This window comes from Lygodium microphyllum, chromosome 6 (assembly GCF_053477565.2).
Source record: "Lygodium microphyllum isolate KBCC chromosome 6, Lygodium_microphyllum_v1.1.10, whole genome shotgun sequence".
Lineage (NCBI taxonomy): Eukaryota > Viridiplantae > Streptophyta > Polypodiopsida > Schizaeales > Lygodiaceae > Lygodium > Lygodium microphyllum.
In genome coordinates, this window is record NC_141140.1 from 10,248,801 (window position 1) to 10,392,979 (window position 144,179).

At 42.8% G+C, this 144,179-nt stretch overlaps 1 protein-coding gene across 5 annotated transcripts; it reads left to right on the forward strand.

Annotated features, from left to right (window-relative positions):
- Window positions 1–35,284: 35,284 nt before the first annotated feature.
- On the forward strand, window positions 35,285–77,538 carry LOC148034303 (uncharacterized). Of its 5 annotated transcripts, none has more exons than XR_015691061.1 (12): window positions 35,285–35,575; window positions 64,977–65,024; window positions 65,123–65,288; window positions 65,483–65,667; window positions 65,810–65,918; window positions 66,000–66,072; window positions 66,158–66,236; window positions 66,437–66,489; window positions 76,077–76,113; window positions 76,574–76,651; window positions 76,733–76,919; window positions 77,447–77,538. XR_015691061.1 is itself a non-coding variant. In XM_087679249.1 (11 exons), the coding sequence occupies exons 1-10, from the start codon at window positions 35,357–35,359 to the stop codon at window positions 76,655–76,657; spliced, it is 1,053 nt and encodes a 350-aa protein (XP_087535375.1). In that variant the 5' UTR covers window positions 35,285–35,356; the 3' UTR covers window positions 76,658–76,682; window positions 77,447–77,538. The 5 variants fall into 5 exon arrangements, 3 of the variants coding, with proteins under 3 accessions (XP_087535375.1, XP_087535374.1, XP_087535376.1); XR_015691060.1 differs by having other exon boundaries at window positions 76,733–76,895; XM_087679249.1 differs by lacking the exon at window positions 76,733–76,919 and having other exon boundaries at window positions 76,574–76,682.
- The last annotated feature ends 66,641 nt before the right edge of the window (window positions 77,539–144,179 follow it).

Below are 144,179 nucleotides of genomic sequence, written 5' to 3' on the forward strand. Positions count from 1 at the left end.
ATAATTGCCAACCCATCTGGAGGATACGCATTTTTTACGTCAACCTGGAAGCGTGGATGGCAACTTGATACTCCCCAAATCCTTCAACATGTAAAGTTGCTCCATTATTTTGCTATTGAATACATTGGGTATATTAGTGAGGTTTAAAAAATTTTAAGAACTTCATGATCCTCCTTTGGTACTTCAAATGCTGCAAGCCACCATATTTCATTCTCTAATTGCACATTGAAGTATAAAGGATGGTTTTCATTGATGTCAGGATCCAATGCTCGATTCATAAGTGTTATACTCATGCATTCAAAATTTTGCCTCTTGATAATCTCACTCTCATGCAGGTGGCTATGGTCAAGTTTTACAATATGTCTTTGGAAGAATATAGAGGCAAGCTTAAGTTTTCCCTCACTATATATATCCAACACAAAGTTGTTGGATGCATTCAATACAAATGTAACTTCTTTGGAACCATACTTTAGTATGTGTGTGTGTTCTAGATATGTAGGCTCACCAATAAGTTCTAAAACTTTCTTATTTAGTTGTTTTCAAGCCTTCTTTTCACGTGAAATGGTTTTGGCAGAGGCACTACTCGCTTAGTTTTGAAGACTACTTAAAACATGTATCCAATTGTCGATAGAGCATATTGTATGACTCAGAACTTAGTCCCACCTTGTCACATAATCCGTGTGCATTTGTAGTAGTAAACAAGTTGTTGACATCCCTAAGATATTCACTTGCGACACCATCTACAATATCCCTAAATTTATGATTTTTCAATGTATTTTTAACCATATCCTTGCTAAGGACTTTAGCAATAGTGTCATTCTCTGCTGCATGAGGAAACATATTTCTCATTGTAGCAGATTGAGCATATATTTGTCTATGATATTGTCCACTTCCTTTGGTTAATTGGTGGATCAATTTAACTAGTTTTATGAGCTTCCTCTTTAACTTTTTATTCTCCTTCTCCAACTTCATAATTTTAGATTGTAACTCAATATTCTGCACATATGTAGCATGCATAGCATCTTCAATGAAACATGCATTACTTGTTGTAGGCTTTGATTCTCCCTATCCTTCTTAGCCAATAATCTATCTTTTTCCATCAAAGATTGCACACATCCTTGTAATATTATTTGCATATTTGTTAAGGCTTGATGAACCCTTGTTGATCCTTGTGTCATAAGTCTAGATATGTATCCATATAATTATTCATTGCCTTCACAAACAAACTTTACAAATGATATAAGCCCATTAAATTATGGTAGCCTTTGAGTTAGTGGATTAGGTGGATAAATGCACCCATCAACCCAAAGATCCACATTTTTTCCCCTTGCATTTTTTTCTTATTGCATTATCCCTTTCCACAGTTCTTGTTATAGATACACGCTCGACTTTCTTATATACTTAAGATATATATGGCGAATATTATGTTGGCACAAAGGGAGAATAGATGAGAGAAAAGAAAGATGTAGAGAGAGAGGGGTAGAGAAATTGGCAACACACTAGGGACTAGAAGATGGGCCAGTCCCCTCCCTTGTGGAATTACATTATTGACAAGGAGCAAGCTCCTCCGTTACACATAACCAGTTCTTACTTGTAGATCTTGGAAACAAGATCACGGTTCCTTGCACGGTATACAACTGGCTAACACTTGCACAACTTGGAAGTTGGCACCTTTTGATCCTTCTTGAGTCTCCTTCTCTCCTACACAATATGTGTAGGGCTCTCCTCTTGGCGCTTTATTTCAATAGAGCTTCCGCAGCACTTGCACCTTCTCTTCTCCTCTTGGAACTTGATTTCGGTAGAGCTTCTACAACACTTGCACCTTCTCTTCTCCTCTTGGAACTTGATTTCAGCAGAGCTTTCACAGCACTTGATTTTAGCAGGGCTTCCGCAGCACTTGCACCTTCTCTTCTCCTCTTGGATACATGCAAAGTGATGCTTCCTTCACCTCTCCCTTACACCCAAGGAGAGCCTCCTCTTTTATAGACTTTCAAAAGCTTATGTTCTTGGAGAGAGAGTTGAGTTGATCTTCATGCAAGATGTGGTTGTTCCACTCTATAACACTAATTTCGAGATATCTCTTTGTGCATTGTTTGGATGAAAAAACATCCAACACGAAAGTTGTAGATCTCGTTTTTTCCGATAATCCTCGTGGCCCGTTTGTAGAGATCGTTTTTCTATTGCAAGATATTTTAAAAATGGATTTTCCAAAAAACAGCTTTTTAAATTGTATTCTTAATTTGTGGTCCATGCAACAATCTTGAGTCATAGATAAGGAGAGTTCATTAGATTGCCTTGGGCCTCAACCTTAAGATTGAATTCCACACAAAAGCTTGTGTCATTTTAGACCTTAGAAAGAGAAAATCACTTCTCTCCTCACTTCTAGAGGATCATGTCTCTCGTATTTCTTAGTGAGAGAATTCCCTCTCTCGTCTTTCTTAATGAAAGAAAAGACCTTAAACCTTAACTTGTAGGGGAGAGGATGACCCCAAATGAATGCAATGCTCATTACACACAAGCAAACATTCCCAGGCATCATTGGATGCACACATAAATACATATACACAATGCTAATGCACTTCCTCTTCTTAGAACTCAATCCATCTTCATTTATGTGTAACTCCTTGGTTCTTGTGTATACTCTTACACTTGGCAGACACTTCTTTCACCCTTCATAACTTGTACTGCCTATACCAGATATCCTCGTCACAGTGCTTTGGTCACCCCATTAAGTGATGCACTAGGAATACTGGTCTCTAAATGGTCTCATGGCCATGCTAGATCATCATCAACACTTAAAGAAAAGTGAGTCATTAATTTATTAACACAAATTTATTAAATAGAAAATGTGTAATAAGCAATCAATTTAGTGACAGTTCTTTTGAACAATGGTGCATATTCATCCTCCAATTGGAAGTGAATATATCTATTTCTTTTAGTACGTCCTGCACCTTTGTTTTGCAAAGAAAAATGTATGACGATTTTAACTTGGATTAACATTCAAATCACATAAGTATACCCCTTTGATTCACTATATCTGTGTTCTTTTTTATCCAATTGGATTTTGACTCTTTCACTTGATTTTAGTCATCCTAATCAAACCCTAGTTAGCCTCTAATCTTATCTTCTATTCTATCCGAAATATACTCTCTTTCTCTCTAAAAATTGGTCAAAGATTATTAAAAACATTTATACAAAAGCTTGGATAGTGAAAAACAACAACAGCATCTTATCTTCTGCCCAAATGTACTCTCTGTCACTCTATTACTTATTTTCTTAGTTCATCTCATATAGTCAGATAGTCTCTCTCTCTCTCTCTCTCTCTCTCTCTCTCTCTCTCTCTCTCTCTCTCTCTCTCTCTCTCTCTCTCTCTCTCTCTCTCTCTCTCTCTCTCTCTCTCTCTCTCTCTCTTCTACATGAATTGTTACTCAAGGATTAAACAACAATTGTGAAGGATAACAACATCACAGAGATTAGAAAATAAAAATACCTCCACTATCACTTGATTGCTTTAGTATAGATTGTTGAGAAGAGGGAGTTTGCTTATAGTATAGTGTTGAAAAGGGAGATTGCTTATAGTAGTGTAGAGAGTGTTGTACATGGAGATTATTTGTTTTCAAAAAATGGTATCAAAACCACTTCTCAATGTTGCTTCATAAGATTTCATATGCAAGAAACCATATTCTGGAGGGAAAGAGAAGAACACACAAAATTTGGGATAAAACTAGACCTTTTAGAGGGAAGGAAAAGATGCATGGAAATGGGTATATAGTTTCCCAAAAGAGATAAAAGTATACAAGGAAACTCTCAAGTCAAAAATGTATCTTTGGATAAAAAATAATCTTAAAATATGATTTGTATATCAACTTATACCATTTTTTAACTTCTATCCTTTTAAAAAGCGAGAATGAGAATGATTCTAATATATTTTAATGTTGAAAAGTCATGAGGATATTAAAGAGTTGTCTGTCAATGATTGACTTCATTTTTTGAGAAAATAGAATTTTATTTTTTTAGTTGTGAGGATTTTGAGAAAAAGTGAGCCTATCCTACAGTTTGGGAATAAAATAATAGGTGAATTCTATTAAAAATACAAATACAAGATTTGCTTGATTGTAGAAGATCTATTATTATAACATTATTTTGGAATCTCTTTTTAGAGAGAGAGGTGAGAGAAACCCCTTGAGGGGAAAAAAAGAGCGTCCACATTTCTCCTAATGCTAATAGTGAGATAAAAGCAACAAAAGAGCCGATGGAGAAGGAGGAAAAAGACTAATGCAAAGTCACTCTTAAGACTGAGGGTGTGAAAATGCTAGTGACCGGCAAGAAGGTTACAAATGCAAAGGCAGAAACTACTGCTCCAAAGACAGCAAAGAAAGGGAGTGTCAAGGTAGGGGAGTATCCCCATCCTAGGCACCAACTCAAGGCAATAGCCAAAGTCAAGGAGTGGGTAAAAGAAGCCCAGGAGAACCTTAAGGATGTTGAACCTATCTTAGAGGACGAGATCAAGGACCTCTCTAGTGTAAGCATGCCAGTCTCACCTGCATGACCAAGGTTGAGGGACATACCCATGCCACAGGTGGTGCCACCTAAGCCAAGTTTAGATGCCACGGGCCGGCTAGTTAGTCGAGACCCATGGCTAAGGAGCACAAACTTAGGAGAGAGGCAAGCAACCAACAATCTCCTCGCAACATTAGTGACCACCCAGTGGCCCTAAGTTTAGAAGACCTCCTTAGACAGCACCCCACGCTATGGCAAGAATTGAAACACTAGATGGAAAAACCGTGGAGCATGCTACCACTGACTTGCAGGATCATGATGCAGTCACGCAAATGCCCAGCTTGACATTACACTCGCTGCTAAAGTCACTACACATTAATGCCTTTTGGGAGGCACTGAAACTCATGTAGTCTTGCCTATCCTAGCCCTAGGAGACATCACACGAAAAGGAATCATAGATACCAGGGTGGGAGTGAGTGTGTTGAGCCATACTGTGCTCTAGGCTTGGGGAAACCCGCCCATCGAAACCACTAGGTTCAACATCACTCTAGCTAATGGAATGAAAGTAAGGCCATTTGGAGTCTTTAAAAATTGGCTAGTGAAGATCGCAGGTGTCCGATTCTATGTAAAATTAATTGTCATGAAGGGAGTGGACTACGACATTCTGCTAGGACAACCCTAAATGAGGAACGCTCGAGTCATTGAAGACTAGGGCAATGGTCTAATGTTCCTAGGGAACCGAACAGAAGCGGTAAAGCTTAAGACGGACACTTGGAAGACAACCCCTATTGACCTGGATGTTGTCTCTACCATGCTTGAGGGTGACACACCAATAAGGAAGTCTCAGGGACCCCTGACCAAATACATCCCTTGTTCTGACAAAAGAGCAAGATTGGATGCATGTACTAGCAACCATCGATCTCCCATTCTCATACAAGGAGGAGACGTACAAACAAGCTACAAAAATTGTAAGTGTCTTAAGGAGGGAGCCCATAGTGCCACTCTGTATGATGGCCAGGAGCTCAAGCAACCAACCTAGACCTATCCCTTCTTATGTTCCTAGCAACAAGCTAGAACTGCATGAGACCCTCGAGTATCTAGTGGGTAGGTTGACTGGCAATCCTGCTGCTAATCTCAAGCCCCTCAGAGACCTCTTGAACGCTCCTAAGTGGAGATGGACTAAGGTACATGACCTGAACTTAATGTACAATTGGGCCTTAGTTACCGACAAAGGACAGGCTAGAGATGAGAGTCTAGAGGATGACAATCGAACAGGAGGAGCCGATTCTGATGATGAGTATGAGGATTACTACTCCAGTAGTAAGGAGGCCGGAGAGGAGGTAGACATCGTAGAATATGACACTGAAGGAAGGGTGATAGAACAACTCAAGGCTGATCCCAAGCCCTAGAAAGGGAGTACTCACAGGATCAAGAGGGGAGTCATGCGGATGGAATGCAATCACTCCTGGCTGGAGCATGTGGGAGCAATCGATTATTCCCACAATGGTTGCGGTCAAAAAACCCCAACCAACATATCAAACCACACAGACACATGACACCCCGGAATCATCTAAGGCTGGAGAGCTTGGCACCCCATTGGCTACATATGAGGCGGCACACAAAGCACCATCCATGCCCCTAGCACCACCCTTAGTACCCCAAGGCAGCACTAGTCCTACCGACCAGGCTAAGGAACTACCTGTAGACACACCTCTGTCACGTCATTCCCCCGTCAAATAGTTAATGTCTAGCTCCCTTCCACCTCAACAACTAGCAGGCCTTAGGCCTTCCTACGAGTGACGTTCATTTGTATCAATTGCCAAGGACCTTGCTGAGAATACAGGAGATTACTTGGTAACTTGCATCAAGCTCTTGGATACCACCTTCACCACATTCGCTAAGAACTATGAAAGACTTGACCTCGGCTTGCTTGATGAACCCCTTGCTGCCAATGTTCGTTCCTTATCCTGCAGTTGGGAAGAATACGAGTTTATAACCGTAACATCCCCCAAAGTCTCAAAGGAGTTGATCGATAATGGTGAAATCTCAAAAGAGCATGTGTTCATTAGAATATTAATAACATCCTACCACAAGCCCCAAAGGCCTACATCAACCATTGAGATTGAGGAACTTACTCACCTCGCTGACTCTAACTTCTTGTTCCTACAAAAATGGGGTAACCTACGTCTCCAATGGGAGAAACGGAGTTGCCAAATAATGACTAGTGCTGAGCAGCAATGTGCCATCAAAACAACCGAGTATGACCCGACTTACGTAGCACCAACCTCATTTAGGGTCTTGGCCACCACTCGATCCAAACACCTAGATGACTAGGTCTTGGCCCATCCTTACATTGATTGTATCCTTATGGAAGAAGAACTACATGTGGCTAGCCGCATCAACTCAGGTGACTTTCTAACCGATGTCCTGACTTACATTACCCAAGTATGCATTAGCCCTCGTAATCTCGATCATCATGCCTAATTGGAATACAACCCTGATTTCTATAATTGGCTGATGCCCAAGTAAATAGCACCCTACGGTGCTCAAATGTCTTGCCTCTCCCATGTCCAATCCTAGGAAGGATTCTTCTCATTCCCAAGGGGGGAGGAGGTAAAGGTGAAGAAAGGTGAGATCAGGGAAAAGCATCATAAGATCTTGGAAATGAATAGAACTACTCAAGGGAAAATTATTTTTGTTGCTTAAAGCATGTCCTTCTTGCCATAAAAGCATGATCAATTCCTGTTTATTTTCTAGCAATAAAATATCTTAGGAATACTAATGGTGAACCATGATATATGATAGGAACCTAAAATGGTAGGGCAAGATAAAGGTAGCAAGCTTATGTTCACGGAGGAAGAGCAAGATAAGTATGGCTTGAATGGTAGAAACGAGGGCTATAGCCAGTTCACATTCAAGCACGCCATGAACCTAAAGGACATCATCATGGAAGAGCCACCCATAAAACGACTCGTGGACCAGTGCAGCCTACAAAAGTACGTAGAAAAGATTGGGTAGGCGGTCAACTACGAAAAATGTGCAGTTTCTGAGGAGCTTCAATGCTGAAATAATTGTGGCATGGTGACAATCAGGAAAGGGGAAGAAGCCCACCAAGTAGAGGTGGAATTGACCCCTGAGGTGGTGGAGAAGGCCCTAGGCTTAACTAGTAGAACCGAGCAATGCCCAAAGAGGAACATGTACAACATGCTAGGGATGAACAAGGTTTTTGTATGCACAATGGATGGGATAAGTTTAGTGGATATTCAAAATCCTGAGATCAAGCCGCAAGCAAATATGGTCCATACTCTCTTCTCTAGTCAAAGGTACAATTCCCTTATGAATAGAATTAGGGTGCTGTTGTTGGAGAGCATCGTAGCAGGATCCCCAAACGAAATAGATTGGAATGCCTTCGTGCGCAAAACTATTGAAAGCTCAATGAAAGCTTTGACCACTGGTAGAACAGAGCAGGAGGAGAATCCCCAACCTCCACATCAAGATCAGCTCGAAAGAAGTCCTCCTCCAAAGCATCCACCATCAGGTTCGATGGGATCCTAACAGCCATCATCTAGGAGGCCTTGAAGGACACAGAGGAAGGTGGAGAGGGAGTAGGGGAAACCCCTACCTCACCATGAACACGTGTAGTCAAGCGAAAGGACTATAAGTGATAAGTAAGAGCGAGAGACACAGTCCGGCCAAGGAGAGCCAAAGGCACAGACGAAGGGAACCCCATCAAAGCTATAGAAGGAGACAAAAGAAACGATGACAAGGGAGGAATGGGCCAGGTTGAGGAAGGCCCAAAAAGAGTCCAAGAGGGCCGAAGATGAGAGAAAGAGAAGAGCCAAGAGAGAGGCAGAAGAGTTAAAAAGAAAGGAAGATGAAGAGATGGTGGAGGCCATGCACAAGTCTGTAGAGGAGACCTACAATTCCATAGGAATGGCCACCTTGAGCCCACAGCATGAAGGCAAACCAAGCGGATGTGCTAAAGTGGCCCCAGCCGTCGTGGAGAAGGGTAAGGCCCCATTGCACCCCCTCCCTTTGACCCTCACACCTCAAATCGCCACCACCGCCTCCACCACACAGGAACCAGTGTCTGCTATGGACACCACTCAGCTTATGTCCATGATGCAGTTCCTGGTCACAAAAAGTATAAGAAATGGTGCAAGGGACAAGAGCCAAAAGGTTGTCTGTGGTGGTAGACATCGAGTCCAAGAGGGACCCTAAGCGGCAAAATCTGGAAGCATCCACCACAACACTACCAATGATGCCCTCAATTGCGGACTATGATGCTTATGTGGCTGAACTCCTAACCCAACTAGAGAGGGCCAAGGAAGAGAAGAAGGTCGCTCTTGTGGAGCTAGAGGATGAAAGAGAGGTTGCTGCGGCCCTACGACTAGCGATGATAGGCAATCCTCCGAGCATCAGAAAGAAATTTGGAGCTTGAAAGAGCAACTCAGTGCCCAAGAAAAGAAGACTCAAGAAAGTGAAGATCGCCTAAGGCAAATACTAGAGGATGATGCCCAAGACTTGGTGGCGGATCAACGGGACCACAAGTGGCTCATCCAGCAATATGCTGAGCTCCAACAACGAATGGCATGGGTAGAAGCTATGCATGCAGAACTATAGGAAAGCCCGCAAGAAGGAGACCATGCACCAAAAGAATGATGCCAAGAACAGGAGGATGCCCTAGTATCCCAGCTGTGGTTGACAATGGAAGAGCAAGGAAGGCTGGAGAGAGAAATAGAAGTCGTGTCAGAAATGAGGGATGAGGCCATCGACAAAGCCACAGGAAGCCTACAAGATGACCTAAAGAATGCCCGGGAGGAGGTGAAGGCACTAATGGCCATGGCCATGATCGAAAGGAAGCTGCACCAGGAAGAGCTTGAAAGATGCATGCAAACTACTGAAGATCTATCAGAACATATTGTAGAAGCCTACCAGTAGTACTCTGTGGTGGCTGAGCAAGGTAGGAGGATAGTCGAGGAGCATCTGAACCGTCGGGATAAAGAGAAGACCTAGATGATGAAAATCTAGAGCGAGTAGCAACAGGTGGTAATGATGATGTCTCAGGAGATGGAGAAGGGTAAGGAAAACATGGAAGAAAAGGCACAGCAGTCGAAGGAATGCAACCTTGAAAGAATCCAGGGACTGACAGAGCGCCTGGCAGTATTAGAATGTAAGACGGTACTCGCAGAATCCAGAGCTGAGGCCACTGAAGCATGCTCCAACATGCAGAGGCAAGCCTTTTTTAGCACTGTGCTTCATGTCACACAAGTTGAAGGTGAGGACTTGATGGAGAGAATGAGAAGGAAGCTGGAACTGATAAACCAGAGCTTTAATATATGGCCTATAAGAGCGCACACTTCCAACTAGCAGAGGCATAACCAAGGAGTAGCAATGCAGCTACTTGCAACAAGCCGGCCTCTCCACCGATGAGCTCAGGGAACTTGGATTCGAGGAACAAGAGCAGCTCCACCCATCCCCAATCCAACTCGCTATGGAACAAGACATCGAGGAAGGGCCTGGACCTCGAGCAAAAGTATTCGAAGAAGATTCGTAAATCAGAGAGGCCAGTCTACCCTTACCTAATCTACCCCTAGAAGAGCCGAAGGGTACCCAAGTTCCCGAGCGTGTTATTGTTGCAAGAAGAAGAAGGTGGGAACTTGTGGAACAAGCCCAGTAGAGGGCGCAGGCATGGCCACAGCAACTTCCTGACGAGCCCATGCCACCACATGAGGATCACCACCCCGTTAACTGGTCGCAGGAGCTGCTTATCTGGCAACAACAAGAGCTCCAATCCTGACCCTTCGGGTTCTCCTTCCTCTACCCACGGGCCTTAAACCGAGTCTTACCCCTGGAAGTAGTGGAAGGAATCATTCATTTGGGCAATACTCTAGCGAAACGATGGGTCAAGGAGCAGAGCATCATCATCACACAATGGAGGCGGGAGCCCACGAACTACTGTGGCAAGACAAGGTCTATCAAGTTCCCAAAACCATCCAAGGCTACAAGGCACAGCCAAAGTGATGGAGGAGGATTTGGGACACCAATTTTGATGCATGGATGGCCTTCTACGGCACGCTATAGGAAGAATGGAATGATCCCAACTACATGCCCTATCCTTACAGAGACTGAGTGGATTACAATAGGGGGGTGCATGGCACGTATGACTTTTTGAAGATCTACAATGTCAATGCAGCAACTCCTAAGGAATGTATGACCTTTAGAGTGGGAGACTTGCGCCCTTCTATTAACTGCTTCCTCGAGGATTCTCTTCCTGCCCAAACCCAACTTTCGTAACCACTTGTAATTATCTTAGGATCATTAGGTTTCTACTTAAACAAAATCCAGCAGTTGAGAAAGCCCACCTCACCCCACTCTTTTTTTACATTAACCTAGGAATAGATAGCTGTGCTATGGCTAGGCTCATGATGAGGCCAACCCTATTTCCCTCGTTTTGCATGAGGATCCTTGAAGACATGAATGATAGCCATTTTACGAGGTGCAACCACCCTTTTTTGTCAACCACACCTCTCAATGCGAGGGCTAACATCAAGGAATACCTACAAAGCCACGCCTTATTGAGTAAATCCCTAAGACCACCTCACGACTCGTCCAAGGAAGATTAGGGTAGAGTCTAAGAGCACCCTTGGTATCCAAAAAAAGAAAAAGAAAAAGAAAAAGCACTTTGCACACCACAAATCACTGTGCCTAGCATTTTCATACCTAGCGCCACCCCCCACGACACATGCTTAAGGCATAACAAGGACAACACACACCTAGGGAGGTACTACTCGCCTATGGTTTGACCTGTCACCCTAAGCTACACGCACTGCACCCTCCGTCTACACCAACTGGGTCCTCAAGTGTGAGACACCACCAAGGGCTTGCCCAAGGTAGACCCATCTCCCAATTCCACAAGCATCAGCACCATGCACTCCACGGTCAAGCACACATAACCCAGGTAGTGCACCTTCTTTTCTTTCTAGGTACAAGCAAAGACCCCACCACCAGCTTCAGAGGCCCCATCATCCATGCAATGCACTCCCCATCCCATGCCCCGTGCCATCAGGTAAAGTGCACCCAAGCAAGGGGCGAATGTGATAGCCCCGATCAGAAAGTGAATGAAGAAGCTCATTTGGAACAGTGCAGGCAAACTCAGCCACACGGAGAGTTAAATGACAAATCTGTCTAACACCATCTTAAATTTCAAAGAAGGATCTGTCCACACGCCATCCTCCAAGCGCGGATCCATCTAACACCATTTTGAATTTCAAAGATGGACTCGACCCTCAACATTCCTCCAACACCAAGGATCATACCTAACGTCATGGTCTTTCAGTTTCATAAATCCCTCCAATACCAAGGCTCATTCCAAAGTCAAGAGCCTTTCAGTTCCATAAATTCCTCCAATATCAAAGCTCATTCCAAAGTTAAGAGCCTTTCAGTTCTAGGGCTCATTCCAAAGTCAAGAGCCTTTCAGTTCCATAAATCCCTCCAATATCAGAGCTCATTCCAAAATCACGAGCCTTCCAATTCCAGAAATCCCTCCAACACATTCTCAACACGGTATGTCCACAACCTCAAGGTGCCCCCAGTCACCGAGCACCACCGTCCCCCTCACCACCAGCAAGTGCCATGGGACTAGCACTCATCTAAGAGGAGGGTAATGTTAACCCTCAGACGAACAAGGTGGAAAATCAGGAAACTCTAAAGCAGAGGACAAGGCCAAGGCAAAAGTGAAACGGAAGACAAAGGCACACCAAGAAAAATATGGAAACACAAGAAGCATAGAAAAGTCCTAATTTAAGGAGAAATGCACACAAGAAAAAACGCAAGTCAATACTTTTGTAAAAGAGCGCAAGGCGCACCATGATTTATTTTAAGAAGTGTCGGGCTCTCACCCGTGCAAATTGTAAAGGTGATGGGCAGTAGGAAGGAAGCTAAGAAGATAGGAGGACAATGGAAAAGGGCCTCGGCCATGTAAGAAGGGGATGACCGCCCAAATGGGATTTAGAGCTTTGTATATAAAGTTCAAAAGATGAATGAGAGCTCATTCTTTGGTGTGTAGCAAAGTGGACTATTCTTCTTCTCTCCTTCTCTTCTCTTTATTTGCTTGTGTGTGCTTGAAGGAGGGAGTGTGAGAGTGTGAGGGAGTGAGTGTGTGAGGGTGTGAGGGTGAGGGATCAAGGGGGTGAAGCTCTCTACCATCTACTCTCTTCTTCTTCTTTCCTCTTCCCTTCTCTTCTATTGTCTCACATGCGGCTATGGAGGATGGAGCTTAGAGGTGGAGGTTTGAGGATACTTGATCTTGTATCAAGAATCTGGAGCTATCAGAGTGCTTGGGAGAGGAAGCAACTCAATCGGGCATCAAGGTAAGCTCACTACACTCATAGAGAGGGATAGCACGTTGGCTATGTGAGAGATAGCCATTAGTGCTCACTTGAAATGCTTGAACAATAAATTGTCCGTGGGTCTTGGCGGTAGAGCTCGTGCTCACCTCAACACACACACACACACACACACACACACACACATACACACACACACAGGTTCATTTATGCTCTAGTAAGTTTGAAAGTTCATTTATATTAAAGTAATTTTAAAGTTCATTTATACTAAAGTAATTTTAAATTTCATTTATACTACAGTAAGTTTGAAAGTTTCATATTTAAGTCAAGTCTTTCTTTTCATTTTTTCCCATTACTCTTTACTCTACCCTCCACTTTTCTATCCTACATCATCACAACCATGGCATGTTCCAAGCTTCCTATCAAGAAGGCACATGCAAGAGCAAGAGCTCAACACTCTTCTAAATCTAGTGAGCGTAATGTGAGTGATAATAGTCCCCTAGTGGCCGACAATGGTAGCCCTACTATAGCTAATAATGGTTGTACTACTATGGCCAACAATGGTGGCCCTAGTGTGGTCAATAATGATGGCCCATCTATCGAGAATAATGGTCCGTCATCGTCCAGAAATGGTGTTCCATGTGCTCTACTTGCTCTGGCTCCCATGACTACTCTAGCTAGTAATACACATCCTCTCCAATACATAAGAAGCGAAGATGGAGACCATGCACAACTACTCTATATGAGATAAGGAAATTCCAAAAGACTACCAACTTAATTATTCCTAAGGCACCATTCTCTAGGTTGGTGTGAGAAATACTATAAGATCTACAGTCATGGCATCATCACAAGTTCTTTTCAAGGAACCATGCTAGGAATGTGGGACAATGGTCAAAAGCTAAGCCTTGCTTGCTCTCCAAGAGGCAGCTAAAAGCTATTTGATTGATCTCATGGGTGATAGTCAACTTCTAGCCATCCATGCCCACTGACATATCACTAAGCCCATAGATTTGATTCTTATCTTTGTAGGATTCGCAACAATAAGGATGCATTTCATCTTAATGTCAACAACATGTTTTTAGAAGCTACCTTGTAAATGGATCTATGTTGGCTGTAGATTTTATGGAGCTTAGTTTCTAGTTATCCTTCCAATAGACCTTCACATAGTTTTCAACCATATTTTCTACATTAATGACTGCTATAATTTCAGCCATAATATTAGCAAAATTCAATCCATAAAGTACCCCTAAAATAGAGTCATCTACTGCCAAAAACCCATATTTTCTAAACTCGTTTTTAGCTTTACGTATATACAACCTTTTAGCCTTGCATTTGGTCTCAACCCTCTTGAATCTTCCCAAACTATTTGGTATCCATACATGAAAATCACTAGTAAAAACATTTTCCCTTTCACTAGAAGGCAAGAACATCCTCTAGGTAGCACTAGTGTAGTCTTCCATTACAACAATACCTTCTAAAAACCCTCACATTCCTTGACATTTGATGGCACTGGATAATCCCTGAGAGTATCCCTATTTTGTGAATAATTGACACACAATATGAGCATATGCTAAGCACTTTAGTCTCCATCCTCATTGCAACAATGTGTGGCTAGCCCAATATCACCAAATAATTCATGTATCCTATACAAAGAAGTGTTGAACATATTGTACATCCCCAATAATAACCCGAACATTTGGGTATGTAGCATAAAGACCCTTAGATTAGTTATTAGCAACCTACATTCTTCGACCAAGATCTACATCAACCAGCTAACCACCATTCTCATAGAACTAATTAGAATATGACAATTTGTTATAGATCTAACTAATGCTTTACCACCACCAGTTGGTTGCAATGACCGACATCACATGGGTGTAGAAAATAATGTGATTGGTATGTCTTTTCATGTTGAGAATGCAAGTGGAGAAAATGAACTGGCTCAATGATAGTTTGGTGTAGATTTGACTAATGCTTTGGCATCAGTGGCGGGTGGTTGCAATGGCCCGAAACATAGGAATGTGGAATATCATGTGATTATTGAGTCACAAGTTGGGAATGCAAGTGGTGATAATGAACTAGCTCAATAGTTTGGTGTAGATTTGACTAATGCTTTGGCATCAACGAGTGGTTGCAATGACCCGAAACATAGGAATGTGGAATATCATGTGATTATTGAGTCACAAGCTAGTAATGCTTTGATGTTTAGGTGCCAAAATTGAGGAAATCATAATGGAGTGGCTTATGAGAGTGTGTCTCGCCATGTTGAGATTGCAAATGAGAATAATGAGCCAATTGAACAACATGTTGATATGGATTTGGCTATGATGCATGTTGACGTGTTGTGCTGAATATTTTAACATCAATCGATGGTTGTGATATTAGAATCACCGCAATGTGAAAATTTATGTGGTTAATGAGTTGCATGTTAACAGTATTGCAATTGTTAATCCTCAAAATGATGGGTTGTGCTTCGTTTTGCATACTTTGCCTACAGCAGATGTTCATCCAACAACAATAATATTGTTGTTTCAAGAACAAGATGTACATTCCATGGGGAGTCTTTTGGAAATATATGAGAGGTGTTTAGCTGAATTGTGGAGATGCAAGGCTCAGGTAGAGGGGTCGATTTTGTTTAGAAAGCACTATTGTCAAAATGGAAAAGTAATGTTACCACCATGGCAATGCCCACTACAAGCATTGCATGATTTGTTGCATAGTATGCATCCCTAAAGTAGGATATTTAAAAATTAACATATGAGTATATAATAGTACTCTTGTGCTTATATCACTCAGAGCTAATGTTGACGAGTTGCCGATTGTCGGGAATGGTTAAACCTTTAGAGTGCATGGCTCTATTTATCACTGTGTATAGATCCTCTACTTCCTGATATGCGACATCAAGAAAGGTCAATTGCACATCTCTATGTTTATAATACTAAGCATGAGTTGTTTAATCAACTGGGCATCATGCATGATCTGTTATCAAATTTGCTTGGGAAGCTTCAATCTATGATGCATCAACACAACATATATGCACAAGCTTTTAGGCCTATGGGTGTGCAAGTGCAAAATAATCCCATGTAAGAGTTAAGAATGGGTATTTTTGGTTTTCAAAGAACCAGCAAACAATACTTGGCTCCTACAACAACTAAGATTGCTGCTATCATGCCAAGGCAAGGTGATGAGAATATTCTTGATCACTTGGATATTCATGTTTACACTCAGGGCGGTCAATGCATTGCTATTTCAAACTTATATAGAGCATATATGCCAATGCTATATGTTCTCATTTCCCCTATGGGTAATGATGATTGGCATGTAAAGGTTTCATATAGTAATGCCAATGTTCTTATTAGCATACATGAATTATCCAATCAAAATTATGTTACTAAAATGCAATTTTATGCATTTCGACTTCAAGGGCATGAATATATTGAGGTGTGCATATTGCGTGGTGGTCAACTATTGCAACAAGTTTATTGTTGATGCTTATTGTAGTATAGAGTAGTGCAAGTTAACTTGGTGTCATCAAGATCAGTCTCATTGGTGTTACGATCGAAGGCCTACAAAGGCTTGGCAGACATGGTGGGGGCAAACGATAATTGCTAGTACAGATTGTTGGTATTTCTGTTGGCTAGAGGATAGTTTTGATGTCGTCATTTATGGGGGTGGACCAAGGCACATGTACCAACTCTGTTAGGATGCCATGGCTATAGTGCAATGTAAGGGGAAACCTGACCTTTTTATAACAATGACATGTAATCTAGAGCGATTAGAGATAACTAATGCGTTGTTGCTTAGACATAGTGATTATGACCTTTCGGATTTGACTCCAGACCATCGTAGGGCCACCCTGTGGGTGGCTGCTACAGTCTCCACCACCACCATCATGGGCTGACACCATGCTACATTACACCTAAGAGAGAGAGAGAGAGAGAGTGTGTGTGTGTGTGTGTGTGTGTTCGTGTGGTAGAGAGAGAGAGTGTGTGTGTGTGTGTATGTGTGTGAGATGAGAGTATGTGTGTGAGTGAGGTGGAGAGAGTGTATGTGTGAGGTGAGAGAGAGAGGGAGAGGGAGAGGGAGAGGGAGTGAGTGAGATAGGGAGAGAGAGAGATTGTGTGTGTGTGTGTGTGAGTGAGATGAGAGAGAGAGAGAGAGAGAGAGAGAGAAAGAGTGTGTGTGCGTATGTGTGTGTGACCAAGTGGAAGAGAGACAAAGAGTGTGTATATGTGTAAGAGGGGGTGGTGGATGTTAGAGTGGGAGAGGGGTTAGTGAGAGAAAGTGTGTGTTAGGTGGTGGAGAGAGAGAGAGAGGTTGTTGAGAGAGAGAAGGAGAGAGTTTAGTGAGAGAGAGAAGGAGAGAGGTTAGTGAGAGAAAGTGTGTGTTAGGTAGTGGAGAGAGAGAGAGAGGTTGCTGAGAGAGAGAAGGAGAGAGAGAGTGTGTGCGAGGTGGCAAGAGAGAGTATTGGAGAAAGAGAGAGAGAGGGGAGGGGTGGTGAGAGAGTGTGTGCGAGAAAGGGAGAGAGAGGTTGTGGTGAGAGGTTAGAGACAGAGGGAGGGAGAGAGGGTAGGCTAGTTGGAGAGAGAGAGAGGGGTTAGTTAGAACGAGAGAGAGAGGGTAGGCTAGTTGGAGAGAGAGGGGTTAGTTAGAATGAGAGAGATTTATTAGACAGAGAGAGGGAGAGGTGTTAGTTAGGGAGGGAGGGAGAGTGTGGGTGAGGTTTATTATTTATTTATTAATATTTAATTTATTACTTTATTTAATATTTAGTTTATTGCTTGGTACAGTTTAATTTATCGGTGTTTTAATTGTGTGTTTGTAAGCAGACAAGTTTTGTTTGTGAGGATTGGTTTTTTGGACAATTTTTAATAGCTATTGTCCGGGTTGGTGATCTCTCTGTCTCTGTTCTTCCAGGTTGTAATTTTGTTTTGTTCTATTTGTTGGTTTATTTATTGTTGGTTTAGTGAGAGAGAGAGAGTTTTGTTTATGTAAGTATCAGTTTTGTTAACAAGTTAGTTGATTTTGTTGGCAGGTTAGTTATCAGTTTCTTCTTCTTCTTTTCTCCCTCTCTCTCTCTCCCCTCATCTCTCTTCTACTTCTCTCTCTCTCCTTTTTCTTCTCCCACCTCTCTCTTCTCACCTCTCTCTCTTCTTCTCTCACCTCTCTCTTTCTCTCTCTCTCACACCTCTCTCCTCTCTCTCTTCTTCTTCTCTCTCCTCCTCTCACCTCTCTCTTTCTCTCTCTCCTCACCTCTCTCTCTCTTCTTCTTCTTCTTTTCTCTCTCCTCCTCCTCATCTTCTTGTCTCACCTCTCCCTTTCTCTCTCTCTCTCCTCACCTCTCTCTTCTTCTTCTTCCTCTCTCTCCCTTCCTCTGTCTCTCTTTTTCTTCTCTTTCTCTCTCCTCACCTCTCTCTCTCCCCTCTCTCTCTTCTTCTTCTCTCCCCTCTCTCTCTCCTCTACTCTCTCTTCTTCTTCTCTTTCTTATTCTCTCTCTCTCACAATTTTTATGGGGTAGTTATCTTATATTGGTTACTTTAGTTGGTTAGTTAGGTAGAGAGAGAGAGAGAGAGTGCGCGTGTGTGTGTAGGTTACTTAAGTTAGTTTCATTAGTTAGCGAGAGAGAGAGAGAAAGTAGGTTGGTTATGTTGGTTACATTAGTTAGTTAGGTAGGTAGAAAGAGAGAGAATGGTTGGTTAACATGTGCTTCTTCTTCTTCTTCTCTCTCTCTCTCTCTCCTTCTTCTTCCTCTCTCTCTCTCTCTATTACGAATTTTATGAGTTAGTCATCTTGTGTTGGTTACATTAGTTGGTTAGTTACGTAGAGAGAGAGAGAGAGAGAGAGAGAGAGAGAGAGAATAGGTTAGTTATGTTAGTTAGTTAGTTAAGTAGGGAGGGGGAGAGAGAGAGAGAGAGAGAGAGAGTGTGTGTGTGTGTGTGTGTGTGTGTGTGTAGGTTGGCTATGTTGGTTACGTTAGTTAGTATGTTAGTTAGTTAGGTAGAGAAAGAGAGAGAATGGTTCATATATCACTCAAGGTTAATATGTGATTCTTCTTATTCTTTGTCTTCTTCTCTCTCATGCTCTCTCTCTCTTCTTCTTCATCTTTTTCTCTCTCTCTCCTCACCCCTCTCTTCTTCTTCTTTTTCTCTCTCTCTCTCTCTTCTCACACACACGCACACAAATTTAAAGGTTAGTTATCTTATGTTGGTTAGTAAGTTAGTTCATTAGTTAGGTATAGAGAGAGAGAGAATGGTTTATATATCGCTCAAGGTTAACACATACTTTTTGTCTAGTATAGAGGCTTCTATAAATAGCAAACAAGAATGTGTCCATAGAAAATACTACGGGTTGCACTCCTACTATGCAAATGAATGTATGAAAAATGAAAGAGATCACAAGGAATATGGCAATTCATCATGCGCTTAAGCATATTGTAGAGCATAAGAGGATCGAGAGAATATTGAAAGAGAAATATGAAGGAAACCTTCCTAATGAAGTAATGATACAATGCAAGTTAAAAGAGATCAAGGGTTATACAGGTGACATTTATGAACACATCCAAAAAAATTGGTGGCCATGTGTTGGATCTTCGAATGATGAAGAAGAGAAGCTAAAAGACATTATTAACAGTGTAGGTCACATAGAGGATGGAGTGTATGAGTTAATTGCCCATAAGAATGAGAGCTTGGTTACATGGAAGAACATTGCTCTTGATGTGCAACTTACTTCTTTGAAAGTTTATCTTAATAGATTTTTGGCAATGTTAAGGCAAATGAGTTGCCGCACAAGCTCATCACCATAGTTTGCTTGATATATACAGTTTTTTGCATGACTTTTGAAATGAGTTGTTTGATGAAAATCTCCATTTTGAAGTATATTGTCTGACTCTTGTAAATTATAATACTATTTTTTAAAGCCATTTTAATAGTCCATTCTTCCCTCTATCTCTCCCTAGATTGTTGATGTTGTGACCTAGCCTCGAAGTTATTTCGTGCATTGATGCTTCGTTGTTCCTTTTAACCAAGATACTTGTGTAATAGCCCTTGTGAGTTTGTAACATTTCCACTTTAAAGCTTATGTGGCAATAAATAGTTTCATTAAATCAAACATGATGGATACAATTCGACCAAAGTGCTCCCATTACTTAATTTAGATACATAATACAACTGAAGCTTAAAAGTGCCGAGACACAAAAACGACTTCATAGCATGTTTTTAAGTGGAAAAGTGATGTCGCACTTGAAAAGTGGGGTCGAGATTTGCAATTGAATTTGTTGTTGAGAAGTTGTATGCTTAAGCTCTACCACTACATTCTTGAATAATATATTGCCATGTCACTCAAGCTCATTTCTTCTTAAATGATCAAGTCTTTAGGTGTTCTAAAAGTAGGTAATGATATGGCCATGGGTTTGTGATATTCCTACTTTGAGGTCAATCATGAGCACATGCCTTTATTGGCTATTGTACCTTTTATTTGTTTTGTTTTGTTAATTGGCTAGGGTTTTTCTAATGGTGATGCTTGTTGCTTAAAATGTAGTTCTATGGGATGTTTTTTTCACAGATACACTCGTCAATGGTAGGTCATGAACTGCTGAATTGTTTATCATGTGTGCGAAATAACCTTATTTTGCCTTACTGGGCATGCATTACTAATCTTGCAATTTTGAAACTTAGACACCTTCCCATCTAGGGCACATTCTTTTCTCTCAATAATATATCTTTGTACAAATGTAGATGAATGGACATCCATTAGCAAGGCCTTTGGGCAATGATTGGCTGGCCTTTAGTGAGCACCATGTGTGCATGGCACTCCTACATGGTCATACATGCATTTGTTCATGCATTTAGGGTTTGCATTGCGAGTGTGTTTGTTGCTTATGTCTTGAATAGCTTTGAGATTGGTTTGTTGTGCGACTCTTGTGTTCTCTTCAAGGTTTGGTGTGGTCATGAAACAAAGCAAACCCATGGGAGATATTCTAGACATAATGCTTTCAACTTCATTGAATGCAATGGATTCAATAGAATTGAACAAAACGGCCACAACATCGTTTCTTTGATACTTGCCGACTTGGAGCCATTTGCATGGGTGTGGAAGATAGTTCTTTTGATTATGCTTGCATTAAGGTGATATGTATATTTTTGGAGATAAACATTTGTATGTTTTGTTGCAACCAAAACATGGGCTCTAATAGAGTGAACATGCGAAAGATGAAAGAGGTGGCAAGGGGGCAAGGAATGCATGTTGCTGAATGTGCAAGAGCTGCAAGGATTCAAAGAAACACAAGAAGTACTCCAAGTTCTTCTGACCTTAAAAATCTTAAGACCAAGATGAATGAGTTGTTGGAAATGCAGATGGGTTTATGCACACGTGTAGATCATGCACTTCCCAAGTACTCGGCAAAGTTACACAAACAACCTAAAGGTTTGTATGGTGTTGTGTGAGACAAAGCACACCCAGAGTGTTCTTCACCAGGTGTTGACTAATCTGGGTGGTGAGGTAAGGGCACTTTCGAGAGTTATTTCTGAGACAAGCAGATTAATGAATCTACTAGTGAATGATATGTGGGTATCGTTCTGGGGACTCAAGGATGACCACGAGCCTATGATTTGCTAGAGGGGTTGTCAGTGCCATTCTTGCAATTTCAAATGAATGTTAGTAGGTTTAATTCCTTGGTGCAACAATTGAGTCATCATATGAGTGGTCACAATTAGGGAGGGAGACTTGCTTAGCGGAAAACCTATAAGCTCACGCTATCTCACATATTTCAAAGTGCTTGGACAAGTATTTTTTATGTGCTTCTTTTTTATGAAGCTTATGTGGAATGTGCTAAGATGTGCAAGACTTGCTTGGGAGAAAACTTATAAGCTCATACTATCTCACATTTTAAGTGCTTGGGCTAGCGTTTTTTTGTGATAACATATGCTTCTTTTTTGTGAGGATGCATGGAATGTACTAAGGTGTGCAATGCTTTTGACATAAGAATGCATATTTAAGTGAAGTGTATTATGTACAATGTGATGTCTCTTTCTTGAGGTTTATATGTAGTTCTAATAATCCACTGATGGTTGGTATAATTATATTTGATATTTGATATTTACTATTTAAATATTAATGATACATTTAACGTGCTTGTACGTATATATTGAGCAATGCATTTGATAAAAAGTGTTGATTCTGTGGACATCCAATCAACACAAGATATTCGCATCGAGCAACTGGCAAAGACTACGAGGTGCCTGTTTGTAGTAGGGGTATACTTAGCTCCACTAGGTGTGAACAATGGTAGGTTGTTAGGCTCAAGGCTTAGAGAGGGGTTTTAGAGCATGACAAATTCATTTGTAGGGGGGTTCAAAACTTACCTTTTCGTTAAGAGATTCCAAATGGTCATCATGAACTGGGCCGTATAGATTTGGCTAATGCTTTACCGCCACACTGATTGGTTGCAATGACCGACATCACATGGGTGTAGAAATAATGTGATTGGTATGAATTTTCATGTTGGGAATGCAAGTGGCGATAATGAACTGGCTCAATGATAGTTTGGTGTAGGTTTGACTAATACTTTGGCATCAACGGGTGGTTGCAATGGCCCGAAACAACATAGGAATTTGGAATATCATGTGATTATTGAGTCACAAGTTAGTAATGTTTGGATGTTTAGGTGCCAAAATGGAGGAAATCATAATGGAGTGGTTTATGAGAGTGTGTCTCGCCATGTTGAGATTGTAAATGAGAATAATGAGCCAATTTAGCAACATGTTGATGTGGATTTGATGATGATGTATGTCGATCGTGTTGTGCCTAAAATTTTAACATCAATTGATGGTTGTGATGTTAGGACTCACTGCAATGTGAAAAATTCTGTGATTAATGAGTCGTATATTAATAATATTGTAATTTTTTAATCCTTGAAATGGTGGGTTGAGCTCCATTTTGCATGCTTTGCTTGCAGCAAATGTTCCTTCAGCAACAATGGTATTGCTGTTTCAAGAGTTAGATGTGCATTCCATGGGGAGTCTTTTTGAAACATGTGAGAGGTGTTTAACTAAATTATGGAGATGCAAGACTTGGATACAAGGGTCGATTTTGTTTGAAAAACACTATTGTCAAAATGGAAAAGTAATGTTGCCACCATTGCAATATCCACCGCAGCTACCATTGCATGATTTGTTGCATGGTATGCACCCTCATAGTAGGATATTAAAAATAACATACGAGCATACAATAGCGCTCTTGAATTTGTATCACTCGGAACTAATGTTGATGAGCTGCCTGTTGTCAAGAATGGTTACACCTTTAGAGTGCATGGCTATATTTATCACCATATAGGTCCTCTCCTTCCTAATATGCAACATTGAGAAAGGTTAGGATTAGCACAACTTTATATTTATAATACTAAGCATGAGTTTTTTAATCGGTTGGGGGTTATGTGTGATTTGTTACCAAATTTCTTAGGGAGTTTCAATCTATGATGTATCGACACAACATATATGCACAAGCTTTTAGGTATGTGGGTATACAATTGCAAAATAATCATATGCAAGAGTTAAGAATGAGTATTTTTTGTGTTTAAAGAACCAACAAATAGTACTCGGCTCCTACAGCAAAAACTGAGGTGGTTGCTATCATGATGGGGCAAGGTGATGAGAATACTCGTTTCATTAATTTAGTGTGTACATGGGTGATTCCATAGCGGGTGATTCCGCAAAATGTATATTAAATTAATAAACGTTTATGAGTTTAGAGTGCACACTCGTAATAAATTAAGGTTAGGATTTATTTCTAACCAGTTGATTTATTTATGTAGCTGAAGACTGCTAGGTATTCACTTTTGCCGGTTTAATTGTGTTATTTTACTAACGATTGTGAATGCTTCAGTTGATGTGTAGAGATAGCAGCAGTGGCGGAGGAAAGCATTGGAGTCTAGCGGGTTTTCGATTTTTGGATTATATTTTGATAGGCGCCACGCCTATATTTTGTTATGTCTATAGAGACATCGATTATTTATTATTATTTTGTATGCGCTTATGCGCTTGGATATGTTATTTCTATTTGGACATTGAGATTGGGCGTGCCAGACTCTATGGGCACCGTCCATTAGCTTTATTTTCCTATTTTTGGTAGAAAACAAACTCAAAAGCTAAAAGCTTGTCATATTTTTGTAATTGGGCTATTTTTGAGCATAAAGATTGGAAATATACATTAAATACATGCTTTGTGAAGCGCTCACACAAGGCATGGGGGAGATTGAACCCAATTTGTCTCTTGTCTCATGTCGTGCTTGCTTTTACATGGGTTTTTGTGCTAAAAAGTAGAGTACTTTGTTCTTGGGGACCTTCCGGGATTCACCACGTGAGCTATCTGCGTCCGATCTGCGCACCAGTGGTATCAGAGCGGAGCAGAGATCAAGGGCTTCCAATCGCTACCAATCTCGGGCGAAGGCGGAGCTCCAGGAACAAACGGCCTCTACAGTCAATCTCGTCGCGAACCGTCGATACAGGCAGACTTCTGGCGATCAAGAACCCCTATTTCCACTGTCAGATCGCGAAGGACCAATCTCTGCAGGCGGAGGACCACTCCCTCAACTCCATGAACAAGTCGTGATAAAACAGTAAGAAGCCATATCTATTTCTTCAAAAAGCTTAGTTTAAAAGCTTAAAAGAAAGCTTAGGAAGCTTGGTAATCAAGAAGGAGACAAATCGACTTGCAAGAGGATCAGCCCGAAATTTTCGGCAGAAAAAACGGACCCCCCCCCCTCACGATCAAAAACGGCGGCCTGCTATTCCACCATTAAGCTCTTAAGCTTAATCACCAAGTCTAATTAAGCTAAATCATACAAATCTCTGCAAGTTACACAGGGCAGAGAAGTCAAAATACTCCGGGTCTCGCACTACAGAAGTCAAGTTCAGCAAGTCACTTGGAATCAAGTCCTGCAAGTTCTCCAAGTCGGCCTAAGTTCAGCAAGTCAACAACCCTGCAAGTCTGCTAAGTCTGCAACTCTGCAAATCAGACTAAATCAGAACTGACTAACGCTCGAAACTCATAGAAGACTTGTTCGTATGCAAAAACTCTGAACTGGAAAGTTGTTCGCAACAAGCTGTTTTACCTATCTGCAAATTCGTTGAAGTACTTTCAGCAAACGGAGACAGAAATATTTCAGAATTTCTGAAAATTGAAGAAGAAAATACCCAAAAATACATAGCCTTGTAACCCCAAATTTGAGCTACGCTCATCCCGCTAACTGATTTTGAGTGAGAAAGGTTTGTTGAGTTTTACAGGATGACTACCCCACATATGGATGATCCTATGGCTGAAGACAACCTACCCGAGCCTACCATGGAACAAAAGCTGGATCTTATCATGCTGCAATTGGAAGAAGAGCGAAGAGCTAGGCAAGCCTTGCAAGCGCAATTGACAAAGCTACAAGGAGCGTCCACTGATAAAGAAGAACCTCAAGCTGAAGATCTGATTCGCCGTACCATCAACGCCACTCTTGAAGCACAAACCATTCGCAAGGAATCCAAGATAAGTAAACGAAGTTTCAAGTTTCGCACTTTCAATGGCATAAGAGAAGGAAAGACTGTTTTATCATTCATTAGCCAGTTTGATGACTATTTCCATGAGGAAACTTATCCTGAGAAAGATAAAATCAAGTGTGTTACTAATCATCTGATAGATAGAGCATCACTTTGGTGGACTGTAGTCCGCAAGAGCATAGAATGTCCTGCTACATGGGAAGATGTCAAGAAGAAGTTCATGCAAAATTTCCTACCACCGCAATTTCATGAGAAGGCTATCAAGCAATGGGATTTACTTCAACAGCGTGATCGTGAACCTATTCCACAGTATACAGAGCGTTTTTGGAATGCACTCCTACAGCTACGCATGCTTGAAGACGTACCAGAGACGACACATAAGCGGAAGTATATGTCTGGACTTCTTGGACATTACTACGCTGAGGTGAATATGTTCAAGCCTGCTACCCTTGAAGACGCCATCTCCTTAGCTCACGACACTGAAGATAAGTTACGCGGAAGAGATCGACGACCACAGCCATTCCAAGCAAACGGTAATTATGGATCTAAACAATTCAATTCCAATTTCAGAAGGTTTAATCCAGGTCATTTTTCATCACCATCTTTCCGCAAGAATTGGCCTAAACCACCTGCATTACCATCCACTGTCAATCCAAATCCTAAGCCTATTCCACAAGCAAATCCAAATATACCCAGACTCCCAGCCATTGCAAATAATGTGACTAAAGCCAAGCCCATCGTATGCTACAAGTGTCACCAGCCAGGGCATCTCGCAGCAAATTGTCATTCAAAGAAGCCATCAGCACATATCAACTACCTTGGAGCTATGGACGAAGACGAGCATGAGGATATGCCGGATTTCACTGAAGAAGAAGATGATCCTACTACTACTTCCGACACTTTACCAGGTATGCCTACTTCACATTCATTATTGACTATGAAATGTATGGTGCATGGAAAAGAAAGAATTATATTGCATGATGACGGTAGTACCCATGACTTTATTTCAGCAAAATTGGTAAAGGAATTGAAATTGCATACAGTACCTACGCACTATCGCATAAAAGCTGCATTTCTAGGCACTAGGTACAATGGCACACAAGAAGTTCAAGATTTAGAAATTCAAATTGGTCCATATATTGAAAGAAGAAATTTCTTAGTTGTCCCATTACAGTCTAGCGACATTATTCTAGGAATGCCATGGAGACACCAACATAATCCCAATATAGATTATTCCACACACACAATGAATATAAATTTTCAAGGAAAATCTATTACATTATTTGGTATGCATGCATCTCATATGTTTCCACTGCTTTTGCATACCCAAGCAAAACGTGCACTACGCAAGAATACTAAATCATATCTCATTTGGGTGAATGAATTGCACGCAAAAGAAACTCATATGCACCCTAGGCATAAGGAATTTCTTGCATATTTTAAGGACTGTTTTGCAGAAGACCTACCACCAGGTTTACCTCCATCACGTCCAGAAGACCATAAGATTGACCTAATACCTGGCACACAACCACCTTGCAAAGCCCCATATAGGCACAATCAAATAGAGCAAAAAGAAATCCAGAGTCAAGTAGAAGAATTACTAAATAGAGGCTTAATTCGACCTAGCAGTTCTCCATTCGGTGCACCTGTGCTCTTAGTCAAGAAAAAGAATAATACTTATCGGATGTGTATTGACTACCGAGCATTAAACAAGATCACTGTAAAGAATAGGTATCCTATACCTAGAGTTGATGACCTTATAGACAAACTGCAAGGATCTTCTATATTCAGTAAAATTGACCTTAAGTCTGGATATCATCAGGTGAGGTTAGATAGATCCGACATATTTAAGACTGCATTCAGGACACAGTTTGGCCATTACGAATTCTTAGTTATGCCATTTGGATTAACTAATGCACCTGCCACTTTCAGTAGAATGATGAACCGTATTTTTCTAAAATATCAATATTGTGTGATTGTTTTCTTTGATGATATTTTAGTGTTCAGTCAAAGTGAAAAAGAGCATTATGAGCATTTATCATTAGTTTTTCAATTACTGAAAGAAAATCAATTGTTTGCAAATCTTGACAAGAGTGAATTCTTCAAGACAGAAATAGAATATCTAGGTCATATTGTATCAAAAGAAGGAATTAAAGTTGATCCTAAGAAAATTGATGCAATATTGCATTGGCCTATTCCTAAAAATGTACATGAATTACGCTCATTCCTTGGTCTTGCTAGTTTCTATAGGAAGTTTGTACGTAATTTCTCATTACTTGCTTTACCATTAACCAAACTTCTTAAGAAAGGCATTGTTTATCAATGGACTGAAAACCAGCAGAAATCCTTTGATTTACTTAAACGTGCATTGACCAATGCCCCTGTCCTACAATTACCTGACTTTAACAGACCATTCTTTCTAGTTGTGACCGATGCTAGCAGATCAGGAATAGGAGCTGTGCTAATGCAAGACAACCATCCAATAGCATATTCTAGTTCTAAGCTGGAACCCTCTGAGCTTAAATATTCCACTTATGACAAGGAACTCTTAGCAGTTGTCCAAGCATTAAAACAATGGAAGCATTATTTAATGGGTTCAGAATTCATGATAAAGACCGACCAGCAAAGCATTAGACATCTACTTAGCCAACCCCAAATTTCTGACCGTCATATCAAATGGGCTTCATTCATTCAAAGTTTCCATCCTATCATTCAATACCAACCTGGAAAAGAAAATGTAGTTGCTGATGCATTAAGTAGAAGACCTGCAATTCACAACATTTCTATCATATCTTTTGATTCTTTGATTGCTATGAAAGACACATATCACTAGGATATTACTTTTCATTTTGATTGGCAAAAATTAGTTCAAAATAATTTCATTCCTGTTGATTCATTGTCATATAATGATGGATTCATGTTCTTTGAAAAGAGACTGTGTGTTACTATTCCATTCCGATCTTTTGTTTTGAATGAAATTCATTGTCCCCCATATCAAGGTCATAGAGGTATCATTTCTACATTACGCATGTTAACTGAAGATTTTTATTGGCCGCATATGGATGCAGATGTGTCTAATTTTGTTTCTGAATGTCTGATTTGTCAAAGAATAAAAAGACATCATGGTAAACAGTATGGGTTATTAATGCCTTTATCTATTCCATCTAAACCTTGGGAACATATATCTATGGATTTCATTACTGGCTTACCAAATACTAAATCTAACCATGACATGATTTGGACAATTGTAGATAGATTTAGTAAGCAAGCATATTTCATTGCATGTAAGAAAACTTTAACAGCATCACAAGCAGCCCAGTTGTTTTTGAAAACTGTTTTTATTAACCATGGATTGCTGAAAGTGATTACTTCAGATAGAGATTCTAGATTTTGTAATAATTTTTGGATTACACTGTTTGCAAATCTAGGCACAAAGATTGATTTCTCATCTGCATTTCATCCAGAAACAAATGGACAAACAGAAGCCACAAATAGCACTATTCTAGATCTTTTACGTGCATACACTATCTCTAAACCTCAGACATGGGATACTTATTTACATCTATTACAGTTTGCTTACAATAATACACCGCACACATCTACAAAGAAAGCACCTTTTGAAGTTATTTATGGACATAGATTATCTACACCTGTTGCCTCTTTGTCTAATAGAATACAAAGTGTCGATGATATTGCTGTTATGCATAACACTATTTTTGATGAGGTCAAGGATATGATTGCTAAAGCCCAACAATCATATACCAAACAAGCCAACAAGAAAAGACAAGCCATGAATTTCAAAGTAGATGATTATGTTTGGCTTAGAATAGAAAAGCGTAGACTGCAAAGTGTAGATAGACATCCAGTTGTCAAATTAGCCCCTAGATTCTACAGACCATTTAGAATCATTCATAAGATTAATGACAATGCATTCAAGTTAGAACTGCCATCCCATTGGAAAATTCATAATACATTTCATATTAGTTTATTGAGACCATTTAAAGGCCAATTACCTATCCACCCTGTCTATGAAAACCCACCTTTACTAGAAGAAGAGACTGAAATACTTGAACCAGAAACCATTATAGACACTGACTACATGACCACTAGAACTGGCCGAAGGTATTCTAGATATCTAGTCAAATTTAAGAACCATCCTGTAGAGGAAGCACAATGGATGCACGCTAGAGACCTAAATGCTTTCCCCACTCTGTTAGCTCCACATTGAGCTAATAGCAATTGAGGTCAATTGCTATCCCACCCCGGGGGTATGATGCCAGGAGGCATATTCCACGGTGGATTCCGTGAGGTTTTACGGTGGATTCCGTAAACTCAGATGACCGGGGCTCATACGCAAAGAGGATTCTTTGTGCGAGAAGTTAATGGGGACGCCTGTCCTTTTCGGGCGTTTCATTAATTTAGTGTGTACATGGGTGATTCCATAGCGGGTGATTCCGCAAAATGCATATTAAATTAATAAACGTTTATGAGTTTAGAGTGCGCACTCGTAATAAATTAAGGTTAGGATTTATTTCTAACCAGTTGATTTATTTATGTAGCTGAAGACTGCTAGGTATTCACTTTTGTCAGTTTAATTGTGTTATTTTACTAACGATTGTGAATGCTTCAGTTGATGTGTAGAGATAGCAGCAGTGGCGGAGGAAAGCATTGGAGTCTAGCGGGTTTTCGATTTTTGGATTATATTTTGATAGGCGCCACGCCTATATTTTGTTATGTCTATAGAGACATCGATTATTTATTATTATTTTGTATGCGCTTATGCGCCTGGATATGTTATTTCTATTTGGACATTGAGATTGGGCGTGCCAGACTCTATGGGCACCGTCCATTAGCTTTATTTTCCTATTTTTGGTAGAAAGTAAACTCAAAAGCTAAAAGCTTGTCATATTTTTGTAATTGGGCTATTTTTTAGCATAAAGATTGGAAATATACATTAAATACATGCTTTCTGAAGCGCTCACACAAGGCATGGGGGAGATTGAACCCAATTTGTCTCTTGTCTCATGTCGTGCTTGCTTTTACATGGGGTTTTGTGCTAAAAAGTAGAGTACTTTGTTCTTGGGGACCTTCCGGGATTCACCACGTGAGCTATCTGCGTCCGATCTGCGCACCAGTTCCTTAGAGCAATCATGCATAATGTGTATCCCAAGAATATGTGAGTCTTGCTCCCATATGCTTCATCTCAAAGCTCTTCTTGAGCTGACCTTTCAAGGCATCCAACTCATCATAAGCACTCCCAACAATTATCCACATAGAGGATCAAAATCATAAGACTGCCATCATGAGCCTTCTTCATGTATAAATACATATTCATATCAGTGCGGGAATATCCTTGTGAATATATAAAGGTATCAAACTTGTGGTACCATTCCCTAGGTGCCTGCTTAAGCCCATAAAGGCTCTTTCACAATTTGCACACTAGGTGTTCCCTGCCAGGGTCTACCAAGCCCTTAGGTTGCTTCATGTAAATCTCATCATATAAGTCCCCATAAAGAAAAGCTATCTCAACATCCATATGATAAAGATCTAAGTCAAGCTAAGCAACCAAGGCTAGTACCAAGCGTAGGATAGTCATCTTCACAATAGGAGAAAAGACTTCATCAAAGTCGACACCATATCCCTACTTGAGGCCCTTAGCAACCAATCTCGCCTTGCATCCGACTTGGGATGTCCAGGGGTACTTTTCAACTTGTATACCCACTTGCATGGCAAAGCACGCTTGCCATTAGGCAAAAGAACCAAATCCAACATATGATTTTTTTGCAGGGAGTCATAATCTAATTGCATGACCCTCTCCCAAGAGTGACTATCACCTCTGCGTATAACCTCATCATAAGTAAGAGGCTCACCAGCATTTATCACCATAATATAATCCATAGAGGGCTCAAATTGTGCAGGCTGTCGTCTATCTTTAGCAGACCATTGGATGTGGGGCTTATACATCCTGTGGAGTATCAAGGACTTAGGCTGTGGGGGCATCAACTACTATTGCATACTGTCTAGCTGGCTGTACAGTAGTACGAGGCTCCTCTTGAAATATCACCATGTGTACCTCAAGGACAAGCTCAAATTACTTATGTGTTTTCTCATCATTGCAAGGGGTATGTTGAAGAGTGATGATGAGTATGCTATGTGCTTGGAAGAAGCTATCTCTGTGCAAATTGATGCTCAACTTTGTACTTTGTTTGTTGCATTTTCGGTCTTTTGTGATCTAGCTCAGCTTGGCTAGTTATGGAAAAGATTTTTTGTGCCAATAGTAGAGGACATCTTGCATAGATTGCAACTACAGTGCATGCATGCATCTCTTGGTGTTCTATAGTATGAGGCATCTAACATGGCTTTGTTACACCTCTAGAACGTTTATGCCATATAAGGTGAAGACTCCTTGATTTTGATCGGTTGTTAGAATCTCATGAACCAAGCTCTCAATTGCATGCTAACCCCCTTTTGCAATATGAATATGCATACAACACATCAGAACAACGTAGGGTTTCTGAATCTATGGAGGCAATGTTGAATGACGGACAAAGAATTACCTTTGGTGCAATTATGGATGCTATTGATGCAAATACTAGGGGTGTATTCTTTTTGAATGGCCCTTGTGGTTTTAAGAAGACTTTCCTTTATAAGTGTTTGCTTACAAAGGGGCGCAATGATGGTTGTATAGCATTGGCAACAACGTCATGTGGCATTTTGCCTTGCTCCTAACAGGTGGTTGTCCAGTTCACTTACGAATTTAAATCCCATTAGACTTAAATAGTCAATCCACTTGTAATATTTATGTTCAAAGTGACCTCGCTTAGTTGTTGAGACAATTGAGCCTTATTTTGTGGGATAAGGTTCCTATGACCCATTGACATGCCTAGAAATTTGAGAAATGTTATGAGATGTGATGTGAAAATGTTGTTTTATTTGGAGGGGATTTTAGGTGGGTCTTGCTAATTGTGTTAAAGGGAACATATGCTATACTATATTACTCCGATTTGTGGCATTATGTGAGGATGTTAAGGCTATCTAGGAATCAGTGAGTGTCAATGGCTGATAATGCGGTGGACAATGGATTCATTTGTTGGATTCAAGGAATAGGGGATGGAGTGGGCATTACCAAACTGGTAATGCCCACTCCGTCCTAGTATGGCATTAAATGGACACTCTATTGAAACCTTGATTGGTAATGCCTACGATGATGTGTCAAATATGGGTGACTGTATAATGTATTTCAACAAGCAGGCTATACTTGTGTGTTCCACCTAATATGGTGTTAAACAAACACTCTATTGAAACCTTAATTGGTAATGTCTACGGTGATGTGTCCAATGTGGATGACTGTATAATGTATTTCAGTGACGAGCAGGCTATACTTGCATCATGGAATACAAAGATACCTACTTTGAATGAATATACATTGCAATTGATGTCAAGGGAGATTAGTTAGTATTATAGTGCAGACTTGATTGTTGCAGAGACAGATGACTCATTTTTGTACTCCGTTGAGTATTTAAACACATTAGATCTTGGGGGTGGATTTCCTCCTCATTTATTGTTGCTAAAGGTTAATGCACATGTTATTTTTCTTAGAAACCTAAACCTAGGAAGGGGTTTGTGTAATGGTACATGGTTGATTTATAGGGCCTTCAATAGAAAAGTGATAGATGTTGAGATAATAATAGGGAAAAATGTGGGTAAACGAGTTTTTATTCCTAGAATTACATTTATTTCCAATGTGATGCAACTACCATTTACAATGAAATAAAGACATTTTTCCATTCGATTGTTGGCATTCACTATGATGATCAACAAGTTGCAAGGGTAGACTCTATCTATTGTTGGGATTTATCTAAAAGCCCCAATATTTACGTATGGTCAATTATATGTTACGTTTTCAAGGGTGAAATCTTCACATGGTGTGAAAGTCATGTTGGGTGACAAGGATGGGGACATGACTACAAACATTGTGTATACGGAAGGTGTAGTAATGTGCAATCCTTTTTCTATAGGGATTCACTATGATAATCAACAAATCGCAATGGTAGATTCTATCCATTGTTAGACTTTATCTAAAAGCTCCAATATCTACGCATGGTCAATTGTATATTGCATTTTCAAGGGCGAAAACTTCACATGGTGTGAAAGTCCTATTGGGTGACATGGATGGGGACATGACCACAAACATTGTGTATAAGGATGTACTTTAGAAGGTGTAGCTTTTTCTATAGGGATGTAGCTATTGATGACCATGCACAGTTACTGGTTTGGCATATGTGTGAATTGCTCTTCATGCCATGTTTGGTTAGCTTGTACTATTTTGGAAGTGAATTATTTTTCATATTTCGATATTTATTCAACTTTTGTAGATGCCTACTCTAGAGTGGGGCTATTACTTCTGACTATCAAAAGGAGCTACAGTGCACGTTGCATGCAATAATGAGCGATGATATAATAATGATGCTTCTAAGAGTTGTTGAGTGTTTACATGATGATGTCAACATAGATATTAAGCTCTCGGCTTTTATTGAGGTTATACATTGTGGATACATGCAATGTTTTCGAGTGTATATATATTAGGTTGACCATAGGAAGAGGTTTCAACGATCTCATACTAATAAGATACTAAGGCATTGATTTAAGTATGGGTTCAAGGATTTGGATTGTTCTGTGACATTGCATCAACGTCTATTACTACCTACTGAATGATTCACAAGTGTTCAGCCATGGATTTTTATTTTGGAAATTAAATGGTCTTTGTTAGTTATTCCATGTACTTATATTGAGATTTTGTTTAGATGCAGGTGCTAAAAAGAGAGATAGGATGATCTCATTCCTCGTGCGATTATTAGTAGAAAGTGTGGAATCAAATCCTGCTTTGCCTTCGCATGTTTTGCTCAAGGATGATGATTTTGCTAATGATTCCTTAAAGAAGAGGAAGCTTTGTTTCTATTAGGTACTTTGGAAGCAACACTTTTTTTGTTGGCATCGGCCATTTACATGTGATACTTGGAGACAATCGGCCATGTGTGGACAGAAAATATGATATCTTAAACTTAGCATTCTTGGCTTGCTAATGGAAAGTAGGATGTCTTATACCTTCCCTTCATGGTACGATTGGTAAAAAGAGACCAATGATAATAGAGTCAGGCTCTACTTCACTTGTGAATGTCCTACTTGGAGATCAAAACGATTTATGCTTAGAGAAAGTCTTTTTGTAGTGCTTGGTCTTTGTTTTAATTGTGATCCATTTTTTAGTATAACATTGCTATTTCTAAATATTGCGTGAAGCAATCATGTAATTTCTTGCCTTCGTGTAAGGATGAACGTTTATAAATATGATGCATAGAAGAGATTGCTTGTATATCTAGTATTCTATGTCACAAAATTTATAAATTGCTTTTGGTTTTAAGTTTGACGAGAGAGAGAGGGAGCGGGAGAGAGAGAGCCATTTCTTATAGCCATGTGCAGGTGAGATTATATGTATATCTGACATTGTCTGTTGCAAGTTTTATAGATTTGAGAGAGAGAGAGAGAGAGAGAGTTGAGAGAGAATAAAATAAAACAAAAGGTGGAGAGAGGGAGAGAGAAAATTTATAGAGAGAATTGGGGTAAGAAAGAGGGAGGGGAAAAATATCTAGGCATAGGGAATGGGCGGGAGGGGACGACACAAAGAGAGGGAGAGAGAGAGAAATGAAACAACTTAGGAATGAAAAGGAGACCAAAAAATAATAAAAAAGATAATTACAAAACGTCACATAAGTATACTTGAAAAAATGAGAAATAAATTATTGAGTGAAACACGACAAAGAAACCTAGTTTGATTTAAACTATGAAATAGGAGAAAAATACCATTATCCCACTATCTAAACATGGCCTAGCAATAGAAGATTTATTTCACCTCCTCCGATTCGTTAGCTTATGAAACGAACGGACCACGTCGTAGGGAGAGGTGGCTGATTTCTAATGGCTGCTTGCGGCAGGTGTGCACTCACCAGCTCCATCTCCTCCCCTTCGTACGCTTCGTTTCTCCGCAAGCAGCCTCCGCCTGCTCATGTTGCAGTTCTCAGCTCGAGCAGAGATTTCCAGCTCATATGCCAGAAGCAGCAGAAGAAAAAAAACAGGAGCACCATACAAGCCATCAGTAGCGATGGTGAGGAGCAACAGCAGCCCGACGCAGCCACTGTGAGTGGCTATCTTCCCATTTCAATAACTCTCTTCAGTCGTTTCACTGTTGTCTGGTTGCGAACGATGGTCGATAATGATCCGATTAATCTGATAAAGTCTCAAAATGTTTCGTTGTCCTTCCTTTGGTTCTCAGCATCCACACAGACCTGGCCCTGCACCTTTGTGAATAAGAGTTGCATCAGCATTTCTACGAGCAAGCGAAAAGAATTGTCGATTCACAGCGATCAGAAACTCAAACTCGAGAAGAAGACGAGATAAAAATATGAAGAAATGTGCACTGATATATAAAAAACCGGTGTCTGTGCAGCGATTTTGATAACCGGTGTCTATGTAAGGCACAAATGAACTGCCATGGGGAATCATCGGGTGACTGTTATATGAGTGACCAAAAGACACAGTGAGCTGAGCAGCTTGGCAGTGCGCTGATGAATGGTTGTTATAATTTCTGATAAGGTTGTGCAGAATTAGGGTTTTCAGCAGTAGCAAACTTTTGAGTGCACAAATAGGAGAGAGGATGCAGGCAGGAGAGAAGATGCAGTAGATCAAATCTGGAGAAGAATTGAAGCTGAAAATGATGGTGTATAGAGGGGAGAGCTGCCACAATTCACCACCCAGCCTGACACATGACTTTATATATTAATTAATATGCTCAATTGTAACTATTACTAGGAAGATCTAACTTTAAAGTGGTAAACCTTCTTGGTGAAGTGCTCATATGCTCCCATGTTGAATCTTCTTAGGATAGCCCTTCCATTTTACCAAAATCTCTTGGTAGATAGTATTCCTTGCTTGTATATGATGAACATTTGAACTCTATGGCTCGTGAGGTACTTGTAAAGATAAGCTAGGGTTTGCATTGAGGAAACATAGAATGTACGAATGCAACTAAAACACAATAACTTACACAATAATGCACAATAGAGAACGAGACAATTCTGAAGCAAATGAACAAATATTGTAAATGAATGAATGCCTATACATAATGCTCAAAGGCAGAGCTATCCAGTCTTGTGGGAGTGGGCTGAGGGAGAAGTCAAAGTGTGACATTTGTTGACATTCACTGGGGATAGACCCCAAGTGCTATAACCACTAGTTAGAGCTGAGATGATGATGAAGATGCTGTAAATCTTAGGGCACAGGCTTAAAACCAAAATGCAGCAACCTTTTTGGTGGGAGAATTAACTGTACACAGCCTGAAAGTGATGTCAGCTGATCACATGCAGCAGGGATGAGCTGGGTGACAGTTAGAATCGGTAAATCTGATGCTACCTGGCTTTCAGCAATCTCATCATTCTTGTTGGTGTGCAGCAGTGCAAGTTTTTTGGTATCTCAAAGGTACAACATATTATGGTATTACCTATGGGTCAGTGTTGAAGTTATTTGGATATTCTATGCAGGCCAGGAAGGTGATTTAGACATGAATGTTGGTCATTGGTTATTTTTTCACTTTTGGTAGTGGACATGTTTGCACCGCTTCAAAAGAAGCCAAATACATAGAATCTTGTCTTTAATGCAAAGACTAAGTGAGACAATTTGCAAGAAAAGAATAAAAGAAAACTGCACTGAACAAGAAAGGCAATGTAGAGCGTCCACCTGGGGGAGATAGATTGTTGCTTGCACAAGGACTATGTGCATTTGCTGAGGAGAGCTATTGCTTGAGCAAGGAACTCTGCGTTTGCAGTAGAAGATTGTCGCTTGACTGAGGAAGCATGCAACAAAACAGGTACTTGGCACAAGAAAAGCGGACGCCTCCAGGTAGAAAGCTATGTTTTCAGTAAAATGTTGATGTTGCAAGGTTGCTTGGCAATAGTCGGTGTCTCTCTTAGGCTCTGATATCATGTGAGTGTGCAACGGGAAGGAGGACTTGAACACAGAGAAAGAGAGAGATACAATCTGCAAGAAAAGAAATCTGCACTGAACAAGAAACAAATGTTGAATATAGGAAGATGATTGATCAGTCTCTGCATGTAGCCCCATAGTGTCAGTGAGGCACTTGATTAGGCTAATGATGATAGCAGCATCGAAGACGGAGGAAGACGACAAAGTTGGAGTATGCACCTGCTAGAGAAGAAGAAAATTGAATGAGATGATCTGCCAAGTGTGGGATGGGCAAAGCTATAAATAGCAATAAATGCCCTAAATTTGTCGACCTGCTATAATAAATGCCATAAATGTCGGCCGACCAACATTTAATGCTGGTCGCACTACTGGAAAAATGCCAGAAGAAAATGGTAGGTGGCCATAGAAAAATCTGATTGGTAAGAACAATGTTCGATAGGTGTGGATAGCCTGGGAAATGCAGAAATTGCCCACAGAAAACACACTGGAATCCAACAAACAAAAGAAATGCACCCAGATAGCTACTCTAGAATGAGTAGCTTTCGCCATCAAAATACATGACAAACTTGTCAGAGCTCCTAATGTCCTTGTTTGACACACTAGGCTCACAAGCAGGAGATGACAAGGCATGATAACCAGGATTGCTAACAATAAAGCCTAATGGGCATAGACTAGTAATATTATGGAGATACATGGAGCCTAGTTCTAGCGCGAGCAATAATCTTTTGTTTCTTCATATACATGTGTCGTCGATGCATTGGGTCGGGATTTGGATGTTTGGATTAGCCAAGTTGGACCACTTGATTAATCAATGCTTCTCGTGCACGATTGTGGCTATGTTGGTGTCTCCTCAATGCTCCTCCTAAATGTTGGCTGAGACTAGGACTGCATTGAAGGCCCTTGGGCCTTCGTCATCATAAAGAAATTTGTGAGCTACCTTTGGATAGGTCCTTGACACATTGGAGCTCTATTGGAGGAGAGTCTCTCTAATTCGTGATATCTCAAGGAGAAAGAGGTCAATACATCGTTGATCTCTATGCAATCCATGACTCTTAATAGTGGCCCAAGCTTGTTTTTAAAGAGATAATGAAAGCGGCCCTAAATCTCATAGTATGCCCAGTAACAGCAAATGTAGTGCTCCTTTCTTTTTGGCTCCAGTTGACATATCTAACACATGCGCTCCTCTAGGGTTATGGATCTATATGTATTGGTCTCAATCTCTAATTGATGTAGAGAGGTGCATAGTTGGCCAATAGCACATCTAATCCCATGGGAAAGGTGGGTATCCATGTATCTCAGATAACAATAAAACCATCATTTGTGGTATGGTGTCATGAGGACATGTTTTTTTGAAACCTCACTTAATATGTGGATTAATTTTTAATCACATGGTTAAGTAAATGTTGCACATGTGAGATGTAACTGGGGTTAGAGTAAATTTACGAGCCTAGGACCCGAGGAAATTACGGGATGCCAAAGGTAAAAGTTGCTATAAGTTATGCAGCACATGTACTTGGTGGTATATGGTGCTAGTTGTTGGCCTAGGTTATTCATTTGTCCATAAATGTTAGTTGGTGACACTAGAGAAGTGGTGTTTAATGATACGTAACGCCAATTTGATGGTCAAAGATGGTACAGAGACACTAGGGAATGGAAGTTGTCTAGCCAATTTAATTATTGGCCAGTCAGATTATTTTTTAGAGCATTGAAATAATTATTAGATTAATTTTCAGTATTGAAAGATTGAAAATTAATAATTAATTATGGATAATGCTAGAAAAACCATTTGCGAAGGTTGCCACTTGTTAAAAATGCCCATGCAAGATTGAAAAACGTCTTTAGAGGTAGGAGAGACATTTGAGTGGATTCAACCTGTAAGAGAGAGCGAGGAGATGTTGTTGGTTTGATTTGAAACCATTGGAGGACCTTTTGAGACAGCCAGGGGTTGGAGAAGACCAATCAATAGTAGGTGATAGCATCTATAGGCTGTTGAGATGGGGCAATAGCAATAAATGATTGATTTTCTTCAGTTCTTTGTATCTATAAGCTATTGAGACAGGGCAGCAGCAGTAAATGATAGATTTTCTACAGTTCTTTATAAAGAAAGTTGAATTTTCTCTCTCCTCAGCATTCTCTCTCATCTCCCAGTCTTTCTACAGCCTTGCTTTGAAGTTTACAGCATTGAGATTACCAAATGCTGAGAAATTTCAGATTTCTTTGCTGTAAACCCTAATCTGCAGCAGCAGAAATTAGGGTTTAGCAGCAACCTTGGGAAGTGTGTCACAAATTGGAAGCTCCAAGACTCGGATTCACCACGGGTGAAGTTGATTGTAGTCAAATTCAAGTGGAAGGACCAGCAAATTAATGAATTAGGGGCATTTTCCATCTCCATTAAATCGGGTGAAGGCCAATTTACCCCTCGAATCAAGGGGCAAATCAGATTGAAGACTTGGTCGTCATTTTGGATAGCAAGGGAAGTTGGAATACTGAAAGGGATTGGGAGAATCCCATTGTTCATAAACTTTTTTTTCAATTAAGTTAAATAAATACCGAAAGGAGCGTTAGTTTTGGGGCCAACGAGGTGTCCACTGTACATTTTAGTTTTGTGAATTTGTTAATTGCTGTAAATAGTGCTTAATTAGGTTATTTACCACCCTATCTGAGGAAGAAGGTTGGTTTCATGTGGAGAAGATGCTCTCAGTAGAAAGCAATCTTCATCTCCGTCTCATATATTGGTGCTAACCATGTCCTCTTGGTATCCAATTGAGTGAGGTCCACTTTGATGATCCTGTCAATCTTTGAACGTCTCAAAGCAAGAGATGGTGTATCAAGGGAATATTGAAAGGGGAGTAGTTTGTCGATGCTAAAGCCATGTAGCTTAAAGTAGGTTGACATTTGTATATACCAACACGAGGTATGTATATCTTTTAGCAAGCTATTGTGAGGACTCGACTCAATTGCACATATCTATGGTAGATTCCATCGGGTGGGTATAGGAAAGAAGAAAGATGATGATATGAATGATTGCCAAGTGGGGAATGGCTATAAATAACCACAAAACCCCCAAACTGGTCTACTGAAATTTGGAAATGCCATAAATGTTGGGTGACTAGCATTTAATGTTGGTCGTGGTATAATAAATGCTTAGAAAATGCAAGATGGCCGCCAAAACATCGGACTGCAAGAATAATGTCTGGCAGATGTGGACAGCCTGGGAAATGCAAAAATTGCTAATGGAAAACACATTGGAACCTGACAAACAAAAGAAATGCACCCAGATAGCCACTCTAGAATGAGTAGCCTTCCCCATCAAAACACATGACAAATTTGTCAAAGCTCCAAAAGTCCTTGTCTGATAGCAAAAGAAATGCACTCAAGTAGCCACTCTAGAATGAGTAGCCCCCCCCTTTAAGACGTATGATAGATCGTCAGAGCTCCAAAAGTCCTCGTCTGACTCAGATTGAGACTCACAGGTAGGACATGACAAGGCATGACAAACATGATTGCTAACACCCCCTCTTAGACCTTGGATGTGGCAAAAGACCAAGGAAGTAACGAATCGTGGGATGGCAAGAGGAATGCCAATGTTGGTGAAGTCTGTCGATGAAGAGTGTCGATAAAGAAGCTCCTCCTCAGGATCCTAGGAAACCCCCTCTGAAACACTAGGGGCCGGGGAATCCACAGCCGCATGACTGAGATTGTCCCCCTCTGAAAGGGATGGGGGGACACGAGAGAACCAGCAAAGGAGAGGGTGGAGGAAGTGAAGAAACTTGTGGAAAAGTTGGTGCACAAGTGGGAACAGGTGTAGCAATAGACAAGTGGCTCAGAGGACCCTACATAAGAGAAGGGGAATGGAGCTTGTAAAGCCCACACTCTTGCCAACCTATTGTGATAACTTCCCCTATAGAAGAACTCTGAATACAAACGGCCTGCTCGGTGAAGACCACCAGGATACCAAGCCTAGTAAGACAACAAACTGAGAGGAGTGGAAAGCCCAAGTTCAGAACTTAAAGGGCCTGTGAAAGGGAGTTTGACGCACGGTCGGGAAATAGAGGCAAAGTGCCAACACCACAAAGAGGCACCAAAACAATGTAATCTATAGTGGCAGAACCCATAGAAGGGCATAGATCATGCAACAAATCACCTCATGGAGTCATATGACTAGAAGCTCTACTATCAACGAGCCAGGGCCTCTCAAAAGACAAGGCAACCATTGAAGAAGGCTCCTCCAAGTCAACAATATGAAGGAACATTGACTCATGGGTAATTGCTGGAGTAGAGGTAGAAGGTTCAGACATTTTAGCTCCATCTTTCACTCCTAGATGAAGATGAGGGTACTTTTTCAATATTTCTCCTTTGGATGTGTCCCCTTCTTATAGTATGGGCATTTAGGCTTCTTTGAGTCGGAGTCAGAGCTTGAACTCTCTTGTCTTTAAGCCTTGACTTTCCTTTCTTCTTCTCCCCCCCTCCCGAACATGCAACAAAAGCTTTGGTGGAGGTGGGTCCATTGGCTACCTCTTTGGCGTGCTCGTCATGTTCCAAAATAAGCAGGGCAAGCTCCTTCCATAGAAGCTCTTCACGGGTTCTCGATGTAAGAAGGCTGGTGTAGAAGACATCAAACTAGGGAGATGGTAGTTGAGTGAGAATTATAGCCATATCCTTTGAAGAGATCATTCTGCCAAGGGATACAAGCTCATCCTTAATGTTCTCCAACTTGTTGATATAATCCTTTATGGAAGGAGAATCATCAACAACGAGCATCCGTAGTTTCTTCTCGAGAGTAATGTGGTAGGCAAATGTCTTCTAATGGTACAAAGAAGCAAGCTTTGCCTACACTTCCACTACTCTCGCAACTTGCGCACATGCACGGACAGAATCTTGTAAGCTCATAAAGAGGAAAGATTGAGCTCTAGAGTTGAGCCAATCTCATAAGGTTGTACGATCCATCAATGATCCAACGGTGGGATCCTCCACTGGATGAGGAATAGGATGGGCAACAAACTCCCAAAGATCAAAGGTACCAAGGCTACACTCCACCTTACACGACTAAAGTAAGTAGTTTGAATCATCAAGCCGGTTCTCTTTGGGTAAAGAAGAGAGTACAAGCACCTATATAGAGGGTGCCATAAATGGCACATGAAGGCTAGTAGAACAGGCCTTCTATGAAACATGGAGAGAACGGGTAGGAGAGGGATCCTGTACAAATGGACTAGGTGACCTTTGTTGGAAGAGAGAGGGAGAGAGACAATGTAATGGAGCAGCAACCTAACCTTCAGGTCGTTCATTATATTCCATTATTTTATAGACTACTAACATAACATAAGTGTATACAATAGTACTAAGGTTTGTAGGACCATTCACACTGGGTCTAAGACCACCGACTTATTTAATGTCCCACACTTGCTGATATAGGTGGACACAGCTAATGTCCGTCATACATACTGACAGAAGAGTAATGGGAGCTTGATATTCTAACACTTTCCCTCAAGCTCAAATCATCTGATGAACTCCAAGTAGCTGTCTGAAACTACTAAACTTATCTTTACCCAAAGACTTGGTAAAGATATCTGCAACCTGTTCATTAGTTTTCACATGCATAAGATTTACTCTCCCTGCAAGAACCATCTCTCTGATAAAATGGTAGTGTACCTCTATGTGTTTTGTCCTGGCATGGTATACTGGATTTGTTGCCAGGAGTACACTACTGAGATTGTCACATAATAAGGTCACTGGAGCATCCATCTGAATATCCAAATCAGCTATAAGCTTGAGCAGCCATGAAATCTCACATGTTGCCAATGTAGCACCCCTGTACTCTGCCTCAATGCTAGACAATGCAACCGTTGGTTGCTTCTTGCTGCTCCAGCTGATCATCCCACTTCCAAGGCCAAAAGCATAACCACTCGTAGATCTGCGATCATATGAGCATCCTGCCTAGTCCGCATCTGTGTATCCAACTAGTTTCAAGGGCTTATCTCTCATATAGAACAACTCATAATCTACAGTGGACTTAACATATCTCATAATCCGCCTAATAGCATCCAAATGTGGCTTTCTGGGCTTTTGCATAAACTGACTTATGAGCCCAACTGCATAACTCAGATCTGGCCTAGTGATGGTCAAGTAGATCAGACTTCCAACCATCTGCCTGTACATAGTCACATCCTGAATTTCAGCTCCAGTGCTAATGTCCAGCTTGATATTCTGATCAAGGGGTGTATCCAATGGTTTGCATTCAGCCATGCCATATTTCTTCAGCATTTCCATGGCATAATGTTTCTGCATCAGCCATAAACCATTTTCAGCCTTGATTACCTCAATACCCAAAAAGTATTTCAATTCACCTAGATCTTTCATGTCAAATTCAGATTTCAGCATCTTCATTACATACTGTATGCCCAAGTCATCATCACCAGTGATTATCAAATCATCAACATATATGACCAGCACTACCAAGCCACTGTTGGTCTTCTTTGTAAATAGGCTGTGATCAGCCCTACCAATAGTAAAACCCAACCTCTGCAAGTAGTTATTGATCCTAGCATGCCAAGCTCTCGGAGCTTGCTTCAGCCCATACAGTGCCTTTTTTAGCTTGCATACATAATGCTGAAAATCAGGGTGAACATACCCTTTTGGCTGAACCATATAGACATTCTCTGCCAAGTCATCGTTAAGAAATGCATTCTTAACGTCCATTTGCTGTAATTTCCATCCTCTAGCAGCAGCCAAAGCAATCACAGTGCGTATGGTTGCCATTTTGGCAACAGGGCTGAATGTTTCCTCATAATCAAGTCCATACTGTTGGGCATACCCCTTAGCAACCAGCCTGGCTTTGTACCTTTCCATATTGCCTTCTGACTTGCATTTGATTTTGTAGATCCATTTGCAGCCAATGGTCTTTTTTCCTTCAGGCAGTGGCACAAGATCCCATGTCTTATTTTCAGCCAAGGCATTCATTTCTTCATCCATAGCTGTACACCAGTTCTCATTTTCCACCGCTTCAGCATATGTACCTAGTTCTTTGATCTCCATCACTTTTGTCATGTAAGCATAATGCTTTGCAGTATAGTCACTATATGTCAACCTGTCAACAGGGTATCTAACCCTCTGTGAGCGTCTAAGCTGTGGCGCACTGCTCGATTCCCCTCTCTCATGAGGCGGAATGTACCTGCTCTGCCTTGCGCCAGACGTATAGAGAGTCGGAATACCAAGTTCACTGTCTAAAGTATCGGTAGACTCATATCCAGAAGTCATCCTACCAAGTGTCATCATCCCAGATACATCCTCAGTAACTTTCTCTTTTCCTTTGTCCGCGACATCATGTCTCCCCCTCACTGACATATTGGTGTCAGTGGACGGTGAGCTCCTCAATCTCCCTGTCCATGGAGATACTGTCTGACTACTAGGTCTTGTCATAGCAGTGCTCTGTTGCATATCAACTGTAGATACATGAGTGGAAGGCATATCCGATGGCACTGTTGCCGGTGAGACATACCAAGAACCCATCTCATAAAAAATAACATCCTTGCTCACCAAGGTCTCCCTGGTAGAGGGATCATAGCATTTGTATGCCTTCGTCTCTTGTAAATATCCAATGAAGACACACTTATGCGCTTTTGGATCTAGCTTCTTCCTTTTTTCATCTGGAATATACACAGCAAGACAGCCAAAGACTTTTATGTGACTTACATCCGGCGTCATACAGCTTCTCAAACTGTGTCATCTCATGAATACCTGCAGTGGGAGTCCGATTCAAGATATACATGGCTGTCATAATAGTCTCAGCCCAATAATAGAGTGGCATCTTCTTCTCATTCATCATGGCACGAGCAACTTCCATCAAGACCCTGCCCTCTTCTCTTCTCTTCTCTTGCTCGTGGTGATGGAGCTTGGAGCGTGGAGCTTGAGAATGGGGCTTACTTGAAGCTTGCACTTGGATCGTGGAGCTACCGGAGTGCGCGGAAGAGGAGGTAACTCGAACGGCATGGATGTAAGCTCACTACACCCGTAGATATGGATGGCGTATCGGCTATGTGAGAGGTAGCCATTAGTGCTCGGCTTGGAACACTTGAAACAATAAGCGGTCCGTGGGTCTTGGTGGTTGAGCGAAAGCTCCCACACACACATGTATGTCATCTGTGGTCTACAGGTATCTCAATCCCCAAGTATTTGAAAGTAGATACTGCCTCTATAGACTGTCTCGCATAATGTACTTTTGGTGGGATATTTGATTGCTTGGTGTGCACAACCATTGTGTAAAGACAGGGGATTCTATAGGTTCAAGTGGTTGTGATGCTTTACAACAGATGATTGCTTTGTTGCAACAACAACATCAGCGGTTGTTGTTACAATAGTAAATGTAAACTCGGCATGAAGTAGAAAGAATTGATTCTTTAGTTGTGAATGCATTGCAGACAATGGGACAAGAATTGAAGCAGTTTAAGGGTCAAAATGTTTCGGCCTTCATTCGGTTGTATGAAGAAAAGATGTTTCATGGGGTACCGCAGTATGCATAGAGTCAGTATTTCTGTCGTTTGGCCATGCATGCTTTGTATGATCGGATTGATGAGTTACATAGAAGAGATGTTGATTGGGCAACTTTTAAGAAAGCTTTGAGAGAAGAGTTTTTCTTGAAAGATGCAGGATTGGTAACTAAAAAGACATTTACAGATTGGATTGAAAAGCCCAATAAAGGGTTGGTTGCTACAGCTTTGCTCTATGAATTTGAAAGTCAGTATGCGCAGTTGGATGCTGATGAGTAGCAATCATTGGAGAGTTAGACGATTGATTTGTTTCTGAAGGCTGCAGATCTTGTCTTGTAGAAAAAGCTGATTGATCGTCTAGAAGATGCCTCTTTTGAAACGGGGCTGAAATTAGATTGGGCTAATGTAACTGAGGCAGTGCATATTTTGGTAAAGAGAGACCGGATGAAATTAAGATGGGGTACAGGTACTACACTTGCCAGTGCTTAGAAGGGGGTTGAAATTGTAGCCAAGGCGCGTGTGGCTATGGCAGAACAACCAGATGTGCCTGTTAATTTGGCTCTTAAAGGTGATGCTGTGGATGAATTAATCAAAGGCATGCATGATTTGAGGCTGAATTTGACAAAAATCTATGCAAAGGTCGAAAAGTTGGATGTCAAGGTAAAAGAGAAGGGTTGGGCAACAGCCCAAAGGCCGTAGAGAGAAGGATACAAGAGGAGATGCATTTGGTGTGACAGTTTATAGCATGAAAAGAGAGACTGTATAGCCTAACGTGAAGCGGAAGCAAAAAAGTTAGTCTTTTGGAAAGATGGCAAAGTACATGCAACAGAAACTGGTCTTCCAATAGAGCCAAATTTTGGAAATGGTGGCATGCAATACCCTCTCTCAGATCATGGGTGATCTGATACAATACAATGGTACAATGAGAATGAATCAAAAACCATACAACATAGAACCACCAAGTAGAACCATGGATACCCAAGCAGTGGATGATCAAGCCACCACCAAGGTGCCTTGGAGAGAACCTAATGTCGATGTCGATCATACCAGCTCTTGAAGATAGAGAAGATCATAGCAGCTCGCAATGTCTGTCAACAATGCCACTGATGTAGCACATGTGACCATCCTGGCACCAATACCGCAGATTGGAATAGGATGATGCTGAAAATGGGTTAAACAGGAGTGTAGACAGCAAGCTTGTGGTTGAAAATGGTATTATGGGCAATACTAAGCATAGAGAGAAGGCTATGTATAGTGGGGATGTCCATCAACAAGCACATGAAAAAGAAGATGCTCATTTTATTCCGCAGTCATTATTCACAAACGCATTGGGCTCGTGCTACAATAGAGACGATTATTAAAGTGGGAGAAAGAGATGCCTTGCATAGCTTCCTTGGATCATGGTCCCGAAATCAATGTTATGGCATGCAGCTTGTATGAGAATGAAGGTTGGCCGATTGATGTAGATCCGGGATGTCACATGCTAGCAGTAAACAATTCATCAAGGGATCTTTATGCGGCTTGTCCGAATGTACCCGTGACTATTGGAGATGTTAGGGATGAATATCGTTTTTTTGTGCAGGATTCATGTAGTTATCTGGTGATTTTGGGACAGCCCTATATCTTGGAATCAAGGATGGAAACAAAAACCTTGGATGATGGTTCTTCATATGCTCGAGTTCGGAGTAAAGACAATACAAAGGGGCAGTTTCTCATTGTTTGTGGAATCATCCCCGCAATCGGGATATGCTGCAGGATAATTCTATGCCACCTAATGCACGAGAGTTTAAGGGTTTTTAGATAGCACTGCTGTAAGTGGAGGCTATGGCAGTGCCTCTAGGAAGATAATTATGCCTCCAAGAAAAGGGGAAACTGTGTTTGTGTCTGGATTGTAGGAATGGACAGCATGTAGTCTTGGCAGTTTTAAGAATATTCCATCTATGTATAGGGTTGAAAAGAAAATATGTAGGATGGGCTGAAAAAGAGCTGAAGTCATATGGTTTGATGGCTGCAAATGAAGGTATTTTAGGGTTGTTTTCAAGGGTGGTTGATGTTGATACAGTGGCTGAAATTTCTGCAGCAATCAATGCTGAAAACAAGATAAATGAGCATTAATGTTATGGGTTGCAAAACAGGGTTGAAGCAAGGGTGGATACAAAGTACAAAACAATTGCAAAGAAGGTTAAGCCAGTGGCTTTGCCTTTACCACGTGAAAGTGATGGGTTGGCTGAAAAAGTGACCCAACAGCCTAGTTTACAGGATCCACATGGAGTAGGACATAAATTTACAGATAAAACTTTACAAAAGCTAAAAATTGGTGATACAAGCTTTCTTTTGCATGCAGAAAGAGCATATTTCTTGCAGATGTTGGCAAGGCATGAGAAAGCCTTTGCGTTTTAGCTAGATGAAATTGGATTTGTTGATTCAACCATAGTTGCACCTATGGTGATCTTTACAGTACCTCATGTGCCATGGAATTTAAAGCCTATTCTAGTACCTCAGGGCATATTTGCCAAAGCTACTCGAGCTTTTGAACGAGAAGATTAGGATGCGGATTTTGGAGTCCTCTTCAGCTCCATATTCGAATTGGTGGTTTATTGTTCTAAAGAAGAATGATTCTTTGAGGTTTATACAGGATTTACAACCAGTTAATAAAGTCACCATAAGGAATGTTGGATCAGGCCCAATAGTGGATGAATTTGCAGAAGCATTTGCAGGTGAGGCAATTTACTCTATGGGAGATTTATATTCGGGATATGATCAGTTCCAGCTTGCACTAGAAAGCCGGGAAGACACCACTTGGATTGGTTAGGATGTGTACGCTTCCATAGGGAGCAACCAATTCAGTGGCGCATATGATGAATGCTATGCATAAAGTTTTGAGGGAGTATATTCCTCAGTTGACCTTACCCTTTCTTAATGATGTGCCGATCAAAGGATGTGATATCTATGAGAAGAATGAAGAGTTGAATGAGCATGGATGTAGAAGATTTTTGGCTGATCATATTGTTGATTGTGACAAGATCTTGAGCCGTCTTGAAGAAGTGCATTTGACTCTGTCAAGAGAAAAGTCGGTTTTTGGAGTGGAGGAAGTATTAGTTATTGGGCACATGTGTGGACCATATGGGAGAAAGCCCTCACCAGTAAAGATTGATGCCATAAGCAGGATGCGGGAGACATATTTGAATGTATTCAAGGTAAAAAGATTTTTGGGTGCATGTGTCTTTTACTTGATATGGATTCCACATTTTGCTCATGCGACTGAAAGTTTATATTAGGTCTTGAGAAAAGGGCAAAAGTTTTGGTGGGGTAAACAACATATGAAGGCAGTTCAGAAGTTAAAGAGCTTATTGATTTCAGCCCCAACACTAAAGAGAGTAAATTATGAGAATGGACAGCCTATTATTCTCACCGTGGAACAAGCCCAATTGGCATTGGTTGGGTAGTGGGTCAGGATGATGCTAATGGGAATAGGTATGCCATTCGTTTTGGAGCAAAGGTCCTCAATGAACGGTAACAACGGTATTCTCAAGTCAAAAGAGAGCTTTGGGATGTAGTGACAGCCCTTAAGTGTGTTAGGGAGTATTTTATGGGAGCTCATGTAGTGGTAGAGACTGATTGTCTACCTTTATTGGGCATGATAGTAAATTGTTCAACTCTTGATATTGCCATGCTACGGTGGATTGCATATATAAAGTCACTTAACCCAGATTTTCAGCATATTGTAGGTAGAGAAAACCCCGTGGCTGTCATGCTCTCACGAGCAAGGTTTGAGAATGAAGAGGAGTTGATGGAAGATGAAGAGGATGATGTGATAGGTGCTGAAAACGACTTTATGACACCAGGGAATGAGTATGCTGTTACTGCAAGTACAACTGTTGTAACAGGGGTTTCAGCAGTAAGAAAAGAGCTTACAACCATGGAGAAGAGATGGGCAGTAGAGAGAAAGCATCATCAGTGTTATGCTTCAGTGAGAACACAATTTTTGGAAGAGTTGTATGAGGATGATTGGCTGAAAATAGGCCAATATCTCGGCCTCATGACAAAGAAGGCTGAGTGGTTTGGAGCTGAATTCAAAAGGATTAAAAGAAAAGCTTATGGGTTTTTCTTGAAAGAGATATTTATGAAAGCATGCAAAGAAAAAGAGAGGAGCTCTAGTACGTGTATTAGAAGATAGGGCTTCTCAACAATAGGTGATGCAGGAGTTTCATGAAAGCTTATGGGCTAGACATAGAAGAGTTTGGGGCACATTTGCCAAGATCAAAGAGAAGTATTGGTGGAAAAACATGTATAAAGATATGGAGCATTATATGAAATCATGCACTGTCTGTCAGATGTATTCCATGGTAAAGCATAGAGATGGGTTGCAACTGACCTATCCATTGTCTATGCATTACAAATGGGTAGTTGATTTGGTTACTATGCCTACAGGTTTATGGAATATGAGATATCTCGTGCTTGCATGAGAAGACTTAACAAATCAAGTGGAAAGACGAGCTGTGTCTCGCATTGCATCTATTACAGTGGTACATCATGAAGATTTTCAAACGATGAAGAATACTTATGATGAAGATACTGATTTTACAGCAATTTGGTCAAATTTACAGCAAGGAGGTTCTCATCCAGATTATTCCATCAAGGACGGTTATCTTCTCATGAACAATCGCCTTTGTGTCACTCTTCCTGTTCGACAAAAGGTGCTTAAAGAAAGTCATGAACCCCCTTATGCAGGGCGTAGAGGGAGGGCAGCCACTTTAAGTGCAATTGAGCGCTACTTATATTGGCCAACATTACGAAGAGATACACATAACTTCATTGAGGCTTGTCTGATATGCCAAAAATCCAAGTATGATAGGCAGAAGATTCCAGGATTGTTGCAACCTCTTCCAGTGCCCAAAGATCCATGGGAATCTATCACAATGGATTTCATCTCAGGTATTCCAAGAACACCTCAAGGTCATGATATGATTTGGGTCATAATTGATAGATTCAACAAACAATCACATTTTATTCCATGTCATAAAACATTGAAATCCGCACAAGCTGCAAGACTTTTCATTCAACATATCTTCAAATTACATGGTATGCCTTCTGAGATCATTTCAGATAGAGACTCCAAATTCACAAGTAACTTTTGGCGTGCTTTATTTGAGAATTTGGAAACCACTTTAAAGTTCTCCTCAGCTTTTCATCCTCAAACTGACGGCCAAATAGAGGTGATGAATCTCACTCTTTTGGATATGCTAAAAGCTTATGTTAGTGAACATAAGTCACAATGGGAGAAATATCTTCCATTATTGGAGTTTGCTTACAACAATACAGTGCATTCATCCACAGGGAAAGCTCCAAATGAAATAGTACAGGGTAAAGTGATTCCTCCTCCAATTATTCGCATTAAAGATAAGATTTTTGCTGCTGATGAGTTTGCTTCAGATTTAAAAACAGCAATGGATCAAGTTCGAGCCACTATCAAAGTTGCCCAAGAGCGACAAAAGAAGCAAGCAGATAAACGAAGAAGACCTTTGGCTTTTGAAAAAGGTCAATATGTCTTGCTAAAGTTTGATAAAAGCAGGCTCAAACAAGGTTCCAATCAAAATTCATCTTTTCCAAAGCTCTCCAGTAGATACTTTGGACCCTTCAAAGTGATTGAGAAAATAAATGAAGTTTCTTATCGACTTGAGCTTCCTGCTCATTGGAAAATACACAATGCTTTTCATGTAAGTTTGCTAAAACCTTACATAGGACCAGAACCAAAGGAACCCATTACTGAAGATCCCCCAGAAGTTGAAGAAACAGAGCAACTCTTGGAACCTGAACAGATTTTGTTTCACAAGGATCGAACCACGAGAAGTGGCCTTGTGACATGAAAATTCTTACTAAAATTCAAGAATCTACCCACAACAGATGCATAGTGGGTAGATGAAAAATTCATGAAGGATTACCCAAACATTCTTCAGCCATATCAAGAAGCTTTTCAGCTGAGGACAGCTGAATAAAAGCCAGAGGGCTGTCACAACTCTATAGAAACAGAATTTGTATCATTTTTCATTAATTTGTCTATATAATGATTTATTAAATTTATTTCCTTTGCACTAATTAGATATAAAGAAAAGTATATTGGAGCTGGCCACTGATGAGTGGTCACAGGTTATGGTGGACCCACGCGGTGGGTTAGAGAAAAGATAGTTCGCACTTCCACCTATATGGCCTGATTGGGCGCCTGTGACTAGAACTCACGCATATCAGGGTTAGACTCACACACAGAAAGGATTGATACCTTGAAGTGTGGGCTAGATCCACCAGAACAGACAGTTACAATCAACAAGATGGCATGATCTTGAAATGCTTGTATAATGTGCATGTGTGGGCTGAAAGCTTGAAATGCACATTTCTTTGCATAGGAAAGTCACATGAAGATTCTGATATCGTTTTTGCGATGTACACGGAAAAAGCTTTCATATGATACCCATATTGGGGGGGATCCCTAAATTTTAGGAGATCCCTAAATTTTAGGAGCCTCGAATTAGCCTAAAAATGCTAGTCCTAAAAAATAGGGATGTCATTGTAAAAACAGTAAATTCTGTACTCTGACTGTGCTTACTAAATTTGGTTGTTTCTATTCTTGACAGTATTCAGCCCAAAAAGGAAGGCCATAGAGAAGAGACAAGTGTCAAGACACTTGTCACACAAGTTTCCAAGTGTCCCACCACTTGTCACATCTCATGACATGTGGCTGGACACTTGTCTTGTGCTACTCCACTTTCCCCTTTTGTACTAGCTCTTCCCTCTCCTATAAATAAGAGCTCGTTTTTCTTCATTCAGGATCATTTTTCTTTGCTGTAAACTCACGTACATCACCCACAGATAGCCAGAAACTGGCCCCATCCATCCCCATCATCATCCCCACTTCTCCATTATCAAATTCCTCCATATTCCCTCTTCTATCACTGCTGTTTTACAAGACAACAAGCTTGTAAGTTCATTACAGCACCTCCTTCTCAAGCTCTTTCTTCCATTTTAGTAACAAGAAGCAAGCCCTATCCATGTACTACTGTTCAACGATGAAGAAAGGCTGATTTCCCCTCTTTCTTCTCTCATACTGTAAAGAAATCAGTTCTTATCATTGCATAATAGATAATGCATGTGTGTTTGTACATCTTTGCATGATCTTGTGAGAGTGAGAATTACTTCTCCTCACTCTCAGGTTGATTGTAACTGAGCTCTTCCCTAAGGGACTTGGGTTGAGCAGAAATACATTCCTTCGGGGGGGGGGGGGGGGGGGTTTGCCCATCTTCAACCCTCAATCTTGTCTCCATTACTTTTACATTTTCATGGCTGTAATTTTGTGAGTAATTTTCATTTTCAGCTTTAAGTGTTCATTCTCTTTTATATTAAATCTCGAAAACAAGCGAATATCATAATTGTTAAGCATACTACGTTGTTCGGGGCGTTTACAGGCTGCATCATTTGACGATTGTATATTCCTGCAGCAATCTCCATGGCCACCTCCACCTATCCGATCTCCTATTGGCGTTGAATAATAAACGAGAGGGTAGTCCTCCTCATGCATCTATTGCTCTACCTACCTAGGATAGATGTCGTCTGATCTCCCTATAGTCTAGATGATGCAAAATGGAAATACTTCAGGCCTTGAGAGTCTGCCCAAAGTTGACGGCTTGATTCCTCTCTAAATCAGCATTGGGCTTCATAATTATGAAATCATTGCAAATCTGTTAACAAGAGTTCCACCGCCTCAGCATCCACAATCAGCCCCAATAAAAGATAGTTGCTTCTACGATGACAAGAATTGATGCGAGATGATAGGTCCATCCTCCCACGTGCTGCTAATAATCCCACTACAAAAGACAGTCAACCCTTTTTCTGAAGTTGATAACAACAGACCTAGCTGGCTACCATATCCCTTAAATTGATAATTCTTTTCTCTCTACAAAGCATGGACATCCTCCATCATTGATACTACCACCAGGAAAGATGTTGCTAGCACAATTGAAGATTGCTGCCGCACTCGAAATCACGTCTCTCTATCCCTCCATCTCATGCAGTAGTCTCCATTCTTCTTCACACGTAGTCCTTCTTTGCACTCTTTTTGTTCTCATTGTGCTGCCGTCTTTTGCATGCTCACTTATTCCTTCTTGAGAAAACCATCCTTCGAAGGTAGAAGGGAAGCTAATGCTCGTCTTGAAGAAATGAAGGCATATAGGAAACCTTCTCCCTTGATTTGCACTTTCATTAAAAACTTTCTCACAATGCAAAGTCATTGGACAGTTCTCTAAAAACTTAGAGACTTATCTTTGCCACCTTCCCCAAGTCAGAAATAGCTATGTTGCTTGAAGCAATTTGGTGTTGGCAACATCGGTCTTGGAGAATATACGTCAAGCAATTCCATGCTTTGGTTCCAGTAAGCTTTCTACAGATGCTTATATTGTATGCTTTGATGCCATGCAATGTATCCTAACCAAATTATGCTTTTGAAAATGAATTCCATGCTTACTCATACATGACTTCGAGAAGAAATGCAAAATTGGATTCATGCTATGCAATTGTATAAGCAATACTACTCACGAAAAGATGGATGCACTGAAAAAATTGTGCCTAACCTATCTACATGTGCACGTGCGATATGCAAGATGCAAACACAATTCCTTGATTATTTTATAATCCTTACTCTTACCTCTCGTCGCTCAGCAAGGGAAAAATGTTGTACTCTACTAAACCCACCCAAAATCTCACAATCATGGTCCTCATGATGTTGACTAAGTAAAACAACCCATCTCACAACTGTAGGTGTTCTTCATGACCCTCAAACTCACCCGACCACCTTTTTCACTCAACTTGAGGCTACAAACCCTAAACGCAAAATGCAAAAATGCAAAAATGCAAACTGCGGGTGAAGGGTTTCTCAACACCCCCTCTTAGGTCCACAAAGGGGAAGAAGAGGAGTGAGGTGGAGATGGAATGCTACATGTTGAAGAATGCTCATGCAGCAGGTGCCACTTGGACAATGTCCCTCGTGGAAAAATTGTTCACTTGCCCAAGCGCCCTAGTACAAAGATAATGAAAACATGCAATGCATAGGAGGAATGTTGGGCTTTGTGTGGTGCCGAGAACCAAAAGGATATGCCCATACTTGATCTCGGGAGTTGGCTCCATACTGACCAAGTGACCACGGTATGAAGAAGAGGAGGAAGAAGATGTAGAGGATCCTTAAGATCCAAGATTTTCACCTAAAAGATAACCTGTAGTAAAGAATAGTAGACAGAGTGAACTGGAGAACCTGAAACTCAACCTCGGGAGAGAAGCCACTAGATCTGTTCATCCATGCAAGAAGGAATACAAAGGCCTTGTCACCAAGTCGTGGCTGAACCTCCAAGGCCCTTATCTAGGTAGATTCTCGAGATCCTCGGTATCAATAGGTGAGATGACGGCTGGAAGGAAGCCATCCCATCCAAGGGTAGAAGAAGAAGGTAAAAGGCCTCCGCTAAGGTGTGCGAAGGATTGAGCGGGGGGGTGGGAACCCCCTTTGAAATTGGAGGAATAGGAGTCCCCTCTGAAGTCGCAGTAGATGTAGATGCCCCCTCGGAGGGCAAAGAAAGATCATCCCTCTTCGAATTCCTCTGAGGTAGATAGGGAATCCAAAAACTCATGGATCACGGACTCCAAAGTGTTTGAGGATGAAGGAAGTGCCGTCGGTCGTGCTGAAGAAGGTATTTGGGATAGTGAAGAACTCCCAGAGGTGGCCTCTCGAACTTGAGTAGGTGAGGGTGAAGGATGGGGCTCAGATTGAGCAATGAGTGGGCAACACTTGCTGCTTCTCAATGGAGCGGACCGGGAAGTTGAAAAAGAGGAAGGAGTTGAGCAACCACTGTCTCTCGAAGGAGCGAATTGACAAGGAGATGGTATCAAACAATCACTGTCTCTTGATGGAGCGGATTGTAGAACTGCGGGCCGTGGTAGCCACTGTACCTGAAAATAGGTGGGAGAAGACTGCCGTTAGCATTGCAACGATCTCCAGGAGGTTGTAGCGCCAATCGATCCTCCATGTGCTCGAAAGGACTTAGTGCGCATCGGATGCGTCTTATTGCCTTGAGCATAATACTCTGATAGCTGATGTAGAACGATCTGTGTGGCCCAGAAAGGAGAGGTGGCACAAGGAGTGTCTGGTGGAAGACGCATATACTTCGGGGGGTGGGAAGCAAAGGTCGAAGTCGGCAAGCATCGGTGTGGTGTATCGAATGATGCCATAGTAGGAGCACCCAATAGTTTGATCATTTGCTGGTAAAGAAGCCATGGGTACCAGTGTGCCATGGGTACCAGTGTGCCTTGCTTAAGAAGGAAGAGGTGGAAGAGGTCATGAACCATGAATTGCAATGTCCGTATCAAGGGCTAGGAGGGCAGTGAAAGGGCTTGAGGTGAGCTGCGAGTGGGAGGAGGATGCTACCAGCAGTAAGAGGTTGCAACCAATAGAAAAACGCAGGTGAGGAGAGAGAGACTAAAAACGCAAGAAAAACCAGCAATAGTAGTCAGCATGCTAAACTCAGCTCTGAATAGTGTGTGATAGGCTGAAAACAGGCGTCGGACTATTGTAGACGGCAATGGCCAGCTTGGACTGCGATGTCCTCCGCGTCTGGGGTGTGGGTAGCAAGCTGAAATACTTGAAATTTGCAAAAACGAGATTGTTTTCTGAATGGAGAGTGATTAGCAACAATCGCTCTGTTGTAAACTGTTGCTAGGTGGCACCTACGCAAAGGGATGAGCGCCTTAAATGGTTCTCCATCAATGCGGGGCACGTTCTTAAGAATTGTCTTAGGCGGAAGGTCGATGGGGACGCCTATCCTTTCCGGGCGTCGATGCAAGTGTGAACGTGGGTGATACCATTTTATCCACACGAGTATTAACGTCTTCATGAATTAATTATTGTATGGAATTTCAAATTAATTGATTTATGTGGCTAGCTGCAATTACTTAGTTGGTTATTATTCTAATACGATTTTCTGAATTTTTGGCAATTGATGTGTAGAGCAAGGTAAATTGGAAAGGCGCGCCACGTGCAAGCATTTTAAAGATTATTTCCTCAAGAATTTATTTGACAATTATTGGATTATTGTATTAGATGCACCACTATTTCTTATAAAGCGTGTGCATAGCCTCAATGTAAATATTTATTAGCAAAATAGATTTTTAGAAGATATGTCCTATAAAATATTATTGGTTCTAGAGAGTTTCTTTTCCAATACACTCAAACTCTTTATGTAAATAGTGATTGTAAAGGGCCTAAATCTTGGGCAAAGAAGATTTTATAATATTATTATAAATACGGCATGAAGGGAGCTGTCCACTTCATGTCGGGGGAAGATTGTACCCAATCTTTTGTTGCTTCATCTTACTTTACCCTCTCTTTTAGTCTATTTTTAATTTCTTATGAGTCGTATGCAATTTTATGAGTAAAAGAGAGAAAGAGGGAGCTTCTTCCATTCGCTACGCGCAAACCATGCATTCGTTGCTCGCAACATAAACAACTGCAAATTGTGGGTGGAAGGCTGGAAACATGCGCCAGATTGTAGATGACAGCAAGAGATAGTTGAGATTGCGATGTCCTGTGCGAAAGGGGTGTGGGCAGCAAGCTGAAAACACTTGAAACCTGCAAAAACGAGATTTTGATGCAGCGGAAAAAGAAGAGAAGTGGATGTTGAACCCACCACTCATCTTTGCCGTCATTGGAGTAGAGGATCTTTGCCGCTATTTGAGCAGATCCAGCTTTGATACCATGTCAAAAGATGGCGCGCCGGCGAGACAGTAGGGTTTGCGGGGAGGAACACGGAGTGAATTCGGCAAACGTGGAGAAGACAAGAGAGGAGAGAAGAAACTCTAATGAATGGAATGATGAAGCTCTGAATCATGGAGTGAATGTGATACAAGGGAACAAGGGTGACATAGCACAAGGAAGATGATGAAGACAACCACGAACCACGAATCACAATCTCCTCCTGAAGGGGTGTGAGGGCAATGGAGAGGCTGGAGAGAAGAGGTGACGGTCTGAATGAATTAGCCGTAAGGAATGAATGATAGAGTGGCCTATAAATAGGCACAACCAGTCTAGGATGGCACTCCTTTTTGGGGCTGCAAACCCTAAATGCAAAACGTAGAAACACAAAAACGCAAACTCAGGTGAAGGGTTTCTCAACAATTGCTTCATGTTTTGCTGTTGCCATTTTGGGATTCTCCATTGGACAGAGAATAGGGGTGGTATTGAAATCCCTAAGATCAAAGGTCTCGAGGATGCACTCCACTTTACATGACTAAAGGGAGTAGTTCAATCCATAAAGTCAATCTTCTTTGGGAAGAAAAGGAAGTATAGACGCTTGAATAGGGGTGCTATCATGGCAATAAGAGGGCCAAGGGTGCACGCCATGTATGAAATATGGAGAGTAGTAGGGGGAGGTGAAGGTTCTCTAATCTTCTCAACCTAATAGAGGGAGAACAAGGTTCGGAATGTTGATCTTCGTGTCGCTCTTTGTGATGGTGTGACTAGTATGACTGTCTATTTGGAGAGGGGAGAAGTTCCTCTTTAGAATTGTCAAAAGCATCAAGCTAGCAATACATCTTTGAAAAATTATAACTACACTAGAAAAATTAGTGTTTTGGTGTTGAGATGCCCGAATGGTGGGAAAATCAGCCACACCTTGCAAGGAGGAGTTGTAGATGTTGTACACAATAGTAGAAGGTTCGAACAATGGAGAAAATTTGCATGTTTTGCAACAGTTCTACTCCAAACGGCAAGCTAAGTGTGGTCTTCTCTTTGTAGAATCTTCAAGTCCTCACTTGGGCAATGATACCATGCGAGAGTGCACAATGGAAGAGGAAACATGAACATTGAGAGAGAAGGGAAGATAAAGCTTACAATGGAAAAAGAAAATCTACATTGGACTTTAAAAGAATGTTGAAGACAAGGAGGATTGATGAAACCAACCTTCCTTCTTGGATAAGGTGGTAAAACCTGATCAAGCACTTAATTACATCAATTAATAACTGAGCATAAATTGAAATTCACAGAGTACCTTAACAATCACTCGGTTGGCCCGCCTTTTGGGATTTCATTATCTTTAATTGCTAATGGATAGTGTACAAGTTGAGATTCCACAATCTTCTTTGCTGATCTAAAAGCCCCTTGTTGTACATACAATCAACAAGCAAGTTGGGCCAATTGCCCATTGATTTTCACCCAGAAATTACACAAATGGAACTACCAACTAGCCAAATGCTGCCCCAATTTACATTGGATGACATGGCATCTGAAATTCTTGTCAATTTCATGAATTTTAGGTGCTGATTTTAGTGTACGATGTCTATTCCTGTACAGATCCCAAGGTGGCTGTCAAACCAAATTAGGGTTTACAATAGAAATTCTCCTACTGTCCACCAAATTTGGCCGAGATTTGTTGAGAATGACTAAGAAATGCTGAGATCTTTTGAGAAATTACTGGAGAAGGTGAGAGAATGCTGAGATGAGAGAGAGATCTGATTTTCTTCATGCTACGTGCTCCAGCTTGCATTTAATGTAGTCACCTCTACTGCTAGGCACCTCCAAAATGCTGACATTTGATCAACACTGCTATTGCCAGCCCCTTGAAGGTGTCTCCCTACTATCCCTTGCCTGCTGAGGTCCTCAAATGGCTGTCTTCTACAACAAATTGCTGTTCTCTAATTAGAAAATTGACTAGCAACTCCCCCCCTCTCTCTTCCAGGCTATAAACTGATTGGAATGGCTGAGATCTGGCCCCCAAAAACGTTTCCTCAGTTTGCATGGGAATTTTTGCCAGTAGCCTTGTAAACCCATTTTTCAGCATTATCCAGCTTATTAAATTAATTCTGAATTTTAAACCCATTTTTCAGCATTATCCAGCTTATTAAATTAATTTTCAGAATGTTAATTCTGAAAATTAATTTTATAATCATTCTAGTGCTTAAAAATTTATTTCCACCAAAACCCAGGCAGCATAACTTATCACAACTTTTGCCTTTGACACCCATTGCTTCCTTGGGGTCCTTGGCTTGTTACCATGAAATTATTGCCATGTGCATCACACGTGCTAAACAACCTTGCACATTTGATAAATAACTTAATCAAATGTTATCGGCAAGATTAAAGCATCTTAGAATCTCACGTCCCCGTGACAATTGATTAGTCCCTGCATGCAGCCCAAGATGTCACTGAGAGCACGAGATTAGGCTGATGATGGAAGGCACCACAGAAAGATGGAAAAGAGTCTCTGATGTCAGAGTGTGTTGAAGACTTGCAAGACAATGACCAAATGACTTACCCCAAAGTGGAAGATAACTATAAATAGCCAAATTGGCCAGAACTGGTTGACAACAAGTGTGCGATAAAATAATGTAGTCAATTAGTCACATAAATGGGCCAGCCAGCTTGTGTGGGGTGTGAAAATGTTGACCTCAGCTCTGGCAAATAGGCCATCCTACTCCAATCACAGAAATCTAGGCTTCTAATTGTTGGAAAGGTTGGAAACTGCGCATTGCATAGTGTGAACACATGTGACACTCGTTGAAAAAGAAAAGCATGCTCTATAAAGAGTTGCCTCCTTCATCAACAACACATGACATATTGAATGTCAGAGCTCCTAATGTCTCCATTTGACTTAGATTGAGGCTCACGCCTTTACGAGGACATTGCATTTTAACACGTGATGTGCAAGTTAGTTATTTCACAATGATGGGCCAAGGACCTTGAGATGTCAATGGATGTCGAAGGCAAAAGTTGTAATAACTTGTACTTGACAGGTACTATTTGGTACCTAGTTATAGGTTTTGACCTAGATCATTTTATTAGTCATCAATGTCAGTGTGCTGACATTAGAAACTAGGCATTACTTAATTACTTAATGCCACTTCAAGGGATAATAAATGTTGAGGAATACTTGGCTAACAAATAATTGTTGGTTGCTGAAGTTAATTTTTTGAGCAAGAATTAAGAATTAAATTAATTTTTAGAATTAACATTAAGAAAATTAACTTAATTGGGCTGAAAATTGCAATTAGAAGGCTACCACTTGGCAAAACCTTCCCATGTAGGTGAGGAAAAGGCTATATGAGGTTGTTGGAGCCTCATTCTAGTATGATGCAGATTCGGAGAGGAAGAGAGAGTTGCTATTGCAATTTTCCAGTCATTGGTGATCGGCCAAACCATTGGAGACTATCAAAGAGCTACCTCAACTGATCAAGAGGCCATTGGAGGCAGGTAGATGACAGCCCTTGTAGGTTGTTTTCAAGTAGGTGATAGCAAGTTTGGGGCTTACAAGGGTAGGTGATTGCATGATGGTGGGCTACAGTGTATAATCATTCATAGCAGGATAGCATCAAATTTCAGCCAATTTTGGCAATGAAACTCTGAAATGTGTCTCTTCAGCTTCCTCTCCATTCTCTCAGCCAATTCACAGCTTCCCTCAAGAGATATCAGCCAAATTAGGTCCCAAGAGGATGCAATTGAAGAATTTCTGCTACTAAACCTTAACTAACAACAGAAATTAGGGTTCGACAACCACCATGGGAAGAGTACTTAGAAATGAGGGCCTAGTACTTGAAATTCACGAGCTGAAATATGGGGATTTTAGAGAATTTCAGAGACCAGCTAGGCAACATTAAGTTTGGGGCAGAATTTGTCATCTAAGAAGCAGATTGAAGGCCAATCCCCAAACAAACCTAGGCGCAAATTGGTTTGGAGACTTGTTGATTGCTATGGAGAGAGAGAGAGAAAGAAAGAAAGCTATATTAATGTCTACAAAAGGCTAAATCTGCTTGCGAAACCAAAATGTTACATCTAAAAAGTTAGGGAATTTTTCCAAGTCCCAAAATAGCTGTCATCTAATGCTATGACTAACTTAATGGAAAATAAATAACAAACAAAACATAGTTGATGAGTAAAAAATGCTGTCTAAGCCAGATATAATGTGGAACTGCTTAGGAGGCACTCTCATCCCCAGATATCTCTCATGGCTCTATCTAACTTAGAGTAAGCTGAAGCGGTGGGTTATGGTCCCTTGATGACGGTGTAGTATCCTCTGTATTCGTAGGTGATGCCTCTTGCAGCTAGGGTGACTACTGTTGTGCACTTTTTGTGGGCTACTGGATCAGCTTGGAGATGGGCGACAACAAATCGCATGCGTGTGAGAGGATAGGGGTAGCAAATTCTTTCTTCACTTGAAGGAGGGTTTGTGATAGAAGAGGAGGGCCCAGGGGTTGTGCTTGAATTTTACCCCATTTGAAGCTCTTGGCACACCATAAGAATCACCATTAGAGTCACCCTTTGAAAGATTCTCTCTCCAGCTGATCTCTTCTCTCTCTCTCTCTCTCATAAATTCACAGCTGTTCTTAGCAAATTGGAGGTGGACAGTAGTGCCTTTCTCGTTAAAACCCCAATTTTCTGTATAAATTAGGTTTTCTCAGCCACCTTGGGAAACATGCCTGTTAATTGAAGGTCTTGTGATCAGAGCAGCTGCTGCAATTAAAGAGGTTGCAGCAGATCTGAAGGGGACTGCACATCTACATTTAATTTGACTCATGTGCAAGTGTTCTTGGTCCAATGTGGATCCCAATTGTAATAGAATCAAGGGGCAAATTGGGTCCTGATGCTGCTGGTTATTTGTGACGGTCTAGAGTATTGGAATTTGTAGAGAGATGGCCTATATCTTATTGTACTACAGATTCAAGGCAATACAAGTTAAAGAAATATGGCAAGGGCATCAATTTTGGGGACCAATTAGGTATTGGCTGTCCAAGATTATTGTGGCAAAGTTTTTATTTCAGATTAATGAAATATTTGCTTGCTGTAATAAGTGTCAGAGCAGGTTATACCAGCCTATCTGAGAAGGAAGGCTGGTTTCATAGCCCAATCTATCCTTCTACTTGCATTGGAGTGTTCATTGAAGCTTTGAATTCAAACACTTGTTACATGTAATCATCATCTTTTGTTACTATTAGGTCTTTGTAATAAGATCTCTTCAGTTGGATTAAATTGTGTGATGCATTCAATTCATAGTATCTCTTTTGTGGCTTGTTATAATAAATTATTAATTTGAATATTTCCATGTTGTGTTTATGTGTATTTCCAATACTCTAGACGGGCTTCTAGAGACCCAGGACTGAAGCACTTGTTGCATGATATCCAATTTGAAGTTTGGTCCATTGAAACGCGTCTTATCACTGAAGGCGTACTTGGCTGTTGCAACTAGGCTCTGAGCAACGAGTGCAGAATAGGGTGTGTAGGTGAGGGGAATGGAGTACACTTTGGGATTTGCCCCAAAATGTCCACCATGTGAAGGTGAAATATTCATAATGGATCCAATGATAATGTAAAGAAGCTGACTAGACAAGGGTATGCTAACCATCTTAGTAGATTGCTTAGCCATTTGGCACAACATAAGCACATGATGAATGTCCCCCCATTTGAATGGTTGGGGATTGAGGTTTAGGGTGCATGAAGGGTATGGCCAAGTTCCAATACAATAGCACTAGGAAGCAGAATAGGTGGTACTTGTTAGCACACACGTGTTTCTATGTCTTCTTCTTTGTTCATCTATTTGTGAGCCTCAGCCAAAGTCTGGCGAGGACTTCTGGAGCTTTGACATTGTCTTTGTTGTCAATCTTTCTCTATTGATAGTAGCTTTCATGATGGGCACATCAGGTGGAGATCAGGATTTCTCAGTCTGCACAGTCCTGTCCTTTTCTTCTCTCGGCTTTTCCCAGGCAGCCCATGTGGCACTCGGCAGCAGTTGTTCTGTCTCTTCAGATCAGGATGACATGATTTCTTGGTGTCATTGCGTTCTTTCCAGCCTGGACAGGTGGCACATTCCCCACAGCTGCACAGACATATCAGATGGCTATATGAGTGGGCAGGACCTTTTTGTGGGCATCAGGCAGGGTGGTCACTTTTATGTGTGGGTGGATGTCATTTGCAGGCAGTTGGCCAGTTTTTCTTCCTTTTTAGCTGTTGGCTTATTCAGGGCCTGGAGCTTGGATCATGTAGTCTGCTCCTTGCTGTATAAGGACTACCATTTTTTCTCCCTTTTCAGCTGTTGATTGATTTGGGGTCAACAGGTGGGATCATTTAGTCTGCTTCTCCCTTTCTGGGGCTGGCCTCCTACTGGCATAATTGCGTTCAGCCTTTCTGCTAACATTCTAGATCTTGGCCATTATATTGTTGCATCACTGGATGACTCCACATGCAAGTCTCTATGAGGTGATGTCAAGGTTTGGTGTCATGTGAATGGCACCACTATCCATGATCCACTCAACTGGATGGCCAGATTGGAGGGTGGGATGGGCCTCTATGAGCTGCATACTGGAATTCAATAGCAGCTCATACATATGGACCACACTCTTTATGAGGATGGGCAATAGAGGCATGAGAATGCTCAATAGGGGCAAGATGGGCGTCAGGACCAGAGTGCATACAAGGTCTAGTGCACCTGAAATGATTCATTATTTTATAACCCAAGGTCAATGAGTTGATCATGAATACACATTTCTGGTTTAGTACAGGATTCAGCAATGGTGACATGTGATTGACAAGTAGAGGTCTTTACTTATCATGTTCAAACATGAATTTTTTCATATTGCTGTGTGACTGTTGTTTCACATAAACATTCACTTCAGTTCTCCTTGAGTCCTTGTTTCTTCTCGCCCCTTGCTTAGCTTCCACTAACTTTTTGCAGCAGGTTCAAACTTAATGTGTGTCTGATAGTTGCGAGTCTTCTACTGTCTCCATTTTCAATACCGGATATTTGTTGTTTCTTGTAGATCTGCTTATCTCTTTTTCAAAGTCTCTCTCTCTCCCCCCCCTGGATGGAGCTCATGATAGATTGCACATTAGTTATCAGGATACACTTACAGTATGCTGGATAGGACTAGATGTGGGATGCACCAGAGTAGACTTAGTGTCAATTCATTTTTTTCATGACATTTGAGACATGGATTGTTGTATATTAGTTTGTTTTACGGGCTTTCTCTCTCCATGCATAATTTGAAAGATTTTGTGCTTACAGGTTACAGTCAAAACTCCTGAAACTGAAAAAGAAGAGCTGGTAGCTAGGGTAAGCATATTTCTCACATTTTGACCCTTGAAGTGTGTAAATTCACAGGAACATTACTAAAGAGCTACAGCTAATATGACTGTAATTTTTCTCACCAGTTGGCTGCTGCAGAAGCTGAGGCTGAGGCTTTAAAAAAGGAACTAGCAGCAAGGAGATCAAATAGAGACGTAGATCTTGCAAAGCTAAAGCCAGCCACCCCTGAGAAGAGAATTGATGGAACAGGATATAGGGAAACCTTGTTTTCAGGTTCAGGGGAAGGAACCGGTAATATGGATTTATCATTCTGTTTGTGGGTTACAGTTAGCACTGCTATCTTTTACCTTTCCTTTGATGTAACAAATCAAATGCAATACGATGGCTAATTCAACATTTTTTTGTCTGTTCTGTGTGAACAACTTATGCTTGTCTTTAACACTTGATGCATAAAATTTTGTTTTTAAAGTTAAGATGTATTACAGATGACTCTAACAAGAAGCCAAATTCATGGGGCCTGCTAGAAACAGAGTTGTTCCTTTCCAAAGGGGCTCCAACAGAAGGTTCAACTCTTGGAGGGCCAGCAATGGAAGATGGGGCAAATGCAGTTGTGACACGTCGTTTACTTATAGGACTGGGCATAACTGTTGTGGCTGTGGCCTTGTCCTTTGTAAGTTCCAATCTGTGGACTCCTGTGTTTAGACTGCATAGTGTTTCAATGAAGTCTCTGTTAAGCAAGCATACTTGTTGTAACATGCAAACTGCTCGATGGTGGATATACTTACCTCTTGAAACCTTTTCAAGGTGAATAGTTGAAGCTTCCAGCAGGGTTGATAAAACCACCGAAGCCTCTTTTCTTTTACCTTGGTCCGATCATTAGGCTACGGGATCAACTCAAACTGATTGAGGAATCTAGCTCAGGTCAGTCAAGGTGATATCTTAAATCCTTTGAAGCAAATCTAAATGCAGAGTGTGTTTAATGAGCAACAGTGTTACCTTCAGATGCCAATTCAGTGCGAGAAAAACTACAGCAGGCATTGAATCCAGCAGATGTTTCTAAAGATACATTTCTAAGGTACATTCAATGCACACTTAATTCTGTTCAAGTTTCACGTCAACCTTTTCTGCTAAAATATTTAGTGTCAATCTTTTTTAATCAGTGCTGCAGGGTGGCTCGAGGGAACGGATGCAGATAAAGCAGTCTCATTGACATACACAATTTTTGACTATCTTAATCAGGTCAGTCAGTGTTTTCATGTGGGGAAAATGAAAGTAGAGTGTAAAAATATGGTTTCTCATCACATGCCAGCACTGTTGATTTTGCAGGTCTCTTCTGCTAAACTTGCTGACTGAAGAATGTCAGGACTCAGAATAGCATACATCTTATGATGGGATTTGTCAGAATAAGTCTAATTTATAGATGCTGTGTCATGATGCAGGCAGACTACAACAAGTACTTTGAGGCGTTGGGCACACCATCTGTCACTCAGCAGTATGCTTTTGATGCTCTTGATTGAGACTTTTAATAAACAGAATTCTGATGATAACATGACAAGCTGTATAAGGAACACTAAATCTGTACCAGTTGTTGCTTTCAGTCAGGTCACAAAGTGTCAGTGTAGATTGCCTTGTCTTAGTCTGAACATTCACTCTGTGCTTACTATTCTGATTTACCATTTGCTGAGATGGAATTCTGTGCATTTAGTATAATCATCTGGAGTAAAGTGCGTTTTCCCATAAACTTCTTGAGTTTGTGAAAAATGGGCTGTGGAATCTGGCATGGTCTGGTTGGCAACAAAAGAAATGCAACTTGTCACTGCAGATAGTATGCAGTTAATGCATCCCAAATTGAAGCTTTTGATGTTTTTTCTACTGACTCGAGCCGTTAGTGCCAAAGCTGCATTTGCTCAAGTGTGCACATCTTAAAATGCATATATCAGGGGACTAAATGACTAATGCCATATTGCCAAGTTGATCAAAAGTGGGCTCTAGAATGGTCTAATGCATGTAGTAATGTATAGACTTACTGATCTTGGGGATACTAGTCTGCGGAGGTCGATGCTGGCTGTAGTCTCCTGGTTGCCTACTTGGCTCCATGAGATTTCCTTGCATCTTCCACCCAAGGTAATGTGAAGGTAGTTGCCAGTCCCAAGGCTATGGCCAACCTTCTCTTGGTATGGGTGGAAGAAGAGATGCATCACAATGAGGACAAATTTCTTTTCCCGTTGGTGAAGATGTCTGCCACATTACTGGCGGTAGGACAATAGACAAGGCTGATATCTTCGGCATGTAGCCTCTCTCTAACAAAGTGATAATGGATCTCAATGTGTTTCATGCATGCATGAAACACTGGGTTCCGTGCCACTGCAATGGCACTCTGACTGCCAATGAACAAAGGAGTAGGCTCCGTGACAGATACATCCAGATCAGCTAGCAAGTGTCTAAACCATACACATTCAAGTGTGGTAGTGAAAGCTGCCTTGTATTCAGCTTCACTTGACAATGTGGTAACAATGGACTATTTCTTGCTAAGCCAAGGTATGCAAGATGAGCCAAGAAAGAAACAATTGCCACTAGTGGAGTGACAAGAATCATAATCACCAGCCCAATCAAAATCACTGTAAACAGGTAAGTGCAGTGGCCTCCCCTTGGCATAAAGCAATCCAAGATTCCTAGTACCCTGCAAGTAACGGAAAACATGCTTGACAGCTTGCTAATGTGACATGCGAGGCTGATGCATATATCTGCTCAGGGCTGAAACTGCAAAGTGTATGTCCAACCTAGTGTTGGATAGGTAGATAAGGTATCCAATTGCTTGAGCATATGTGTGTATATCAAACAAGTCACTATCATTATGCAATGACAGCTTCAGTCCAGGTTCCATTGGTGTACAAACTAGCTTGCAATCCTATAAGCCAAACCTCTCAGGAAGTTTACCAATATATCTTGACTGTGATAAACCAATACCTCTAGCATCATGAATGAACCAAATACCCAAGTAATAGTGCAAAGGCCCCAAATCTGACATATCAAAAGTTTGCTGCAAATTTTGTTTGAATGCTGAAATCTGATCAGCATGTGTCCTTGTAAACAAAAGGTCATCAACATATAGACAAATGATTAGCATGGATCCCCCCTCTTTACATACGTAAAGAGTAGACTCTAATGAGCTGTTTATGAACCCTTGACTGAGTAAAAAGGCATCAATCTTTGCGTACCAAGCTCGAAGCTTGTTTCAAGCCATATAAAGCTTTTGTCAGCTTGCAAACCAAGTGTTCGGATCCCTCAATTGCAAAACCAATGGGTTGTTGTACATATACTTCTTCATGAAGTTCCCCATGTAAAAATGTAGTCTTTATATCTAGCTGATGCACAATCTATCCATAATGGGCAGCCAAAGTAACCATAGACCTGATGGTAGTCATGTGGGAGGTAGGAGCAAATGTCTCCTCATTGTCAATGCCTTTTTTTTGTGCATAGCCCTTGGCTACAAGCCTGGCTTTATATTTGTCAATGGATCCATGTGCATTCCTTTTCAGCTTGTAGACCCATTTTGTTCCAATGGCTTTCTTCCCAATAGGCAAATTCAGGCTCCTCATCATCAACTATATTTGTTGCCATAACAAACTCAATGGTATGTGCATTATCATGCATACGAGCTTGGCTTTTAGGATGACGAGCCGCCATGGGAGCATCCAAATGACTATTTTTCGTAGTCTATAAATACCATCTGAGCATTTGTCTAGCCTCCTGACTATTCAGAAGCTCTTGCTGAATTTCAGATTCAGCACTTTGTTGAATATTCAGATCAGCCATGGGCTGATTTTCTGCAGTATCCAATGGAGCAACTGGCTGAACATCAAGTTCACTTGCTGAAACTCTAGGTGAATCACCAAATGAAATGGGTAGCAGCCCTTCAAATACATCACTAGCAGCCTGATATGTGTCAAAACTTGCAAGGGATAATTCTGATTTTTCATCGAAAACTAGATCCCTACTGACAAATACCTTTAATAATCTATATCGTTTGCTCTCACTGTTGTACCTCACAAAAAAGCATTTGACAGTCTTGTTAGCCAACTTTTTTTAAAGTACCTTGGGAATGTGTGCATATGGAAGACACCCAAAAGTACGATAGTGCCCAACGGAAGGTTTCCAGCTGTTCCAAGCCTCAAAAGGCATGATATTCTTTAATGCTTTAGTGGGGTATCTATTCAAAACGTGGCAAGCACACATAACGGCTTCCATCCAAAAACTATGTGGCAAGCTTTTTGCTTTCAGCATACATTTAGCCATCTCCATGAGTGACCGATTCTTCCTCTTTGCAACCCCATTCTGTTGTGGAGTATAAGGAGTAGTGTAATAATGAACAATGCCCTTCTGCTTCAAAAAAGAATTCAACATAGAGGACACATATTCCCTCCCTTGGTCCGAACAGAGAGTCTTCACCTTGCAGCGAGATTGGTTCTCAACAAGTGCTACAAAAGCCAAAAATGTATCATACACTTTACACTTTTTCACTAAAGAATAGACCTAGCAGAAGCGAGTAAAGTCATCGATAAAAGTCACAAAATAGTAAAAGCCACCTAATGACTTTGTCTGCATAGGGCCACATACATCTGAGTGCACTAACTGTAACCTGGCTATGGCTCTAAAAGCAACATCACGGGGAAACGAAAACCGATGTATTTTTCCCAAAATACATCTCTCACATAAGTGCTCAGGAGGTCTCTCCAAGAGAGGTAATCCGTCAAGCATTTGTGTATGTTGTAAAAGCATCAAGCTACCATAGTTTACATGCCCCATGCGAGCATGCCATAACTTCGCTTGTAACATAGCAAAAGTGGACGCTAAATAGACCGACTAATCAATTGAAAGAGCATCCAACTCATATAACCCATGACATAGAGTGCAAGTCAAGACCAAAGTCATGTGTTCCTTATCTCTCACTATGCATCTGTCATCATCAAAGGTGACCTGTAAACCACACCGTGCCAAAGAAAAAATAGATAACAAATTCTTCTTTATACCTGGCACAAACAAGGCATCCTATAGGCGGAGAATAAAGCCGTCAATGGCTATGAGCACAATCTCCCCAATATCTCTAATAGGATATGATGCATTGTTGGCACACTGTATGGACTTGCCAACTGGGGCTGTACCAACAGAAGCAAACAAATCTGTGCGCACCACTATAAAAAAACCATGTGCTACATCCTTAGTAGAGCTAAATGCTCTATCAGCCCAAGAAGAGTCATAAATGCATGTATAAAAACAATTGTCCGCAACAAAGGACTCCGACTCAATAGGAGTGGAAGGAGCATCAAAAACAAATATCCCTGACTCCTTTTCCTTGGCTATGCGCTTTCTATACTCAGTGATGTAGTGGCCTGGCTTCTTGCAATAATGGCATTTGCCCTTCTTGGCTTGCGTGTCCCCTTATTTCTTATTGCCCTATGAAGTGCTTGAAGTCCCAAAGCTCTGTGGAGCATTTTTTGCTTGGCTTCCCTTGTCCTTCTGTTGTGCCATAAAAGCCTGCTAAGAGGCTATAACATCCACACCACTATTTCTTCTTGTCTGTTCTTTCTCTACGAGCAAACTAACTAGCTGAAGGAAAGTAAGTGGTTGTGGGGCAATCCTCATGGTGAGGTTCAAGGCTGTATGAAATACCAAGTATGAGAGTGGCAATGAATTCAATGTAGTAGATATCATCTGTGCATCTGAGTAATACTCATCAACTTAATCACTAAACTAATGGGTGCTAGTTAAGGATCACCATCGTTGTAGATTGGATGAGTGGAGTAGGGTGGAGCTGATGGTGACAAGACATGCAAATGACCTAGCACACTCTCTATTTAAAGACGAGGAACCAACCAAAAGTGGGGAGTTTTCTTATGGGTCACACATTGAGTGCATTTGAGTTTCGGGGCTATTTAAGGAGCTAATGAAGGTGTAATTTGTTATACACCTTTTTTTAGCCTAATATCCCCTCTAGCCCAAATTCGAACTAGGAGGGACTACAAGCAAAGCTCACTCCATTTTAAACCAAAAGTTCCTATTCCAAAGCAACTACGACATTGGTCAATGGGTGCATGTTGACTCTTAAAGAACCTACCAAGACAATAGAGGCAATGATTATCTTCCCTCGGGAGTCCAAAGGGCCACCCCAAAGAGGCTGGGACATTTGACAAAGGGTGCTCGTTGGTTGCCTTGTGGCCTACCAAGACCTGCAAAGGTGATGCTTAACCACTTTGAACTTCTTTTGTAAATGTAATAGTACCCATAGGAGAAGAGGGATGATTAGCTCATGAATCACAAAACAGAGAGGATGTACAAAGTCACCCGCAAGGGTATTGATGATCAAGGAATGGTGTAGAAGCATATGGACGTATGGTGCAGATAGAACTATAGGTGGAGATTGTTCAAAATCCAATGTGAGTAAGCTGCTCATGGGTGCTTTGCTTAATGAGATGCATAGAGTAATGCTACATAATGCAAGTCAAAGCTGCCATGAGATGCATAGAGTAATGCTACATAATACAAATATGAATGCTTGTGCAGGAAGGACCTAGGTGCCACTTGGATAGTGTCCCTAATTGGGGGGAAATTGCTCAGCTGCACAAAGATGATAATCATGCTATGCAAGGGGCAGGGCAATGAGGCAAGGATGTCGATGTCAAAGACAAGAAGACAAGAAACCTGAAGACACCAAAGGAAGGGTAGAAACCCCCTCTCAACGTGTTTGTAAATTTTAAGTAAAGAATTCTCCCAATTTATTTTACTTAGGATTTTAAATCTCCCGACATAGCAAGACCTAGATTTGTCTATCAAACTGAGCTGCTTCTTATTTGGGCCTAAGCTGTCCAATCAAAGTGTCCTCAACTATAGTATGTCCAGGACAAGGAAAGGATTGATTTGAGCTTTAGCTTTGGACAATGGTACTAGAGTATCTCCTAGCTTGTCAATTGACCTCCAAGGTAATGGCTCTTGTTCTTCTTTCTCCCCAAACTTCAACCATCTAGATACGTGGAACATGCCTGTTCTTGATCTCAAGAGAGGGCTTCTATGCTAACCAAGTGGTATAGGCAAGCCCAAATCTCAACCTCAACAGATGGTTCCAATGCTAGTTGAGAATCACCAATGCAAGTCAAGAATCACCATGCAAATGGACCTAGCAGATGGAGGGTGGTTTGACACTCCCCAGTTGGTAAACTAGGAGGGAGAATCAACCACCTAAGCAATCAGGAAATGCCCATACTCGATCTTGAGAGGTGGCTCCAATGCTCACCAAGTAGCATAGGCATGCCTTAAATTCGATCTCAGGAGATGGCTCCCCACTTGACATGAAAAGAAACAAACTAGTGCTGTAGTAAAGCAAAGAATGGTCTAAAATATGCCAAATGTCGAACATGTGACAAAAGCATCACAGTAAAGTTTTTCGAATGTCAAAAGATGACATACTAGCAAGACAGTAGGGTTGGCGGGAAGGAACATGGAGTGAACTTGGCAAACATGGAGAAAAGAAGAGAGGAGAAGAGAGAATCCCCCTCTAAATCACATGGAGTGAACTTCAGAACATCCCCCTCTAAATCCCCTGCTGAAGTAGATAGGGAATCCAAAAACTCATGGATCACGGACTCCGAAATGTTTGATGATGAAGAAAGCGCCGCCGGTCATGTCGAAGAAGGTGTCTGGGATGCTGAAAAGGAAGCCAGAAAGCACCCAGAAGTGGCCTCTCGAACTTGAGTGGAAGAGGGTGGGGAAGAAGGAGGCTTAGGATGAGCCAAGGGTGGGGAAGGATGGGGCTCAGAATGAGTAAGAGGTGGGCAACAGTCGTTGTCTCTTAGTGGAGCAGACTCGGTAGCCAAAGAAGAGGAAGGAGTCGAGCAGTCACTGTCTCTTGAAGGAGTAGACTGACGAGGAGACGGTATCATACAATTATCGTCTCTCGATGGAGCGGACTGCAGATCCATAGGTTGTGGAAGCCACTGTACCAGAAAATTATTGGGAGAAGACTGCCGCTGGCATTGCGATGATCTCCAGGAGGTTGTAGCGCCAATCGATCCTCCATGTGCTCGAAAGGACTTAGTGCGCATCGGATGCGTCTTATTGCCTTGAGCATAGTACGCTGATAGCCGATGCAGAACGATCTTTGTGGTCCAGAAAGAAGAGGTGGCACAAGGAGTACCTGGTGGAAGACGCATGTACCCCGGAGGGGTGGGGAGCGAAGGTTGAAGTTGGTAAGCATTGGTGTCCGGTGATGCCACAGTAGGAGCACCCAGTAGTCTGGTCATCTATTGGTAAAGAAGCCATGGATACCAGTGTGCCTTGTTGAAGAAGGAAGAGGTCAGCCACCGTGAACCACGAACTGCAATGTCCACCTCAAGGGGTGTGAGGGCAGTGTGAAGCACGAACCGCAATGTCCTCCTCAAGGAGTGGGAGGGTAATGGAAGGGCTGGAAGTGAGCTGCTAGTGGGAGGAGGATGTGGCCAGCAGTAAGAGGTTGCAACCAGTAGAAAAACGCAGGTGAGGAGAGAGAAAGACTAAAAACGCAGGCAGCAGGTGAGAGAAAGACTAAAAACGTAGGTAGAACAGCCTGTGAGAGAGAGAGAGAGAGAGAGAGAGAGAGAGAGAGAGAGAGAGAGAGAACGCAAGAAGGATAGCTTGTAGGAGAGAGAACGTAGGCAGGACAGCCTATAGGAGAGAGAAAGACTAAAAACGCAGGCAACAAGATTGTGATGATGTGGCAAGCCGTACGGCAGCATGTCTGCACAGGAACAGCAGTCGACTGGCTGGAATCAGCTCCAAACTGTGTGAAGAGGGCTAGAAATCAGCTCCAAACTGCATGAAGAGGGCTAGAAATCAGGCATCAACTAATGGAGACAGAAATGGACAGCTTCGGCTGAGATGTCCTCTGTGAACGGGGTGTGGCCAGCAAGCCGAAACACCTGAAATCTACAAAAACGAGATTTTGATGCAGCGGAAGAAGAGGAAAAGTGGATGCCGAACCCGCCACCGATCTTTGTCTTCAGTGGAGTGGAGGATCTTTGCCGCTAGATGAGCAGATCCAGCTCTTATACCATGTCAAAAGATGACGTACCAGCGAGATAGTAGGGTTGGCAGGGAGGAACACAGAGTGAACTCGGCAAACATGGAGAAGAGAAGAGAGGAGAAGAGAGAAGAAACTCAGATGAATGGAATGATGAAGTTCTGAATCATGGAGTGAATGTGATACAAGGGAACAAGGGTGCTGTAGCACAAGGAAGATGATGAAGACAACCACGAACCACGAACCACGAACCACGAACCGCAATGTCCTCCTGAAGAGGTGTGAGGGTAGTGGAGAGGCTGGAGAAAAGAGATGACGGACTGAATGAATCAGCCGTGAGGAATGAATGAGAGAGTGGCCTATAAATAGGCACAGTCAGTCTAGGATGGTGCTCCTTTTTGGGGCTGCAAACCCTAAACGCAAACTCTAAACGCAAAACGCAGAAACACAAAAATGCAAACTGCAGGTGAAGGGTGAAGGGTTTCTCAACGTCGAATCCATGATCTTAGCAAGGGATGCAAGCTTATCTTAAATCTTCTCCATATTGTTGATGTGGTCCTTGATCATTGGGGAATCTATGATAGAGATGTGGTAGTTGTAACTCGAGAATCAGGCAATGCTTGAATGTTTGGACCTACCTCTTAGCAGTGTGGATATGTCTTACATGCACGAGTGTAGAATCTGTACAACTCAAGAAGAGAAAAGAGCGGGTGACTCTGGTGTTGAGGAAGCTGCTGAGTCCATGGTCACTGCAATATGGGGATCCATGGTAAGTCGGGGAATAGGGACTGTCACGAAATTCTAGAGGTTGAGGCTCAAAGGTGTCTAGGATGCACTTGACTTTGCACTAGGATGCACTTGACTTTGCACAACCATAGAGAATATTTCATCCCATCCAGCTTTTCTAAGGCGGGAATAGAGAGTAGGGCAGGCACTTGTACAGGTGGTGCCATGATTGCCAATTGTGGACTTGTAGCCATGGAAGGGGGAGCAGAGTGATACGAAGGTGGTCAGAAAGTGATTGTCTGCTTTCCGTCCAGGGGATGGATCCTCTATCACCCTCATAACAGACAAAACTGATCCGTTCAACTTACGAAATGATCTAAACACTAATAACTGGCCATCAGGACCAAGCACTCGCATTACATGAATGCTAAGTTAATAGCAGTTTTGAAGCCATTTATGACTGTAAATAGTTAGGGGGTGTACCTTCTTAGGCTCTCAAGATGTATCAGAGTGACAGGTATATCCAGATGTCACCTTTTTAGGGTCTCAAGATGTATAGGTTGACGGGTATATCCAGACTGCCTTCCTAGTTTCTAGTTTTAAATTTTTGTCATGGTATTTGTATGATGAAAGCATTCTTTAAGGAAGAGAGATTCTTGATACCTGCATGATCTGGTAAAGCTTACTGAGTAAGAGGCATTGAACTGCCAATTTTACTGTAAGACTACTCTTCATGTGTTACCCCTTTGAGTGGACAGATGCAAACACCGACTGACTATTGTTCAACACTAATGTTTACTGAGCTCTAATTGTGCTGACCCTGATATATAATGAAGAATCAGGTAAACTTTGATCTTCTACCATAGGTTCTCAAGACTTGTGTTATGTTGTTTGCTGCCTTTTCTGCCATACTTTCTGCTGTCACAGGTAACAGCATGTCTATAGAATGTTCATTTGCAGATCTAAGTTTTTTAGAAATAATGAAGAATCAAGTAAACTTTGATCTTCTACCATAGGTTCTCAAGACTTGTGTTATGTTGTTTGCTGCCTTTTCTGCCATACTTTCTGCTGTCTCAGGTAACAGCATGTCTATAGAATGTTCATTCGCAGATCTAAGTTTTTTAGAAAGCTTTCTGTAGATTTACGTTTCTGCCTTGCATCTAAGTTTAGTTGAATGTTGAACATCTAAGAGGCTTTCTTTTTCCTGCAAAACAAACGTGAAATTTTTCACATCTTGTTTGAAAATGTTTGCAACTTGCAAAAGTAACATTTCTCAGGTGATCATATTTTTGGTGTATCTGCAGACTGGAGTTTCTAAAATTCAGCCTTCGCTCAGTGCAGGTCTCTCTCTCGCTCTCTCTCTCAGAGTGTGTGTGGACCAGTACTTTCTTTTTTCAATATCTTTTGATATTGTGTTCACACTGAGCATAGCCATTATTGTATTGTATGCATGTGGGGGACTCTGTCTCATGTGTGTGCCTGGTGTTGCCCTTCAAACTGAGGTCTTTAACTGGGCATTGATGAGTGTTTTACAAAAGAAAAGCTTGTGTATGCTTGGGATTGCAATTACATGTGTTTGACACACCTGCCCCTGAATTTTGTTGTCAAGGTGGCAACTTGTGCTAGTCAATTAAAACAAGAATCACCAAGAAGCAGCTTCTTGAACACTGAACATATGCTACTGTTTTTTCACATAATGCCCTGAGTATCGGCAAATATAACCTAGATCTAGTGAAATACAAGAGTGCATGTGTGAGAGATTGAGACTAGCATTTATAGTCTGAGTTTGCACTGTTTGCAGGCAGCTCGAGAAAACTTGGACTTCTTCCTATCCATTATGCCACAAGAGGCCTTGGAAGCTGCAAGCAACAATATAAAGGTTTAAATTAAAGCGTTACATTTAACAGTGGGTTTGTAATTCTAAACTCTCTTCTTAAGTCCTCATTACTGTTTTGTGCAGTTTGTCGACAAGCCAATTTTGTTGCAATCTCTTGACGTAGAGTGACAAGGATGCATCTGCTTTATCAGGGGTCAGGCACTATCTGCAACCAAGGGCAGATCATGTCTATTTGTGTGGAGGGTGTATAGATGTAGATGAGTATATCAGTCAAAATTTGTTCACGGTTCTGTCTCTCTCTCTCTTTTTCGTAAATCTCTCTCTCTCTCTCTCTCTCTCTCTCAATCATTAGAATCACATGAAATCTAGTTGTAATGCCTATGCACACAATCCATAGCAAATCTCTCACTTGAGTGCGTGCGCGTGTGCACACACACATCGTGGAATGAAAGAATAATCAAATGTACACGAGGCATTTGCACAACTAAAACGAGAACCAAAAAAAATCCACATGGCTACTAGTAGAAAAATAAAACCTGTTGAAGCCCTTGAACAGCCAGAGTGTGAAGCCATGCTGAATTACTTAAACAGTGAGTATGAAGCCATACTGAATTACTTAAACTATGGAGCTACCGCATCAGGGATATCACACCTGCACCAATAACATAGAAGCCATCTGCCATAAACATGGAGGCTGTTTGCCACCCACACAACATAAGTAAAATAATATTCCAACTTTAGCTGATATGTCATTTTGAGTTTGGTGAGTATGTATTAAGTTGCCAATGTTACATCTTGATATTTGATAATCTTGACCAGTTCCTTTGTATGGTGCAGCATAGAACATGCCTAAGGAATGGTTGCTAGTTGAATGTAGAGGATGAACAATCTACGGTATTGAGTGCCCAAATTTTCATTGTATTCAAAAACCACGCATTCACACCATTCAAGGGCTTGGACTGCTAAAGATTGTAGACTATCTTCAAGATTGGTGATCCATAGTAGATGTTAGACTACACAGTTTAGTTGAATACATGTGGTACGCTTAACATATATTAAAGTCCTTATTCATCATAAAACTTCAATCACATAGTACTTTGGTGGATATTGCTCCTTTTTGTATCCACATTTCATATTTTGATATTGGGATGATTATACCAATGGACTTAGCTTGTGAACAATGACGAGCTATGTTGTGCTCCAGACCTCTTAGCTGAAGAAAGGGCCCTTTCTTGTAATGCTTGAAACTAAAGTTAAAAGGATACACTCATCACACGACACATGATCATTTGTGGATACTTATTCTTGTTATTATCTAATAATTTGTATGTACACTTGTAGGCAAGTTTGAGAGAGAGAGAAATGAAATGAAATGAAATGATATATTAACGTCTACAAATGGCCAAAATGACCTATGAGACCATGAGTTACAATCATGTGTATGATGGTACAACAGTCTGGGCAAAATATGTATGTAGCACAAAGCACAATAAGAAAGGAAACTAACTATGGTTATGTGTAAAACATAGAGCTCTACTTAGTAATAATGAGCTCCAAATGGTACAATCTCACGAGGGTATGGAGGACCTAGCTCTAGCTGGAGCAATAATCCCTTGTATTTGCCTATGAAGGTGTTGTCGGTGTCTATGTCAAGGCTTAGGACGTCTGGATCGGCTAAGTTGAACGGCTCGATCAATTAGTACTCCTTGTTTGTATGTGGATTGTGGCAGTAAGAGAGGCTCTCGTGTGGATTGTGGTTGTAACAGTATTGAAGTCTTCTGAGTCTCCTTTGCAAAGAAGTTTGTGAGGTGCGTCTGTGAAGGGCCTCAATGTCCTGGAGCAGTTGTACTCTTGAGGCACATGGCACGAAGCCGTCGTATCTCAAGAAAAACGAGGCCAAGGCATTGCTGATCGGTAAAGTCCATGACTTTGAATAGTGGTCCAAGACCATCTTTAAAGAGACGGTGAAAACGACCACGAATCTCATAATATGTTGGGAAGTGGCAAATATAATGCTCCTTTGTTTGCGGCTCTAATTGGCATATTTGGCATATGCGCTTCTTTGGTGGGATGGATCTATATCCGTTAGTCTCAATCTCTAGCTCATGTGAGGAGGTGCGCAACTGGCCAATAGTACATGTGATCCCATGGGAAAGATGGTTGTCCATGTATCTCGAGCGAATATTAAATCCATCGTCTGTAGTATGAAAGAAATGTTCGCGTTAAAAAGCCATCTTTGTCTCTAGCTCTTGCCATGTTATCAACCATGTTCGTTTGATATCCAATTGGGTAAGATCTATCCTGATGATCTTGCAGATCTCTAACCTGCTGAGATGAAGAAATGGTGCATCAAGGGAGTACTGGAAGGGGGGGTAACTTGTCCATGCTAAAGCCATGCAGCTCAAACTAGGCTGACATTTGCGCATACCAACATGAAGTATCACCCTCTCTGGGAAGTTGTTTGGAGATCTCAAGGGCCAACCATGCAAATCTGTGTTTGGGTAAGTCCCATAGGCTATGTATGTATACGATCGACTGGGTGAAGGCCTCTACTACAATTGGTGTAGCTGCTAGCTTGGCTCTTATGATCTCATGTGGTATTGAAGCCTTAAATATGATCATCCTGGATATCATGGACACTAGGGGTTTCTTCATCGACCTCCATCCGTCATAAGTGCACCTTGATCTACTACGGCGGTCAAGACTGGGTCCCCATGTATGTACTCCATAAAGTAGTATGGATGTGATCAGTGTATTGAAGAGCCATAGCTTTGTGGGGTTCTTGGAATTGCACTTGTGAGCACATCCTCTCCAAACCACCTAGTGCTGTGTATCCATGAGTCAGTCTAGTGTCTGCTACCTCTCGCATAGAAAAGGTGGGCCCTATGAATAAGACTCCTAGGTATGTCTAAGAATCCACATACTCCAGCTCCTCAGATCCATATGTGAATTTAGGTGCTGATTTTTTGACCCACTGGGGTGTAGTATTAAATGCCATCATCTTGGTTTTACCAAGGTTCACTGAAAGCCCACTGTCCAAAGTATAGGAGTGTAGTGCATCTAAGTGTCTTTGTAGACCCTCTGGAGAGTCAGCTATCAATAGAATGCCATCTACATACAATGTCATCTGCATACAATAGGAGAGGTATCTAAGTGCCAGCTAGTGGAGCTCTTCTATCTCCTTCTTGTGAAATGTAATTAGCAATCCCATCAATGTACATGCCAATAATATCGGAGAGGGGGGGCATCCCAATGGTGGAGTAAATAGGTGTCGAAAGGCTCTCAGGCGTCTAGACTCTGTCCATAACTCTCTCATGTAGTGCCAAAATACCCCAATTGAGCTCTTTCGATACTTCCATGGCATGCAATCTATTTATCAGCCTATCTCTCAATACTGTGTCAAAGGCTTTGTGAAAGTCCACAAAGCAGCAGTAGGTCCATCAGCCTGTCCCTCAATGTTCGGACCATTGGGCTAGAGGTGAAACATTCATTTTTACATATTGCTGTCCAAAATATTGGTTCGCCTAGTCTCAATAGCCATTTCTCAAGTTATTGAAGAGATTAACTTTGAGAAGGGTCAAGGCTAGGTGATTGTTATGAAAAGTGATGACAAGAATCAAATATATATTTCATCATTATCAATTGGGTAGATATTGATCTTTCCTAGAAACGACAAATGAATCTCTCTTTCTTACTCAAATAAATCTATTTAAAAGGAGCGAGAAGTCTACGTAGAACCAGCTTTGCTTATCCAACATAACTTTCTCAAGCTTATATGCTCTCATGAGTTTGTGGATGAGAATTATATGTGCACACATTGCAAGAGACTCACCACTTACACGAGTAGTAGTACTAAAATTGTCAATGCTTAGCAAAAAAATGGAAGCTTTGGATGGATTTTTTGATCACCAAAATTTCTCAGTGGATTGAAGGATAATTATGTTTAGTGCTAGAAAAAGTGTCACTTGCAAATCGGCGAGGTTTCTCACGACCATCGTATTTTTTCTCAAAGGACCCTTGTCCATCCAAGATCATTAGCATCCATATTGATAATCAAGGGTTTTCCAATAGATATTTGGAGTGGAGGTATAGCTTGAATTATGTGTTTAAGCCCTTGCATAGTAAGGCTTTGAGGTTAAACCTAGTGGAATTTGTTCTTTTGGAGTAGAGGATAAAGAAGAGAAGTATACTAGATCATGCAAGGCACATATTTGCTGATCCAATTTAAACAACTAAGGATTGTTAGAATTTGGTTACAAAAGACAAGGTGTTTGGAAATGCTTTGAAGGTTTTCAGATCATGAACTTGTAGCATAATTTTACCATTAGTAATTCACAAGCTTAAAAAATCCATAGTAAGGGTGAAGAGGGTGAATTTAGAAGGGGAGAGAACCATGCCTACTTTTTCAATTAGGAAAAGAGAGAGTTGAAGGTGCTTGATATGTTGCTCCATGGTGTTACAAAAGACTAACAAGTCATCAATGTACATAAGGACAAAAGTTAAGTTAGAAAGAGTAGAATCAATCCATTCCTAGAACTTGGTAGGTGTAGTTTTGATTCCAAATGCTAAGAGTGTCCAATGGTAATGACAATATGGAACACAAAAGGTAGTCTTGTAGTGGTCTTGTGGGGCTATAGGCAATTGTATGTATTGTATTTGGCTAATTATTTTTTGAACTAGATGTAGAGATGAGTATGCACTCCTTGTTTTGCTTGTATCATGAAAATAGAGTGAGCAATCTTTGAAAGAAGAGGAAGAGTGATTCCCTTGTTGGCTTAGGTCAAAATGGAGAACATTTTTGTAGAAAGTGAAAGGTACCACATGTTTGAGTATATCACTGCCAATGATAATATCATAGTGCAAGCCGGTCATTAGTTATATCCCAATATGAAGTTGAAGCCAAGTCTTGATTTTGGTGTTGATAGGGACTTTTAAATTATTTGAGAGCTCTGAGGAGTTATTTTTTGCTAGCTTGCATGAGGGAATAATTCTTGTGGGGCAACAATCATTGTAAAGCCTATATCAATAAGTGCATTAGCAAATATCTGGAACGGCCAGAATGCTTCCACTTTGAGGCATACTTAGGAAGACCTAGATCGCAAACCCCGTGACATTCCTTTTGAGTGCCAGGCGGTGCTTTCTAGACTCTCTTCCCAATGGGCTGCTAAGACATATCCTACAAGTGGAGAGGGGGACACGTTACAGTTGGTATCAGAGCTAACTCTTATAAGTGTCGTGGGCCCATAACCCAAAGATCCCAGGATCAAAACCTGGCTCTAATACCAACTGTAACATGTTCGCATGTCCACTTGTAGGACACGTCTTAGCAGCCAGTCAGGAAGAGAGTCTAGAAAGCACTGCTGCCTAGCACTCCCAAAGAATGTCACGGGGTTTGCGATCTAGGTCTTCCTGAGTCTGCCACGCAGTGAAAGCATTCTGGTCGTTCCCATTTAGGACCAACCTGAATCACGGTTTCCCTAATAGTCAAGTTCCTAGAAGGTACCTAGCGTTGAGCCCCAGACAAACTACTTTACATAGAAACATCAGGGTCGATGCGGATTTATACTGCACTAGGTTCAAGGAGAATGGGGAATGAGAGGGATGCGAAGCTCGACGTCTCTGTCCGTAAGGCATAGTCCCATTCCGTTTCCCTAAAACAGTATATAGAGTCTTTGAGGGTTATAGACACAATTGGGATTGAACCATTGATGTTCAAAGCATTGATTTTGAGAGAGGGAAGGGATTGTTTGCCTTTTTCTTTGCCTTTGGCAGTAGCTAGTATTGGCTGCTTGGTGAGGGATTTCTCCTACTGAATGGAAGTATGTAGGGTAGAAAGATCTTCTTTGTACCTTTTCAAATTTTGATGTAGTCTCTTCCCAGGATTTCCATTGTAGGCTCTTCCCAAGATGACCAGGTCATCTCTCTCCTTAGTCTCCCTTATGATAAAAGCCAAAAATCCAAATAAGATTTTCCTTACATCCATTTTGGGATATCTTGCAATTGGCATTGTCCCTGTTTTTGGTCAAGGCCTTCGTGTATCTTTTATTACATCATTTCTAGATATGAGGCACAAAGAACTCTAGGGTATATTTGTTGGGCCTATTGTATCTCCTATTTCCAATGGTCCCATTTTCTTTGAGCTTCACCCAAAATTTCGCATTGATATGAAGGATGCTTATCTTTCAAATACTTTGTTGCTCAATGTTCAGATCATTGGGTTAGAGATGAGGCAATCATTTATGCATATTGTTGTCCAATACCAGTCCTTTTGCCTAGCCATTCCTTGAGTCATTGAAGGGATCAACTCTATGAAGGACTAGGGTAGGACTAGGGCCAAACAATTGTTATGAAAAGTGATGACAAGACCTGGAGATATCTCCCCACCATAATCAATTGGGTAGATGTCGATCTTCCCTAGGAATGGCAAATGAAGATCTCTTCCTTACAAGTGCGTGAGCTAAAACAACATCAGGATATTCAAATATATGACCACATTGCAAAAGGCAAATATGTTATTCCACAACTAAATCCATCCAAAAGGAGTGGAAAGCCTTTTAGGTACAATCGTCTTTGCTTATCTAGTATCATTTTCTGAGCCGTGCATGTTCTTATGAGTCAATGGATGAAAATAATATGTGCACACATTGCAAGAGACTCATCACTCCCACTTCCACAAGTGGAAATAGTACAATTGTTAATGCTCAGGATTTCCATACTTGAGAGTTCTCTCATAATGACTTTTACTACAAAGTTGCTCCATTCCTTCGCTTGCTCAATGATGACTAGATTGTAAAGCAGTAGGCCCTAAATTGGACACATCTCTCCCTTCACCAACTTAGGGAGCAAGTTGATCAGATTCACCGAAGTATGCAATCTCAATGCTCATCTTGGTACTGTTGAAGCCTCTCTCAAACCTGTGGAATCCTCTAAGCTCCAAAGCTTATCCTCATAAATGCTCTCACTCATGGGTTTGTTGGTATGCTCCAACTTTGGTGGGAAAACATTTCCAAATGTCTCAAAGAAGTAATTGTTGATATAGTGTTGATCCCATTCATTCCTTTTTTGAATTTCTACTTGGGAAATTTGTTGGTAACATATATGATGATAAAATTGAAGCTAAAAAAGCATTCCAAAGGGCTCAGTCTTGTGATCTCAAAAAGAATACCTAATTTAAATGAGAGACCTATTGTATGAATGCTTGGGGGCACATGATGCAATCTGTCTAAGTCCACTCAAGTCTGTGGAGTCCATCTGCTCCACTCATAGATTTTGAGTAATCCATTCGTCCTCCAAGTTCGCTCAAGTTTGCACACCCTGATATTAGTGGTTTTAGAGTTTGCCAAAGGAAAGTTTGTAATCACCATTGGAGAAGTTTCTCCTCTCTACTAGTAGTTATGGTACTAACATCCCATAACAAATTATCTTTTCTGGCTAGGAACTTATCCTAGAAAAATAAATCTTTAGCTAATTCTACTATCATAGTAGTTGAAACTAATCCATTAGGCAAATGGGTGTGACCATCCGTTAAGCATGTAGAAGTTTATGGGGAACACTCTCTTTTTATATTTTGAGCTTCTGCCATCTTTATTGAAGACCACGAGTGTATCTCCATTGGAGACTCTTCCCACAATGACCAATTCATCTCTCTCCTTAGTCTCCCTTATGATAAAATCTAAAAATCCAAAAAGGATTTCCCTTACATCCATTTGGGGTACCTTGCAATTGGCATTGTTCCTCATTTTCATCGAGGCCTTCATGTGTCTTGTAAAATACTAGTTCTAGATACGAGACACAAAGAACTCTAGGATATGATTGTTGGGGTTGTTGTGCCTCCTCTTTCTAGTGGTCCCATTTTCTTTGAGCTTCGCCCAAACTTTCTCATTTTTGTGAATGATCCGTATCTTTTAGTTATTCTAATCCTCAATGTTCGGACCATTGGACTAGAGACAAAGCAATCATCTATACATTTTGTTGTCTTGTATCGGTTCTCTTTTGTCATGTCTCAATGTCCATTCCTCGAGTCAAGGGTTGAAGTCCATCTTTCACCAACATGCCATTGAAAATTCCCTTATGGAGAAGACTCTATGGCATCCAGATAGCATTGAAGAGAACTATTATGATCTCATTGATGACTATATGGGCATCTATGGAGGCTATCTAGCCTCTCGAGATAAAGAATATGGGCTAGATGATCTTGCTAATACTACTCTCAATGATGAAGATGATGATGCCTCCTCATAGAATAGTAATGAGTTTTAGGTGGTTTCTAGATTTATTTATATAAATGTTCGCTCTATTACTGATATGTTTGATCAAGAAGAATACAATTCTGATTTATTCACAAGGATTGATGCTATTGAAGCCAAAGTATCTTAATGCAGTTGGGGTAAAAGAGGAAGATTCAACCTATAGTATCAAAGAAACTAGCACGCTCGGTCTTTCCAAAGTTGGAAAATTTTCCATTTGGAATTTGATGATAAATCATAGAAAGAGATTAATACTATCCTGCATATGATGTATACCTATGTCTTTTAAAAGCTTCTTGATAAGCCTAATAGGGGCAAACTTGATCTCATTAGTGCTCTCACTTATGAATTTGTGGGCATGCTCCAACTCTGGTGGGAAAGCATTTCCTTAGATCTCAAAGAAGAAATTGCCAATGGTGCTGATCTTATTTTTCCCTTTCTTAAGCTTCTCCTTCGGGAATTTGTTGGTTACAAATATGATGATAAAACTAAAGCTAAAGAAGCATTCCAAAGGGCTCAATGTTGTGATCTCAAAAGATACAAAGAATACCTAATTTATATGAGAGACATTGTATGAATGCTAGGGGACACATGATACCACACTTAAAGAACATTTTGTAAATTCATTGCCTGATCCTCTACATGCATTGGCCAAAAGCAAGATGAGTGAAGAACATTATTACTTCTTTGAAATTTTTGGGCAACTTAGTCAAATTATGGAAAAGGTGATCAAGGATGCTAGCAATCAACAAAAGGCGGTGAGGTTGCATCACTAAATCCCTAATTCCATTCATAAGTATGAATTAACATTTCAAAAAGATTTTGGATACCAGAGATATAGTCATTGCTCTTGTCCATGTTCTTATGCCCATTGTAAATGCCATTCTTCTCGCCATAAGAAGAAGCCAACCCACAAAAAGAATCACTCCAAGTAAAAGGGGAAACTCAAATGCTATATTTGTAGAAGCTCTCACCATCTAGCCAACCAATATCCTCATTGCCAAAAGAAACTCAATGCTCATCGAGTTCACAAATCTAAAAGGTCTCTCTCTCACTCTTTTGATAGTGAGGCTAGCCACTCCAAGAATACTTATTATGATTTAGATTCTAAATCAGAAGACCTCAAGTCTTTTTCTTCTTCTTCTCTTGACAAATATAATCTCAATGCTCACCATTTCTCTTGCCTTGGATGAGGTCCTAGTTTCTTCTCTTGCTTCTTTGTGGTCGAGATGCATCAATCTCATTCTCTAAGAAAAGATTTGTTCCCCAAGATCCTAGACCTTCTAGTTTTTTCCCACAATCATTTGAGGGATCAAACACTTTGTTAAGTGATCATACTTCATCTCTCTCTGAACACTAGCAAAACATAAGCCAACAAAGAGAAACACTACAATAAGAATTGTTACAGACACCCTATGATTTGCCAAAACCACAAAGAGATCTTGGAACATTGAGTAGGAATACTCTCATAAGAGGAAATTGATTTCTCTCTCTAGTTTTAAATGAGATGATGAGACCATGATCTTCTGTAACAATGCCAAGTCATAGAAGACAACTCCAGATTATCAAAATAGATCTCCAACAAATCACCTTGAAAATCAGACAAGTCAGTGTCACTCTCCAATCTTTAATGATTATACTACATCAAAATATTAAACAATACAAAGATCTTTCTATCCTACATACTTCCATTTAGCAGGAGACAACCCACACCAAGGAGTCAATACCAGTTATATCGCCAAAGGCAAATAATCCCTTTCGTCTCTTACAATCAATGCTTTGAATAGCAATGTCTCAATCCTAGCTATGTTTGTAATCCTTAAGACTCTAGATAATTCAAGATATTTATTGACGCACTTATTGATATAGGCCCTATAATGAATGTCGTTGCAATACCCGATTATCCAGAACCTTAGTCTCCATCCAAGAGTTAGCAATAAATGATTGCCCCAAAATAATAGGATAAGAACAAGAATTTTGTACAAAGAAATGATAAGACTCACCCACATCTCCAATAGAAATCTTCAAGTTCGGACAAGTAGCATACAAATCTCATGCAGTGCTGTTGGCTGCACGCATGTGCTAACCATGATCCACATCAACTAGCCATCTACTAGTATCATATAAACCTCACACTATGACATTAAGCTCGGAGCCATGATCCAAAAGAGCAACACAAGGAGTCTCTGTCTCACCAAGCTTGACTATAGTCTTCGTAGTTGCATGAGCCCAATGACTACGAGAAAAATGGCTATGAGACACCAATCTAGGCACTCTTCACTTTCAGCATACTGTACGGGCTGAAGTAAAGGCTGAAGAGTCTTCTTGGACTGCATACATAAAGCTCCATATGTAGACTCCTCATCAGAATCAATCTCCTCAATCTGAAACCCATAGAGAATAGCCTCGGCAACAGCTTCTCGATGGATCATATCCTATGTCGGCTCTTCAATAAATTATTGTTTTCTTTTTAATGATGTCGATGATAACATCATGAAATTCTCTTTTGGCAATCCCCAAGACTTCTCCAAGAGTAAATTCAATTTTGCAATTAAGAATCCGATCCTCAAGTACCTTTTTCAAGTCCGTAGTCGTCTCAATGTCGGAAAGCAGCTTGAATCAAGGTTGCTTTTTCGGCTTTGGATCCTTTGTCTTTGGGGCCTTTTGAAATTCTTGTACTTTTGACTTCTAAACATCAGTCATACTTTGCTCCAGTCCTGAAGAAGAAGGCTGAAAAACTGGATCACTCCTCTTAGTCACCCTCTTTGATCCTTCAGGTTGATCATTATCTCTTTTTTGTTTCTCCTCAAGAAGCACATCAAATCCTTGAGATTTTGCCATATAAGCATAGATAGAAAATATATCAACTCGATCATTCCATCTAGTCCCCTTTCTGATTGCATCTCCTATGGCTGAAAGTTCGGTTGATTAAGCTTTTCCTTTCTTCTCTACGTGCAATGCATAGGACCATAAAGGAGATTTGTCTTTTGGCAACTACTCCAACTATAGTCCATAGGCAACAACTTCTCTTACCACCTCTCGCATCACATAAGAAGAGCGCAAAAGAGACTCCTTCAAACCTCCTTTACCAGAATTTGGTTTAATCAGTTGCTCTATATCTTCGAAACATATCATCTTATCCTTCTAGACTACCAACTTCAACTTTTTTGCCTCTTCAAAATCTTGATAGTCCTTCGGCTCATGGTCTGGACTATCACATCACATGCAATGGTGAACACGATCATTTCTAGAAGAATTTGTAGGAGTAGAACAAGTTAGATAGAAATTGGAGCTGGGCTAAGTGGTTGTTGCTCCCTTCTTCTGGTCATCTTAATTTGAAGATCTTTTAAGTTCTTTGAAATTTTCTCCACCATATATTCAACAGTCAATTTTACAGATGGTTGACGATTGTAGTAGGAATTGGCATAGGCATAGGCATAGAAGTAGGCATAGACACAAGATGAGAAATAGGAGAAGAAGTGGATGGAACAACAAGATAAGTAGGAGAAGTTGAGGAAGGTGGAGACATCATTGATGGTGACTGCATTCTGTTCTGCATGCGAGCCTTCCATCTCCGTCTCTTTGTCAGTGTAGAAACCGCATTGACAACATCCTACCAATCAGCCTTCAATCTCATAAGTTGCATACGGTCTTCAAGAAGCTCTCCCAACTCATCCTGAAGCGCAAGATCAGTGGCCTGTAAGAATAACTCCACTTTCTCCAAGTTTAGAGCTCTTTGCTCTAGTGCATCCAACATGTTATATCGCTCTTCAAACCCCCGCAACAACTTAGAAGCAACAAGATCTTTGTTGGGCTGATGATAGACCCACTCTTTGAATATCTTCTGTGTAGCAATATCATAATCCTCCAGAAAATATTCATATTTGAGCATTTTCTTGAAAACATTCCAATTTGAGTCTTGCACAAACAAATCTGTCACTCTAACCCGCAAAGCAAGCATGAAAAGCCATAGGAAATAGTTGCTCCAATCAGACGGAGCTCTGAAGAAGCGCATCTAGCTTTCAAAGGGTGAAGGGGAGCTACGGAGCTCTACCCCGAGACCTACGGACCGCTTATTGATCAAGCGTTTCAAGCCGAGCGGCCATAGCTACCTCTCACATAGCCAACGCACAATGCCTACCTTACAGGTGTAGTGAGCTTACCTTGATGCTCAATCGAGTTCCCTCCCCTCTCTTGCACTCCGGTAGCTCCACGATCCTTGCGGCAAGCTCAAGCAACCTCAAGCCCTCTCCGTCAAGCTCCATCCTCCATAGTCGCGCGAGAAAAGAGAAGAGAAGAGAAGAAGAGAAGATGAAGAGAGAAGATGGGGAGCTTCTTCTCCACGATCCCTTACTCTCACACACTCACTCCCTCACTCCCTCACACTCCCTCAATCCCTCACTCAAGCACAAGTAAGAATGCAAGAAACAAGAGAAGAAAAAGAAGAAGCTTTGGCCACACACAAGAATGATCTTCTCATTCACTTTTGAACTTTATACATGGCCGGCCATTAGCCTAGGCCCTCTTTTCCTATTTCCCACCGTTCTAACTTATCCCATTCCCAACTAGTACATACAATTTACACAGGAGTGAGCCTAGCACTCTTTTACAAGGATTCGGGAGCGCTTTCACAATTAATGATGCACTTTTACTCTTTTCTTTTCTTGAGGCAAAATTGAGGCCTTCTGGAGAGGTCGTCATTCAAAATTTTCAGGGTCTCTGACTTCCATCCGGGGTGCCTTTTCCTTCCTTTGTCTTGTGCCCTTTTGGTTATCTCCTTTTTCCATTTTCCCGCTCCTCTGCTCCATTTCCCGCTCTTCTATGCTGCGGTAAACATTACCCCCCTTCTAGCTGAGTGCTAGTCCCATGGCGCTGTGGTGGGGAGTAGTGGGGTAGTTGGGGTTGTTGCTAAGTGGAACTGGTGGGTAGATGACCACAATCAAAAGGTGCTATTGTGAATGAGAGGTGATAAAGTTTGATTAACGATGACCGGGAGAGATTCCGGGGTGCTTTAGACTTCATAAAGATGCTCAACATTTCTCACACAGTTGTAGCTCCCATTCTGTGATGGCTGATAAAGGTTTTGCATGGGCATCTCTAATCATTTGGAGAATATGAGGTTTCAAAATCTATGCCAATGGTGGGTCCATCATTGAGTTTTCCTTCTACTTGATTTGGTTCAGTCATGGTAGCCATCAATAGGTAGATGGTCGGCTACATCAAGCATGTTGGTCCATCCAACCATCGAAGTATGCAAAAGCTCCTGAAGCTACTGTAGTGGTGCCCTCTCCGACTCAGGGAAAAATTCTTGGTCATTAGTGGATGTCGTGGATGATCTTCTTTAGCTGGGTAGCCATTCACTAAGGCACGATAATAGCCTGCAAGAGAAAGTTGTGCACTCCCTAAGGGGTGTGTCTGTTTCACGGTGTGGTGTAAGTGCATGTGTAGTGGAACTGGGAGATGGGTCTAACCTTGGGTAAGCCCTTGGTAATGTCCCACACTTGAGGACCCAATTCGTGTGTTGTTGGAGGTGTAGTGCAAAACTTAGGGTGACAGGTCTGGAAGTCCTGCCCTTGATGTTTTCTAAGCGTAAAGTGGGGGAGGGGCTAGGTGTAAACCCTAGGTGTAGTGAGTGAAGTGAGCCCTCGTGCTTTTTTCTTTTTTCTTTTTCTTTTTCTTCTCTTTTTTTTTTGAAGAATTGCATACAAGGAAGATGTCCTGGCTAATGCCTATCACCTTCAGCTGGATTACGAGGCACTCGCAAGGATTGGGATAGGAATGCGTGACTTTGTAGATATTCTTTAATGCCGGCCTGGACCTTCAGAGGTGTGGATGACAAGAAATGATGATTGCACCTTGTGAAGCGGGTATCACTCATATCCTCTAAGATTTCTAGGCAAAAGGAGGGAAGCAGGGTTGCCCTCATCATTAGTCTAGTCATGGCTCTACTATCTATCCCTAGGTTGATGTCAAAAAAGAGTGGAGGGAGGTAGGCTTCCTCGGCTGTGGGTCTCTGCATTAGTAGGAACTTGATAAGCCTAAGATAATTACAGGTAGTTAAGAAGGCTGGATCTGGGCAAGAAGAAAAATCTTCGAGGAAGCGGTTGATAGATGGGAGGAGATCCTCTAACCTAAAGATTACGCATTCCTCGGGGCTCCGGACATTAACATTATATATCTTAGGAAAGTCAAAATCCCCATGAATATTTCGATCATAGTCAACTCCATGCCTATGGGGGTAGGTCATGTAGATGGGGTCGTTGTGTTTTTTAGGGAGTGAGCTACAGAAGGCGGTCCACGTGTCAAAATTGGTATCCCAAATCCTCCTCCGCCACTTCGGCTGTGCCTCGTAGCCTTGGACGGTTTTGGGAACCCTGTTTACCTTTGTCTTGCCAGTAGTCTTTAGGCTCTTGCCTCCATCTGGTTATTATGAGGCTTCTTTCCTCTATCCACCTGTTTGCAAGATCATTAGCCAGATCCTTGATCTTGGCTAGAATACCTAGAGGCAAAGCACGGTCCAGAGAGCATGGATAAGCAAATAAAAGTTCAAACGGCCTCGTCTGGAACTCCTGTTGACGCCATATGACCGATTCCTGAGGCCAATCGATAGGATGGGGATCTTGTCGTAGTGACACATGCTCTTTAGGGAATTGTCTTGGCAGTGATCGTGCTCTGCATTGGGCTTCCTCTACTAGTTCTTGTATTCTTCTTCTGGCTGCCACAATGCACTCGGGCATATGGGCATCTTGGGCCTCTTCAAGCGGGAGGTCTGGTAGAGGTGGACTGGGCATTCTTTGTTGCTCTTCTTCAGCATCCTGCTCAAAGTCCAAACCCTCTTCGACATTCTGCTCGACAACCGATGGAATGGCTTATGGTGGTGGTGGTGGCTGCTCATGCTCTTCAAACCCAAGTTCCTTAAGCTCAACAGTGGAGAGGCCGGCACGGCGTAGGTACTAAAATCACTGCTCTTTTTGATTCCTGTGCCTATTGGAAGCTCCCGTTCTTGAAGGCCATACTTTAGTGCTCGGGTGGTCAGTTCTAGCTTCCTTCTTACCTTCTCCACTGAATCATTGCCCTTCGCCTGGGTGACATGTAGTACTGTGCTAAGGAAGGCTTGCCTTTGTGTGTTGGCATATACATCAGCAGCTTCTGCCCTGGACTCCGCAAGCACTCTCTCGCACTCAGCCACCACCAAGCATTCTGTTAAATCCCTAACTCTTTCAAAATTATTTCTTTCCCACTCACTAGCTCTCTCGTCCATCTTCTTTCTTCCCTCCTCCAGCTCACTTGCCAAGGTTGTCACAACCTACTGCTGCTCATTCATTAAGAACTAGAGTTGGTTCCTTTTCCTTGATTTTCGAGCCAGCTATTCTTCAGCAATTTCTTTTGCCTGATTTGCAATGCTGAATCTTTTTTCTACCTCAACAAATAGCTCTGACTTTTCTTGCACCAGATGCTTGTGACTTTGAATCTCTGCGAAGTGCAATCTTCTTTGGGTGAAAGCCATGGCCATGAGGGCCTCTATGTCTCTCTTGGTAATCTCCAATGCATCTTGCAGTCGTTGTGCCTCATTCTGCAGCCTTTGTGCTTCTGCTATGGGAACTCTTGGCCTTTCCCGTTCTAGGAACTCTATTTCCAATTTGTCTTGTTCTTCAAGTTCATACCATAGCCGGAAAGCTATAGCATCTTCTTGTTGCTCACTTGGCTCGCCCTCCTGACCTTTCCAGTTCAGCAGTTCTCTGTTGCAAGTCAGCATACTGCTGCACTAGTAACTTCAAGCTTCGTTGTTCTGCCACCAGGTTTTGCTCTTCATCTTCCAGCCTTTGTCGTAGGCAGTTCTCATTGTCCTGGGCTTCCTTGGTCTTTGCTTCCAGCTGATCTTATAGAGTTTTCACTTCCCTTCTTCGATCGGCTCCTTGCTTTGAAACTTCTAGCCTTAAGGCTGCCGAAGTTTCCTTTTCTTTCTCTAACTCCACCAGGGCTATCTTCTTTTGCCTTGTCCAATTGTGCTAGAAGCTCAGCCACATAAGCCTCATAGTCGGCACTAGATGGCAAAGGAGTAGGGGATGTAGTGGTTGATGCCTCTAGCTTCTGTCATTTTGGATCTTGCCTAGACTCGGCATCTACGGCAGCAGGCCTTTTTACTCTTGCTTATGGTACAATTTCAGCCACTTTACTAACAAGTAGTTGCATCATGTTCATCAATTGGTCGTGTCTAGAGAGAGCTTGGGTTGCGGCGTGGTTGTGGTTGTAGTGTCGGTTGGTACTGGCATAAAGGAGGGAGGCAAGGGGTGCAGTAGGGACTTGCTCTTGCCTACAACTACTGGGGCCATTTTCACACTGCCACTTGCTTCAGCTTCATGGTGGGGACTCAAAGGATCGATCTCTCCTCCCCCATGGGTGATCTACGAGTGGCCTCTACCAACTCAGCAAGTTCTTTCATTCTTAGTTCTTCGGCTTCCTCCTCTACCCTTCTTTGCCTTTCTTCCTCTGCCCTCTTTGATTTTTCTCTTATTTTTTCGAATTATTCCTCTTATTTTTTCCTTCATTCCTCCTCCACCCTTCTTGACTCTCTTTGAGCCCTCTTCATCTCGGCTCGCTCTTCTTTTCTCAGTCTTTCTTTCTTCTCCTTCTGGCTCTTGTCACTCTTCTTTTTCTCCTGTGGTTTAGCCACTTGAGTAGGTGGTACCTCCAGCTCTCCTTTGTCGCTTATTGTCATTTCACTCGAGCCTTCTTCCTCGCGGTGAGGTGAGCTTTGATGCACAGCTTGCTCTTCATCTACACCAGCATCCTTGACCAGCTGGTGTTGCGACTGGAGCTAGGAGCGCAGCTGAACTCTTGATAGTTTTCTGCACAAAACCGTTCCAATCCACCTCCTCTGGAACTCCTGCAGCAATGCTCTCTAGTAATGGCACCCTGATTCTGTTCATTAAAGCGTTGTATCTGTGTCCTGAGAAAAGGGCGTGGACCATTTTAGCTTGCATCTTTGCTGCGGGGTCTAGAATATCAGCCAAACTGATTCCATCCACTGCGTGCACGTCATCTTTTTTGACTCCGATCATGGTATATACATCTCTTCTTGGGAGCCTCTCCTTCTTGGACACAAGCCCTAGGGCTTTCTCAACGATAGCTGCATTAAGGGGCACTTGCACCCTTCTTTCCTTGTCACCAGTCCTTACTATGACCGTGCCACAGCTCCTACCTTCATCAAAGCTCCTTAAAAAGTCAGCGCACATGCTGTAATCTACAGCATGTCCAACCTTTTCCACATACTTTTGGAGGTTGCATTTATCCACCAACTCCTTCACTGCCAGCTCTTCCAGGATGGCATCGTCTAAATTCAGGGTATGTTTGAACGTGAATTTGCTAAATCCACATGTCTCAACACTGATCCCATACTTTGTTAGCTCCTCTTCAGTGAATGGAAGTTTACCCCCTTTTTCTTGTCATGCCATGGTAGGTGCATGCCATTACACCATGCCAATATTAGTGTGATGAATTGACTCATCACTAACAAAAACCTAAGAAAGAATGCGTGTGACGATTTGCCATGCTGCTTCAGAGGTATGAAACTTGGAAATAATTCAAAAGAAACATATATTTTCTCCTTGCATTCTTTCCTATTTAAATTCAGTTGATCTTTTTCATCCATCACTACACCTTGCTACATCACTTGGCTCTCACTTTGCTCCGCTCCCCCCCCCCCCTTCCTTAGTTAATCCTTTCTAGGATTAGCAAGGGGAGAAGGAGGACTCACATGGACTTTGTGGGGCGAGTTACTTGGCCAACAACCAAGTATAGAGGTTAGGGTTATATTCAAGTTGGGCATGACGATCAAGTTCACATGGTCATATGGAAGCTTGGGTGATATAGGTCAAGTCATCATGAAAGATGTCCCCGTAGTTGAGGCGGCTAGCAACGTGCAGTTCCTTTTCCGTAAGGAATTGGTCAATGCAAGAATGGGCTAACACATGGTCATCTAAGTGTATGCTGCGTGTAATGGCCAAAACCCTAAATGAAAGAGGTGCCACATAAATAGGGTCATGTTCAATTGTTTTGATTGCTCTTCTTTGCTCGGCATTGGTCATGATGCGGTAGCCTTTTTTCTCCCATTGGAGTCACAAGGTATACCACAATTGTAAGAACGAAGAATCAGAGCTGGCAAGCTACGTGAGCTCCTCCAGTTCTTGTTCAGGTGCAGAGCGAGCAGGCTTGCGGTACGAGGTAATTAGTCTTCTGAGAATGGCTTGCTCCTTTGAGATTTCTCCATTAGCGATTAATTCGACAGCAATTTTGGAAAATTTGACGGTCATAAATTTGTAGTCTTCCCAAGTGCATGGCAACGCACGAACATCAGAAGCAAGGGGTTCATCAAGAAGTCCTAGGTCAAGCCTCTCATAGCTCCTAGCAAATGTGGTGAAGGTGCTATCTAACACCTTGATGCATGTCACTATCTCATCTCCCGAGGTCTCAGCAAGATCCTTGGCCACTGAAAGGAAAGATCGTCTTTCATACGAAGGCCTAAGACCTGCTGGTGGTGATGGTGCAATTGGGCTGGACAATGGTGACTCCATTGATGGCGTCACAGATGGGACTTTGCACTCAGAAGCACTTTGAGATGCTGCAGGGAGCTCTAGTGGCATAGGAGGTGTGCTGCATTCTATCTGAGCCGGCATGGGGGTGCTCAACTCCTCTGACTTGGATAATTCTGGGGCATCTAGCTTTGGACGATAAATGTGTTGGGATTCATTAATCACAAGCGGTGGTGGTCCAGCTTGCTTTCCAGCCTGGGCTCTGTATGTGCAAGCCTCTCTAGCTGGAGTGAGGTTGCTTAGAGTTGAGTCTCTTGAATGTCCACTCTTAGGCACCCATATCCAGGGGTTGCCCTCATAGTATCCTTGTGCTCACAAGATATCTTTGGGGATCCATCGCGGCATGGTCGTGCGCCTACGTTGATAGTATCTGAGCTACCTCATAGGCTGTGACTGATATTTTTTGCGTTTTGAAGCATGTTTCTATGGTTTACAAGGAGATGGCCCTTGTCATTTTGGCACTCATATGAGCATGTACTCCTTGGCCTTTTGAATGGCCTTGGTGGGCTTGGTTCTAGCAGTTTAAGCGTGGGGTGAGATATCACAGCGTGGGGTGAGATATCACAGCCCTTCTCCCTAGGTTTGGTCATAGGCGTGGTTGTAGGGGTCTCTATCGGTGGCTTTGCAATTGTAGAAGGATCAAGATAACCCTTGTTGAAAGTAGTCACTATGTGCACATTGCCTATAGCAAGATGGATGCAATCTAGGTTATAGTCAACATTGCAGTTCGTCTTCTTTTTAAAAGTGCGAACTAGTAGTGACTTATTACCAGCCCCTTTAGTGTTTGGCAACACATAAAAGAAGACTGGTATACTTTTAGACTCGATAGAGACAGCCACTTTGCATTTTCCTAAGAGTGAGTAAGTGTTGCCCCCAAATGGGCTGAGTTTAGCGTCTGGCACTTTAAGGGGTTCAACAAGAGGTTGTCTAACCGACACCGTTCAAAGATAGCTCTCAACTTTTCTAAGTGTTCGACCCAACTAGGGTGTACGCATAAGTTGTCGATTCCTTTTCATGTTACATCCCCCAAGGCTAAGATAGGTAAGACTGTATGCATCTCAGTGCCTTCCCAGAAAGCATTGATGTGTAGTGACCTTGGAACTGAGTGTAGCGTAAGGCTTGGAATCTGTGTGACTGCGTCCTACTCTTGCAAGTCAGCGGTAGTGTGCTCCTCTTTTCCCTCCACCCAGTGCTTTAATTCTTGCCATAAGGAAGGGTTCTGCCGAAGCAAATCTCCTAGGCTCAAGGTTACTGGCGTGGTTACTAAAGTGGTGAGGAGGTTGCTGGGTGGTTGCCTTCCTCCTTGGTCAGCACTCTTTGGCCATATGTCTTGGTTAGCTTGTTGGCATGCTTCTTCTTGGTCTTGCCTCTGTGCCATCTCATGTGGTGTGGATGCGTTCCCCGATTGAGGCCGCGACAGTAAAACGGGTGTACTCACACTAGAGAGGTCTTCCAGTATGGGCTCTACGTCCTTAAGGTGTTCTTGGGCGTCCTTGACCCACTCCTTGACTTTGGCTATAGCCTTGAGTTGTCGTTTGGAGTGGGGGTATTCCCCTACCTTCGCACTCCCTAGTTCAGCTATCTTAGGAGCTGAGGTCTTTGCCTCTACATCAGTGACCCTCTTTCCTGTCACTAGCGTTGTAGCTTCCTTAGTCTTAAGGGTAATATTTATGTCTGTTCTCTTTCTCCTTCTCCTCTGGCTTTTCTTTCCCAATGAGGCTACATCTAGGTTACTTGGCCCAGGCAATGAGATGCCTGCCTGTTTTGTCTGTGCTCGCATCATGACATGTAGTGGGATGGGCGTATCCTCACTATCAAAGGTCTCCACACCGAACAGCCCCAAGGGTACTGAGGGCATGTTGGTAGAACTAGTTGATGGCTTCCGTCTAGGACAGTCAAGAAATAGGTGTGTGATTCCACACTTGGTGCATCGAAGGTCAGCTTTGTCCATGTTTGCATATTCCCTTTCCAGGCAGCGTGATGAAATATGGCTTGGATGACTGCAAGTCCAGCATGAGATTAGATCTTGGCTAGGTCCTCCAAAGCCTCTGCCTCGTCCTCTACCTAGCGCTATCATTGGTATTGGTCAATAGTCCATCAGGACTGGATTTCCTTTCTCATCATAGGATATGTATGGGTTCATGTAGGTCTCCTCTTCACCAGGTTCTTCCACATAGTGAATAGGAGCATCACTCGGTGGATTACATAGGGCCCTGGTGGTCTGGGTATGCCTGTTGGGTTCATCCGGTCTTGCGTCATTTGGTGCTGGAAGCACTAACTGGGCTCCCCTGCCAAAGAGGTTAGGTGGCATGTTGCCTAAGTATGGAGGGTTGTATTGCTGTGCATATGGGAATATCCTTGGTAGTTTACAATGTAATGCATCATGACCGAACCTACCGTAGTTCGAGCACGGCCTAGATCTAGGATCTTGGCACTCTGCTAGGAGGTGGTTACCACCACAGTGTATACACTGCACCTGCGACTGCACAGGTTTCCTCATTTGGTCTTGCAATCGTGCAAGTTCCATTCTCACCTCAGCCAGCTCCTGGCCTTGGTCAACACTCTTTCCCTTATCCTGTATGCTAGAGTTCTCTCTCTCCCCTTAAACTGTTGACCGCTCTGGAGCTCTCTGACTTGTACTATCCCGACTAGTGTTCCTCATGCTTCCCTCCCTAAGCTAATCATCCACCCTTATTGCCTCTTCAAAGACTCTAGCTAACACGTCTTGGTGTAGAGTAGACTTACTAGCCAAAGCCTTGTAGAGCTTCTCACTTCAAATTCCATTTATAAATACGGTAGACAGAGCCTTCTCGTTAGGTCGCTCATTTGTAGGGATCCTCTTGAAGAGGCTATGCACATGAGTGACATAGTCCCTTACGTCTTTCTTTTCCCTCTGACTGACATTCATCAACCGGACGATGAGATTGTCAAAGTACCCTGCCTCATAGAATCTCTTGATAAATAGGTCCTTAAGACAGGTAAATTTCCTGCGCTAACAGCAACCCTCCCACTGCAGGAAATGAACATGAAACCAAGGTAGAAGCATGCAAAATCTATGCACATGGCTGAGCCATTAATCTCAAAACTGAAAAGAAACCATAAATCTTCCACTTAATAATGAACCGATTCGTTATCTTCATCATCTTCATCCATAGCTTCAACCATTATACAAGAACAAAAGGGAAAAGAAGAATTTCTATACAAAAGACAGAGGAGAGAGAGGAGAGAGAACAACTTTTTGCACCACCAAAAAGAAAATCTGCAATTGGACAAGAGAGGGAAGGGAAAGAGGCACATAACCACTCGTGCACTCCACCCCACCTCTTCCCCAATAAGCACACCCCTTCGTATTTTTATTATTTCTTTGAAACTTTGATACATTTGATATTATAAGACCTTTGGCCTTTAATTTTGAGTATTCCTACACTTCACAAATGCATGCACATAACACTTTTGTGTATACCATTTATTTATTATGGTGTATGTGGATGTGGATGTGGCCCCCTCATATCTCTATCTCTTTTTGGTGATTTTGTAACAATGTAAATGTTATTCCCTTTACAAAAGATGAAATTATGATATATGCATGGTCATTTTTGTGCCTTGTTTTTATACTTCTTTTGGTGTCATCATATTCCTCCCACACTGAAACGTGAAGCGTCCCCGCGAACCTTGTCAAAGAAGAACCACTGTCTAACATAAACAACTTCCAAAATTGTTAGTAATACAACTTCGATCATAAGGATGAGGCCTAGACATGGTAGGGTATGGGACTCCAAATCCATGACCACCAGAGTAAGGGAACTCCTGCCTTGGTTACTCCCACACTGAAAAACTTTACTAGCCTTCAAAGGATATGGTTCAATCTTCCACATGGAATCACAAGTATAACCTCTCTATCCAATAAAGGAAGAAATATGATTTTATCATATTCTCTTGAATTAAACTTTTGCCTCATCATTTGAAGGTAAAGACTATTGTTAAAGTGACTCGTTCCCTTTTCTCCTCCTTTGAGAGCATACTAATCTCAAATGGATGAGGGAACAATGCCCTTTTTCCTTTCCATTGTCATGGATAGTGGAAGATTATGCATATGTTGCAAGAACATTTTGGAGAGCTTACTATGTTTTCTCAAGAAAGGAATCTGATTAAGGGTATGAAAGGAAAGTGTATTGGCACCAAAGATGGCTTGTCGAATGGGGAGGGAATAAGGAGAAGATGGACATATAATTAATGTTCATGGTATAGGGGAGATGAGATTGATTATGAGGGCATGTACAAGAAGGCATCACGAGTGCAATAACAACATAGGAATACTACTATTACGGAATTGAAAGGGGCTAGAAGGATGGAGGGAAAATGACATGCTCAAGGGCATTCACTAGAAGAATATGTGGAAAGGTTTAAACCAACCATAGAAAAAGGTTGGTAAAAAATGTAATTTTGTTTCTGTTCTTTCTGTGTACTCAAAACACGAGAAACTCGTATTATCCTATCCCTCAGCCTCAAATTGTGTGTCGCTGCAAATACCCGATTTGCACCATCCTTTGTCTTGAAAAGAACATATGCTAAGCCTATATTGAGACTAGTCTGAGGGTCTCTCACTACTCTTACTACTTCTACACCCATCTCAAGAGGCTTTTTAGTATTGATGAATAGATGATATAGTTCTTCATCCTTGACATCAAATGGAACGTTGCCAACAAAAATTGATCTAGTATGATCATACGAAAGGCTGCTCCACGAGGAGCATGTGCAACATCAACACATAAATGGTTTCCATTGAACTCTTTCATAATATGAGAAAGTGCAGCATCTGCTGATGTTTTCTCCTTGAACACAAGATATGCATGCTGGCTATCAATTGCTTCATTGATTTGGCCCTTGATTACAGCTCCTCTCTCAGCTTTACTCTTTAGGAGATTTGGCTTAGACTCATCCGCTGTGGTCGAAGAAGATGAACCTGCAAGTTTCTTTTCATACCTTTCTTCATCAACTTGGGCTTGTTGAGTTGTTCACCAAAGCTCTCTCCAGCTACCATTTTCATCTTCTGCTTGGACAACTGAATTTGGACAACTGAACATATTCCTTTTGTTGCTTTTCTGCCATGGCTTTCATCTTCTTCGTCACAGGCCCCTTGACTGCTCTTCTAGCTTTTGCTCCCTTACCACTTTCGCTTTCTTTGACTTCGGCCCCTCCTGCTTCCGCGAAGGCATTTCAGCATGTTCGTCTCAGTTCTCTTCCTTCCCATCACTCTGCTCTAGGGTTGCTCTAGCTCTCTTCTTCGTCTCTGCGAGCTCTGAGGCCAGGGCTTGGTCTTCCATTCTCCCATTTGGAGTGGAAAAGGCTCGAACTTGTTTCGCGCGCTTCTTCTCTACTTTGGAAGGAGGCACTGCATCAAAAACGCCTTCAAAAGTCACTCTCGGTCTGGCCTTAGAAGGGAGGGGATCGATGCTGTGAGTAGTGCCCTTCTGCAGTTTGGAGAGGGACGGGTCCTGGTTTGTTCCAATGTTGGCAGTATCGTGGATTGGGGGCTGGGAATCCTCCTCCTCGGGCTTCCTCGTGCGGAAGGGATTGTTGGTGAAGAGGAAGAGGCCACCAAACAAAGTGCCAGAGATACTTCAGAAGAGCTTGGCGCTGCCCTTGCATTGTGGAGTCTCCATTATCGGATTGTTGCGGAACCTAGCACTTGATCTTGAGAAGGAGAATCTATGAATGGAGCATCATCACTATTCGTATCCATACACGCAGCAACATTTGCTTTTGAATTAGCAACATGATCTCCTATATCTCCCAGACTGAAAGCATCTTCAGATGAGATGAGCAGGTGCCAGATTGATTGCTGAAGAAGCTGGCACAAACTCCTTGTCTACCTGTTGGCAAAACAAAGCATCTGAAGCAATTCAGCCTTTATCTTCACCCTCGACTGAAAATTTGCAACTAGCCATGCTATTTCTCATAGAGAGACCACCATAGGAAGAGCAGAAGGACCTCCCATGATTGTGTTTGTTCCATGAGGAGTATTGTCATAGCATGGTGGTGGAAATCTCCAATGCATGTGTTGCTTAAAAGGGAATCTTTGCCAGTAGACATCAAGCGTGCACATAGGAAATATTACGGGTGAAAAAATTGCATAGTTTGGACCATGAGCACAGAGAAACCCCAGGTCTGATGCTAGAAGCAGGATGACTTGGTGAGTGGGAATTTGAAAAAAAGGGGTTTGAAGATGAACAACTTGGTCAGGCACTCGGCACATCGACTCAGAGGTTGTGATTGGTAAGAGTAGGGTGCTTTCTTCTGCATCTTCTTGGCCATTAGTTTGTGGGCCATCGATGTTGTGCTCAAAGAGTGTTGCATGCATAACACCTGGGCACTGATTTTTAGTGGGCAGGTTGCTTTCATCTATCGTTGTCACAATCTGGGCGCCAGGAAGGATTCCATGGCCGCCATCCTGTTGAGAACCCAATCACTCAAAGGGTGAAGGAATCTGGACACCTTGGCAATCAGCACACAGGATTTTGTTGTCTGCGATAACACGAAGACTTGTTGATGGTAGGCACGCACAGGGGATCGACCCACTCCTGTCCAAACTATTACTACCATCCCTAGACAGTGATCTCCTCCTCTTCCTGTCCAAGCCATCCCTGCGGTCCCTCGACAAGGATCTCCTCCTCCTGTCCAAACTGCTCCTATGGTCCCTGGACGGTGACCCCTTCCGATCAAGCCGATCCTCCCCACATCCACGGCGTTTGAGAGCATCTCTTGACTTTGAACGCCTACGTTCTGGTTCAGCGCGGTTGTCTCGTGTATGTCATGATTCAGGTTGCCTTGCTCTTTCAACCCCACTTCCAACATCTACAGAATGCTTCGATTCCCGCACAGGTTCCCTGGACTTTGATCGCCTACTCTGAAACCCCTTGTTTTTCATAACAATCACTACACGTGATACCCAATCTGTGTGCTCAATCTCATATATAAATCTTGCCTTCAGGAGCTTATCGATTTTCTCCTTCACTGCATAGGCGTGTTTCGGATTCATAGGGTAAGGTCATTGCTTTGTTGGCACCGCATCTGGAATCATTGGGATATTATGGGTCACAAACCTAGGATCGACTCCTTTAAGTTTCTCCAAGGACCAGGCAAACACGTTGACATACTCTCGTAGGAAAGCAATAAGTTTAGCCTCCTCATCCTTGGTCAAGTCGTCAGCAATGAACACAGGTCGAGGCTTCTCGCCTTCCCCTGCCAAGTTGACTTCCTTGACCTTGGCAGGTCCCTCAATTGGCTCACTAGTTTGCCCTTGTCTCTTTGCTCCTAGTAGAATCACCACTCTATCAACCTTCTTAAACTTTGTGAAGCATTTGGGGAGATCCTACGGCTTCTTTTGCCTTTCTGCTTCTGAGTCCTTAGTTTGCTTCTTGGCCTCCTCCCTTAGCCGTCTGCGCCTTAGGTAGACTGGCAAGTCCCCTTTGGTGTGTCTCACCTTAGAGGATAGGGGTATTTTGGGATCACTCTCCATACTGACTTTTGACTCCGACTTAAACTCACATTCCTCGCTTGAGGAAGGAGTTTCGCCAGGGGGTCGTAATTCAGTAGATGTATCCGTCTTAAGGACTAGAACTACCAATGGTTGTGCCACTCCTACCTGGTTGTAATCCATGGTCTCCTATGTGTTTCAACTAGGATCTATCACACTCCATCCGCATGACTCCTCTTTCATTCTAGCTTGCCCTCTCCCTTCTAGGCTTAGAGTCTGCCTTGATCTGTTTGATCATTCTCCCTTCAGTGTCATATTCTATCGTGTCTAACACTTCTTCACTCTCGTCTCCAATAGAGCAGCAATCCTCGTACTCCTTATCATCAGAATCTTGCCCCTCTGATTTCTCGTCATCCCCTAGGCTTTCCTCTCCAATCTCCTTTTTGTCAATGACTAAAGCCCAATTGTATAATAGGTTCATATCGTAAATTTTGGTCCATTTCCACTTAGGCTTAGCCAAAAGATCACTTAGGGGTTTAAAATTGACATCCATGTTGCCCTTCAGTTTATCGGTCAAGTACTCTATGATTTCCTGAAGCTTGAGCTTGTTGGTGGGGATATGGAACGAGACCAGTTTCCCTAGGTTACGTGAGCTTCCTGCCATCATGCAGAGTGGCATGATGGGCTCCCTCGTTGGCATGCTTGGGGATTTAGCAGCTTGCCTATATAGCTCTTCCTCATCTGAGAACAATAGGTCAATGGTTGCCAAGACGTGCATCCAATCCCGCTCATCCTCAGGGCAAGGGGGGATGTACTTGGTCAATGACCCATAGGATTTACTTGCATGTGCATAATCTTTTAGCATGGTTGAGATAGCATCAAGGTTGGTTGGGGTAGTCTTCTAGGTATCCATCTCAACCCTTACCGCTTCTGTTCTATTCCCCAAGAAGATGAGATTGTTACCCCAATCTTCAATAACTCGAGCGTTCCTCATCCAGGGTCGGCCTAGCAGTATGTCCTAGTCCACTCCCTTCATGACAATGAAGTTCACGGAAAAATGCACCCCTGTGACCTTCACTGGCCAGTTATTTAGGATCCCGAATGGTCTGACCTTCTTTCCGTCGGTTAATGTGACATTGAACCTAGCCGTTTCCATGGGTGGGTTTCCCTAGGCCTGTAGAACTGTGTGGCTCAAGACACTAACATCGACTCCTGTGTCTATGATTCCTTTTCATGTTACATCCCCTAAGGCTAAGATAGGTAAGATTGCATGCATCTTAGTGCTTTCCCAGAAAGCATTGACGTGTAGTGACCTTGGAATTGAGTGTAGCGTTAGGCTTGGAATCTGCATGACTGCGTCCTACTCTTGTAAGCCAATGGTAGTGTGCTCCTTCTTTCCCTCCACCCAGTGCTTTAATTCTTGCCATAAGGAAGGGTGCTGCCGAAGCAAATATCCTAGGCTCAAGGTTACTGGCATGGTTACTAAAGCGGTGAGGAGGTTGCTGGGTGGTTGCCATCCTCCTTGGTCAGCACTCTTTGGCCATATGTCTTGGTTAGCTTGCTGACATGCTTCTTCCTGGTCTTGCCTCTGTGGCATCTCATGTGGTGTGGGTGTGTTTCCCTATTGAGGCCCGACGGTGAAACGGGTGTACTCACACTAGAGAGGTATTCAATTTGATCTTCCAGTATGAGCTCTACGTCCTTAAGGTGTTCTTGGGCGTCCTTGATCCACTCCTTGACTTTGGCTATAGCCTCGAGTTGCCGTTTGGAGTGGGGGTATTCCCGTACCTTGGCACTCCCTAGTTCTGTTGTCTTAGGAGCTGAGGTCTCTACCTCTGCATCAATGACCCTCTTTCCTATCACTAGCGTTGTAGCTTCCTCAGTCTTAGGGGTAATCTTTGTGTCTGTTCTCTTTCTCCTTCTCCTCTAGCTTTTCTTTCCCAATGAGGCTACATTTTACTTGGCCTAGGCAATGAGATGCTTGCCTATTTTGTCTATGCTCACATCATGACATGTAGTGGGATGGGTGTCTCCTCACTGTCAAAGGTCTCCACATCGAACAGTCCCAAGGGTACTGGTTGATGGCTTCCATCTAGGATAGTCATGAAATAGGTGTGTGATTCCACACTCGGTGCATCGAAGGTCAGCTTTGTCCTTGTTTACATGTTCCCTTTTCGGGCAGCGTGATGAAGTATGGCCTGGATGACCACAAGTCCAACATGAGAGTGGATCTTGGCTTGGTCCTCCAAAGCCTCTGCCTCTTCCTCTTCCTCTACCTAGCGCCATCACCGATACTAGTCGGTAGTCCTTCAGGAATAGATTGCCTTCCTCATCATAGGATATGTATGGGTTCATGTAGGTCTCCTCTTCACCAGGTTCTTCCACATAGTGAAGAGGAGCATCATTTGGTGGATAGGCTACATAGGGCCCTGGTGATTTGGGTATGCCTGTTGGGTTCATCTCTAGCCTAGGAATGGCCGGTCTTGCATCATTTGGTGTTGGAAGCGCCAATTGGGCTCCCCTACCAAAGAGGTTAGGTGACCTGTTGCCTAAGTATGGAGGGTTGTATTGCTGCGCATATGGGAATCTCCTTGGCAGTTTGCAATGTAATGCGTCATGACCGAACCTACCGCAGTTCAAGCACGGCCTAGATCTAGGATCTTGGCACTCTGCTGGGAGGTGGTTATTACCACAATGTATACACTGCACATGCGACCGCATAGGTTTCCTTATTTGGTCTTGCAATCGTGCAAGCTTCATTCTCACCACAGCCAGCTCTTGGCCTTGGTCAACACTCTTTCCCTTATCCTGTATGCTAGAGTTCTCTCTCTCCTGAAACTGTTGACCGCTCTGGAGCTTTCTGCTTTGTAATGTCTCGACTGGTGTTCCTCATGCTTTGCTCCCTAAGCTAATCGTCCACCCTTGTTGCCTCTTCAAAGACTCTAGCTAACACGTCTCGGTGTAGAGTGGAGTTACTAGCCAAAGCCTTGTAGAGCTTCTCGCTTCGAATTCCATTATAAATATGGTAGACACAACCTTCTCATTAGGTCGCTCATTTGTAGGGATCCTCTTGAAGAGGCTACGCACATGAGTGACATAGTCCCTTACGTCTTCCTTTTCCCTCTGACTGACATTCATCAACCGGACAATGAGATTATCAAAGTACCCTGCCTCAAAGAATCTCTTGATAAAGAGGTCCTTAAGACGGGCAAAGTTCGTGCGCTCAGTTGCATCTAGACTAGTGTACCAAATTCTCCCCTTATCACCTAAGCATAGACTGAAAGCTTGAGAGCGTTGTGCAAGGTTCGTGAGACCGTTTGCTTGGCAAACTTGTTCAAATTGCTCCACAAAGCTATATGGGTCATTGCTAGGTTCATACTTGTCTATCGGTCACTCTAACACGCAAAGCAGGCATGAAAAGCCATAGGAAATAGTTGCTCCAATCGGAGGGAGCTCTGAAGAAGTGCATCTAGCTTTCAAAGGCTGAAGGGGAGCTACGAAGCTCTACCCCGAGACCTACGGACCGCTTATTGATCAAGCGTTTCAAGCCGAGCGGCCATGGCTACCTCTCACATAGCCAACGCGCAATGCCTACCTTACGGGTGTAGTGAGCTTACCTTGATGCTCGATCGAGTTTCCTCCTCTCTCTTGCACTCCGGTAGCTCCACAATCCTTGCGGCAAGCTCAAGAAACCTCAAGCCCTCTCTGTCAAGCTCCATCCTCCATAGCCGCACGAGAAAAGAGAAGAGAAGAGAAGAAGAGAAGATGAACAGAGAATATGGGGAGCTTCTTCTCCACGATCCCTCACTCTCACACACTCACTCCCTCACTCCCTCGCACTCCCTCAATCCCTCACTCAAGCACAAGCAAGAAGGCAAGAAACAAGAGAAGAAGAAGAAGAAGCTTTGGCCACACACAAGAATGATCTTCTCATTCACTTTTGAACTTTATATACATGCCTTACTTTTTGGGTGGTCATCCCCACTTTTTACATGGCCGGCTAGGCCCTCTTTTCCTATTTCCCACCGTTCTAACTTATCTCATTTCCAACTAGTGCATACAATTTGCACAGGAGTGAGCTATGCACTCTTTTACAAGGATTCGGGAGTGCTTTCACAATTAATGGTGCGCTTTTACTCTTTTCTTTTCTCGAGGTGACATTGAGGCCTTCTGGAGAGGTCGTCATTTAAAATTTTCAAGGTCTGACTTCCATCCGGGGCGCCTTTTCCTTCCTTTGTCCTATGCCCTTTCGGTTATCTCCTTTTTCCATTTTCCCACTCCTGTGCTCCATTTTCTTGCTCTTCTGTGCTGCGGTAAACAAAGGCTTTAAGATAGGCTGAAACATTCCGACCAATCAAATAATTTACACTCACTAACCACAGCCTCGATCACCTTGGTTGCACCATGCGTATGCTCTTGTTCTTGATGCAGTATTTATTGTTGATCCAATTGTTTTTGCTGATGTAACTATTGTTGTTGCCGTTGCTGCATTGATAACTGCATTTGCCAATTCTGCATCATAATGGCTAAAGAAAGAGTTTGCGATAAAGTCTTCATCTCATTGGTCAAAAAGGAAGAAGTAGTCGATAAAGTGGATGGATTATTCAAAGAGTTTCCCATCTCAATGATCAAAAGCGACGCTTTTCACCAGATGTTGCTCGATCTTCGTGAGGGGGGTTCATGAAAGTCGCTCACCGCAGGGACGCATGGCGAGATGAGAGTTTATTGCAGTTTGCTTCCTTTGTTGTTTATAATAATGATGCCATCGATATTGTTGCCTCCTTTCGTGACTTCAATGGTGATAATGATGATGATATGTTAGGTGGGTTGGTCCAAGGTGATGTGTTTTAGGTGAATCGTGGAGGCGAAGACATATTGATGATGAAAGTGGTAATGCAATTAGAAGCACGAGTACGACAAGATAGGTTTCATGAGGAGACACATTGTCATAATTGAAAGAATCATCATAAAGCATCTATAAAATCAAGCATATGATTGTTCAATGGCCTTATGCTTGAAACTTCAACTTATCACTCTTCAAAGCACAAAGATAAGCATAGGGATAAGAAAAAAGGAAGAAGAAAACTGGTAATATTTGGAGAAGGTTCAAGAAGGAGAAGGGAATTATGGGCATATGGAGTAGGTTGTGAAAGATAATCAGGCCACTCTTCTCACAAGATAAGGGATTTTCTTCTTCTACCTTCAAAACAATTGCCAATAGAGCTGAATCTCTCTATCTTGATACTTTCTCTTAATGCAACAAACAACCTTTAAGCCCTTCTTCATTATGACTACGCAATCATCTAGCTTCCTCCCCTCCAATTGTAATTATGTAGATAGCCTTTTAGCTTGAAGAAGTTGTCCTCATACTCTGCTTATTTGTTGGTACACACATTGCATAGTTAGCCTTTTCATCTAGCTTCAACACCAAAGGCGTAATGTAATGCCCCAACTCTTGCTACATGGAGCAGGGCCATTGGCGCACCACCTTTCCAATCTATGCCTCCCAATACGTGGAACATGCCCAGTGGCCAGGCCACTCCTGTAACCTCCACCATTCGAAATGAAGCAGCTTCGACAAACGACAACCAAGCAAGAGCTTGTGGTAGAGAAAGTCCTACACTTCTGAACCCTAGACATCCAAGAGATAACACCTCCTGCATAGGTGAATATATAGCCAGAAGTGGACTTCCTAATATCTTCATGTCCTGCATAATTGGAATTTGTGTATCCCACAACTCCTATATCTTGACTGCCATAGCAAATACACATATCTGCTACGCCTTTCAGGTATCTCATGATACCCTTCACGGCATCCCAATGTTTCTTGCCAAGTGTAGCCATATAGCATGCCACAACACCAACTGCAAAGTAAATATCTAGATGAGTGGCTATCATGGCATACATCAAACTATCCACAGCCAATGCATAAGGGATCTTGGCTATCTTGGCCTTCTACTCATCTGTCTTCAGACAAATGGCCTGTGAAACCTTCACATAAGAAGGTAATGGACAGCCAATAAGCTTCACGTTCTGCATGCGGAAACCCTCAAGGACTTTATGAATGTACTCCCTTTGTGAGAGGTAGAGTAGTCCCTAATGCCTATTACACTTAATACACATACCAAGAATGTGAGAGGCTTGTCCCAAATCCTTCATCTCAAAATTCTTCTTCAGCTGAGATTTAAGAGCATCCAGCTCATCATGAGCTCTCCTTGCTATCAGCATATCATCCACATAAAGTACCAAAATAAGCAATGAGCCATCACGGGCTTTCTGTGTGTAAAGTCACAGATTCATAGCACTACTACTGTAGCACTGTGACTGCATAAAGGCATCAAATTTATTATACCACTCCCTAGGTTCCTACTTCAAGCCATAAAGTTTTTTCTTCAACTTGCATACTAGGTACTCCCTGCCAGGTTCTACAAAGCCCTTAGGCTGCTCCATGTAAATCTCATCATGCAAATCTCCATGCAAGAATGCAGTCTTGACATCCATCTGATACGTGTCCAAGTCAAGTTGCGCGACTAAGGCCAAAACCAAGCAAAGGGTGGTCATCTTGACCACAGAAGAAAAGACTTCATCAAAGTCAACTCCATGCTTATGTTTAAAACCCTTAGCAACAAGTCTTGCCTTATAAGCCGGCTTGGGGTGCCTAGAGGTACTTTTCAGCTTATACACCCATTTGCATGGCAAAGCCTTCTTTCCATTAGGAATGCAACCAAATCCCAAGTTATATTCTTATGCAGGGAGTCCATCTCAGATTGCATAGCCCTCTCCCAGGAGTGATTGTCACCCCTATGCATAGCCTCATCATAGATGAGAGGCTCTCCTGCATCTATAACCAAGATATAATGCTTCAAGGGCTCAAAGCAATCAGGTGGACGTCTAGCTCTAGTAGACCATCTCACTGCAGGCTCTGTTGCATGTCTAACATCTTGTTCAACACCCTGGCCATGTGTACCAACTGTTGCTACGCAGGCTGTCCAACTGGTTGTGCAAGAGCACATGGCTCCTCCTAGAATATAACCTTGTGTACCTCTACCACCTTGCCTATGCATCTTGTCTTCATGATGGATGACTAAATCATGGCTGCGGATGACTTTATGTGCTGCCCGTGAATCCCAAAGGTGGTAACCCATCTCGCATGCATCTCCATAGCCAAGGAAAATGCATTTGACACTCTTAGTATCTAACTTAGTCTGCTTGTCCTTGGGCACATGGCAGAATGCCTCACATCCAAAGTCACGTATATGCACATAAGATGGAGGTTTCCTAATCCATACCTTCTCTACAACTTGGAAATAAAAACCACTGGAAGGTGATCTATTTATGACATGCATAGCTGTACTGATTGCTTCAGTCCAAAAGCTATGTGGTAGGCCTGTGTGGCTAAGTATATTGCGTACATGCTCCTGGATGGTTCTATTCATCTGTTCAACCAAACCATTATGGGGTGGGTTATAGGGAGCGATCAACTGACGCTTAATACCCCTCTCGTCACATAGCTGCTCAAAGGCACGTGACACATATTCTCCCCCATTGTAAGTCCTAAGGCATTCCAGCCTATGCCCAGTCTTGTTCTCAACCAATGCAAGCCATCTCTGAACACATCCAAGACATCTTACTTAGGCTTAATGGGGTAATCCTAGACTTTACACAAAAAATCGTCAATGAATATCACAAAATGCTTTGCACCACCCATAGGCTGATAGGGCATGGGCCCACAGCCATCTGAATGTACCAATGCCATGGGCTCACTCATGTGTGTCCTACCAGACTTCTTATGTGTATTCCTAGTCCGTCTGCCATAAAGACAATGCTCACATAAATCAAAACATGCATAGCTAAGGGGCGGTAAGTTCTACAAACTAGAAAGCATTTTCATTCCCTTCAAAGACATATGGCCCAAATGGGTATGCCAAAGAGATACATGTGGGATGGAACCCACTGACAAAACATGGTCAACAGAGGGCCCATCAACTATAAGAGGATAGAGGCTACCAGCCTTGGCACCTCTAGCAAGCACAACCTTTCCATGTGTTGATCTTCCAGGCAAAATCCCCAAAAGAGATATGAAACCCAACATCATCAAGCTGCCCCTACAGACATAAGACTGTGTGTAAGCACAGGTATACTGTAACAGAAAAGTACTGCCAATAGAGAACTACAGCCATACATCCCCAATGCCAACAATAGTAAGTGATTTGTCATCACCTAAGAGAACTAAACCAGAGATAGTGTTGTAGGAGTGAAACCACTCATGGCATGGTGTAACATGAAATGAAGCACTAGAATCCAAAAGCTATCACTGTGCATACATAGAGTGAACATCGCTCAACGACGTAGCATCACAGAAACTAGCTGCAAGTATGTACTTCCCATCAAAGTCATTAGTCTGCATGACATTTATCTCCTCTATTTTCACATTGGATTTCGTAGGTACCATGCTGTGATCAAAGGACTTTTCTTGTACTTTGTCTTTTCCCTTCTCTTTGTGCTTCTCATTGCATAACTCATGACACTTATAGGCGTATATGACCCTTCTTTCCGCAATGATGACATGCCACATTAGCATTTCTCCCATGATACTTGTTACGTGACTTACCACACGACTTAGACCTAGACTTCTACGAGTCTTTGCCACGTCCATACCCATAGTCATTCTCTCCATTACCATCTCTACCTCTAACAGTCACAGCATGTGACACACGAGAGGCATCCAAGTTCTTACGGTTTATCTCTTCTTGTAGAAGAGCACTCTCTACATCAAGCAAGTTCAGAATAGTAGGAGGAGCACATAAGGTAGTGCAGAATACATCCCATGACTCACTCAAAGTCCCAAGCAAAAACAATGGAGTAACCTCATCATTGAAGGTAATGCCATGCGAAGTCAAGTTCTTGAGAATAGAATGGAACTGGCTCAAATGAGCAGATATTGTCATATTCTCCTTCATGCACAAGTCCATAAGCTTCTTCAGTCAATATATCTAACTTGGTGGACTTTTCTTGTCATAGAGATTCTTAAATTTATCCCAAAGCTACCAAGCACTCTGTACTTCCTCAACCACATTGTAATGCACCTATTCAGTGAGAGACAAGATGGGGGTGGACTTGCATAACTCATCAAGCTCATCCCATTCATCATCAATCATAGTCTCAGGCTGCTCGCCATGCATCCTTACTGGCTTTATCTGAGATTTCTACACCAATACCTGTCAAACTTGTCTATTCCAATAGGCATAATTCGTACCATCAAGCTTAGTGATATTAAAGATAGCACTATCAGTGGAAGCAAATGCCATACTGTAGTCCAAAACGGTGCAGACAATTCAAAACTACTTGTTGTTTGCTGATGTAAAGAGCCAAAATACCACCAAAACCAAGGCAAAATGACCACGAACTGATAGCTAATGATGCTGCCCCCACCAAGTACCATCAAATGTACATAAAATCAAGATGATTCAACATGAAAATACCAAGTCAGTCCATGCATAATTTATTGCTATAATAAATTATAGCCAGGTACAATGAGAGCAAACTGTAGGAAAAATAAATGCACCAAGTCAACCACTGCCTATCAAGCCATATCAGCATCAAGTGGGCATAAATTAGCATCATGTGACAGTCATACGAACATCGAGCAAACACCCAAGTATGTCAAATGAATTCATCAATAAGCTGACACACCCCGTGTGTAATAGGGCAAAGTGTACACAACACTGGCAAGATCTGACACAAATAGGTGTCTGCTCAAGAAGTGCAAAGCCCAAATCAGCCCAATTACTTCTATGAGGACAACGGCATATCAACCATGCAACATGTAGTGAAGATCCCAGTCTCAAGTATTTGAATGCTCAAGTAGCATAAACCACCTGGTTAAGCATATCAAGATGCTCCCACTAGCAAAAAGGTTGTAAATATCAAGCAAATAAGCTCAATAAGGGCATATGATAGCACCAGTGCTAAAAGATCCAACATCAAGCATCAATAAGACCTCATGAGCATATAGGCCATGTAGCATCCATAGACATTAACTACAACCAAATTGTAACTCTGGCAAGTCAAGAAATAGTCAAAGTAAGCTCCAGGCAATCAACCCAAAGCAAGGCTCAGTAGCACCCAACTCCAAACAATGTAACTGGCATGTAGTAGTGGCATAGTCCAAGCAATGTAACTAGCATAGGCCAAGCATGTCAAGACCAGTCAGACATAAGCAAAGTACATGCCATAAGTACAACAAAGATGAAGATCCAAATGCTATCCAAAGCGAGCTCAAGCTCAACCAATGATTCGAGAGAAAATCCGAGCTCTATGTCGATCCTTGATTATCAATACATCAAAGTACATCTTCAAAGCATATCCTGTTTTCAAGAGGCATAGGCAAACATGAAGTAATAGGCTTCAGGCCAGTATTGTACAGCAGCAATAACTGTTCAAAACTAAGATTTTTTAGCCCAAAAATCAGTCCAAAGGCATGGCAAAACACTAGCATTACATCCACCAACCAATAGGCATCAATGGCCTAGTATACGGGTATCAAGTAAAGTGTAGATGAGCTCCAATCTTCATGTAGAGATCTGTGACAGACATAAATAGCAAGTTTGTTGTATACACAGTCAAACTGGAGCTAAATATCAATGCCTCAAAGCCTTTACAAGGCTCAAAGCATGTCATGGATCAATGCAAGTAGTGCCACAATGCCCAAGAGACCAAGCTTGATTACCAGAGCAAGAGCAAGGGAGTTGTCTAGGGGTAGCAAGAAACAGGTGCAAATCGTGCTGATTTGCTGATGGCTTTTGTTGCTTCTGCTAAGGGTAAACCAAATGAAAAAGGGCTCAATCTTGAGCCAATGAAGGCCTAGTACAAGCCCAAGCTGGCCTAGAAAGGCTTTAGGTAGGGTGTGATAAAAACAAGCTCCAATGTTGGGAGCTATGGTATGAAACCTTGAAATAGATGAAGGAAAACCTCTTATACAATGGCCTGAGGGTGCCCAAAGGGGCTAGGTAGGTGCTTAGGAATCCAAGGAGTGATGGAAGCTCAAGAGAGTTGGCTATGGCTACTGGGAAGGAGACCTGATGAGTGTAGGTAATCAATAGGAAGCTGACGACACCACGAACCAAGCTCAGGTAGTCATGAATCCATGTTCTAATACCAATTGAAAGGTGAGAAGGATCAAAGCTTCCTTGGAAGGGCTATGGCAGAAGAGCAAGAGCAAGAAAGAGAGAGAGACCAAATGGGAACTCCAATGGTCACAATGTGTGACCGAGCCTTCCTTTATTCAAACTATCACTAAAAGAATAAAGAATAAAGTCACAGTGATGGGCACTCACCATCTACAGTGTGCAGTGGGGAGTACTGTCAGTGTAGTAATACACGAGTGGCTAGGCAGAAGCGCCTTTACCCCTAACACCTTTGACCTTCTATTTGGCTTAAAGGCTACCTTGACCGTTGTGACTTGATTGCATGGCCGATAGGTCGATGTCTTTTTGATATGATGTTGATAAATTGAAGTAGTAATACTTCAGGGTGTAATGGCTTCAAACTTGAATGCCAATTTGTACAGGGTCATGCTGATAGTGGCCTTGAAGGAAGTTTGAAAGGCCCATAGTTTTGCAGAAAGCTTGATAGCCCAATATTTTCTGTTTTGATCTACCAACTTAGTTAAAAATTTTACATAAGACCTTGATGGTTGATTCGGCTAACCCATTGGCTTGCAGATAATAAGGAGAAGTCTTTTTATGTACAATGAGAAAAATGAAGTGAGCTCTTTGATGATCTTATTTACAAAGTGTGCACCTCTGTCACTAACCATGGTATTCAATAGGAGTTCCATAGTTGGTGAAGATATCTTGGAATAAACATTCAGCAAACTGATTTGGTGGTATTGTCTGGTAGAGCCCATGCTTTGATCCATTTCATGCAATAATCAATTGCATTCAGGATGTATGTTTTTTGTGTAAGCAATCACTAGAGAGATCAAACCAATAAAATATAAACACCATTTTTGGAAGGGCTCTAGAAGTAGGATTGGTTGAAGTGGCAAGTAGTCTTTGACTCTAGGCTACTAACCCAAGCTTTGGTAGGAATCGTAGTGCTGGATACACTTACGAGCATCACTACGTATGGTTAGCCAACACAAGCCAACTTGTTGGATTTTGTGGATTGTTACTTTAGCAACAAAGTGGCTGCTAGCAATCCCTTGGTGAGCTTCCTCTTGAACAACAAGCTACTCCATTGGGAGTACTACTATTTATAACACTCAAGAGAGAGTGCAGTAATACAATTGTTCCATAATAACTTCAAAGTGCCAGCTCCAAAGAATAAGTCATTTACGTTGGTCCTTCTAGAGATGGGGTGGAGGCACTCTAGTCTCCAAGAAGGCCATCATTTCTTCTACCATGACCACAGAGGGTTTGGCAGCTCACATCCATTTCTACTGCAAATAATTGTGCATCTAGGAAGTCACCTTCGACACCCATTGGAGATTCTCTTGAATCAAGGCAGGATACAAAGTTTGTGATGGCATGCTCGGTACCAAGGCAATGTGTTATTGTGTACTCAAACTCTTGTAGCATAAGAATCCATCAGGCAAGTCGCCAAGTGACATTTTGCTTCTTGACCAAGTAGACTAAAGCTGAATGATCAACGTGGAAAACAAAAGCATATTCGAGCAAATAATGTTGGAACTTATTGATTAAGTAGATCATTCCAAGACATTCTCTTTTGGTGTTGATTGAATAATTTCTTTCTGGATTGGATAATCTTTTGCTTGCATAAAACGCTAGATGAAACCGTCCATTGGCAACTTGCTACATAAGCACACTACTAATAGCTATGTCAGAGGGCATCAACAAATACATGAAATATTCTTTCCCAATCTAGTGGGATCATGATTGGGTCTCTAGAAATTAATAGCATGAGATGATAAAATGCTAAGTCGGCCTCTTCATATCACTAATAGACAGGTTTGGCCACATGTGCCAACTTAGTCAAGGGGACATCCAGTTGTATCAAAAATCACAGGTGGTGGCCATGTCATTGTTGATGAGAAATATGCAATCACACTCCTATGATAGCCTCTTTGTATGGAGCTCTAAGGCAAGGAACATGCAACAGTCTAGAAGAGCAACCTTATATCCCATAGGCATAGTGAGGGAAAAGTGTATAAGAGTGTACTTGACAATCATTTGAATGCAATGCTATTGTACTTTGTACTTTTGTTAACCCCAACACGAAGAGAGCGAAAGAAAGTGGAAAAGACGCAGGGCAAAGGCGGAAAAAAGGTAGCCCAACGGAAGGAAAAAAAGGAGAAAAGGCCAAAAGCGCAAGGACAACCTTAAAAGGCCGAGGCAAACACAAAAAGGGAAAGGCGCATAAAAAGCGCACCCTAAAATCTTGTAAAAGAGTGCCGGGCTCTCACCCGTGCGATTTGTAAATATAGAAGGGTAGTGAAAAGGAAACAAGGAAGATAAAAGGACAATGGAAAACAGGGCCTAGGCTATGACCCCGGCCATGTAAAAAAGGGAAAAAGGGGATGACCGCCCAAAAGGGAAGTAGGGTTTTGTATATAAAGTTGAAAAGTGAATGAAGAGCTCATTCTTTGGTGTGGCAAAACGAGTCTTCTTCTTCCTCTCTTCTTCTCTCCTTCTTGCTTGTGTATGCTCTTGAGAGAGGGAGTGTGAGAGTGTGAGGGAGTGAGTGTGTGTGAGAACGAGGAATCAAGAGGGTGAAGCTATTCACCATCTCCTCTCCCCAACTTCTCTTCTCTTGCGCGCGGCTATGGAGGATGGAGCTTGGAGATGGAGGAGGCTTGAGGATGCTTGAGCTAGCATCAAGAATCGTGGAGCTACCGGAGTGTGAGAGAGAGGAGGGTACTCGATCGAGCATCAAGGTAAGTTCACTGCATTTGTAGGATCGACGGCGCGTCGGCTAGGTGAGAGATAGCCATGAGAGCTCGCTTGGAACGCTTGAAACAATAAGCGGTCCGTGGGTCTTGGCGATTGAGCGAAAGTTCCCACATTTTGGTTCCGTTGCCGAGACCAATGGATTCAAGCTCGAGCACTCGCGCACCTCATATCGAGCATCGAAGTAGAGCATTCACCCTGAAACGGAGCTTGAGATAGGTAGGAAGTCGCGTGTTTTTGATCTTCAGAACATGTAAGTATTTTGGAACAATCTGGTTATTAATGACTGGAAAACATGGAGAAATTAGTTCAGTGTTTTGCTTTCGATTCAGGATGTGTTTAGGATAGATTAGCAGTAGGAAATCACACACGAAGAGGTAGAGGGCTGCTGCTGTGAAACAGGGGGAAAACCACAGGAAACAAAAGGAAAAAATGGAGTAGATGCAAGGTAACGGCATAGAAAACGCCAGGGAAGGAATCTGTAGTGTGTAGCGCAGAACTAGCAGGGTATAAACTCTGGGAGGGCAAGAGGACCCCATTTCCAACCAATGGAGAGCGAGAGAGATAGAGACTGAGAGAGTAAGCGAGCTGGGCAGTCGTCCGATCGACCAGAGCTAGGAGGACATCGCATTCGGCGACTTTCAGGTAACCGATCTCCTCCGCCCCACTTCAACTTCGTCGCGGGTAATCACACGACCAATAGGATAATACACCTAGTGAAAATCGAGCAAATCTGTGTGCGCAACTCATCGGACCGGCGGAATTGGACATCCGACCCAGTGTCCGATTCCCAAAATCGGACACTCCGACAACCGTCCGATCGGAACGACCCATCCAATCACTAGGCTCGGACCAACTAGTCCGATCGGACGTACCACGTGGCACTTGGACCAACCGTCCGATTTTTAGAATTGGATGCTCGGACCAATTTGTCCGACTCAAACACTCGGACCACTCGGACGCTCTAACTTGGACCCACCCTGGCCGATCGAACGAAGTAATACACGTCACCAGTCGGACCATGTCTCCGATTCCCAGAATCGGACCCATCCATAATCGGACCACTAAGAATCAGATCACCCGATCCGATCGGACCGCCTAGAATCGGACCGATTCCTCGAACACCCGCCCGTCCGATTCTTGAGAATCGGACACGCGGACCTTAAGACTCCCACTCTGCCCTGACATTTCTGGTCCGATCCCCACAATCGGACCACTGGTAAATCGGACGTCCAATTCCTAGAGTCAAACCAAAACAAAACCTGACCCATCCAGGGACACACTGGGGCACTCCTCCAACGACCCACCCCCACGTGAGCAACAGGAAACATCATAGGACCCTAGGACCCGTAGAGTGGCCAGGACTAGAGGAGCAAAGCCTGTGAGGCCCAAAACGAGCAAGAGTGAGTAAGACGCCGGGGAATCACTCACAGCACTCTGATTGAATTTCCGCACTTGAAGAACACTTAGGAAAGCCGAAAGCCTAATTGAGCACAAGTGCACGAGGAACAACACACTCACGAGTGACCATAAGTTGAGCGCTGCATTCAAAAATTAAAAAGAAGTTACTCAGATAAATCACCCAAAAAACCCACCACCAGGAGAAGACCCAAGGGTAAGCAAACGCGCAAAGCGCAAGGTAGGATCAAGCAAGGAGTGACAACGACAAGGATCTGACTTACAACCAGGCGCAAGAATCCCACCATGACAAAGGGAGGCTCAGATCATCGGTTTGCAGGGGAGCTAGATGTTAGCGCATTTCCAGAAGCCATACAGCAAATGGTGAGCAGTTACGATGTGCATGCTAGGTACGAACACCGTGGCAGGACGGCAGAGGCAATCATTGCGGACCTAGAGGAGGAGAGGAGGCTAGCCCGCAAGGCATTGCAGGGCATTGCAGAGTACAATAGGGACCAACAAGCCAGGAGCCTAAGGCAAAGCATGGAGTTGCATGAGGAGCAGTGAGTGCTGAACTTGGCTGGCCGAAACCGGACAGACAAGGAAAGAGCACTCGAGGAAGACCTGACGCTGGGCGAGCTCCTCATGAAACGGCTGCTCGATAATACCGCAGTGGAATAGAATGCCACTGCGCTAGCAACCTCGCTACTTGCAGGACAAGGGCAAACCAGGGCTCAAAGAGCCAAGCCAAAATACCTATCGTCGCCAAGCAACTCGACAAGTACCAGTCACCGGACGACCCGTATAGCTTTGTCGAGCAGTTTGAGCAGGTTTGCAAAGCCAATGGCCTCAACGACCAGGCCCAACGTTCGCAAGCATTCGGACTCTGCTTAAGCGATAAGGGTAGGACGTGGTATACGAGCCTAGATGCTATAGAACGAGCCAACTTCAATAACCTCAAGGACCTTTTTGTCAAGAGGTTTGCCGAACCTGGATACTCTGACAACCTGCTAGTGCGCCTGATGAACGTCAAGCAGAAGGAGAGGGAGGGCATCCGCGACTGTGTGACCCACATGAGAAGCCTCCTTAAGAGAATCCCCTTGGGCGAAAGACCGACTGACAGGGCCGTGTCAACCGTATTCATCAGCGGGATTCGGGATGAAGAATTGTACAAGGCACTAGCAGGTAACTCGAGCTTGCAACGGGACGTGGTGGCTAGGGTTTTTGAGGAAGCCATTAGGGTTGATGACTAGCTGAAAGAGCAGAGCTCCAGGAGCTCAAACCCAGAAGAAATCAACCCACGGAGTTTAGAACGAACGCCAACCTCTAGCGAGCGATCCAACGCATCGTCCCAAGATAATGGGAAGGCCGCCGAGACGGACCACGGCTTGGCCGAGGTCAAGACAGAACTGGCCAAAATACAAGACGTGTTGAGGCAACCTACGCGTCCGCACGTCCAGTGCGTGTACTATGGAGGAAACCACCTGCCAGCAGAATGTCAGGACCCTAGGTCAAGACCCTGCGCTAACTGTGGAAGGTTCGGCCACGATGCTGCACACTATAGACTACCACGAAGACTACCATACACGCAACCCTATGGCCAGCTCTACCCGGCTAACAGGCCACAGCTGTTCTTCGGAAGGGGAGCCCCGTTAGCCCTACCAACACCTAACGACATGAAGCCAATGGTCCCTAGGCTAGACATAAATCCTACTGGTATTCCTAGACCGCTTGGTCCCTACATGACCCACCCACCGAGCGATGCTCCCGTGCACTACGTAGAGGAGCCCAATGACGAAGAAACCTACATATACCCTTACGTCTCGCATGACGATGAGGGCAATGCAATCCTCATGGATTACCGACCGGTGCCGATAATGGCATTAGGACGAGGACGGGGTAGAGGCCTGGGAGGACAGCCATAGGATACGGTCACTTGTTGGACGTGTGGACATCCCGGTCACGTCTCATCACGCTGCCCAGAAAGAGAGCAACAAAGTAGGGACAAAGCTGACCAAAGGTGTGCGGAGTGCGGAATCACTCATCTTTTCATAGACTGCCCAAAATGGAAGCCGCCTTCTGGTTTAGCTAATTTGCCGTCTGTCCCGCTAGGACTGTTTGGTGTTGAAAACCCCGATGGGGAAGCCACACCTATCCCCCTACGAGTGATGACCCGAGCACAAACGAAGCAAGCCGGCGTCTCTCTACCAGGACCTAGCAATCTCAACGCGACCTTAGTAGGAAAGAAGAGCCTTAGGCGGAAAAAGAAGAGATCAGAGGCTAAGGTCGCACTAAAAACCGACAACATTACGACCTTTCCCCACGGAAAGAAAGTCTCAGACGCAGAGGCAAAGACTTCAGCCCCTAAAACTACCCAAAAGAAAAGTGCTAAGGTAGGGGAATACCCACACCCCAGGCGACAATTGGAAGCCATAGAAAATGTGAAGGAATGGGTGAGGGAGGCTCAACAGCACCTCAAGGATGTCGAATCCATCACAGAGGATGAGATTGATGATCTCTCTAGCATGAGTGCACCGCTATCACTACCCCAACCTAAGTCTGTCGAGGCTGCTACGCCACAGGCAGTGCCGTCAAGGCCAAGCCTAGACATAACAGACCCACAAGACAGCCGTGGCCATTGGCTCGGACAGTCTGAATGAAGGAAAGGACAAGTGTTTAGCAATCTCCTAACCACACTAGTGACCACCCCTGTAACGGTTGGACTGGGAGAGCTGCTCAGGCAGCACTCTACCCTATGGCAGGACCTCAAACATTCGGTCGAGAGACCACATGAGCAAGCTCCGGCAGATGCTCAAGACCAAGATGCGAAAACGCACTTACCAAGTTTGACGCTACACTCAGGCCCTAAATCCTTGCACATCAACGCCTTCTGGGAGGGCACGGAAATGCACGTAGTCCTGCCAGTCCTAGCCCTGGGAGACGCAATGAGAAAGGGGATTGTAGACACAGGAGCTGGGGTTAGTGTGCTTAACCATGCAGTGTTACAGAAGTGGGGAAACCCGCCTGTCGAAGCTGCTCGGTTTAACGTCACGCTAGCAAATGGTATGTGAGTGAAACCATTCGGGGTCTTGAAGAATTGGCCAGTGAAGATTGCAGGAGTCCAGTTCTCTGTTGACTTTATCGTCATGAAGGGAGTGGACTATGATATCTTATTGGGTCGACCCTGGATGCGCAATGCTAGAGTTATCGAAGACTGGGATAATAGCGTGATCTTCCTGGGCAACCGAACTAACACTATGAGAATAGAGATGGACACTTGGAAGACCTCGCCAGTCGACCTGGATGCCATCTCTACTCTACTCAAGGGAACCACCCAGAACAAGGAACCCCATGGGTCCTTAACAAAGTATATCCCTTGCCCAAAGGACGAGTGGGATTGGATGCACATTCTCGCTACACTCAACCTGCCGTTCTCAGATCATGAGGCATACGAGTAGGCTGTCAAAACAGTTGGCAAGCCAAGAGAAACACAGCCTACACCTGTCTACATGATGGCAGCAAGCCTCCATGACGAGCCTAAACCTGTCGCTTCCCAAGTGCCAACCAACAGGAGAGAACTCCAGGGAATACTGGGGCACCTAACGGACCGACTGGCATGCAACGCAGCCGCCAATCTCAAGCCGCTCCAAGGCCTCTTGGAAGAACCCGAATGGAAGTGGACCCGAGTGCACGAACTGAATCTCAGTTACAACTGGGCGTTGGTCCCCGACCGACAAGACGAGGCAGAGGAGGCCTTGGGGGACGATGAGCAGTCTAGCGAGGCAGATTCCGGTGACGAATACGAAGATTGCCAACCCTTCGATGAAGGAAGTGAGGGTGAGATGGACACCGTAGAATATGACACCGAAGGGCGAGAGATTGAGAAAATCCGTGCAGATGCTAAACCGGAGCCTAGATCGGCCCTTGGAATGGACCCAGGAGTCATGTGTGCGAAATGCGATCGTGCTTGGTTGGAACAGATGGGAGCTGTGGATTTTAAGCAAGCCGGCCTGACCCAACCAGAAACGACAGCAATGCTTAGAACCGAGTCGCCATCCGAACTGCGGCCGCCAGGGGAGACCACCTCCTCTAGTGAAAATGGGGAATTCGACTCTGAATCTGAAGTTACTTCAGAGGATGACCTAGAAATCCCTAGGCCACCCATGACCAGACGCACCAAGGGAGACTTACCCATCCACCTGAGGCGCAGTCGGTTACGGCAGAATGAAGCTAAGTGTCCCAACGATGCGCGATCAGAGGAACAAAGGAAGCCACAAGACCTCCCTAAGCGCTTTTCGAAATTCAAAAGAGGGGACAGGGCGGTGGTTCTGCTAAGTGCCAAGCGCCAAGGGCAAACCGGCGAACCAATCGAAGGGCCAGCCAAGGTCAAAGAGGTAAACCTAGCCCTGGAACGGGAAGCACCCCGACCAGTGCTCATTATCGAGGACTTGACCGCAGATGAAGAATCTAGCCTTGTCACTCTTTTGCGGGAGTACCGGGATGTATTTGCTTGGTCTTTAGATGAGCTACGAGGGGTAGATCCGAGTGTTGTGACTCACAACATACCCATGACAACGGATGCAACGCCGGTCAAGCAGCGACCATACCCCATGAATCCAAAGCACGCCCATGCTGTCAAAGAGGAAATTGACAAGTTGATGAGAGCAGGATTCATTTACGAAATTGAGCACACGGTTTGGGTGTCACCCATAGTCATTGTGATGAAGAAAAACGGCAAGATTCGAGTGTGCGTCAATTACAAGAAAGTAAACACCGCGACAAAGAGAGACAACTACCCCTTACCGTACACCGAGCACATGCTTGAGAGGGTGGTAGGCAAGGAAGCCTATAGTTTTTTGGATGGCTTCTCGGGGTACAATCAGGTGCAGGTGCACCCTGCGGATAGGCACAAGACCGCCTTTCGCCACTGAGTGGGGCATCTTTGCATACGTAGTCATGCCATTCGGGCTAACCAATGCCCCCGCCACCTTTCAACGCCTCATGTGCACCATATTCAAGGACATGCTTCGCAAGGAGTTAGAGGTCTTCGTCGATGACCTGTGTGTCCATTCGACCTGGAACCAACATCTCGAAAAACTCCGCGCGGTCTTTGAACGGTGTCGTTTATATCGTCTCTCCCTCAACCCCCTGAAATGTCAATTTTGGGTAAAGCGCGGATGCATCTTGGGACACGTGGTATCCAAGAACGGCATTACCACGGACTTCTCAAAGGTCAAGGTTATCATGGACCTTCCACCCCCAAGTAATTACAGGGGAGTTCAATGCTTCTTAGGTCACACAGGATACTACCGGCGGTTTGTACTGAACTACGCGCTGATCGCTAGGCCATTGTACAAATTGCTAATTGTCTTCGAGTGGACTGAAGCCTGCCAACGAGCCTACGAGGAACTGAAAAAATCCCTAACAACGGCACCTATCCTACGACCCCCAGATTGGACTATGACGTTTCACGTACACATCGACGCCTCTAAGTTTGCCGTGGGGGCAGTGCTGTGCCAACCTGGTGAGCATAACTTAGATTACCCAGTGAGTTTTGCGAGCAGGCAGCTCACTGAGACAGAGATGAATTATTCGACAACGGAAAGGGAGGGATTAGCCATGGTATTCGCCGTGAAGAAGTTCCGGCATTACCTACTAGCCACCCCCTTCACCTTCTTTGTAGACCATCAAGCCCTGCTCTATCTAGTCAACAAACCTTGCACTACAGGACGTATAGCCCGATGGCTTCTCCTGCTCCTGGAATTCGACTTCTGAGTGGTGGTACGGAAGGGAAAACAACACTGCATGGCTGACCATCTGTCCCGTATACCCACAGGAGAAGCTGCTGGACAAGGCATCGTGGACGAGTTACCAGACAGCCACTTATTCCACATATCCAGCGAAAAAGACCTATTCAGGGCCGACCTGACACCATACTGGGCAGACGACATAGTCCAAGTGCTCGAGCATGGGCTGCCCGAACGACCAATAGAACGGGCACGGCTTAGGCGCTTAATCCTGAAAATCCAGCCCTATCAGTTGATTGCAGGCCAGCTCTATAGGCTGGGGCAAGACGGTCTGCTACGTAGATGCGTATGTGAGCATGAGATGCACGATGTGCTCTCAGAGGCGCACAATGGTATTGCAGGAGGACACTTTAGCGGGGACACTACAGCACGAAAGGTGTTGTAGTCCCAGTTATGGTGGCCCACACTCCTCTGCGATGCCTCGCAATTTGTCAAACATTGCGACGAGTGCCAACGGACAAGGGTCCCGGTCCGTAAAGATCAGATGGAGTTAACCCCGGTTATCGCTCGCCAACCTTTCGAAAAATGGGGAATTGACTTCATAGGACCCATCAGCCCTGCGGCACAATATTCACAGGCTAGATACATCGTGGTGGCCACGGATTACCCCACCAAATGGGCAGAGGCGAGGGCCACGCGGAGAAATGATGCTAGGACAACTGCCAAGTTTTTATGGGAGCAAGTAATCTCGCGTTTTGGTTGCCCCATTGAATTGGTTAGTGACCAGGGAATGCACTTCATCAATGAGGTGATAGCCCATCTCCTATCCACCTTCCTCATCATCCATCGCAAATCCTCACCATACTACCCTCAGGCTAATGGCCAGGCTGAATCAACCAACAAAATTCTCATCACTGTCCTAACCAAAGTAGTCTCAGCCTCACGAAGTGACTGGGATAACAAGTTGATGGCAGCCCTGTGGGCCTACCGAACAGCTTATAAGACGGCCGTCGGACAAACGCCTTTTAGGCTAACCTATGGGACTGAAGCTATTCTTCCATTAGAATTCTTCGTCCCTAGCCTGCAGATAGCACTCTAAGAACGATGGGAAGGGAGGGAGGCATGGACGCAACGCTTGGTCGAGTTAGAACGCTTGTTAGAGGTGCGTCTCCTAGCCACCCATGCGCTTATCTGTGAGAAAGCCAGATGCAAAAGCTGGTTTGACAAACACGTCAAGCAACGAGAGTTTGAGCCGGGAGACCTAGTGCTCCTCTACTCAGTTAAAGGACACAAACAAAAGATGAAATTCAGAGGTCTCGAACCCTTTAAGGTCCGCACAATCAGTCGATTTGGTAATGTCGAGCTGGAAACACTGGATGGTGAGGGAATGGGCTTCTTCAACGGCAGTCGAATCAAAAAGTACTATCCGTCCACTCACCCGCTGCATGAACAACCAATGGTGGAAACGCCCGTTAAAGTACAAGTAGCCACACTTACGGAAATCGGCGAGAATGAGGAGGAGCCTGTAGAACCCGCCTACCTCCCCATCATGGTCACGGCCAAGCAAACGTGCTCCTTCAATGCCCTGATTGACGAGGGGGCGGATTTTAACATTTTGACGCATGAGCATTGGACCCAACTTGGCGCACCAATGCTTCATCCCACAACAGCCAGATTGAACCCATACGGGGCCCAATCCTACCCGATCCTCGGCACATGCAGAGTTGCCGTTTCTATCGAGACTGAAACTATTCCCATGCTGTTTTATGTCCTACCCGATGCCAGGAATGCAAGCACAGAGTCATTGCTCGGGCAAAATTTTAAAAAGCAGACCCGTTGCAATGTTGATTATGAGTCGCAACGCATCCACCTAACAATCGAGAGTGTGCCTATTGTCACGACTTTCAGCAAGTGCCTCGTAACCCAACACCGCTCACGGGGCCACCGATAGAAATAGCCACACGTAGGACTAAGGAAGAGGGCCGTGCATATTTACTACACCCAGATCCCCACGCACCGCGGCCCGCCAAACACAAGGCAAAACCCCAACAGACTCGCTTGCAATGGGTGCCGAAGAAGCCTCGAGACCAGCCTAGAACTAGATGCGCGGGTCCACGGAGCACCTACAAACCTAAACCTAGGAGACCAAAACGCCATCATCACAAGCGCTGCGTGATTAAACAAATATGGGTCCCTAAAATCCTCCTACGTGCACAAGGCTACTATGAGGGGAATGCCTCGCTGTGGATCCCCAAAATCCCAACTAACACGGGCCCTGCTTCTATGTCAACCGCAAGGCCTTGTCCTCTGACACCTCAAGACCACGAATCGTAGGGTCCACCCCAGTCATTCGACTCCTTTGCGAGTCAACCCACGAGTGTCACACACGCCCAATGACCCAAGCAACGGCCACCACCACAGGAGGCATCACCCAACCAACCCGGCCCGCAACTCAGCAACCTTGCTGACCGCAGTAGCATAGCCCCTAAGATCAAACTCGACCCATCCATCCAACCAACGCCCGGGTTGCTGACTCAAACAAGCCCCCAGCTACAGCTCTGTACCGACAGAACCTCCAGCTCCAGCAAACCCCAACCACCCACCGGCCTTAAGCCTTCCTATGAACGGAAGTCATTTCTAAAGCTGGCCGCCGCTGACCTCGTCGAGGACACGGGGGATGATGTCATGGACTGCATCAAACAGCTCGATGCCACCTTTGTTGCACTGGCCCTCAGCTATGACCGCCTGGACTTGGGACTGTTAGCGGAACCCTTTGCAAAACTGACGTGCACACTATGCCTTGCTCTTGGGAGTCTTTTGAATTCGCCTTTGCACAAGCTTCACGCTCTGCTGCTGAGCTGCTCACTCGCAAGGTCTCCAAAGAGCAAGCCATTAAGCAACGCCTCATCCCATCATTTGACCCGCGCACGACATCCGGCCTCACTAGCCAAGAAACAACAAGGTTGTCCCACCTGGCGGACATGGAATCACCCTTCTTGAAGCAGTGGTACACTCTTTGATTGAAATGGGCAATTGAGGGATGCCACATAATGACCAACGCCAAACAACGCCGAGCCATCAAGACGGCTGAGTATGATCCCACATACGTCGTGCCCACCTCGTATTGAGTGTTAACCACTCTTCGAGGTCGAACCATGGACGATCATATCTTAGGCCACCCCTATCTCGACCACATCCTGACAGAAGAAGAGCTCCACATCGCAAGTCGGGTCAACTCCAGTGATTTCCTCACCGATGTCCTCACATACATCACCCACGTAGGCATCCGACCCTGTGACCTGGACTACTCTGCACACTTAGAATATAACCCCAACTTCTACAATTGGCTCCTCCACAAATCAACATGAACGCCTTGGACCCACAACCTCCAATCCTGGGACGGATTTTTCTTTTCCACAAGGGGGATGGGGCAGTAAACGGAGTTAAAACTAAAAAGCAAACCAAGCATGAAAGTTAAAACTAAAAAGTGAACCAAGCATTAAAAGGCTCCAAATTAAAATGCCATGCAGAAATAGGTGATAGAAGTTTGAAAGGAAAAATCATAGTTATGAACAATAAAATCTGCTATGGTCGTCCAACGAATTGGTTGCCAAAAATACTAAAAAGTGAATTGACTGAATGTACAGGTGGCGACCATGGCAGGTCAAGACAAAGCTAGCAAACTCCCTTTCTCGGAGGAAGAATAGGTGCAGTACGGCCTAACGGTGGAAACCAGAGCATTCAATCAGCTGAAATTCTGCCACATATTCAACTTGGAAGACGTGGTTATTGAGGAACCAGTGGTACGACGGATCATAGAGCAATGCCACTTACAAAGGTATCTGGACGCAGTGGGCCAGAGGATAAACTACACCCTGTGCGCCAAGTTCCTGCGCACCTTCAACAAAAACAGGGGCACCGTCACGGTGCGGGACATGGAAGCCACCAGACAGGTGCAAGTTGAACTGACCCCTGAACTGATAGAAAGGGCACTAGGGCTTCCGAACAAGGTGGAGAAGAAACCAAAAAGGGACGTCTACGCCATGTTGGGAATGGACAAAGTGAAAGTCCACACCAACGACGGAGTCAACCTGGCAGACATCCCTGATCCAGAGATTCAACTGCAGGCAAAAATGATGCATACCCTATTTTCGAGTCAACGGTACAATAGCATCATGTCCAGGATCAATGTGCCTTTACTCGAAAGCATCGCGGCTCAGGCACTGGATGAGGTGAACCTCAACAGGTTCGTGAGAAGGACGATTGAGGCCTCAGCAAAGGCCCTGGCAACAGGAGGAAGGGCCGTAGCAGGAGAATCCCCCTCACCTCGATCAACCCGCAAGGCCTCATCCTCCAAGGCCTCCACCATAGGTTTTGGAGGTGCCCTCACTGCGATCATCCACGAGGCAATAGGGCAGGGACGAGCGGGAGAGGACAAACAGGGAGATGGCGGAAAAGGTGGCAAATCGTCGTCGCAGTCCCAGCCCCAGGTGGAAGAGCAGTCGGATGAAACAGAAACAGACACCGACGAGGAGGGAGAACGCCAGGTTGCACCAGAAAGGAAAGCGGAGCAACGGACCAAAGCCCTGCACGGAAAGAGAGAGGAGGAGCGAAGGAGAAAAGAGAAGGAGGAGCTCAAATGGGCCCGAAGAGAGTCGGTAAGAGAAGAGAAGGAAAGAAGAAAGAGGGCTAAGGAGGAGCTGAGGAGGAGGGAAGAAGAAGAATTGGAGCTGGCGACCCATCGCTCCATCGAGGAACAGTGGAGAAAAGACGTGAAAGGAGCGGGCAGTCCATACCAACCTGAAGCACCCGGCCCCAGCACTGGTATGCCGGAACCTGTGCCGCTGCCTCCTGCAGAAGGGAAAGGAAAAGACCCAGTCAAACCCATCTCCCCTCTCCTCGTATCACCCATGCAAGCCACTCCCCTCACGGTGACACCCCCTACCACAGCCGCCCTGGGGCACACCCCAAAGATCGATGAAAGCAACATGGTCACCTGATTGCAATTCTTGGTGGAAAGAGAGTTGGCAAGGGAAGCAGCCGGGGCCACCCCAATTTCAGGTGCCAAAAGGGCAGCGACGGCCGAGCTGGAGCTAGGGCCAGAAGTGAAAAGACAAAAAGTGGAGGAGATTGCCACCACTACGATCATGTCCCACTCCCCACCTCCAACAGGCCACTACGATGACTACGTGAAGAAGCTGCTCGCGCAATTGCAAACGGCCAGGCAAGAAAGGAGGATGGCGGTGGAGGAGCTGGCAGCGGAGCGCAAATCACAAGCCGCCCTCCAACTGGACAGAGTGAGGCAAATAACAGAATATCAAAAGGAAATTGTTGTGCTTAGGGAGGAGGCCAGCACCAAGGAGGCGGAGGAGCTGAAATCCTTGAAGGAGCTTGACGCTACCTAGGAGGGAAGAAGGAAAATCCTAATGGAGCGTCTCACCAGGGAGAGGGAGACAACTGCCCACCTTCAGCGCAAGAATGACCGGTTATCTACAGCCAACTTGGAGGCATAGAGTCAGCTTGAGAAAATTAGACAAGAGGTTGTAGAGATGGATCAATTAAGGGCAGAACAGGTGCGCAGGTTGCAGGCAATGCAGGACCAACTCAACGAGCAGACCGCAGAGGAGCATCGAGAGCAGTCCCGCTTGCGCCATGAGCTTGAAGCCCAGCAACAACAATTTATGGCGATGACCCTCCAACAGGGGGAAAGCCTGGAAGACGTGGAGAGACGGGCAAAGGAATGGTCCAATCATAACAAGCAGAGAGTGTGGGACTTAGCACGCCGCCTGGCCAAGGCTGAGGGAGATAGAGTGATGGCTGAAAACCAGGCAGAGGCAGCCCAGCTCAGAAACAGATGAGGCCAATGATCAGTTGTGCAGAGAAAGCTAACCATTGCACATAGGGCCCTCACGGCAGGCCTGCACGTACCACTGCAGCTAGGAGGCCTGCCGCAGAGCCTAGAAGAACAAATAAAATTTCTGGCACAAGTAGGACTGACAACACAGGAGATGGACGACCTTGGGTTCACTGAGGAGAAAATATAGGAGGAGGAGCAAGCGGAAGGGGGTGAGCCAGAGCTTGACCTAGGGCCTCAAGGAGAGGAATATGTCCCACCACCCCCTCAACCCCAACAAACCGAAGTGCCACCCCATGACACATCTGCCGAGCGAAGAGCTGCCCACACCACCCGAAGAAAGGAAATGGTGGAGAAGGCAATAAGAAAACTGAAGGCCAGACCTGCCCCGAAATAGCCTGCCCCTTTCCCGCTGCGCACCCAAGACTCCCCCGCTGAATACCGCTCTGAAATGATTATCTGGGAGCAGCAGGAGTATAGCCGAGACCCCTTCGACCTACGCTTCGAGTTTCCCACCGCCTTGAATAGGGTGCTGCCCATTCAGTTGGTAGAGGATGTCATCGCCATGGGGGCCCGGCTCAAGGCTAAATGGTTAGAAGAGCGTGAGGCCCACCCAACTGCTTGGGGGGCCGAGGACCGCGAGTTTTGGCAAGACAAAGTCCTCAAGGTACCTCGCACAGTGGAAGGCTATAATTGCCAACCCACCTGGAGGCGGCGCATTTTTTACGTCAACCTGGAGGCGTGGATGGCTTTTTGCAACACCCTCCCTTCGAAAAGGAACGACCCCACCTTTATGCCGTATCCTCGAAGGGTAGGAGTGGATTTTAACCCGTCCATCCACGGCAGGTCGACTTCCCCGTCATTTATAATGCCAATACCACTTCCCATAGGAACGCTCTTCTCTTCACCCTTCCCGACTTGTACAGCTCTATAGATAAATTCCTTAACGAATTCACCTCTTGCCCCGACCCAGCATTCATCACCACCTGTAACTACCTTAGGTTAATTAGAATCCTAGTACACCAAGAACCCGCACCCCAAGAATGCCACCTTCCACCCCTCTATTTTGACCCCAATGCCATAGACAGCACCACCATGACCCGTTTCATGATGCATGCTGCTCTTTTGCCATCCTTCTGTGGTGCACTGCTGGAAGACATGAATGACAACAAATTCACACATTGCAACCACCCCTTTCTCTCCACCACCACCCTCAAAACCCGCCTCCACATTAAGGGCTACTTGCTAAGCCGAAAATTCCTTAACAAGGCCCCCCGCCCTCCGCCCACCCTTACCCACCATTCGGATGATGAGGAGTAGAACTCCCGTTATCCCTTGTACCGCTGCCTCCATGTACCCACCTCAAAAAAAAAAAAAAGAAAGAAAGCAAGCTTTGACGACAATGGCACACCCCTAACAACGTCTCCAAGCAGGCGTCAAAGGTGTACTTCATCTCCTCATTACCACATTTCTGCTCTACACAGCCCCACGCCACCCAGTCTTCTAGCTAAGTAATATCTAAGTATGCACAAGCACCACACTCACATAATACCTACACAGAACTAATTCACAGTTTGGGTCCTCAAGTGCAGGACAATACTCTCAGCTTGCTTAGAGTTCAACCTGTCTCCCAAACTACAAAAAAAAAAAAAAGTCTTGTGCACAACACAGAGACTAGCACTACCCCTAGGGAGAGACCACCTGACAGGTTTTCAATTGCAGGTGTTGACGACCACAGCACAAGTGGCATTCGTTCTTCATCCACGTCCAATGCTAATTGCCCATCCATCATCCGACAAGCCGGACAAATCGTCCTACGCAGCATCCCCAACCAACCCCCATGCGAACCGGTCACCAGTGCATGCCCCAGGTGCCCCTGTCCCCTGAAGTCTTCAGTGCATGCTACCACTTTCTCCCTACGCCAATGAGTGCCATGGGACTGGCACTCGTCTAGGAGGGGGGTAATGTTAACCCCAACACGAAGAGAGCGAAATAAAGTGGAAAAGACGCAGGGCAAAGGCAGAAAAAAGGTAGCCCGACGGAAGGAAAAAAATGAGAAAAGGCCAAAAGCGCAAGGACAGCCTTAAAAGGCCGAGGCAAACACGAAAAGGGAAAGGCGCATAAAAAGCGCACCCTAAATCTTGTAAAAGAGTGTCGGGCTCTCACCCGTGCGATTTGTAAATATAGAAGGGTAGTGAAAAGGAAACAAGGAAGATAAAAGGACAATGGAAAACAGCCGGCCATGTAAAAAAGGGAAAAAGGGGATGACCGCCCAAAAGGGAAGTAGGGTTTTGTATATAAAGTTGAAAAGTGAATGAAGAGCTCATTCTTTGGTGTGGCAAAACGAGTCTTCTTCTTCCTCTCTTCTTCTCTCCTTCTTGCTTGTGTATGCTCTTGAGAGAGGGAGTGTGAGAGTGTGAGGGAGTGAGTGTGTGTGAGAGCGAGGAATCAAGAGGGTGAAGCTCTTCACCATCTCCTCTCCCCAACTTCTATTCTCTTCTCTTCTCTTGTCTTGCGCGCGGCTATGGAGGATGGAGCTTGGAGATGGAGGAGGCTTGAGGATGCTTGAGCTAGCATCGAGAATCGTGGAGCTACCAGAGTGTGAGAGAGAGGAGGGTACTCGATCGAGCATCAAGGTAAGTTCACTGCATTTGTAGGATCGACGGCGTGTCGGCTAGGTGAGAGATAGCCATGAGAGCTCGCTTGGAACGCTTGAAACAATAAGCGGTCCGTGGGTCTTGGCGGTTGAGCGAAAGCTCCCACAACTTTCAATCTATGTCTTTATCTACTCAAGATTGTGTTTATGAGTCCAAGTTAATTAATCTTGGAACCTAATCCACTTGAGTAAGAGTATCGTCTAGTCTTAGTTATCATGCTTCTTGTCTATGATTTCCAATCTCCATAGCTAGCCTTGCTCAAGATTTGTTTTTCTTAACATGGTATCAGAGCCTTGGTGAGCTTAGTTTAGCTCTGCACACTACTCATCCAACTCTCCTCAACCTTAGCTCAGTTGAGCTCTAGAAGAAGTCTTCATCTCTTCACTCTACTCTTCTTGACCTCCATAGCTAGCAACACCTACCTCACTTGGAGGGCTGAGAACTCACATTCTAGCACATATCTCATTGAGTTGTTTTCTGGAAATATATTTCTTTACTCTTGATGCTTCTCCTTGTCACATCAAAGCTTGACATTGTGGTCACCTATCTCTAGCATTTCTTTTGTTTTGGCTCACTGTCTAGATGTCTAGATTGTGCCTGTTCAGATCGTACAACTAGCACCACTCATACACACTGTGATGTTCCCCACGACCTTAGGGCTTTTGAAGACTATATTCTAAGCTATCTTTAACTCAAATTGTTTGCCAAATGATTCAATCTATCAAGCACACAAAGCAAAAAACCGAGCTCCTATCAAAACCCTAATTGTGATAGCCATAGCGATCAGACTTCAAGCTCAAATTTCACTCCATTTTCTTACTCCATTTGGCTCTAGCCTTGCTAGTGCCACTTTGATCTAGAGCTATATTGAGGTTTTAGTAAGATTGCATGGAAGGGAGGATTCAACATCAATCATCAAAGCATAGTGTCTTTTGACACTACTTCCACTTGTGTCTCTTGACACAGTTGTTCAATGCTTGTGTTGATCTATTTTCAGATATTTGTTGCTGCTCAAACCTCCAAAATGGGCAAGGATTCACCCTCTTCCTGCTTTAAAGGAGCATGCTTCCACACATGGCAAACAAGGATCAAATTGATTCTTATGAAGAAAGGTCTATGGTCAATAATCAGTGGCTAGGGAGAAGAAGCCCAGAGATGCTACTTTTGCAGCAGTATTGCAAAAGAGTGATGAAAAAGTCCAAGCAATCATCAAGCTTGAGCTTGATGGTGACTGTTATATCCACCATGTAGATGCGTACAATACATCTCATGCTACTTGAGAATGGTTGGAAACACTATTGGTTCCCAATCTAAATCTTCAAAATATGGATTGTTGATTGAGCTTTACAAGTTGGATATGAAGGCTAATACATCCCTTGCAACTAACCTTAATTATATGGGAAGTCTACTAACTCAACATACAAGGATTAACTTAAAAATGGAAAAAGACATATGCATTGGAGTCTTATTCAAGAGTCTTTCTCTAGAATTTGGTAATATCTCCATCACACTAATTAATATGCCAAATCCAAATCTAGTAGACATCAAAGCATCACTCTTGAAGAAGAGAAGAAGCTCAAAGGTAAAGAGGAAGCAAGCACTTCAAAAGAAGAATAGGTGCTCTATGTTAACAACAAGTACAAAGGTAAGAAAGACATTGGTTGTGACTTTTGTAAAATAATTGGGCACATTGAAAAAAAAATCATGCTAGGAACCTTGTATATACTTGCATTAATGCTCCAATTATAAGCCTTATACTCCTCATGTAACCTTTTGCACTACAACCTCTACACACTTAGTGAGCCCTTGTAACAACTTCTAGCTTTATGTGGTTGGTTTTTCCATATCTACACTTAGCAAGAATCTACTCATGACAAACTCTATATACTCAATGCTTTCACGGTTATGATTAAGGAGGGATGTTGAGAAATATGCCATCACACTCCTATGATAGCCTCTTTGTATGGAGTAATAAGGCAAGGAACATGCAACAATCTAGAAAAGCTAACGTATATCCCACAGGCATAGTGAGGGAAACATGATACCATCCTACAACTATAAAAACTTTGTATTATTGTACTTTGTACTTTTAGTTTATGTCTTTGTCTACTCAAGATTATGTTTATGAGTCCAAGTTAATTAATCTTGGAACCTAATTCACTTTAGTAAGAGTCTTTTCTAGTTTTAGTTATCATGCTTCATGTCTATGATTTTCGACCTCCATAGCTAATCTTTCTCAAGATCCGTATTTCTTAACAGCCACCAAATTTGACCTAAGAATCTGAGTAGAATGGCTGGTGAATTTGGTACTACAACTTGCGTGATGGCTGCCACCTTAGTGTGATTGATAGAAATGTCGTCTTGAGAAATAATGTAGCACAATAAAATGTTGCCTCTAACAGTAAACACACATTTTAGAGGATTTAAATTTAAACTTACCTTGTGGTAACATGTGAGGCAGAGTTTGAGTTGCATCAAAATATATCATGGCTTTTCGAAAGATACTAAAATCATCCAAAAAGACTCTCGTAAAATCAATCAAATAAGGCCCAAATATCCCCTGCATGTCTCTCTAAAAAGAGGTCGGAGACCAAATCACATCACCAAACACTCCTTAGGGAGTGATGAATGCTATTTTAGATTGATCCTCTGAACTTGGGTGCATCCACTGAAACCGTTAAAGAAAAGATTACATCTCATGGCCAACCACTTCATCCAAGATAGCATCTAAATAGGGGATGGGAAAGGGATCCTAGATTGTGGCTGCATTAAGCTTTTTGTAGGCCAAACATATTTGCAGCTTCTTGTTCTTTTTAGGAACTATGACAATCGAGGAAATCCAATCTACTAGAGCTATAAATCCAACTCGCTATAGTGGATCTAGCTCCTCTTTGCCCTATTTGGCCATGTAAGGGTTCATCCTATAGTGCTATATCCAAACTAGAAAATAATCTAGTTTCAAAGGAATCCAATGTTGATACAAGCAAGGATCCACTCCTTTCATCTTTGAATATTTCCAAGCAAAAACATCTTTAAATTCTATCAACTAACTGATGAGTTGCTATCAAAATTTTGTTTGGCTCTAGTGGACTCTAATCTTGATTGCTTTGGTCTTTTTGAACCAAGATATAGTGTGTCCAATTCATCTTCCTATACCCTTGTGACCTTCTACATTTGCACCTAAAACTCATACTCTTAGCTTCTTAGGATTTCCTTTATGTCAAGGTCAGCAATCTGATTAGCATCAATATTTTTCATCTCACAGTCCCGGTTCTAGGTTCCCTCAAAACTGTCAGGACTATTGTCATTCTCCTACTTCACGGAGACTTTGAGCTGCAAACTTTGTGATTGCATATATTGTTCATTGATCTGCAACACAATAATGAGATAGCAAGTCTGTAAATGAGCATTCACCTTCAAGAATTCTTCTTCTTCATCATCACTTAAGCCCTCTACCATATTCACCATTTCAATAAATAGCCAGTCAGTAGTGTGGTGCAAATGGGGCAACATTAGTCAATAGAACACACTCACTTTATGTTGATATCTCTAGATTATAAGTTTATCTTTATCCTAGTTATGGCATGGCATAGCCAATCTCTTCCCAATAATAGGCGGTAATCGTCATCGACATGCTCCATAATCAACACCACCAAAGAAACCAATAATTGAATTATCGTGATTTCTTGAAGGATAGAGCATATGATACAAAGAGGTCTTACCCATTTCTCATTGGCCATTCTTACTAAGAAGGGGGCTAGTTCCCAATTCATCAATCCCAATGCAATATTTCCACGCAATAAAAGTTAGTTGGTTAGTTAGAAAGTTAGTTAGTCAATTAATAAGTTAGTAAGATTACTAACTAAAGACTAACTAAGGTAAAAACTGACTAACATTAATAGCTAATAATTTTCATTCAATTAAAAATATATTTAAAAAATTTGAGAGTCATAAATCTGACATTTTTTCTCGAATTGATAAGGACCGTAGCCACCCTTCATGAAAAGTACAATGTGAATGGGACTTATGAGCCATATTAATCACTAGTATTAATGTGTATAGTTTGAATGGTCCAAAAATATTAGATTCTTGGGGGGGGGGGGGGGGGGGGGGGGGGGAACTATTATATTTTAGATATTATCCTAAAAATATAGAACTAAAAGTCATTTAAAAGAAAAAACAAGTGATGTTTTAGTTATATTTGGAGATTTTATAAAAAGAGAAATAAAGAAAAGTGACTGGCGAAATCGCGTGCGCCGCGATCACAGTCTACAGACAATAGATAGCACTTCGAACAGAGAAAAGAATAAGGAGTGAACTAAGAGCTTTCTAATCAAGTGTCTTATGGTTTTACCCCCCTTTTGGAGCCAATGCAACCATCAAATTTATGATCTGAGCATCAAATCACCGAGTCTTCTAAGAGCTCTCCGCTCTTGTTCTCAGACTTATCCCCTCCTCTCTAATTTATTATAGATATGAGGCATGGGGAGGCACAAGGGAGCATAAGGAGACCCTGAAAGGCTGTAAGAGAGAGGGAGAGAGAGACAGTATACCCCTCCAAGAGATTGTGAGAGAGAGCTTGAGAGAGAGAGAGAGAGAGAGAGAGAAGAGTTACCCCGAGAGGTTGCACAATTTCCCCTCTATCTCGATCCTCGATTTAATCATCTTCTCTTTCGCTCTCCCATCTCAAATCTATTCCACCTTCTTAATCTCTTGAGTCTACTTGCAGACGAAGAATGTCACGTGCAGATGACAATCCTGCAACCAACAGAGCTTCGGGTGAAGGCATCACTATCAATCCAATTGTGGTATGGGTCGTAAGTAATGTATTTTCAAATTGATAGATGCTTGTTTTAATGCTTGCAAGAGATGCATTAGGCTCCGTACCTTGTGGTGCTAGAATAGGTCATTGAAAAGGATAAATCGCATCTCAAATATTCAAAGATGAAGTTTGTGAAGTGCTTGTATCAAAGGGAGTTAAGTTGCACCTAGTTGCTATGTGATGAATCCATGCATAGCATAAGCAACATATGGGACACTAAAGTATTGAGCATCGATGAGTCTTTGATTAATCTTTACCAAGGATAAAATTTTTTAAAGTTTGGAAATGCATATACACGGTACATACATGGGAGAGATTATGTAAACTTTTCATCGATGACATGCAACTCCTTGCCTTAGGAGAAAGGAAGATAAAGCCAAGAAAAAAATGTTGCATAGTAGGAAAATGCTAAAAGATAATTGCCACTTAGAGAAGAGGCATAAATGCTCTTGCTAGATTGATTAATTTGCATTGGAATGATAGGACTTATGTCATGTATAGTATTGGAACCTTTAGCATATGCCTTAGGATAAAGGAGGGAATATTAAGTAAACTCTACTCTTTGGCCCCAAGGGGGAGAGTGAATATGCGATGGAATTATTATCACGTCTATTATTGTATTGTTTGGGAAAAATACAAGTAGTTTTGTTGGTTGATTGAAAAACACCCTGAATGTTTTTCTTTCAATCAAGGGATTGTTGCATTGTGATTTGGATAAATATTCCAAGGCTTGTGTTGATGGCAAATGCATGGCAGGGGTCTGTAATGACAAGTTGCCATGGGAATAAAGGAATTTTTTTCTAGAATATGATATTAGGGCTGATTGCTTTGATTGTGCTTGAATTTTAATTGGATTAATTAAGGAAGAATATTTTGCACGCATGGATCATCTCCAAGATCACATTGCGGATTATCCTAAGAGGGCACTGCTCGATTCACAGGCTGATGGTCAAGTGGTGAAAAGGCCAACCACGAAAATGGCATCTCACTTCTAGACTGCTTGTGGGTCAGATGGAGCTCTAGACACCCCTTGCCTATCCAAAATGGAGTTGGAGATCCCCGTGAGCCCAACGTTTGGGACGTTGGAGGATCCTATTCTAGATAAAGGATGGAAATTTCGGTGCCATGTGATTTGGACCGGGTACTTATGTTGGACAAAAGGGATACATAATTCTCCTGTATGGGCAGGAGACAAAGATTAACTTAAAGATAAGTTAAGGAACTTGTTTGATAAAAGGACTGCTTGTTTTGTTTTTGTGTATGTATGTAAATTACGTGAATGAACTCTATGCCCTAAAAGGCTTAATTAATGAAGCTGATTTTAAATGTCACACATAAATGTGGTAGGACCTAATTAGACAACTAAAGCTATCGAGGAAAGTGCGGTGGACGTGACTTGGGTCCGTCCTATGGAAGGGTGGTCCCGGTTAGCTGGGAAATTTTCTTAAAAGACGTAATAACGAAACTGTGAAGACCTAGAGTCAGCAGAGTTAGAATCCCGATGTATGTTATTTTAGGGGAGCGGAATAAGACTATGCCTTATGGGCAGAGAGGTTGAGCTTCGCATCCCTCTCGTTTCCCATTCTCCATGAACCAAGTGCAGTATAAATCTGCTTCGACTCTATTGTTCCTATGCAAAGTGGTTCATTTGGAGCTCGATGCTAGCTACTTCCTAGAGACTTGGCTGATAGGAAAGGAACCCTAACTTCAGATCGGTCCTAAGTGGGAACGGCTGGATACTTCCGCTTCGGGGCAGACTTGGGAAGACCTAGATCGCAAACCCTTTGACATTCCTTGCGAGTGCCAGGTGGCGCTTTCTAGACTCCCCTCCCAATGGGCTGCTAAGACGTATCCCACAAGTGGACAAGTGGACACGTTACACCCAATTCTTGACAAGTTGCCAATGTGATAATATTGATATTAGATCCACTATCAAGTAGAACATTCTAAATGATTTGGTCCTTACATCAAACAAGAATAACCAGAATGGATGGATCAGAAGGGGGCTTGTTGGTATAGGCTCCTACTAAATTTTACGAATTATTACTTTCAGAGAATTAGTAGTCATAGCCACTACTTTTGGTTCTAGTAATATAGGGCACTCTAGTTGAATCATCTTCAAAAGGTGATCCTTGAAAGCTAGAATAAGAATCAAGAGGTCACCTACTAGCATAGTAATATTCAATGGTCCCCATCTAGTTGATACTTTGGATTGCTTTAGAATAGTCAAAAAACTTGGTGTATTCCCTTCTACTGCTATTGTGGGATTAGCATCCATTCATTGGGTTCTATTTCCTCCAAAATTAGTGTCTTTGATTTTACCATGTCTCTGTCCAAGGTGATCTTTTGAATTCATCTTGCGATCTTTACTGTGGTTCTCATCTAGTAATTGGCTTTTCCGCTTGCTTGGATAAACTTCTAGCTACTTCCCTTTGTGAATCCTAGGGTGACAACGTGGATTTTTCACTCCACTGGGTTGTGGATCCTCTCTCACTACTTGCTTGTTTTTCTCTTGTTTTGGGTTTCTACTACCCATGAAAATTCAGGCTATAGTTTGAACTTCATAGACACCGACCAATCTGGGATTTGAGTGACTCTATCTTGGGTATGGATTCACCTTCACCCCTTATTGCATTTTTGAGTTGGACGGATATACACATTAGACTATGAATGTTTCCTCATGTGTGAGCTACTAGACCAATTTTCAGGTTTAACCTCTAGATTAGAACTCGGGGCTTGATATTTCATTGATGTCGACTCACATGTTGACCATCCTGCCACTTGATGGTGGACTTTCTCTTGCTCTACCCATGAAGTTCTAGTGGGTCGCAATGTAACATTTTTTCATGTTTTGCCTTATTAGATTATCACATGAACATTTGATTTTGGCAATTCCTTGATTTCCACTATGCTATCTTTGAGCATGTGAGACAGGCCTTGTCCTTGCCTTTTGAGCATCATATGCTTGAGTGTCCAAACACTCTAATCTCTAGTGTCCTTCCTACATGCAAAAGAAACAATGTTCAGAGAAGGGCTGAAAATTGCATTAGCCTCTTCCTACCAGGCCACAGATACCATGGCCACCATGGGCTTATTGGTACTCTCGATTTATGTAAGCAATAGCTAGTGTCAGAGCTTGATTGGCCAAAATGGTGGTTCATAGGCCTTTCCATCCTCTTGGATGGTGGGCCATGTGGTACTTTCCATTGCACTAGAAGTACTCAAGGGTTATGAGTAGCCATATTGCAAATATTGCACCATATTTGGTTTAGATCGCTTTCAGCATGAATGTGTCCAAGATTATTGCATTGTGTGTACCAAATATATTTGACTTCATTGATCTTGGTGTTTTCCGATGTTTTCTTGCCCTTATCCTACTTCTTACTCTTGGTGGGATTATTCTCCTCCTCCTCTTCATAGTTAGATTCCTCTCTGCTAGATTCTACCTCGAGGTTAAAATAAGAATCAAAATCGCTATTGTCATCATTGTGGTGCTTTTCTGTTGCCTTACTGGATTTTCTTTCTTTTCTCAACTTTTCTTTGAATAGAAATTGCTCCAAGCTAAGAGATCTCTTGTAGAATGGGTCTATGCTATTACCCGATAGATCATTGGAAGGAAATAATTTTTGGATAGGTTTATTGAAACCTTGAACATACAATGTATTCAACATCTCATCTTTTGGTTGAGCATTGGGGCCAATTCTACTATGAATAGTGCATTGGGCGGTATATGCCTAAATTGATCAATCCCCTTACTTAAAGTTGCAGAGCTTCAAGCTTTTGTGCATCCATTCAATCGGGTTGGAATTGAATACAAAATATGGTGAGTGTATCATTCCATTTTAGCTCGCCATGTTTTGCTATTAGCAGGGTTGCAACCTTTTTTCACATTGAAGATTTGAATATGGCACCCTTGTGAGACTCATTGACTTAACTAGGGAAGCTGATCATGTATGCCACAGATACTAGGTGGGTGGGCCATTGGAATTGGAAGTGAGGGTGGAGTTGGGGATATTGAGGGAATAACAATTGGGTTAACATAAGCCAAGAAACAACTTGTTAGGTTTAGTGGAGTAGTGGAAGCAATTAGGGGCAGCGCAAGTTTGCTACCAATTAGGGAAGTGGAATGAAAAAATTGCCTTTGAAACTATGGACAAGATTTTTGCGCTTGGGATACATCATTGTTGAGGATCAAAGAAGCATCAAGAGATGGTATCATTTCGTGATTTTTAGACTTGGACCATCGTGCTTGGCCTAGAGCCGAAACTACATTGAACGGACTATGCAAATGCATATGCATTCAGCTTAGTGCCACATAAAGAAATGATGATCATGGTTGTCATGTATAATTAGGTGCAAGCACTACTACCCTAGAAAGGAGTGAGGTCATCATGCTCAAAGCCAACACAGGTGGACACCGACATCCTACTCTACAGTCAGCATCTAGTGTACAAAGCTTGACATAGTCACAATAATGAAATTAGATACCAAATGTACTCAATAGAATCATTTCAAATGTATGTCACTATATGAAAAAAATACAACTATCTCAGTACAGATGGAAAGTGATGATGACATGGTGCTTAGAGACAATCAATGAGGGATCACAAAATCTTCATGATCTCAAGACAATTGGTGAATACAAGACAAGGATAGTACTACTGCTACCAAATGTTGTGACTGAGGACAATACAAGTGATAACTCTACTACTAGATTGCACTCAAGATGCCAATTAAAGGACTGGTTGGAGGGACACTCTAAAGATCTACTAGTCGACGAGCATGGGAGCCCTCTTTGTTCAAATCCTAATTTCCCTTGGATACTTGATCCCTTTCTCTCTTGAACTATGCAATCCTTGATCTCCTTGCTCCCTTCCTTATACAGCCTATTATTTGTTGCGATATTCTATGTGTCCATGTGCCACGTCAAATGGTCTTCATTGCTTCTCCACCACCATCGGCTCATTAATGCGCCATTGTCGGCCTCTACTTTTAAAGGCCACTAACTGCCACCTCCTTTAACATTATTTGATAATCACTAAGCCAAACCTAAACTACATAGTTGGTTTAGAGAGCCAATTTATGTTGCTTCCATGAAAGCCTTGGATGTAGTGTGGTGCACATTACACTATATCAAGTCCACATTGGACTATGTCTTATTCTATGGTGCATGCATACCATTGGACTTGCATGGTTACACAAATGTAGAATGGGCTGGTCATATTTCAGACAAGAGGTCCACCAGTGGTTTTACACTTTTCCTTTGGCAGTGCTAGTGTTACTTGGAACAACAAGAAACAATAGACAACTACCTTATCTAGTATACAAAGGTAGAGTATAGAGGTGCTACAATTATAGGATGTGAGGTTAATGCAAGTGGACAAGAAGGTTATCATTTACTTTGATAACCTTAATAGCATTCAATTGTCTAGAAACCTAGTGTACCATGCATGGACCAAACACATAGAGGTCCCATTCTATTTGGGAGCACGTTTTGGCAAGTGATATTGACTTGGTTTATGTTAGTACAAAGGACCAAGCTACTGATATTTTCACCAAGGCCTTGGGAGCTGAGAAGATTCAATGCTTCAAAACTATGCTTGGAGTTTATGAGCTCATGCTAAGCTCGAGGGGAAATGTTGAGATGTCAATATCTACATGAGTTGGCATCCACTACATGCCTTGGTGATGTGATAGGATATTACTCATTAGCATGTTAGGTGATAGACAGGAGGATGTGTGAGTGATTCTACAATTGGACTACACCCATTTAGTCCACCCTTGACTATGGCACATTGTATTGTGCCACCTCTTCTTTTCTTAGTGGGTTCACACTTTGCGACCACATATACATACACTGTAGTACTTTTATATTATTCCTTTTTCATATTGTAGACTTAGTTCTTTTGTGTGGAAGAAGAAGAAAGAAAAACAAGAAGATTTCGACCCTATCTCTTTGGGTGCTCAAGTCTCCATTGTTTTTGTTTATATACCCTTGGTCTCTTCACCTCTCTTTCATCTTGTATGCTTTCACTTCACACTTACTTCAGAGTGCCTTGCTAACATTATCTCACTAGTTTTTGCACCTTTCGCCATGAGCTTTGCATGCAGTTTTGAAACCCCCATGATCGCTTGTGTCCAACTAGAAAGTGATGCAAATCCTCGTTTTTCTAATGACATGGATCCTCTTAATCAATCCTCATCATACCATTCCATGACCTTCATTATAGGTAGTGGTACAATAAATGGAGAATGGTGCCCTACTTATTATTCCTTATGGCCCCATCTACTGACATGGCAAATATGCATTGGCCACATTCAAGCCACCCACCCGCTATGCATTCACCCCCTCATAAGTAAAATTTTGTTTGAATTTCCATTTATCACGCCTTCTAGTTTCAACTCTCTATAACCTTAGCATCCTCTCACACTTTTTTTTTCCTTGCCATATCTTTCTTCTTTCCATCCATGGCATTGCTCTCCTCCATCCTTCATCTCGATAGAGTCTCCCATCACAGCTCTCTGCGGCCAAGGAGCCTATCCTTCCTTGGGTGAATAGTCTATGTCTCAACACCTTCCTTGTCTTTCCATGGGATTTAATCTTAGTACATTCTAACGTGGAGACCATCTTGATTCAGCTACACAATGGCCCCCATGTGTACCTAAACTACCACAACTATGACCTTACCCCTTAGCATGTGTAGGAGAAGCGTCATCTCTCCATGAATGGTGTAGCTAATGCTCCCACCACTATGCTTCTAACAAGGAGATGGATGCCCTTTTCACATTAGTCTATAAAAATGAATACTGCCTCAGCTCCATTTTTTCCTGAGGCTACCTACAGAGTCCAAAGCCTTCAATGTATCA

What these genes read in the sequence shown, in the direction of transcription:
- LOC148034303 (XM_087679248.1), top strand. Translation starts at nt 35,357, where the DNA reads ATGGCTGCTTGCGGCAGGTGTGCACTCACCAGCTCCATCTCCTCCCCT. An exon ending in TGGCTGTGGCCTTGTCCTTT is followed by an intron (nt 65,668 to 65,809) that starts GTAAGTTCCAAT and finishes CAAGGTGAATAG; the next exon opens with TTGAAGCTTCCAGCAGGGTT. An exon ending in TCTAAAGATACATTTCTAAG is followed by an intron (nt 66,073 to 66,157) that starts GTACATTCAATG and finishes TTTTTTAATCAG; the next exon opens with TGCTGCAGGGTGGCTCGAGG.